At 40.5% G+C, this 144,179-nt stretch overlaps 2 protein-coding genes and 1 pseudogene across 3 annotated transcripts; 2 read left to right on the top strand and 1 right to left on the bottom strand.

The window, feature by feature from the left end:
- Positions 1-26,346: 26,346 nt before the first annotated feature.
- Positions 26,347-84,753, bottom strand: OGDH (oxoglutarate dehydrogenase). 2 transcript variants are annotated; one of them, XM_070952523.1, is made up of 24 exons: positions 84,673-84,753; positions 76,870-77,121; positions 70,290-70,478; positions 66,889-66,991; positions 62,632-62,676; positions 59,859-59,974; positions 50,273-50,427; positions 49,202-49,348; positions 48,776-48,866; positions 47,553-47,732; positions 47,224-47,352; positions 41,390-41,569; positions 39,585-39,737; positions 38,926-39,028; positions 38,412-38,540; positions 37,041-37,191; positions 35,650-35,777; positions 35,355-35,533; positions 34,525-34,596; positions 33,878-34,000; positions 31,733-31,805; positions 30,877-31,040; positions 30,047-30,201; positions 26,347-29,338 (listed from the first exon to the last, which is right to left on the bottom strand). In XM_070952523.1, the coding sequence occupies exons 2-24, from the start codon at positions 77,092-77,094 to the stop codon at positions 29,218-29,220; spliced, it is 3,111 nt and encodes a 1,036-aa protein (XP_070808624.1). In that variant the 5' UTR covers positions 77,095-77,121; positions 84,673-84,753; the 3' UTR covers positions 26,347-29,217. The 2 variants fall into 2 exon arrangements, with proteins under 2 accessions (XP_070808624.1, XP_070808623.1); XM_070952522.1 differs by lacking the exon at positions 62,632-62,676 and having other exon boundaries at positions 84,673-84,740.
- Positions 84,754-104,935: 20,182 nt separating this feature from the next.
- On the top strand, positions 104,936-125,897 carry LOC139323246 (interleukin-36 receptor antagonist protein-like). Its single transcript, XM_070952524.1, has 5 exons — positions 104,936-104,963; positions 117,375-117,540; positions 120,307-120,480; positions 122,726-122,859; positions 125,540-125,897. Exons 2-5 carry the CDS (start codon positions 117,447-117,449, stop codon positions 125,792-125,794), a joined length of 657 nt encoding a protein of 218 aa, XP_070808625.1. The 5' UTR covers positions 104,936-104,963; positions 117,375-117,446; the 3' UTR covers positions 125,795-125,897.
- Positions 125,898-127,998: 2,101 nt separating this feature from the next.
- Positions 127,999-140,470, top strand: LOC139323290 (interleukin-1 family member 10-like; annotated as a pseudogene).
- Positions 140,471-144,179: the final 3,709 nt, after the last annotated feature.

The raw sequence follows: 144,179 nt of genomic DNA, 5'->3' as shown, positions 1-144,179 counted from the left end.
TGGAGCCCAAAATTTCTGTCATTAAGTGAGACATTGGTTAAGTGAATTTTGCCCCATTTTATGACCTTTCTTGCCTCAGTTGTTAAGTGAATCACTGCAGTTGATAAATTAGTAACCTGGTGGTTAAGTGAGTCTGGCTTCCCCATTGATTTTGCTTGTCAGAAGATTGCAACTTGGGTTCAGTTCCAAGTGGGAAGAAAGACACTGATGGTTTAATGGTGAAGCAGAACCACCAAGCACGTGTGATTCTTGGTAGAAGACTACATGGAGTGGAGGGTGAGATATATTTGTACTTTCTCTTGGGCCTTGCAAGAAATGTATCCTATTGATTGTCAGACTCCCAGGGGGCTATGCGGGTGTTCAGATAATCTTGTAGGTTGTCTGTGTCCCAGGCTTGGTTGAATCTTGCTGGGTGATGATGTAATGAAGAGGGCTGTGTTCTGAAAGGGTGTTGGGCAATTCCTATTATGGCTTAATGATGTTGTCCTGGTTTGGATCTTGAGTGAGGGCTAATCCTATCACCTTGGAGTTGAAGGCCTTTGTCTTGTAGATAGGATGGCCCAGTCTTTCTGGGGCTATTAACAAAGGTGGGGGCTGCTTTCCAAGAGCATGTTTCTCCTTTTCTTATCCAGAGAGGTATAATATTCTGCCTTTTTAATATTTCCTAGAATATTTCATTCTTCTAGGAGAGGGGTGGGTGCTAACTTCCTACAATAACAAGCAGCCTTTCCTGCCCAGTAATATTCCAAATCTCTAACCCTAAATTCAACCATCTCCAATCTCATGTTACAACTTGGACAATACAAAGGAAAAATGATAGAGGTTTCTAAAATGATCCATTGTGTTAAGAAATATAGAGGAGAAACTTTTAGCAGCATCCGCAGCATGGCATAATGAAGATCAAATGATAATAGGTGCCTAATGACAACACAGAACTCTACTTGTTTTCAGACAATATGCAAATCTTGGCATTTGTGTGATTACTTGTCACCCGCATTTCTTCATTTCAGCCCCCTTGGACAGTCATGAGACAGCCACCTTGCAAAAAGCACGCCCAGCTTTATTGATTTACTTTTATCCTGCCTTTATTATTTTTATAAATAACTCAAGGCAGTAAACATACCTACTACCCCTTTCTGCTCCTATTTTCCTCTCAACAACAACCCTGCGAAGTGGGCTGGTCTGAGAGAGAGAGAGAGAGAGAGACTGACCCAAAGTCACTCAGCTGGCTTTCATGCCTAACGTGAGACTAGAACTCACAGCTCCTGGTTATTTGGCCCGAAGTCAACCAAAGTCACTTAGGCTTTTATGCCTAAGGCAAGACTAGAACTCACAAACCCCTGGCTTCTAGCCTGGTGCAGCTGAACAAATGCTACTTTATTGTAAGGTTACCTTAACAGAATGTTGCAAGTGTGAAAGTACATTTCCCTCCCATCCCCTTTATAGGCCACAAAACTAAGGGGGAGGGTCCCTTCTGAAATGTTTGCCACTGTTTGCCATGTGTGTTTTCCTGGTGTGGGCCAAACTGCCTCCTATCTGATAGTTTTCCTCTCAGAACTAAAATTTGACTCTGCAATGCATATTAAAGAGAGAGAGTGAAAAAATGTTGAATTGCATGATTGAAGCTACTGTCTTGACATTTTTTTTACCTCCTCCCTATGGACACCTTTGGATGCTGGATATGGTGCAACTTTGGCAGCTTGATGGCAGGGACTTATTCTAACAAGGTTTCTTTGGAGCAAAAGTATCTCCATACATTGCAATGTGTTGGATTTCCCTTTCTTTCCCCTAGGGCTGTACTGGGGAATTCTGTGAGTTGAAGTCCACACCTCTTAAATTTGCCAAAGTTGGGAAACACTGCCCTAAGGGAATGGGCAAAAGGTAGTCCAAAGGGATGACTCTGACTGTGATCACTTAAAGTGATTTTCCTGCCACTTTGAAGTACTGTAGTGTAGAAAGTTAGCACCCACCCTTCTCCTAGAAAAATGAAATATTCTAGGAAATATTAAAAAGGCAGAATATTATATTTTCCTGGATGAGAAATGGAGAAACATGTTTTTTTAGGCAGGAATCAGACTCACTCTTAATAGCCCCCACCCTCCTTAATAGCCCACAGCAGTTGTCAGCACTTAAGCTAATAGCTAATAGCTAGGTCTATTCATAGGCAAATGCCCTCACCCAAGATCCGACAAAGGTATGATTAGCCCTCAGCCATAACTGGAATTTCCCAAAGCCCCTTTATTACATCACCCAGCAAGATTCAACCAAGCCTGGGACTCAAGACAATCTACAAAGCAGGGGTGAGTTTTACTTATCTTTACTACCAGTTTGCAACAGGGTTGCGCGTGCGTGCTCTTCTGCACATGCGCAGAACCATTCTGATGACATTGGGATTGGTGGGCGGAGCCTCCCGTCAGTTTTACTACCGGTTCTATAGAACCGGTGTGAACTGGGGGCAATCCCGAGTCCCAGCTGATTGGGAGGAAATGCGGATTTTACAGTAACCTTCCCCTGGAGTGGTGAGGGAATGAAGATTTTACAGTATCCTTCCCCTGGAGTGGGGTGGGAATGGAAATTTTATAGTATCCTTCCCCTGCCATGCCCACCAAGCTATGCCACGCCCACCAAGCCATGCCCACAGAACCGGTAATAAAATTTTTTGAATCCCACCGATACAGTCTCTTAAAGTAAATAACCATGACTTTAAATTTTCACAACCTTCAAAAATTTGATAAAGATTAAATTTCCCCAAAAGTGGGTTTTTGAAGGCCAGCCAAGGAAGTATATGGAAACCTGCTTGTTTTCTACATGTCAGGCAGTTGTTAAGACATAAGAGCCTCTGTTACAAAGAAAAAATAAAAAAAAGTATTAGATCTAAGCAAAAACAAAACCTCTATTGCTTGTTCAGATTTGAGCCTTCTCGCTGCTTGATTTGGCATTTCTTGCTAAAATCTTACCGTATTACTTTCTGCTAACCCTTACCAGAAAGTAAAGCTAGAAGTAACTAAATTAAAATATATTCAAGTAACAATAAGTGTAAATAAAAAGAAAGTGGTATAAAGCTATGGTACATGAAAATCGTTTCAAGAAAGAAAAATGGCAAAAAATGCAATCTGCATCAGTTGCTGGGACCAGAGGTTTAGTCTTCTGAGTTTTCGGACTCGTGCTGAAGCCCATTCTCAGGGAACTTCTATCTACACATTTCAGCAGAGAGTTCCCTGAGGATGGGCACCAGCACAAGTCCAAAAGCTCAGAAGACTAAACCTCTGGTCCCAGTGACCAACCCAGATTAGATCCTGCATCATTTGTCAGGAATAAATGCCTTGCCTCTGACCCAGAGCTAGAGTCAGGGGGGCTGGGCAAGCCAACCCCCAAGGTCCACCCTAACCCAATAACCCCTCCTTACCTTAGCCACGCCCAGGGGATACTTAAGGGTCAGCCATGCGGTCCTGCTCCAGTTCCAGATCTGTACCTGTAATGATAAGATGCCTTGTTAATAAATACTACTTGATTTAATGCATACCTGCTTGTTGGTGTTATTGGGCGCGATCCTCGAACATCCTTAACAATATGGTAGCAGAGGATGGTTTAACAGCCCAATTCTAATACTCCAGAACATGCAAAGGGCGACGACAGGCAGGGTGAATACCAGGGCATTCACCAAGAAGATGGCAGAACAGCCTGCCCAACCCGAAGCCACGCAAGGAGAGGCACCTGAAATGAGCGGCCTACTCCACCATCCATGCTCCCCGACCAGATGCGAGGAGGGGTGGAAGGAACACGAGAGCCCGACAGAAGAAATGCACGACTTAAAAGGAAAACTTCTAAGGCTGATAGACTCATCACCAAACAACACTGACCTCATCGCGGAACTCCGAAGCCTGGTCAAAGGCTGCGAAGCAGCGAGTGAGGAAGATGAACACGAGTCCGACTACAGCGACAAAGACGTGGTAAGAAAGGACTGCCCCCACCAGAAACCCACCGAAAAGGCCGAAAAAGAATTTGCACCCTTTTTGCGGTGGCCATCTTGGGAGGTGACATCACCAAAGATGGCCGACCAACCACCAATAGATTCCCGAGATTTAAATCTCATGGTGGGAATCAGGGCCTACTCCAAAGTAGCCACCCAAAACTACCACAACAAACAGGAAAGCCCAAAGCCTAAACCTACGGGCCCGCCTACCGAGCCCGAGGTCAACAAAACAATCGAATTAATCACCGCGGCCCTAGGGGACAAAATGAAGTTACCGGACACACACCCCGGTGCCAGGCCAAAGCGCAAAGGGGACCCTAACGCGAGGAGGACCAGCACCGGCACCCACCCAGGGGAGCAGATCGCCACCGCGCAGACCCAGCATTATCCAGGACTCCCAGGGAGCCCACCCATAGGAATGGGGCACCGAGGGCGATGGGACCACTCACCGGACCGACGACCGGGACCAGATCCAGGACCCGCGGGACCATCGGTGGGCAGGGGACGTCCATCGGTGGGCAGGGGACTCGGCCCAACACCCGGAGGCGGCACCCACGCGAGGCTGGGCCATCTGAGACCATTCGCGGCCCCAGCGGGACTCCTGACCTTCCCCGGCGATCCTCACCGCTTCCCGAGGCTCCAGACGGCGATCCGCGACGATTTCGACCCAGCGAGGCCGACCAAGGAAGAACCGAAGGTCCATCCGGAAGATTGGGGCCTTCACCCGGGAGCTGCAGAAACGAGCTCCTCACTCCACGGCGGCTGGACAGGAATGAACTTCACACATGCGCAGTGCCTCCCTACAAGAGAAACGGAGCGAGACATAGAGCTATACTGACGCAGGCATATAGAAGCAAGTCAGTTCAGACTTGCCACAGTCATCCCTCTGCCTTATTGTGAGTATCCTTACGTGAGGAACCATGGACAGCGACACAATGTAAGTAATTTAACTTACAATTCAGGGACTTTGCCAAGTGACTTTCCCAAACTAAGACTAGATGGAGAGAATTTCCTGGACTGGAACCAGCAGCTCCAAGTCACCCTGCTGAAGGAAGACCTATTATCCCTAGTCACTGACCCCCCAGAAAAACCCTGGACTTTTGAACTAGATTGCACCCACCATAAAGCATATTATATTGTTATTGCTAGCATTACCCCCAACATTTACCCTAGTATTAGCCACCACTTGACTGCTCTAGAGGTAATACAGAGAATGCACAAACTATTTTACTGCCAAAGCGTAGCAAGCACCACTAGATTATCCAGAGAGTTCTATGCCACCAAACTCAAAGCAGGAACCCCAATGAGCGAGCATCTATTGTCCCTAAATGGCACCAGGGCCCAGCTGACCCAAATGGGGGAGGTCATAAGTGAGAGAACCATGATAAGCATTATTGTGAATTCCCTGGACCCCAGCTGGGACACCTTCATCACACAGATAGACATCCTAGGGTCAGGGAAACTCACACTGGAATTACTAACAAGCAAACTCATAGCTGAGGACAGCATCAGGAAAGACCGCTCACTAAGCCGCAGGGAGCAGAGACCCAGCAGAAGGACTGAGCCACAGGGTAGGAGCCACAGTAACACAGAGTGCTACATATGTGGGTCAAAAAACCATTACAAGAGGGACTGCCCTAGAAACACAGGGGACAGGGACAGGTCACACCGAAGGGACAGGCCAGAACAAAGGGCAAGATACAGTGACAGACGCTCGCCAGAGGATAGACACAGGCGCAGAGACTCCCCTAGCCCCAGGGACAGAAGAAATCACAGGGACAGCTCCAGGGAGAGCCAGACTGGGTCACTGTATGGGCTGGGAGACCAAGAGCAACACAAAAGTCAGGACAGGAAGGAAGGCACATGGCTACTGGACTCAGGAGCCACAAACCACACCACGTATGACCATAACTCACTAACCCCATTCACAGAAGAAAACTTTATAATAAAAGTGGCTAACCAGAACAATGTGCAAGTGACAGGTAAAGGTAACGCATACGTGCCAGGGGTAGGGATAATACAAGGGGTGCTACTAGTACCAAATATACCCTATAATATCCTTGCCACACTAAAAGTGAGCAAGGACAACAATGTCAAGGTGACATTCAAGGAAGGAAAGGCACATGTAACTAGAGGGGGCAAAAGCATAGGGAAAACAGTGATCAGTGGGGACCTGCCATTCTTCCACCCAGTCAGAGACACACAACCCAAGGTGAACAACCACCGGAAGGTAAAACCCGACAACCCAGACAACACAAGTGAGGAAGTAGAGGGGGTTAGCCACACACACACCACTAGTGATTCAAGCGAGCAGGAGGCACCCAGGAAGGAAAAGCCAGCGATAGGGAAGCTAATGCATGACAACTGTGCACACCTGCCACACAGAAGGCTAGGGCACATCAGCTTCCCTGTGGTGCAGAAAATGATGGAATGCTCTGAAGGTGTAAAAATAAAGAATTGTGAGAACTATCTCGAGTGTTCTATTTGTAAAAGCTCCAAATTAAGAACCAAACCCAGGCCCAAAAAGTCAGTACGCACAACCAATTCAATTTTCCAACTCATACATATGGACCTAGTGGGGCCATTAAGACCCTCCATCAAATACAGGAAGAGGTTCTTCCTGACCATAGTGGATGATTTCAGCCGCTATGGCTTCGTGTACACTCTAAGGCACAAAAGCGAGGTATTCCAAAAATTTAAGGAATTCTATGCAAGAGTGGAAACACAACATAACACCAGGATCAGACAAATAATGACAGACCGGGGGTCTGAATTTTTGTCGAGCGACTTCTCGCGATGGCTGAAGGCATGCGGGATAGTCCATTACACGACTTCTCCGTTCTCTGCCTTTCAAAATGGCGTCGTAGAATGAAAAAATGGAACACTGCAGACCATGATGAGGTGCGCACTAGAGGATGCCAGCTTAGGGCATTTCTGGTCAGAAGCACTCATTTATTCTAACTACACTCTAAATACACTACACTAGTGTATTCAGTACACTATGGTCCAGTGTACTGAATAAAACTCCATATGAGTTGATGTACCAAAAGAAACCACAGGTGTCACACTTACATATATTTGGGGTCACAGCAGATGTGCACATCCCCAAGCAATTAAGACACAAGGGAGACAAAGTATCCAGAAGGTTGAGGTTCATGGGGTACGAACCAGGGACGAAGGGATACAGATTCATAGACAGCAACAACAGGTTTGTGGTATCACGAACAGCTGTCTTCCACGAAAATACCAACTGGTCCAAGATACACCTCAACGAGGTGTCCCTTAGCAAGGACGGACCAGGGGATGGCCAAAGGGAGATAAGGCATAACGCAGGAAAGGACATAGAACAGGAAAAGGTCAAACCCAAGAGACAGAAAATACAAGTGAAGGGATGGAAGGAGAACCACCCATGCATCAAAGTGGACTCACTCACAGAGAAAGAAGCCAGGTATCTGCATGACACTGAGACACCTCCTATCAGGCCAGTCAGGGCAAACAGGGGCAAGGTGCCAAAAAGGTTAGGGGACTACGTGTTATCCATCCACACTAACCAATTAACTCCCAACACATATGAGGATGTACTGAAGTTACCAGAGGGGGAAAGAGCAAAATGGGAACAAGCCATGGAAAGGGAAATGAACAGCTTGAGGGAGCTAAACGTATACACCCCCTCTGAAGTCCCAGCAGACAAAATGCCCATAGGCACCAGGTGGGTCTACAAAGTTAAAACATTAGAGGGAAATAAAGTTCTCTACAAGGCTAGACTGGTGGCACAAGCGTTCACTCAAAAATACCCTGATGATTACACTGAGACATACTCCCCCACAGTCAGGGCTGAGAGGGTAAAATGTGCATTGGTAATTGCATCACTACTTGGGCTAGAAGTGTACCAATTCGATGTACAAACCGCTTACCTGCACGCTGAGCTTGATAAGGAGATATATGTGAAGGTGCCACCTAGCCAAAGCACCAGGAAGGGGGAAACCTGGGTACTGAACAGAAACTTGTATGGGCTCAAACAATCAGGGAAACGCTGGTACGAATGCCTATCCAAGACTCTGAAATCCATGGGTTTCTCAGCCACCTTGGCCAACAACTGCTTCTTCACCAAGAAGTCAGGCAACTCCCTCGAATATGTCCTGATATACGTGGACGACATACTGTACATCGGCGATCAGCCTAACAAATGCAATGACTTCGCCAGTGAGCTGGGGAAACACTTTTCACTGAAAATATTGGGTAAGGTAGATAAATACTTGGGGGTGCAAATTACAAAGACCGAAAAAGGTTTCCAACTATCACAGAAAGACAAAATCTTGGAACTGTTACATAAATGCAATATGACGAATGCCAAAGCGTGTGAAACACTAATGCAACCAGACTTCATAAAGGACATGCACAATGAGGCTGAGGCGTTTAAGGACAATACATTATACAGATCCACCATAGGCTCCCTATTGTACATTGCGAACTGGACAAGGCCCAACATCGCCCTGCCAGTTAACTTGCTATCTCGACATGTAGGTAATCCCACTGTATACCACTGGGAAGCCATCAAAAGGGTATTGAGATACCTAAAGCATAGCGCCGATGCCTGCCTATCACTAGAGCCCGAGAACACCACAAGACCCACACTCACATGCTACGCTGATGCTGACTGGGCTGGGGATGTGAAAAGCAGGAAGAGCACCTCAGGTTACATATTCTTCCTCAACAACAGCCCAGTACATTGGTACACGGGCAAACAGGACCTGGTAGCTACATCCACAACAGAGGCCGAATACATATGTTTGTCCAAAGCTGCCAACAACCTGGTCTGGTTTGATGACCTGCTCATGGACATATGGGCCGAACCCAACTATCCAATTACCGTACACGAGGACAATAAAGCCGCTGTGGAAATATCAAAGGCTGAAGCAGTTGGCCAGAGGTCAAGGCATATCGACATAAAGTATAAACACGTTAGACAGTTCGCAAGCATAGGATTCATAAGAGTCATACATTGTGACACAGAAGAACAGACAGCGGACATTCTAACAAAACCATTGCAAAACAAACAGCACACATATCTGACATCAAAATTGGGTGTCCTCTCAAAAACGACATCTCAGGTACACACCATCCAAGAACACCTCGGCCAGGCATTTAGAGGGGGTTTTGTCAGGAATAAATGTCTTGCCTCTGACCCAGAGCTAGAGTCAGAGGGGCTGGGCAAGCCAACCCCCAAGGTCCACCCTAACCCAATAACCCCTCCTTACCTTAGCCACACCCAGGGGATACTTAAGGGTCAGCCATGCGGTCCTGCTCCAGTTCCAGATCTGTACCTGTAATGATAAGATGCCTTCTTAATAAATACTATTTGATTTAATGCATACCTGCTTGTTGGAGTTATTGGGCGCGATCCTCGAACATCCTTAACATCATTATCCTGGAACATGTATATTTGCCTTCATCCCTGAAAAAGAGTAAAATTTATATTTTTGAAGAAATGCACAGATTAACTTTAGGAAATATAAAGAAGAATTTTAAAGATTAACCAATGTATTGGCATATAAATTGTTACAGATTATAGCCAACTTTGTTAATTGATAAAATACAAATCCTGAATTACATCCACAGTTAAGACAGTTAAGAGAGGTTAGGTGAGAAAAAAATGGACAGAAATGCCACAGGTGATGATAATACCCATGTTAAAATATCTTTAAGGTTTTCCTGCTGTGAAATTCACAACTGGAAATGGAATCTAAAACTCTTATACACTTATGCTTATACATTAGCTGTGCATGCTAATATATGCTTGGGACTCAGTAGGATTTAGTTCTGAGTACACCTGCATATTACTGGCTGAATGTACTTAACACAACTCCTTGTTGCTACATCCTCTCCCCTGATTCCTGGAGATTACAGGGACAAGTCTGTGCAATTTTCTTAGCAACATTTTTAGAAACGGCTTCCCATTGCCTTCTTCCTAGGAATGAGAGAGCGTAACTGGCCCAAAATCACCCAGTCAGCTTTCATGCCTAAAACAGGATTAACAATCTCCCAGTTTCTAATCCAGCATTTTATCCACCATACCAAACTGGCTCTCTTATTTAACAAAGCTAGCCAACCTCATTTTAGATTAGTATATTATGCACTCTCACGTGCAGGATGGGATTATAGTTCACTATCTTAGGTGAAACCCTGATTATTATATTAACTTAGTAAACCATAAATTAAGTTAAGCATGGGTAAGTATATTGTACAAACACAACTGCTCTTCTGAGATTTCTCTCTTTTGCGTTCCTAGAGAATTTTTTAAATGTGGTAAATAAAATAATAACCTCTATTAGAGTGTTTCAGAACTACTTGGGTAACCCACCTGCCACTATTTGAAACAGCCCAAATCTTGATGTTTATGGAGATCCTCAGTCATCCAGGTCATGGCTGTCCCAAAGGTGCTTTTTCAAGAGAAAACTGAACTTTGTTTTTCCTTGAAGATGTTTCACTTCTTCACTTCTTTCAGTTCTTCAGAAGAAGCTTCTTGGATGAAAAGCGAAACATCTTCAAGGAAAAACAAAGAAAGTCCAGTTTTGAAAAAGTACCTTTGAGCCCCTACCTGACATTCTCTGGATATTTTTCATTGGTTTGATAGGCTTATTTATTCTGTCCTCTAGGAATTCAAGGTAGTTTATCAGGCTGGAATTTCCCTTCATTTTTATTCTTTCCAGCCTAATGGAATGATAAATATAAATTATATGAAAAGGTCAGGATTCTATCTATCAGCATAATAACCCTATAAATATGAACTAAACGAGATCAATTTAAATCTTTGGAGAGGAAGAAAAAGGAAGTTAAGTTTGAAAATAGACCCGATCTGGCTGAGGGTCCCTCAGTTTACCCAATGTATTGTCCAATTAGATCCCTCCTACCCTCAGTCCCATATCCCAGGATATAGACAAACCCAGTGAGCATACATGGAGACAATATGGAAAAAAGAAAGGTGCTGCTAGTAAATGGATTGGACTGAGTCCCCAAAGCTTGCTTTGCTTTGCTCTGCTTGCTCTGCATTCTCTACTTGTTATCCCGATGTGACAATTTATGGGATAGGTTGGAATGAGAGTGCTGGCTCAAGATTGCCCCCGAGTGCCCATGGCCAAGGGTGGACTTGAATGTGGTTCTTCCTGCTCATAGGACAGTATCTCAAGTGTCCAATATTCTTTATTGGTTTGTTATTAAGTGATGCACATGGGGTCCTCAGTTTCTTTACTGTGATGATACAGTACAGGAATACTTCTTGGCTGATTTAAAATATCAATTTCCCATGCTTATTAAAGCCACCTTTTCCACAGTAGGTTGACCTGTGACCTGGACAATATGCCACTTGTGAACACAGCTGCTCTTGTGGTCGGCTCCTAGGAATTCCTTCTACAGTGAAAGCAATTCACATGCCTCGGGGAAGCAAGAGAGGCCATTAGTTACACAAGCAATGGGTCTTAATTGCCACCACTGATTCTTCTCACCTCCTACAGCTCTGCGTTAACTTGTTCCACTTGAGAAAGCAAAACATTATCTACTCCAAGGGGCTGAATCAAAGCCTAACCCACGTGTAGGCAGAGGCAAGGGCTCTTAGTCATCTTGAAGCTACCTTCTGAAGGAGCAGCCTTCCAAAGCTGCTTCCCCCGTATGCTGACAGCTGCTCTAGCTGCCCCCAGCAGTGAAAGCAGGAACTCAGCTGGGGCCATCTGGTGCCAAGTCATACTAGCTCACAAGAAATGAGAGCTACCAGCTTTGGTTTCTTTAAAGAAGGAGACAAATTTAAGGGAGGAAGAGAAGGATGAGGAATTTCTTAGTGGGTTGCAATTGTAATAGCCATGTAGGATCTCTAGGAGTTTCTAAATACCAATTTCTCTGAAATGGAAAGAAAAGCGTTAGCTTCCTGCTTTGCTTTGGAGCTTCTGATGGGTATCTGCTTGCCACCATCAGAAAGAAGATGCTGAACTCGTCCTTTTTCACAAAAACTTAAATTCCCCAGAGAACTCCATTTAATAGTGTGCAGATAATAGTGCACTTTGAACTAAGAACAGTAGCTTACTATTACTGTAGGAGGACAGTCATGTAGTCTGTGGTAAACAAAATCCAGTCTTTTCTGACTAATTTGTTTCAATAAAAAGCACAAGCTTATCCCTTGTAATAATATTTGTTAATCAAAAAAGATGCTTCCAGACTCATCCTGAATTTTAGCTGAGTATTCAAGCAGGAATGGTGAGCTTATTGCCTTCTAGAAATTGCTGGATTACAATCTGCAGTAGCCCAGCATATGGGACAAGTGATGAAAAATGCTGGGAGATGCCAGTTACAGAGATCCACAAGGTCCTTACCCTGTCCTTATTTTTTTATTCTTGGTGTACATGTGTATGCACATAAGTGCACCTGCGTGCCTACCGCCCCTGTCCCAATGTTCCCTTTATTTGTATTCATTTCACGTATTTAAATCATGTTTATACTTATATATATTATCTAATATGTGCTTGACAAAATAAAAAAATAAACATTCTCAGAGCTCTGGGGAGCTGGAGGGAAGTTTCTCTACTCAGTGTAGTTCCATAGAAGTGTAGGAAGTTAGCACCCACCCCTTTCCTGGAAGAGTGAAATATTTTAGGAAATATGAAAAAGGCAGAATATTATATTTCCCTGGATGAGAAATGGATAAGCATAATTTATCTAAAATATGGATAAGCATATTTTAAAGCAGCTCCCATCTTCCTACCCCCACCCTTTGTCAATGGGCCATTAAGGCCTGGGCCAGTCTATTCTACATAACAAAGATCTACCTCCTTCAGGCAGAGCCGTAGTAGGAATTGCCAACAAAGATAGGATTAGCTCTCTACACAATATCAGCAGAAACTCACCACATGTGACCTGGGAAGCACATGTGACCATCGGCTAGCTAAGACCCCCACTCTCTGGGAGTCTGACAACCAATCAGAGTACTCTTTCTGGGCCCCAGGAAGTTCAGAGCCAGGGAGAGCATAAAAACCCAGGGACACACTGTATCTGCCCCCCATTTCTGTTCAGGAACTCAAGCCATGTGATCCTGTCCACCATTAAACCATCTTTCCAAGCAGTCTCCATGTTTCCAGTGTCTGTTTCCCCACTTGGAGCAGAACCTAGAAGGATGTTTCTTCCAACAATTGGCGAGCCAGTGTGATTCCAAGCTAACCTAACCAATGGACCAGGCCCAGGCAAGCCTCCCTTGCTAGAAGCAGACCCATTGAGTCTGTGGGTATGTTTTCCTGGACCTTGGCCATTTGGAACTAGGTTTTAAAGGGGTTTTGAGTTTGAGCTCAAAGGCTGCTTGGAAAAAAGGTGAGTACCTCTAAATTTTAATTTTGAAGTATGGAAAAGCATGGGAAATTTGTGTATGCCTGCATGTGTGTGAGTGAAGGCCCTTCTCCCAATCACAGTTGGATCTTGCTTTCTCTGTGCATTTCCTAGCCGCAGAAAGACCAACAATCTGGAGAGCATGGGGGTTTTGCCAGAGCACAGGACCTTCTGTTAGGGAAGGAGGAAGTGTGTGTGTGGGATTCCACCTGGAAAACAGTCTGATTTCACCTCTTTTGAGTGACCTCTAGCCGCACCTCTGCCTACTGCTAACTCCACCGAGCCATGACCGGTAGGATAGAGAAAGCAAGGGGGGGTTGCCAAATGTGGAACTTTGTGTTTAAAAGGAATGGAAGCCGAGCGAAAGCCAAGCGTGTGAAGGGGGGAATAAATTGTGAAAGGGAAACCTTTGTCCAAGCCAGACACGGGGCAAGCATGTGTGTGTAAGAGGAGGTGCCAGTACCACCTGCTGGGGTCAGCAGGTCCTCCCGCATCCCCTTTTTGGATCCAAAAAACTACGGCGATTCCCTAAGAGGAAGGGGCCCATACTTCGTAAGGGAATCGAAGTCCTTCCCAGAGCTTTTTCTCTGAAAACTGACGGTGTGCCACCCGGCTAAATCGAAGTGATCCTTCTGGAGAATAGGAAAGGGTCATGGGTAGCGATAGTTCGCGGGTAGCGGGAACCCCTGTGGAAGAAGTGCTTGCGGCCTGGGACGCCAGGCGGGTGCCCATATTGAGGGGCATGGATAAAAGGAAATTAGGAAAATTGTGTCAAAAATGGGCTTTGCTAAGAGATAACACCGGGAGACAAATTTGGCTAAATAAAGGTACTTAAAAGAAAAGGGAAATATATAAATAGGAATGTTGGGTTTTGTTTGTTTGTTTGTTTTGTTTGTTTGTTTGTCTCTCTGTCTTCTATGCAACCACATGGTATGTTTCTTAAGATTTGTGCCTTCCCTAATTTAACTGAGATTTACATGGGAATGATCAGTATGTGTGAAATCTCAGAGTTCTGCTTTCTTCTCTTTGTTCTTCTTCTTTTTATGTGTGTGTGTCTAAGTCTTTGTGCACCCTCGAGGTAATTGTAACTGTAAAATGTATCTGATCTCTAGAGACAAGAATTTTAAATTGTTAGAAAAGAAAAAAAAAAGGTTGAAACAATGAAAAATGGGAGAGAGAGAAAAAAGATAGAGCCTTTGCCCTGTATTTGTCTGGCCAACAAATACAGATTAAAGAGAGCTTTTCATTTCATTTCTATTTTTTTTCTCCTTCCCTCTCTGTATCTTAAAGTAACAACTCAAGTTTATGAGGAAACGTTTTAAGTTCATTTACAAGGAAAAAATCAGTCTTGCATTTACTGTATGTGTTTAAATGGGTTTACCTGTTCATCTCTTTCCTGAGGCATGTGAATCCAGTTTTCTTATCTGTTGTGTCTCCATTTTGTTGAAACTGCATTATCTGTTTAGTAACTGCAGTATTGTTGTGTTGTTTCTTTTCAAACTCTGCCTGCAAGCTATCTACACACACACACACACACAATCTCTAATCCTGTTACAATGCCTTTCCTGGGAAGACTACCCACAAAAGAGGGGAGGTTCTCATGTTCTCCCTGTTCTCATGTCTTTCATCCCTGCACAGATGACTCTGCAACTGTGGAAGCAGAGCACATGGATCCAGATGCCGCCTCCAAAGGAGACCTTCCATCTGTTTGAACCAGGAATTGGGTTTGAATCCAGCCTCCACTGAAAGTCATCACAGCAACTAGAGTGGAGCAGACCTTTCCAAGCCTGACTGACCAGCCTTACCACCAAGCATGCCACCCAGCAGACATGAAAGAAATGACCCTGAGGTGTACAAGTAAAGACCAAAAGACTCTTTTCAATCCCCAGAAGACAACTGGAAAGACTATGGGGGGAGGGTGGAAATTCATTGTAAGGTTTTCTTTCTTGTCTCATTTTTTTTTTTAATTTGATTTATATGCCGCCCTTCTCCGGAGACTCAGGGCGGCTTACAGTGCGTTAAGCAATAGCCTTCATACTTTTGTATATTTATACAAAGTCAGCTTATTGCCCCCACAAACTGGGTCCTCATTTAACCTACCTTAGAAAGGATGGAAGGCTGAGTCAACCTTGAGCCTTGGAGAGATTCGAACCAGCAGTAAATTGCAGGCAGCTGTGTTAATAACAGGGTGCTTTAAACCACTGTAGTACCAAGGCTCTTTATATTGTAATCAGTTTATTGTAAGAATTGTATTTGGGAGTGATTGCCACAGCAAGTTATGTACACTCTAGATTTCTGTCTGGTGGGGAGGAGAAATATGTCCAAAACGTTTGTATTGTCTGTATTGTAAAAGTAGCTGCATACACATGCACACACAGAGAGACACACCATTCAGAATTAGACTGAAACTATTCCCTTCACTTACCTCCACACAAAGCTTCTCCTAGGTTGATTTTTGCTCTGTGGCACTAAAAGCCCAAGGAGTCATATCTCCCTGCTAATTCCATGGGGAGGGGGCAACTCCCCTCAGACAATTCCCTCACTTGAAGAGATAGCAGAAAAAGTGATCTCCAAAACCCAAGCCCTGACTGTGACTCACAAATGATGCTGCCCAGTTGCCCAGTAAAGGAAGATATATTGCACTGGTGGTCTCATGAGTAGAAATCCCAGGGCTCATTATGTGTAACACCAAAAAAAAGAAAAAAAAAGAATGGATATTGTACACTGGCTAACCTCAATTTGGACTCACAAATCCTGGATGTACCAAAGTAAGAGCTAGGGCAGGTTTAGTAACCAACCCATGAAATGTAACTTAAAGGAAAACCATGTAACTTAAAGGAAAACCATGGCTGTGAAAAATTTTGGGACATGTGCTTGCTTGAAACCTGACTGGAAGCTCACAGAAAGTAATATCTGAAATCTGAAATTAATTGGCATAGAATTTGAAATCTGAAATTAATTGGCATAGAAATTGGATACTGTAAAATTCTTTTCTCCTGAAAGAACTTTTCTCCTGGCTGCTAGACCTTCATGGTTGAAAGCTTTCAGGAGCCACTGAAGGAATCCTTTTCTGTTGCCTCTATCAATGCCTTCCCTTTTGCATTAGAACAATTAAAAGCACCCATCAAGCCTCCCTGATGTGATCAATTTTAATCTTTTGCCAAGAACTTGTTTCAAAACTCACATGTTTTGAAAAAAACAAAAAGTAGGGATTGTAGGAAGTTAGCACCCACCCCTTTCCTGGAAGAGTGAAATATTTTAGGAAATATGAAAAAGGCAGAATATTATATTTCCCTGGATGAGAAATGGATAAGCATAATTTATCTAAAATATGGATAAGCATATTTTAAAGCAGCTCCCATCTTCCTACCCCCACCCTTTGTCAATGGGCCATTAAGGCCTGGGCCAGTCTATTCTACATAACAAAGATCTACCTCCTTCAGGCAGAGCCATAGCAGGAATTGCCAAAGATCCAACAAAGATAGGATTAGCTCTCCACACAATATCAGCAGAAACTCACCACATGTGACCTGGGAAGCACATGTGACCATCGGCTAGCTAAGACCCCCACCCTCTGGGAGTCTGACAACCAATCAGAGTATTCTTTCTGGGCCCCAGGAAGTTCAGAGCCAGGGAGAGCATAAAAACCCAGGGACTCACTGTATCTGCCCCTCTTTTCTGTTCAGGAACTCAAGCCATGTGATCCTGTCCACCATTAAACCATCTTTCCAAGCAGTCTCCATGTTTCCAGTGTCTGTTTCCCCACTTGGAGCAGAACCTAGAAGGATGTTTCTTCCAACAGAAGCAATGTTGAGTTGGGTTTGACTGAGAGAGGCTGACTCCAGATGACCTAGCCATCTGTATGGTCTCCTAGGGACGTCACCTTGGTCTTCCAAAGTGAAGTCCAACATCTAAACCATGCTAGTTCTAAAAGCAAGTGAGGAATACCATCTGCCTGGGCTGACCAGGGTTAATGGGAGTCAAAGTCCACCATATCTAGCATGCACCAAGTCAAGAAAAGCTTTTTCCTCAAAAGGTAAGTAGGGCTTGACAATATGGTGCTGGTGGGAGATTCAACAAGTGAGGTGCTCTAAGCTAGGGTGTCCTACCTTCGCAACATTAAGACTTGTTGACATCAACTCCCAGAATTTTCCAGCTGTCCATTCTAGGAGTTGAAGTTCACAAGTCTTAAAGTTGCCAAGATTGGACACCCCCTGCTTTAAACTTAGAAGGGGATAGGAGTTGGCTTACCTTTGCTTTTTCCATAAGTGCAATGTGGATAATTTTTTTCTGAAAATTAACTTGAAAGGAAGAACCTTCTCCAACACATTGGACAAAAGGAATCACAATGAACCTGTGAGCTACCATGTGGCTATTTTACATTGCAGCCCATGCTGAACAGAAATTGCCTCTCTTTCTAAACAATTTATCCCAGCTATGTATCATATTTTTCTGAAATACTTCCCATTACATTCTCAGGGGATCAGTAAAGAAAGAAAACCCAGCTTTTGAGCAAGTACAAAAAGTAGCTTTGTCTAAGTATATCAAGTTGGTATAAAACTGCATCTAAAAAGTTGAGACAGAGATTTTCCCCACACCTACCATAGCAGATGAGCCCAACTTGGAGTACAGTTGGATTTTTAAACAACTTCCCTCTCCTCTTGAAAACACTGAAGATGATCAGTTGGCTGTGAGCCACTGTGATCCTTACTATGGAAAAATGTCAGTTGTTGCAGCACACACAATCAGACAATTCAGCAGGATTCAAAACTTCTTTATATATACAGTATAATAACACATAAGGCAAATATGCAATACCTGTGTTGGTTTTTCCAACGTGGTAGAAAGAAAAGATTGTAAGTAGGTACAAACACAGACCAAGACTTCTATATACAGAACAGTTGAGCTAAGCCACGCCCAGGCTCCTAGCTGTTTGAACGACCAAGCAGCCCCCCATTCTCTGACCTTGTTGCTATGCCTATTCCAACTCATGAACTCTTATACACTGACAAAAAAGGAACATACAGTATTTATAAACTAACATAGAAGCAGCACAGGAATATAGTGACTTCACATGTCATAGTGGGCCAGAAATGTCAACATGCATGATTTGCCAGCCTCCTTTTTTGTACTTCACAAAATGGGTGGGAGCAAAAATATACAACCTTTCCCCCCAGAAAAATGGGGTTGTTAAGTTGTGCAAGTGCTGAAGGCATCAGGGTGATCATTAAAGGTTTTTCATCCTTGCTGCCCTTCCTAATTTTTTACATTCCTGCAGAAAGCTTGGATTGGTTAATAGCAATGGCACCAGAGATGGTATTCAGTCAGTTCAGACTGGTTTGGGTGAACCTGTAGTGGAAATTTTAACTGGTTCACCGAACTGGCAAATACCACCTTTGGCTGGCCCTGACCCTCCCCATCTAGTGGGTGCTTGCCCCCGCCTGCCCCCTGCCCTATATATGTCACCTTCGCCACGTGGCCCAGCTAATTGCCTTGCCTCGCCTCCGCGCCTCACCCACTCTGCTCACCAAAGGTAAGCATGCTGCCTGCTCACCCTTAACTTCTGGTCGGGGCCCAGGGAGGTGCCATTCCTCTAGGCCCTGGTCGGAGCTTCTGTCTGCTCGCCGTTCGCCTTGGCCGGGTTGGGTAATGTGCCATTCCCCAGCTCTGGCCTTGCCCCGGAGCCTCTGGTGTTCACCTTGGCTGGCTCAGGAAATGAGCCTTTCCCTGGTTCCGGCCTTGTCCCGGAGCTCCCGCCCACTTGCCGTTTGCCTTGGCCAGGTTGGGGAACGCACCATTCCCTGGCTCTGTCCTTCCCCAGGCCTCTACCCACATGCCGCCAGCTCACCTCCTGCCTTGCTCACCTTCATCTGTGTCTTGGTGGGGGTACCCAGCAAGGCTCAGCCAGCGAGCCTCCAACCACCAGTAGTTTTTGGCTGCCTTCTGAGCAGCTCTGCTGCGACACCATCCTGCCGGCACAGCAGGCCATTCTCCTGGTTGGGTCTGGCTGTGAACGGCACCGGCAGGCAATGGGGTGTGTGTGTGCAGACAGGGCGAAGAACAGGGCGGCGATGGTAGCAATGGGATTTCTTCAGGCTTCTTTTTTGGCCTGTAGTTTTCAGTAGTTTTTGGCACAAGAAGCCTGTAGCCGCCACCTCTTTTTCAGCATGAGAAGCCTCCAGCTGCCGCTACTGACTCTGTTCCAGCTGGCAAAGAGGCTTCTTGCGCTGAAAAAGAGGTAGTGGCTGCAGGCTTCTTGTGCCGAAACTACTGAAAACTAGAGGCAGAAAAAGAGGCCTGACGTCCCGTCACTGCCATCGCCATCCTGTTCTCACCGGCCGTGCAACCCATTGCTTGCCTGTGTGTGTGTGTGGTTGCACCCCATTGCCAGATCTGGCCAGGAGAATGGCCTGCTGTGCCAGAGGGACAGCGTCGCAGTGGAGCTGCTTGGAAGGCAGCCGGACTGCAGTGTCCCTTTAAGGTACTTGGACACAGGGGGACCATAAAGGGACAGGCCACAGGAGCTGCCTTTTCTGCCGGTTCTGTGGGCGTGGCTTTGTGGGCATGGCTTTGTGGGCGTGGCTTTGTGTGTGTGAGTCATGTGACTGAGTGGGCATGGCCAATGTCACTCACAGCAAGGTGCCACCCCACCAAACCATGCCCACCAAGCCACACCCACAGAACCGGTAGTAGAAAAATTTGAATCCCACCACTGAATGGCACTTAGACTTATATACTGCTTCATAATGCTTTACAGATCTCTCTAAGTAATTTACAGAGGCAGCATATTGCCCCCAACAATCTGGGTTCTCATTTTATCCACCTTGGAAGGAGGGAAGCCTGAATCAACCTTGAGCCCCTTAGGACTGAAGTCCTGGCAATGGGAATGCAGAGTCAGCCTTCAATACTGCATTCTAACCACTGCACCACCATGGCTCCTTAGTAACCTTAAGTAGGTTAAGTTGAAGTAAATCACTCGTGACTGTTTTGCACAACCCCTTACTTCTGCCTATGGGTCAAAAACTGCAACTCTCTCATGAGCTTGAGCAGGCCTTGAGGAGGTGGATTATGGTCACTGGGGTAACTGATAGCAAACTCTGTGCCCCCAGAAACAACAGAGGAACCTGGTCTTTTTTTAGTGTTGGAGAAGAGAGGAATGCTGTCCTTGGGGCCACAAGCCTGCTGCTTCCTTTCTGGCAGGCAGACTGGAGAGCTGTTGCTGTGGCAACCACAGGGTTACTGCACCACCTTTCTTTATCCTTGGATGTGCCTGGTTCCCAAACTGATAGCTTTAAGGATGTTGAATGCCTAGCTGGTTCCACCCCCCCCCCCCCATCCAACCAATTTCTCCACCTGGTGCAGCTGGTGAAGATCCCAATGGCTGTGAAATAGTAGGGAAGGATCTTACACATTGTCCTTCTCTACCTGGGAAGTTGCCCTTTTGCACCTCAGAATCATATCCTAGTGGTTACATTGCCCACAGTGTTCACAGATGATAAACTTGAGAGGACGGTTCCAGATGGATCAGTGATAAAAGAAGAACCTGATGTGTTGTCAGAATTTAGACATGTGCTTGTGTCAGCCTTCCCAATGCCTTCAGAGGCAACTCGAAGAATCACCAGAGATCATAGCTTCTCTCAGAGGTCATCCTGGCTTTGGGATTTCTTTGGCTCTGCGACATTGTCTCTATTGTCTTTGAGTTGCTCCTTGAATTGACTCCACCTTATCAATCTGTCTCCACTTGGCTTCATTGAACTTATATTACATTATATTAATTACCATTGATTTTTGTTGGTTAACATTGGAGGAGTAATAGTACGCGAGTCACCTTCAGCTTTTGTACTGGAGAGGCTGTTACAGAGGACCAGAATAATATAATAGCAATAGCACTTATACTTACAGTACATACTATAAATCATAGTGATTTATAGCCCTCTCTAAGCAGTTTACAGAATCAGCCTATTGCCCCCAACAATCCAGGTCCTCATTTTACTAACTTCAGAAGGATGGAAAGCTAAATCAACCTTGAACTGGTGAGAATTGAACTGCTAAAATACTGGCAGTCGGCAGTCAGCACAATTAGTTTGCAATACTGCATTCTAACCACTGCGCCACCACGACTCATAAAAGGTCCTTGTTCAAATCTGGGAAAGACAAGAATCCTTGTGCCATCTTAAAACATTCCCCAGGATGTAATGAAGATGGAAAGATTCTAGGCACCAAAGTTGGCTGGAGTCTCATGGGTGCCTTTGGAAGTTTCGCCCAGATAGTCAGGAAAACTCCAGTTAAATGATCTTGAGTGCTTCTCAATCCTCAGTTGAGGAAGCAACCCATCTGACATTACAGAGAAAGAATGGATGGAGAAGTCGATGAAGTCAGCAAAATGGTGAAATTGACAGCTTTGATTGAAGACATTGACTAATTTTAATGTTGACTGTAAGCCCTTTCTGGAAGGGCTTTTTGTGTGAACAGAAAGAAGTGAAAATGGTAACATACAGATTTGATGACTAGGAAAAAATAGTAGGTAATAGGAAAAAAAATCAAAGTAATGATATAAACATAAGGTGAGAGTTTAGTACAAATACTTATATCTTATAACTAAAGTATTAGTTTTGTTTCTATTTGGATATCTAATAAAGTTATTTTAAGAGAAAAAGAGAGCGTGAGTCCATCAAGGGAAGAGCCAGGCCTTTTCTAGGACCTCTGAAAGCTTCCTGATATGCCACTAACGCTATCATCAGATGAAGGAGCAAACTCTCACAGATGTCCCTGGAAGACGGGCGTTCTATAATGCCTGTGTCAATCTCACCAGAGATTTTGGATTACTGCTGTGATCCTTTACCTACTGCCCAGAATGACTAGACTGAATTTGGTGCTCTACTGCAGCTGGAGAAGACTCCATCCACTTGATTTAGTCTACATCCTGTATTGTATAATTGCTACTTTCTGAGCATTATATGAAGACGCCGAAGCTGGTCGAACTCCAAATGGGTGTCATCCTGAAAGAACACTTTTCTTCTGGCTATATATATAAGCATCAGTTAAAATCAGATTGTCAATACACTGAGTCATTTGTGCAGATGTGCCACTGGTAAAAAAGCATCTGCAATGCTTGCTCATGTATTTAACCCCAATTCCAAATTATAAGCAGTTCCGGCCATGTGTCTTGGAAGTCCTGGGATTGTCCTTTAAAAGAGTGTAATTCTTCATACCTACTTAACTCAGCCTACTTATGTTACCTTTTAGAACAAACAGAAGAGCACAAATATTTTCAAGATTAGACTTGTTCCCTGTACTATCTTGCTGTCATTTTTAAAGTTTCTTCATCAAAAAATAATTTTTGGTTTCTTATAGGCAGTTAATAGCCAGCAGCTATGCTTTATAAAAATCCTATTATTTTCTGTAGTTGGGATTTGGTAGTTAAATTGTGCTCTTGTTCATAATAAATAGAAAAGTTATGTAATTTCTCACATAGCAAATTAGTAAGAGAAATGTCAGAGTTAGCTGCAGCTTTGTCTGTCCTAGAACATTGATTTTTTTCCATGAGAGGTAACAAGTAACACTTGCTGTGCTCTGAGTATTCGTTTTGGTTGAAGTCCCCTGTAGAACTAAAAGTATTTGCTGCAATACATTCAAAAGTAATGTTTGGTCTCATAAAATATATTGTCTTTCATTTGTGCTAAGAATCTGCTGCCATCTAGTGCATCATTAAAACTGAATACATATAATTATGTGAGGATCTGGTCTGCTTCAATAAAATACTTTAGCACTTTAAAGAGGCTTTGGGGCTAACAACTTGGCACAGAGAAAATATCTTCCAGATCTAGACAAAGTACTCTGTACTGCAGCCCAAATTAATGTATTTATTCCTGCAAGGTGGGGTCCAAACTTTCCTTAAACCAGATGCCTTCAGAACATTAGTTCCAGCTTTTAGAAAACTTGAGGATGATTGGAGGGAATATATAGCAGTGGTACCCAACCTTTCCAGCTTTGCAGACTAATGGGGGTAGGGGTGGGAAGAGGAAATGGTTCTGTGTGAGTGGCAGGTGCATGCAGTTCCATTTGTGTGAGCAGCAGAATGGAATTTTGCATACACACACAAATGCCTGCCACTCACACAGATGGAACTGCGTGCTCACCTGTCGCTTGGATGGCTTGGTTCCAAACAGGCTGCAGCCCAGTACTGGGCCATAGCCCAGGAGTTGGGAACCCCTGATACAGACCAAATCATTCAAAGGCTACCATTTTGGGAAAGGCTGGACTCATGGAAACTGTAAGATGAATGGAACATGTCCACGAGCATCTCCTTACAATACACAACTTCTCCAGAGTTAGAAGACCATTATACTGCTTTGATGCAACTGACAGATACAAAATACAAAAATGTGGGTACATTATATTACATAGTATCACTAAGTTAGTCTTCTTTAGTCTGTGAGTTCTCCAGATGTTGATCTACAAGCTTCCAGAATTCTTAATTGCTGACCATGCTGGCTGTCAATTCCTACATTCCCTTGAAGGCCACTGGTAGGGGAAAAATCAGAAATCATTTGGTAGCATCTTTCCAGAATAAAGGTATGGGTTTTCCTGAATTGTAGTTTAATTCAGCAGATACCAAACTATTTTGTTAATCTGAAAAGATGGTACCAGATTTATGATTTTTGGGTACCATAATTCTCCTTCTGCAACAAAGTTGCTCCAGATCTACATCTTCAAAACAGTTGTTCTAGACAAGGGAACACTGATAAAATCCATGGGGAACTGAATGCAGTGCTTTATTTGAAGTTACATAAGAGAACCTACTGAGATGTCATTTCAGGGTCATCACTTACAAGGTGCATATATTATTTCATGGTGTGATAACCATGGCACTTCTCTAATTCCGTTCTCATAAACTACCCTGCATGCACACATTTCAGTTTGACACTGTTGCTTTGTTCTCTGTTCTTGCTGGATTAACAAGATTTAAACATGCATTTGTAATCTTCGCAAACTCACTTGGCTGGTTGGTAGAGATGCCTTCAAATGGAGGAGGAAAAAAAAAGATGCTAAGAAAGTGACCCATATAGGAAATCCCCAAGTGCGACAAGACTTAAAAGTGCAGATTTTCCAAGCTCACACTCTCAGAGAACCCAGTAGTGCAAATGCAGCATTAAATCTGGACTGGACTTAACATGAACATATTGGAATAATTAAAGTGATCATATGAAGAAGAAAGGAAAAGTGTTCTTGGCTTCTCCTCAATCATATCAAAGAAATATAATCCAAGGACTTTCATACAAATAAAAGATCAAGAACCTTTGAAGATCAATAAACAACTAATCACTGCTCCTGCAAGGACAAACTGAACCATTCATCATTTGCAAAGGGAACACATTTTTGATTTTTTTCAATCTGCAAACCCACATATTTAGTTAAACACATTTTTGCTTTAGTTAGCACTTATGCTGTCTCCTGAGGTGTGGGGGATAAGTATCAAAGCATAGATAAAGCATGCATCTTCTTCCTATGCTGCAGTCCAAACAAAAGTAATCTTGCTAGAACTATCCAAGCCTTTTGCCTAAGCAGTTGCAGAAAACTTTTCTCCACCAATTTTCATTTTAACAGATTACAGTAGTTATGTTTTCCCGAAAGATTAAACAAGCTTCTAGTTTTCAAAAGCTGCAGATTATGATGTTTGCTGATACTTGCATATGATCATAAGAAGCACCACCTTAAATTTCCTGACATGGGAAAGGGAGAAAATGCCAATTAAATTAGATTTGTTGTCAAAACTAGCATATTTATAAGCCCTTGTTAAAATAGTTCTCAATACTGAGGACAAGTTATCAACAGTAGAATCAATTGTTGTAGTCTTAATTTGCATCAAACGGTGTCATAATGTATTAGTGCCAATTTACACAATTATAGCTGAAATGCCCATTATTAATTTTCTTTCCTAAAATAAGTAAATTTCTGTCCTTGATAGCTATAGAGCATTACAGAAAGGCAGAATATTGGATTTGCAGTTCTATGGCAGAAACCTGAAACTCATCCCATTAAAGGCTCTTACTCCATTAAGCCTTTTTTGCAATGCAAGTCTTCCATTGATGAAATAGCTGCCTGGCTACAGCTAACTACAATTCTTTTAATGACAATTTATAGGATAATTAGTTATACACTTGCTTCAATGGTGGGTTCCTTCCGGTTCTGGTAGCGGTGACGATATGACATCACTGAACTGGTTCTGCCCCCCCCCATTATTCTTACCTTTTATTTGGCCCCACCCCCAATCTATTGCTGCCTCCTGAGACCCAGCTGATCGGCTAGAGGGGAAAAAACTGTTTAAACTCTTGCCATGGGGCTTCAAAGGGCTGCCCTACAGCTGATCAGTGTTAAAAGAAAACGAATGAGTAGACCAGTGCCTGCAAAAATAAATGGGTAGACCAGTACAGCTCTGCAAGCAGTTAAAAGTCTGGTAGACCAGTACCTCTGCTAAATCCTAAAGAATTGTCACATGACCATCAAGCCGCACCCACAAAATAAGCCACACCCACAGAACCGGTAGTAAAAAAATTTAGAACCCACCCCTGATTTGCTTCTATTGCTTTGACCAGCTTTTTACAGTAGTTCTGATTGAGGATTACAGACTGTGAGTGACATTTCTGGACTTTAAAAGAAGCACACTAGCTTTAAGAGAAGTACAATTCAACATGCATACTGAATGGGCAGCAACTTTGCTTCTGTGAGCAATTAAGATACAGTCCTTATGTGCAAGGACACCTTCAGAATGCTGCAAGTGCTTTCAGTTACATTGTTTGGAGATGAGTGATTTCCAATGTAGAATCAAGAGGGGTCTCTACACATCAGCTGGGACATGTCATTAATCTACAACACTGCCTTCCCTGCTTGCAGTACTGAGTCTGCAAAGTTATGGCCTGAAGAGCCCTTACCCAAGTTCATTCTACGTGGCCAGAAAGGTAGATCAGGCTGTCCTGATCTGAATAAATCAGACAACTAAGCCAGCTGGACACACTTTAAGCCAGAAGATGAGGTTTTATTGTATAAGCCAGACACATCTCAGTTTGATTTTGTTTTAAAACCAAAATAAATAAATCAGGCTGGGAGATAACGGGGAGATCCAGAACAGAACTGGCCCAGAACAGACAAACCTCCCCACTCACCAGTCTCTTAAGTTTTGGCAAAGATTAGGCACACCAACATTTTTATTTTCTTTCTCCTTTTGCAGAGCTAAAAGAGCACACACTGCACCATTGCTTGGAGTAATCATACAACCACAGCCTTGAAAGCCTAAGTATCTCAATAATAGGAATTGCTTGGAATGTGTTGTTTGCGCTAGCAAAGCAACACAGATACATATAAAGTCTTCATTAGGTAGCTCACTCTCTCTGTGTGGCTGATAGCCCACACAAAAGGTGGCATGACAGAAGCTGCCCTTTTGGGCTATGCCCAGAATTTATCCAGATGGAACCCATGTTGGATATATGGCACTGAAAGCAGCAACCAGGAATCTCTTGTTTTTTTCTGGACTGTGCATGGCCTGAAAATGATTCAGAAGTGTTCTGGAGCTGACAAGAATACAGCTCTTCTCTGCTATTCCTTAACCTAGCCTATCTTTTTTTTCAAGGATCTATGCAAGCTGGAAAAAAGAGCACTCAACTCACTGAGGATAATCTTCCTCTTAAAGAAGTCACATCTTTGTCTCAAGCTTGTATGTGGAAGCATGAAAAAGACAGGAGGGCTTAACAAACAGCAGCAAGATACTGGGCTTGTGCGAGATCTGAAGCATTTTTTGCAAATGATTTTCAAGACATGCACAGTCTTTGTGTATGCGTGTATTGCTGGAGGTATGGAACGCTGATGTAGCAGAGGACCTCAGGAGGTCAAAGCAGAACACAGATAGAATGAAAAATTAAAACAAATGTCAAGTCCAGAGCGGGCACTACTGGATACAGGAGAACATCTTTGGCTAAGAATGTCTTCTGCTGTTGTCCTCAGCCAAAGCAGTGAGGTACATTTTATTGTAGGCCAACAACAGTTACCTAGAAGCCACCTTCAGTTCCTGAATGGGTAAAAGGTGCGCAGCAGCAGTCCCTGCCACAAAGGATATGTGTGCTTATGTTGCCCAGTGATGTTTCTTGAGCTCTGGACTTTAGGTGAATGAGAGGAAATACTAGCACAAGTAAAGACAATCTAAATGTTCCATTGTGTGCTTCAATTAAGTAGAATTTTTAGGTTTAGGTGGAATCTCTTCAATGCTCTTAGAAGGCCACTACCTTGAGAATCTTGTTTTAGATAGAAAAGTATGTGCTGAAAAGCCAAGGAAACTCAGCGCCTGAGAAACCTCCAAAAGACATAAGACAGGGATCAATCAAACTGGGGACACTCACAGAATGGATGTTGGGAACTACTTCCCAACTTCTTTAAGCTCTCAAGTGTACCTGATTTCACCCATCAGAAATGTAAGACAATATGAGTTGTTTCCCCAAGCAGAAGGGCACACTATCTAACCTCTGCTTACAGTTTATGCCCATAATACTTAAAGTACCTTAAGTATAAATATGTCAGCAAATAACGTGTGTATGTGTATTGACCCATGTATCCATATGCACAGAAAACCTTGTGCATACTAGAAACCATGGCTGAAAAATTGTGACTATATGTCAATGGCATGACACAAATTATGATCCAACTTTGTTCAAATTAAAGAATTATACAGGCCAAAAATGGATTTTCAGACTTTTAAAATTTGTCATTCCCATATACACAAGTACTTCTTAAAATATTGTTAAACCCCTAAGTAAATGCTGTGAAAGAATTATATCTTCTAAATTAAATGAGTGTAAAACAAAGGTTACACACTTTTGCCTAAAATTCAGGGGGAAATGGGTACTATGAATATTAGAGGTGGGGAAAGATTTCTGCTCAAGAGACAGAGCAGAATCTCTAATGAAGCAACTTTTACTAGTGTATAGAATGACAAAGCAAAGAGAGAGCTAAGTTTCTTAGCAGCGACATGAGAACCCGATGAATTTTCAGAATTTTTAGGTGTGTTCATTTCTAGATACAGAGTCAGAGCCAAAAGCTAGGTGAAGCTGAAGGTCCATATAGTTATGGTTATGGTGACTATGTAAAAAAAGATGTGTTAGATGCTAAGATTCAAACAGGCCTTCATCCAGTATGTAATTTGAATTAGTAAGAGTTAGTTTGATAAAACAAGCACCTGAGTCCGTGCCTTGCAGATTTATCTTGCTTCCTTCATGAAAAGAAACAAGATTTCCATAAAATATCCTCAAAGAGGTACACCTAGTGAAGACAATGCTAATTGTTAAACAACAGCAGTTAAACAGTGTGAGCCCAGGATTTTCAGTGTCAGAGATATAAGATATTGTTGAACGGTGATATTGTCACTGAATTCAAGTGCAATACCAGATCACATGCACCTTGAGTAGTGCAACGGGGGATAAAAGTAATAATTTGTCAAAAAGCAGTGCCAACTCCAGATTAATTTTGGGATTAAAGTCAAGAATCAGGCATTAACTAGAAACCATTCACTACAGAGGTTCCTTTGGAAGGCCAATATTAGTCCCTTCAAAGCTCTCATCCTGGAGCAGTGGAGCAAGGTAAGCCCCAGGGGTTTGTGCAGGAGTGAACCCACACTGCTCCAGAAGATCTGAGCTGCAGCAACCCTCAGAAACCCTAACACAAATATTCAGACAGGAATTGTTTTGATGGGGCACTTCTTTTAACAGCAGGAAGAGGTTAATAACAAGCTCCTTAAATTAGTTTACAAGGTCTATAGTTAAAGACACAGAAAGGAAATGATAGATAGAAACACCACAAACACAGGGTGTTGGGACAGAACTAAGGTCCAGATGTATCTAAGACAAGTCCTTGAAAGAGTCGAGGTTGAAGGCTGTGTCCAGCAAGCGTTGCAGTTCGGTCAAATGATTCTTTTTGTTGCCTGTTGCCGGGGCAGCAGCAGGTTCTCGCCCAGCATACCTAAAGGGAGAAAAACAGACACACAATTACTTATTTGCAATTGCTGCTCTATTTCCCCCCCCTTTCATATATGACCTATCATATAGCAATATATATTAACATTTCACCTAAATTAATAAAACATATTAAAATCTACATGTTAAAAAGATCTGGGTTCAAATACCAGTATCTAGGCCATCTAACCACTGAAGTGCAGCATCATTTATATTAAAAAAAACCGTGGACTGGTATATGCCTTCAGCTTACAGCTGGTCACAATGTGATCTACAATTTGATGTGGGACCCCACAGTCACACTGAGGGGAGGATGCTAGGCCTCATTTATACAGAGAGCAGATGCCATGTGAGATGCAAATCCTATTTAGGACTATCCACTGCTGACGTGGTAGTTCAAAACCTGGCATCTTTTTTGTGGGATCATTTGTCTTCCTATGTCTGGGTGTTCAGCGACTCATTTGGCTTTCCATTGGGAATCAATGTTAAGTCGTGCTTAAATTGTTAAATTTTACTGGCATGTACAGGATTTGAGGGATTGTTGGTGCCCAAAAATAACGGCTGTGCTACTGAGTCCTTCTGTGTCAGCATGTTGCTTCTTTTCCTCTTTTCTTAGAACAGACCACTCCTGTGCTCTCACTGGGATCGGACTGATTGCGCCAGAGGAACTATATAAACCTATCCCTCTATCAGAGTAGCCGAAGAAGCCCCTTACCACACTGGCTTTGCACGGTCAATGGTTGTGCGGAGTCTAGGCTTCACGTAATCATAATATCCTTGGTTTTTGTGCTCTTCTTGACACCAAGCTAGGTCTGCATTGGGGTATTTATGGAATTCCTTCAGCAGGAGGTCAAAAGGGAATGGTGACAGCTAGAAAGAAAAGGCCTCGTGTTTATTATGAACGATTTTCAGCCTTCTATCTTTATAAACAAATTGCAGTAGGAAAATTTAAAAAAAAGGTCAGTCTGATTCACAAGCTCCACAGGGAAATGGAAAAACAAGTATTTAATCCATAGGATACTTATAGAGTTAAAAAAGAAGAAAAAAGGGACTGAGTAATATAGCAGAAATTTAAGAAGTTGTTAAGGCCAATAAAGGACTTTCATTTAGTAATAAATTGGGCCTAATCCAAATATTCTGCAGGCAAAGTCAGATCACTCATACTTTAACCTCCCTCTAGGCTCACTTGCTAGGAGGAAGAAGAGAAAATTCATAAGGCCTGTTCAGATATTTGCTGGACAAGCCTTTTAGGATTCTTTTCAGAACCAGACGTCTGTCAGAAACCTGCAAAGTGTTGCAGAAAACCTGACTCTACTTCAGAACTGTAGTCCACCAAACAAAGCTAGAGGACTAGAACATGCTTGATAGTTAAATTTTACTTTTGCCAGTGGAAGACTTAGTCATTTGGAGTACCAGTGTGGAATTCTTTAGCTTCCTGTTTGTAAAATTCTATTGAGCTTCAAAATACTTATTGTTCAAAGCTCAAAAAGCACGCAGGAGTCTTACTTCTGTAACTCAACAATACCATTCCCACAAAAGCCCTACCTGCTCTACCCTTGTGATGGCCACATCTGCTTCCATATTCCGTGTCTTCCGTTCTCGAATAAGTTCATAATAAAGTTTACCAGTGCAGAAGAGAACTCGTTTGACTTGTTCTGGATTCTGTGCTACCAGACTAGTGTCTGGGATGACACGTTGGAAATGGGTGCCTGGAAAGCAGTGGAAGTTATTACTTTTTGTTATACATCAGTGTACATAGTAAAATCTGCTCCAAGGAGTTTATAAAATAGTTTATAAAAAAGAGGAAGGGGACAAATATGAGGAAGTTTATAAAGGGCAGAATTAATAGCAGGGTATTTTTTCCATAAAGACCTGATTTTGTTGACAGAAGCCACACATGATGCCATGCAGTTTTTTAAAATATCAAGATTAATTGTAATTGTTGGGGTACTATGGCTCCTACTTCGAAGCTTTTGTCAAGTACAAGTAGCAATGGAGCACTACTCCCTGCTCATGACTTTCTTCACAGGAAACTCCAAGTCAAAAGCAAAGTGCTGTGCTGCCCCTTGGAGGAACATCACAAAATTCATGACCTTAAACCAATATCTCAAGGCCTGAGTCAGAGACAAATGATAGCTCCAAATATTTTGTTACATATGAGCTCTTCCTCTGGGTATCATTTAGCGATGGTGATTATTTTTCCTAGCAGAGAAGACCCAGACATCCAAAACAGACTCTGCTCCTATGAAGGGTAACAGAACTTTAGGAAGGCTGGCAGGCAGAGTTGTCTTTGTGGCCTTGTGTTGAACTTCAAGAATTTCCTTGCCTAATTGTTCAGTCACATCTTCCCTTCTACCAAAGAAGACATTCCTCCCTAGCCCTGATCCCAAGTCTACTGTACCTGCCAGCATTTCATCAAAACTGGACCGAGCTTCAGGGTGACGCAACAAGGACTTTGGAGTGAAGACTATCAACTAAAGGAAGAGAGTGGAAGGGAGGGGGAGAGGGGGCCAGGGGAACATAACCCAAATTAATATTGAGGTGTAAGAACGGAACTGTTCAGAATTTAATGAAAGAACAATAATCCAAAGTTAATTATTCAAAGGTTCTGTTTTTGAACATCAACAGAACTGCACTCAGTGTTTCTAGGAGAATATTGACCAAAAAGAAGTGCCAGGCACACAACCAGATGATGTTATATACCAGGATAAAGTAATTTTTCATACTCATCAGTAAGATATTTAGCAGGAATGCAAAACAATAAAAGTGTTCTCTTTGGTAACAATATATTTACTCTGAAATGTTTGATTTCAATCATTTCTTGAATATGACTGAAATGGTGGTAAGAGTGAAATCCAAAATGTGCACTTGTTGGGATGCTATAGAGATCCTAAAATATTTGGATCTGTGGTTTAGTTTTTGGAATAGTAATATATTTGGATTAGCAAAGTAAAGAAATGCTCTGAAGTAAGAAAGCCTCAAGGAGGTAAGAGTGGAAAGTATGCCAGCAGATTTCATGGATTCAGTGAGTAAAGGAATCAGGCTGAGATGGCTTTAAAATGCAGTCATGGAGGATTAATCTAGCAGCAGCTCTGGGGGCTCTGCAGGCTTCCCATCTTCAGAAGCTGTAAACCTGGATGCCAGGAAGGGGGTTGCTATGAGGGAGGGCCATAGTCTGAACTCTGGGTTTCTTGGCTTTCCAAAAGCACTGGGTTAAAGGCTACTGGAATCAGGATGCTGGACTGGATCCATTCTGCTAACACTGTATAGACAATCCTTGTTTAATGACTATTCATTCAGTGACTTTTCAAAGTTATGACAGTTCTCACCATTATGACTGTTGCAGTGCCCTGCAGTCATGGGATCAAAATTTGGCCCCTTGGCAGTCTGTCCACATTTACAATTACAAGGTGCACTTCAGCTCCACCCACTTGCTTACCCCTCCTCCAGCTCTGGCCTTTTGACTGCCTGCACTTTGCTACCCTTGCTGCCCTGCACCCGCATGGCCTTGCACTCCACTGCCCTTGTTGTGCCCTCCACAGCTGGTTTTGCATCTTCTTCCTTAATGAGATGCACCCAGTTTGGCCCTTCAAGAAGCAGCTGTAGGCAGCTGCTGGCACACCTCATCAGCAGCAAGTAGAAAATAATGGTGAAAATCAGCTGTGGCAAGGGAAATGCAAGTCAGTCTGGCAGAAGCAGCAGAGGGAACAGGAACAGCAGGGGCAGTGGAGTGCAGGGAGGAAGGACAGCAGGAGTGGTAGATGCAGGGTGGCAGAGGTGACAAGGTGGCAGGAATGGGGGTAGATAGGTGAATGGGGAGAGTTCAAGTGAAGGTGAGAACAGCAGGACAGGAGAAGTATGAGGTCTTGGCCTAACAAGTGCAACTGGAACTATTAAAATTGCCACCTCTAAGCAGGGAAGCCTTGATGTTTCACCTAAGGACTGCATCTCTTAACAACAGAAATTCTGATCCCAATTAGGGTTGTTAAGCAAGGACTACCTGTATCTGATACTTCCTTCATTATCTGCCACTCAGTTCAACTGCTCTGAAAAAACGTTCTTTTCATCAGCCAGAAAAGCAAGAGCATCAGAATCATTGGATTATAATATTTTATAAGAAACAATTTAAAATAATTTGCCTAAAAACTAAGATATTAATATTCAGTAGAATGTATCACCTATGACTAGCTAATCAACCTTTTCTAAGCAAAAATATGTATGTGGCATAAAGTTCAATGAGGCTTTTACTGGAAAGAGAACTCCTGGGTGGTGAACAGGGTGCTATAAAAATGCCATGGAACAGAACCAGCAGGATAGTCAGAATCTACCAAGCAAAACAGGCTCTTTGCAAATTAATCTTAGTTTATAGTTCCCCCATCCACCGGAGTGCTTTTTTTTGACTAGTGATAAGTTCAGAATTGTTTCACAATTTATCATGTGCCACTTTCTACTTTACTTCAGAGTCTAATGAAAGCTAAAAAGGCTAATATGGGAAGGAAGAATCCATGTTCCTCTTTGTACTAAGAAAGTCATTTTTCATACTGACTGGTTTCCGGAAGGGGAGAAGTATCTGCCTCCGCATAACGTGGAAAAAGTTTGCTGGAGTGGAGCAGTTTACGACAATCCAATTGCAGTCGTACAGTTGGCGCACATCAAAGTCGTCTAGTTTCTGTAGGAAAACAATGACGGAATTCAGAAAGATAGAAGAATGGCATGCATTGCCAAAGTGGTCAAAGAACCTGAAAATCAACTGTGAAATATATCTCTGGACTAGGGAAGGGGATTCCCCTTAAAAGATGAGAGGAAGCAAGACAGCTGAAACAGGGTGATGTGAAAGCCAATTATGGTAGGCCAGATATTTTGAGGAGGATTTTTTTCTTTGTAAGCATTATGTTTTATAATTCTTGCATTACCCATCTCAAACTGCTAGTAATCTTTTTAAAAAGATTGGATGTTGGATTGGAGGCTCTAATTTGCATCCTTGCTATCTCAGGTTGCCTACCCTGAAGTACAGCATTGAGGTGATTACAGAGTGTTCAGGCACTCATGGAGGAGCCATTCAGTTTACAACAGGCTGATACTGGTCTTATCCCCCCCCCGCCCCCAAATTATTCTCAGCATTCTTAGAAATGTGGCTAAGGGACATGTGGACAGAAGAAAGATGTGGCCAACATGCACTCACAGCCAACTCACCGGGAAGACATCTGGATCATCATTGCACATTTGTAAGAATCGTTCTGGTCGAGCAGAAGAATGCTCAGGGCCCTGCAAACAGATACGGGACTTTCTTGAGTAATGGCTTTTCCTTGACTAAAGAGGGCATTGAGGCAAAACTGAGCATTTCTTCTAGAAAGAGGATTGCTATAGAGCAATGGTTAAAGTAACTGGATATGAAGCAGGGAGAACCATGTTCAAGTCCTCTCTTGATAGAATAGAATAGAATAACAGAATTGGAAGGGACCTTGGAGATCTTCTAGTCCAACCCCCTGTCCAGGCAGGAAACCCTACACCACTTCAGACAAATGGTTATCCAACATCTTCTTAAAAATTTCCAGTGTTGGCGATAGTAGAATTAGCTGGAGGACTTTGGGCCAGTTATTTTTTCCCTTAACTTGCTCTATCTCGCTAGAGGTAAATGAAGAATAAGCCAATGTATGATGACTCTGAAACGCTGAACAGGTAGATATAAAAAACAATAAACAAAGCAATAAAGAAATAAATCTAAATTCCAACCCCCAAATTCTAATATCCACTATTAGGCACTTTTCCAATGTGGTATTAGAACATGTTCTAATATAGGAACAAAAGTTAATATTATTTCTCATTTTCAATTTTGTTATGCTGACCCAGGCTTTAATGCTTTTAATTATCTCAACATATGCAAGAATTTTCAATGCAGGGCAAATCTATATGTAGGATCTACCGGTAATTTAACACCGCTTAAACATAGATATTAAGTCTAAATCCATCTATCAGGCAGGTAAAAGGAGACTTATTAGAAAACAACACAAATGTTTCCTTACCATGCCCTCCATGCCATGGGGAAGAAGAAGTACAATGCCATTCTGCCTCACCCATTTGGCCTGCCCAGAGCAGATGAACTGGTCGATGATACACTGAGCTGTATTGTGGAAGTCGCCAAACTGAGCTTCCCAAACCACCAAAGCATTGGGACTGGCCATAGCAAAGCCCAGCTCAAATCCTGCATTGATAGAAAAGGAAAGCTTTTTTGGGGGGAGGAAGGTTATCAGGGAGAGATAGACTTAAAAATCAACAGTTTACATAACTCCTTTAAGATTTAGTAGAGAAAAGACATACCTAAGACTCCATATTCTGAGAGAGAACTATTGCAGACAGTGTAAGGAGCTTGATTTGGCCATAGATGATTCATGGGAATACAGGTTCTCTTGTCAACATTCTGATCATGCAAGACATGATGCCGATGGCTGGAGAAGAATACAAGTGAACATTTTATTTAAATCTCTGGCAGAAAAGTACTCCTCCAAATCACGGGCCTCATGCTATACAGCTTTCATAGACTTCAAAGCAGCTTTGAATCTGATTTCTAGGCCAAACTTGTAGTGCAAATTGCAAAACTCTTCTGTAGACAGAAGTCTGCGCCTACTAATCTATACTGCAATCTCTATAATAAAAGTCCCATAAAAGTTAAATAAAGCTCCAAAGTGAGTCAGAGGACATACCCCATTGTTATTTAATTATTATATTAATGCACTAGTTGCCATGATCAATTACTTCTCTCATCATTCACCAAAACTAGCCAAGAAACATATTTCAATTCCATTATATGCAGATAATGTCGCATTAATTTCCCTGACAGGCCTATGATGGGTTTGGGCCAATTATTTCCAGTTTTGGCTCTGGAAATGAACTACAAAAAGACCAAAGTGGAGGTCTTTGCAAAATGCCATCATATTTGGATTCTAAGTAATCATTCTATTGAGCGGACTAAATTGTTAAAATATATAGGCATAGTTTTCCATGCCACAATCTCAAGCACAAAGCACAGAGAATATGTACTACAAAATGCTCAGTCAGCCACAGCCACTTTGCAATCATTTTCTATACTAAAGGGGCCTGATTCATGCCACCTGCATGCCAAGTGTACTCAGTTAAATATGAAACGCCGTTGATCCTCTAAAAAGAGTTATACTCCAATTTCTTAGGAACATATTTCAAGTTCACTGCTGGGTCTCAAACACGTCTGCAATGAGGATTGAGATTACTACTTGGTTACACCTTCATGTATTGGATCAAAGTATACTTTGCCCTTGTAGGTCTGATATCTTGGATTCTTATTGGCAACCTTTTGTCATTCCTAAAGCAATAGGAAAAAAATGGTGCTTCTGGATTTTTATTAACCCAACTTTGTACATTTGGATACTGATATCCACTTAGACCCATCATGTTTCTTCAAATATACTATATTCCTGACCAATTTGTCACTCTCCTTAGATCAACTAGATACCTAAATCAAATTTCATTTCCTAAATGTAGGATAACATTTACATTGACTTGATTTGATGTGCCACTAAAATACAAAGATACATCTCTGGCTGCTCACTATTATGGCCTAAGCTGAAGATAATGCTATCTTGACATTTTGCATTTGCCCCCAAATGTTATGGATTTTCACTAAAGTCCTGTATTGGTTAAAGAAAGACTGCCCATGTAAAAGCAACACACTTTACCTGAATGTTCCTCTTTCAACATCTTGTCCACTCAGCCGAATATGGATTCCTTCTTTAAGAAGAGAGCCAAATGCCATATACTCTGCTAAGGCCCAGTCTACAGTCCTATTGGCAACCATCTCTCCTCGTGTTTTTAGAATCCTGCTTAAACCTTTAGAGAAAAATAATAATCAATCTGTTTGAAAACTTTATGATAGCATTTTCCAAAATGTATAGATGCCTTTACAGATGCTTTGAAAGTCTGTTGCTTTGGGTAGCAAACAGTGAAGAATATTGTGTCATAGATCACTTCCATAACCTGAGTACCCTTCAGATGTACTGTACTTTTCGGAGTATAAGACGCACTTCCGCCCTCTAAAAGTGGGTGAAAATTGTGGTGCGTCTTATACACTGAATGTTGCCAAAGCCCCGCCCACCCCCACCCTTTGGCTGTTTTCGGCGCGTTGCATTTTCAGCCTCTGCACACCCTGTTTTTGGCCTCTATGCATCGCATTTTTGGCTGGTTCCAGGAGGCGGGGATCAGCGGTGGTGAATGGGTTGTGCTGAATTGGCGGCGGCAGTGGTGAATGGGTGCCGGCAAACAGGCGCCGGCGAACGGGCTGGTGATGAATAGGCTGCGGCAATTGGGCCACGGTGGTGCCAAACAGGCCGCAGCGAATGGGCCGCGCCGAAGGCAAACAGGCCGCGGCAAACCTGTGGCAGCATATGGGCTGCACCAAACGGGCCATGGCGACGGCAAATGGGTGGCAGCAAACAGGCCATAGTGGCGAATGGGCCATAGCTAATAGGCCGCGGTGAACGGGCCAAATGAATACTGGATGGAAGCTGGGAGGCAAAGGCAGAATTTTTTTTTCTTGTTTTCCTCCCCCAAAAAGGTACTGTAGGTGCGTCTTATAGTCCAGAGCATCTTATAGTCCGAAAAATACGGTATGTACTACAATTCCAGAATCCTCAACAGTAACCATGCTGGTTGTGGAATTTTAGGAGCTGAAATTCACATGCCTGGAGGGTGCTCAGGTAAGGCTGTTATAAATCAAAAGCATAAGCATAAAATGTAGAAAAAGAGCAAAGACTAAATCTGAAAGATTAAGCTCTGAAGCAGAGTCTATTTTCATCTTAATTTTCTGACAGCTTGGATTGGCTATGAAGTAGGCCCAAATGTACTACGATATATAATACATGGAATCTTGTTAACTATCATTAAAACATCCAAAACAGAAGCAAAGTACTGATTGGTCCCTCAATTCTGAACATATATCTAAGAGACGCTTCAAGGAAACTTTGCAAAAGACTCCTCCGTGCAAGTAAGACATTGCATTTTCTAATAAAATCATTAAAAAGTAAAGGGGGGAAAAATATAGAAAACCATACCCCCATGAATGGTAAAATTTTCAACAGGAACTGAGCTGGCCACCTTTCCAATATGGACCAAATCTTCTTCAGTCAAGCCGGTAGAAGGACAAGTCATGCTCCGAGGTTGGCCATCCAGAGTGAAGAAACCTGGACATTTAAAGAGGCAAGGAAGACATTCACAGGAGGAACAAGCTCTAGCTAGAACAATTTCTTTAAAAAGATGCTCCTCACTGCCAAATTTCTTTTGAGAAGGTATTTGGCAAATAAACTCTGTCCAATTAAACTACTGGATCATCCTGTCAGAGCATCTGGGAGAAGAACAAAAATTCTTCATCAAGTGCCTCTTAGTTTAATGCAAGCATAGTCTGTTTATTAATAATGCTGACTACCTCTTATGATCTTTGTACGGAATTTTCAGAACTTGGAGTTCTAGGCAAGGACAACTCATGTTTGTGCCAGAAACTGCAAGTGCAAACTATTGGCCAAGTACTATTTTTTCTCCATGGCCATTAGCAAGTAGACAGTAACTTACCAGGCCATGGAGAGTCTAACCAATGCTTGATGTGAAGGATTTTTTCATCCTTGGATCTGGCATGAGCCTCTTCACAGATTTTGTCATACTTGGAAATTTCCTCCTGGAATACAAAAGGAGCATAATGTAGAGGTGACTCCAAGGACAAATATTATCAACACTTTACTCTAAACAAATGCCTTCTCAACCAAAACTGGTAGTAGCAATCACTGTAATTTATCTACCGGGCTGGGAATATCAATTTCTGCTTTGTCTATAATAAAGTCAGAGCTTCTGCTGGGGCAAATATGTCCCTATTTATGAAAAGTTGTTTCCAAAGCCAGCAGAGTTGGCTTTCTGAAAGGAAGATATACACATATAAATATAATCATATAACAAGCCAGTTAATATACACAATGGCACATATCAAGTTAAACATGTTTCAATAAACTACACAATATCAGAGAAATGTTATCAGTTGCCATATAAACATAAGAGATTATTTTACTAATCCTGGCTGTGCACAATGTTCCTGTATGGTGTCATGTATAACATCATTTATAAAATGCCAAAAGTCTCTGAAATTATGAAATGCTTGGTACCACAATGGGATGAGGAATATTAAGATATCTAAGCATGGCTGGGCTACAGAATGATTGTTAAGCCATAAATGAAAGTACCTCATATTCTGGTTGATTTACTACTCCTTGTGAAATCAGTGTCTCAGCATACTTCTGTAGCACAGCTTTCTGTTTTCGGATCTGCTTGTACATCAATGGCTGAGTGAACATTGGCTCGTCCATTTCATTATGCCCATTTCGTCTGTAGCACACCTAGCATATTTGAAAGGAAGAAAAATCCTACATATTTATTTTTGACCTAAACAATTCATCTTTCCAAATTAAAAAGAAAGTTTTCAAACTCAGTAATTAGAGGGTAATGCTTGATTGAGAACAAGCATGGGTGTTAAGCGATGGCAAATGAACAGAAACAAGATTCCCTGGAATGTTATCAGAAAAGAAAAAATGTTCCAGCTTTGGAAATTTTTACATTCAACTTAAACTTCTCTTTCCACCATTCCACTAAACGCTTTGAAAATGATCCTCAAAGGAGAAGTGGATATGGCAAGCTATTATTTATTTACTAATATAAATACCATTGACTTATACAAACTTCCAGCTCTAAACTATCCTTGTTTTCAACATGTCTATATACCATTTCAGATTCAGATTTTTGCTTTTTAAACTTAACCTCTTCCTCTTGAGCAGTGGTTCTCAACCTTCCTAAGGCCGCGACCCTTTAATACAGTTCCTCATGGTGTGGTGACCCCCAACCATAAAATTGTTCCTAAGACCATTGAAAATATGTATTTTCCGATGGTCTTAGGCGACCCCTGTGAAAGGGTCGTTCGACCCCCAAAGGGGTCCCGACCCACAGGTTGAGAACCACTGCTCTTGAGGATCTAATGAACTGCATCCAGTCACAATTTTTTTTTTAATATATAATTTTTATTAATATATTCTATACACTAATACACAAATAAAATATACAATCCTGCCACCATGGTATAATATGATTACATTGTCCATAAGTATAAAATCATTCCTTTATACATACATACATACATACATACATACATACATACATACATACAGTCACAATTTTCTTAATGTTCCTCTCAAACCATTAATTTTTCCACTGTATATTTGTTCTTCAATTCAACCCTCATGAATTTTCTCTATGTGACCAACCTGGTTTAGCATATTTCTTTTTAACTGATCTGTCACTTAGCATTCATTTAGAGGTAATTTATTCTAGAGTCCCTCTTGTCTGGTTTTGCCACAGACATTTCTCAGGTCCTACATTTCCACTCTTCTCAACTCACTTTCAATTTTCTCTTGACATGCCTCTTGACATCCCCCATTTCTAAATAATAAAGCCCATCAAAGCCCACACAGTTACAAGTAGTCCTCGACTTATGACCATAATTGAGCCCAAAAGTTCTGTTGGTAACTGAAACATTTGTTAAATGAGTTTTGCCCCATTTTACAACTTTTCTTGCCACAGTTGTTAAGTGAATAACTGCATATATTAAGTTAGTAATACGGCTTCCCCATTGATTTTGCTTGTCAGAAAGTCTCAAAAGGAATCACATGACCCAGGGACATTGCAACCATCATAAATATGAGTCAGTTGCCAATCCTCTGAATTTTGATCATGACCATGGGAATGATGCAATGGTTGTAAGTATGAAAAACGGTCACATGTCACTTTTTTCAGTGCTGTTGTAACTTTGAATGGTAACTAAATGAATTGTTGTAAATTGAGGAGTACCTGTATTTTTTTCTGCTTTTAGGAAAATAATACCCACCATCTTTCTGCTATCATTCAACATCTAAATCATTTTTAAAAATATTTCTTAAATAACCTATTATATAGCCTCAACTAAATGTATCAGTACGTCAGAAGAACCAGTACTACCTACCAGATCCACAACTACATCTTTGTGGAAAGTACTTCTCCATTCAGCTGCCACATTGCACACATATACCACAGCCTCTGGATCATCAGCATTGACATGGAAAATGGGTGCATTAACCACACGAGCCACATCTGTTGGGTATGGGGAAGAACGAGCCATACGAGGATCGGTAGTGAATCCAATCTGAGATGACAACAAAAGCCATTTAAAAAAAATAACTATAACAGTAATACAGACTGTATGAGGACTTAATACATCATCACTAACTCTCAAGTTTTTAGGTGATAAATGGAAAAGTTAGTTAAATATTGAAGGAACGTCTTTTGAGGAATATTCCTTCCTGAGAATGATGTGTATATACAGTATACAAATACAGAGACTTTAACATGAGGCATGGATTTTAAAAGGTAATGTCTCCAATCCTGGTTCTGCCAAGAATAGTCAAAAGATGAAAACAACACTCAGGGTGAGTCAGAGGAGTTAAGAGATGTATACTGTGAAAAGTAATTTTGCTGACAATTCTAAAAACCATTCTTTCTGGAAAAGGAAAAAAATTAAACTAGCCTTAATTACATAATTAACATTAATAATTTTTTTCCTCACGATATCCAGGATCCTTTTCTGTTTGGTGAGTCAAAGCTAATCCAGCAATGTTCTATCTTTTGTTTCATTTGTTGCTAGTTTTATACTTGTAGTCTCCTAAGACTTGCAATTTGGCATTTGCACTTCCGTTTGGACAACTTCTTTCTGATTCAAATAGTAGTGAATGTCCTAGAACCCTAAAGCTGTTCTTTCCTATAATCTTCCCAGAAGGCAATAAGTTAAAAGAGAGAAGCCCAAGGCCACTGCTTTCCTGTTCCAAAAGGCTTTTCACCTAGAGCAGTGATGGCGAACCTTTTGCGCATTGTGTGTTAAAAGTCTGCATGCGCGAGCATTGTCGCGCTCCCGCGTGCCGGCACTCATAATGCAATGCACACCCCCATTTACGCATGCACGCATGCCCTCCATGCTCCTCCTGAGCATGTGTCCCGCACTGTGCACGCATGTCCCCGAACGTGCCCCCCCCACTTTTCCCAAGAGGGCTGGTGTTCCTCTTACCAGAGGACAGCTAGGTACTAGCCCGTTCCCTGGCGAGACAGCCGTTCCCCAGCCAGAGCATGGTGCTGCCAAGATGGCAGGGCCAAGAGTGCTGCCGGGGAAGCTCTGAATGTGTGGTTTGCTTGGGCTCCTTCCCGCTGGGAGCCGTCATTCCCTGGCTGATGACTGCTCTCTCGGCCCCGCTGGGGAAGCTCAGAATGCGCGGCTTGCCTAGGTTCTTCCCTGCTGGGAGCCGCAGGCTGAGCAGGTGCAGCTGGCGGGGCTTTGATGGACCAGTAGCCGGTGAGCTCCAAACACACAGCTTGCCTGGGCTCCTTCCCCCTGGGAGCCGCCGTTCCCTGGCTCAGCGCGGCACCCCCACCCGACCCCCATCACTGCGCTGCCTGCGGTTGGGCCCATCACCCGACCCCGTCACACGTGTGGTTGCGCCGCCAGCTGAGCCAATGCTGGGGAAGGAGCAGCAGGTGGGGCAGCCAGCTGCCCAGCCAGCAAATGCTGCCCCAGGCACCTGAGCCGACTGGTCGCTCTTGCCCTTCCCCCTGCAGCCTCCGGCTCCCAGCAGGGAGGAGCCCTAGCAAGCCACGTGTTTAGAGCTTCCCTGTTGGGGCCGAGAGCACTTCTGCAGAGGGCGCCTGCTTCCAAGGGAACGGCTTGGCTACTTCGAAGCGAGCGGCCAGGAAGCTTCCTCGCCGAGAGACAGGCAAACAGATGCTGCTCTTGTAGTGGGGAGTGGCACCAGACATCTCCCTTTCCCCCTGGCTGATTCCGATCCCGGCTCTGCCACTCCTCAGCCTCTTTCAGAGAGTTTGCTGCTCTCTGCAGCTCAGCACTGTTTTCAATCGGTGACTGAGGCAAGAGTGCGCGCAGCATCCATCTGCCTGTCTCTCAGCAAGGAAGCTTCCCGGCCGCTCGCTTCAAAGTAGCCGAGCTGTTCCCTTGGAAGCAGGTGCACCCGGGGCTCATGATTAGTGGCCTCCACATGGTGCTTTCGGCCACCTCTCCCCGGAGCCCCGAGGCATAGCAGGTGCCTGCTCCTCCCTCTCTGTCTCCCGCCTGCCCTCAGCCCTGCACTGAAGTTTGAGAAGCATCGGAGAAAGTTTGTGTGAGGCGCTCAGGGCAGGAAAGCAAGTCACCGCTGTCGCTAGCATCATGGTGAGCAGGCCGGCCGGGTTGGAGGATGCCGCCCAACCAGCTCCCTGCTCCTTCAACAGCTCACTTCTTCCCTGGAGAAGGGATGGCAGCATACAGTGGAAGTGCTCTCAGCCCCAACAGAAAAGCTCTGAACGTGCGTCTTGCTTGGGCTCCTCCCTGCTGGGAGCCCCAGGCTGCAGGAGGAAGGACAAGAGCGACCGGACAGCTCAGGTGCCCGAGGTGTCCGGTTTGGCGTGGCGACGAGACAGTCGGGGAAATAGCGGGCTCTGATGAGCCCCACGAAAACCCCGGCTGCCAAACCGCTGCTGATGGGTCTTCGGACCGGAACCATCCTGCAGGGACAGGGAAGAAAGAGGGGCGCCTCGGACGACTGAGAGGAATAGGCAAGTTCCTCAGAGGGAACCCTCTGTGAGTTGGCGGCGGGGGGCGGCAGCCATGGCGGCTGCCACAAAGCTGGGACAACCGGGCTAAGAAAAGTGCTGGAGGAAAGCTGAGTAAAATGGAGCTCTTTGAAGCCAGGTGAGTGACAATAACCCAGGCTTGCAACAACATTTGGAGCAATATTAATATTTAGAAGATCCCTAGCCTAAAACAGTGGCTATGCAGCCAAGGGGTTTGGAAAATTTTTTAAACTGCAACCTTAAAGAGACAAAGACCCGAGAAACAACTAATTTTGGAGCAGAACTAAGGGAATTAATTATGGAGATATGGTAAAAAGATTAAACATTTAAAACTTGAATCAGATTTAAAAAAAGAAAAGAAAAAAAGGTTTGTTACTTTTTAAATTAAAAGAAGAAGAAATAAATTGGATAGTTATATAATAGCAAAATGGAGTCTTGCATGACTAATGGAAAATGTGGATTATAAAGAGACACTATCTGGCCTAAAGAGGAACTTTGTAATTTAGCTTTGTTATGGGAAACTTTGACCTTTACAGATAAAAGTTACTGGATTTTGTGGAGGAGGATTTTTTCTCTGTCTGCAGGCAGCTTTTGGTGAAAAGAAAAAGAAAAGGAATCTACAACGGAACTGCTACAGTTGAAATAATAATGATTCAAATACTGGTGCAGGAACAGAAGGAGGATTAAGCCCAGGCTCAAAAGAGATTTGATACATTATATCCGGAATAAAAATAAGAAAGAGAATTAACCTGATTTATGGAGAACAAAATTAAAAACTTGGAAAATGGAAGGAAATATACATTTGCAGGCGAGGAAATGAAGATAATGTGATCAAAAATAAAATAAAGTAAAAGTGGATTGTAATAATAAAAGGGAGGTTTTTATAGAAATTAAGAATGTTAAAAGGAATTAATAAATATATGTAAAGGTATGTTTGAAGCAAGAATTATGTTTTAATGTTAAAATGTAAGAAAAAGAATAAGGATAAATATGATTAAATGAAAATGTTAAAAGGAATTCATAAATACATCTAAAGATATGTTTTGAGTAAGAACCATGTCTCAATGTTAAAATGTGATGAAATGTTATGAAAAAGGATAAAGATAAATATGATTAAGTGAAAATAAACAATGCATAGATGGATGGAAACAACAAAGAAAGGTTAAGTAGGGATCAATAGTTAAACCAACTATGAATATGCTGTGTTTAACAGTCAAAAAGTAAAAATAGATATGCTGTGTAACAGCCAGAAAACAAAAATGAATATGCTGTCTTGAACAGTCAAACAAAATGGATATGCTGTGTAATAGCCAAAACAAAACTGAATATGCCGGGTAACGGCCAAAAAATAAAATGAATATGCCAAAATTAAAATGGTTACGCTGCGTTTAACAGCCAAGAAATAAAAATGATTGATTTAACAACAAAAGTAAAGATAAAAATGCTGGTTTTTCTTAGTAAAATATAAAATGAGGTGGGATAATTAAAGTGAGGTGTATGTTAAGAGTGATAGTTAAAATAAAATGAATTAAGTTAGGTTTAATAATAGTAATAAAGAGTATACATTTTGAGTTTAATAGTAAAAATAAAATGAGGATGTTGAAATTAAATACTTTAAGAATGTTTATCATAATTGTATGACTTATATTGTTAAAATACATCCATCTAAGCAAATGAAAGAAAAAAAATGGAATTATAATTGGTTAGGAGTTAAGATTTAAGTAACGGGTTTTGGGGGATAATGGGATAATAGTTAAATAGACAGATCTGAGGGAAATATTTGTGTAAAATATTAAGTTGTGTTAATTGAAAATTAAGATTTGGTAGTGATTGGTATTAATTTGTGACCAGATTGCTAGCTGGGCGGCTGGCTGCCCCGCCCGCTGCTCCTTCCCTGGCGTTGGCTCGACCAGCGGCGCAGCAGCAGGCGTGATGGGGGTTGGGTGATGGGCCCAACCGCAGGCAACACAGTGGTGGGGGTCGGGTGGGGGTGCTGCGCCGAGCCAGGGAACGGCGGCTCCCAGGGGGAAGGAGCCCAGGCAAGCCACGCGTTCAGAGCTTCCCCAGTGGGGCTGAGAGAGCGGCCATCAGCCAGGGAATGGCGGCTCCCAGTGGGGAGACCAGGCCACAGGGTCATCTGCGCAGGCAGCCCACCACCATCACCCCTCCTTCACCGGCTGCTGGTCCAGACTGCCTGAGGCCGCGCGAGAAGCCCGCACGGGCAGGGAGGGAGGGAAGCCCTGGCTTACCTTGCTCTGCTCCCTTTGGAGCAACCACCAGGATCCCCTCTCTGCATCTTTTGGTACGTGTGCCTGTTGGTGTTTGTGCATGCATTCGCGCCAGAAACCAGACCAGCTGACTGGTGAGCATGCGCACTCTGGAAACAGGAAGATCATCTTCCTGGAGCGCACATGCACAATGGGCAGCTGCTCTTCCGGTTTCCGGCCTGCCGGTGTGCATGAAACCCAGCTGGCTGGCACACCGGAACCCGGAGGGGCAATGGGAGATGGCTCCGTGTGCTCAGAGAAATGGCTCTGTGTGCCACTTCCGGCACACATGCCATAGGTTCGCCAACACGGACCTAGAGGAATAAACAGAGCTATCAAGATAGAACTGAAGGAAAATTTCTCAAGGACTACTATGCAAAGGCACATTATAACAATGAGGGTCTCACCAAGGAAAGATAAAAAAGGAATAATAATTGCAGTACAAGATGTAAGACCTTTATTTTATACCTAAGTTTCAGATGGGGTGGTTGTTAATTGGTACAAACAGCAGTATTATCTCTATTACATAAGTTCCATCCCCTCAAATTGCTCTGACAACAAACTAAATTGTCCCTTTCAAGAGGTTTTATCACCCATTAATATCATCATATTAATATCATCATGAATGTAGCATAACGTAGAAATTGATCCCTCAGTTTCATAATCACTGGTATTAAGTTTCCCTAACCATCAGGAAATCAGTTTTCATCTGACAAGTTTAACACTGAGTTGAATTTGCTTCAGTTTTTATTCTCGATCAACTCGTCGATCCCTTCAAAGTAAATAAACTTAACCAAAACTCTACCTTTAAAGTTCAACTAAGAATACAAACAATAACACAGTTCCTAACCTGTTGCTTGTTCTTGGTAAAATTTAAGTTAGAGAATCTAATATGGTAACAAAAGAACACGTATTTTACCTGATTGTTCACCACCACATGAACTGTCCCATATGTTGTATAGGAAGGCAGGTCACTCAAATGGAAAGTCTCGTAAACAATCCCTTGACCAGCAAAAGCAGCATCTCCATGCAGAAGGATTGACATCACCTTTTCAGATCAGAACATATTAAAGACGTGTTAAATACGGTAACTTTGGAGAATTAGGTGTCAAAGTGGCTGAAAAACGAAGCACCCACAACAGTGTCACTATAAAAAAAGGAAAAAGAATGTCTTCCCTTGGACACCTGCATGTACAAAACAGCAAAGAAAAGCACAAAGGAGAAGCTATCTCATATATGCCAACTTACTTTCTTTCCTTCAGTGTCCCCACAGTAAAATTGTTCTGCCTTTGTTTTGCCTTGAACAACAGGATCAGCAGCCTCCAAATGAGAAGGATTTGCAACCAGTGAAAGAGTGATGGTCCTGTCAGTGACACGGTTAATCCTTCGGTGATACATTCCCAAATGGTACTTTACATCCCCTGAGCCCTGAGAAAAGAGAGTATTATTAGGCAGATATATTTTTTTTCTGTGAATTTTTAGAGCTTCAAAATGGCTACTTTGCAATTTAGAAGAAAAAGAACACGTATCCAAAATACGTTCACAATGGAGCAGAGGCAGATTCTAAATCCTATTGCTACCAGTTCGCTCATGCGCACGTGCTTGTGTGGCACTTCTGTGCATGTGCAGATGCATCCAGGCAGGTGTGTGGAGCCTCCCGCCACTGCTACCATTTTGCCCAATCTGGTGCGAACCGGTAGCAACCCACCACTGCAATGGAGTCTGAAATTCAAATCGGAATTAAGACAGCAGTGGGGTTCCTATTTGAATTCCTGATACTGGTGTTCACTATTGATAGGATTTATCAGACTAAATCTAACTGGATTAAAATGCAGTATAGAAGAACTGTTACTCAAACTATGAATGGCACAGTATTTATTGCCAGGAATCACATATTTTCATTATTTTTGCACCCAGTTGTTTCTTTAAGTCATCTGATATGGTTTTAGGATTCACCCCTTAAGCTCAAGCTGACATGAAAGCACTTTAATGCCATGGGAACCTCATTCCTGACATTCAAGAGCAATCTTGAAAACAATTGGAAAACTGAAGAACTGGAAAAATGTTAGGGCATATTGTTGAGGTCACACTCGACTTTTTTCAGTGGCGGATACAGAAGTTGTCACTGTGTTCAAAACTAAATACAGTGGTCCCTTGGTACTCAACTGCTTTGAAACTCATTGAATTTGGTACTCAATGCATTTTGATGTGAAAACTTTGTCCCAGTACTCATTGTTTGCTTGGTACTCAATGTACAAGCTAGAATTTGTCGGTGTCAGCTGCCTTGTGACTCACTATATTATTTCTTATGGGAAAAATCTGTTTGGTACTCATCATTTTTGATACTCATTGCACTACCTGGAACCAATTAATGATGAGTACTGAGGTACCAGTGTACAGTTGTTATTAACTAATATGAAGAAAGTTCCTGTCCCAATAAAATATATAACCCTAGTAAAAGTTGAACTCACTTCATCTGCAGCTTCTAGCTTAGAATCAAACTGGCAGAAAATTTGTTCCAACTCCTTTCTGATAACATTGGCAAGAACATTCAGACGCCCTCTAAAAAACCAAAACCATATTTAGTCAGATACTACATGGAATAAATTGTCTACTGTAGGAGAAATAATTTTTTTGATTAATAAATTAAATCAAATTTCACTTAAACAAGGTTTCAATTACTACTTTGTATACCTCTTTATGGCAACCCTATGTCCTATCAATATTTGAAAAAAAATGGGCCTTTGGGACTAAAAAAAAAAGAGCAAAATCATAAAAACAAATGGCAGGAAGAATACAGCTCAGAATATTTTGACTGAAGGGCAGGTTAAAGTTCAGCATACTCTCTCTTGACAGCTTCACTCTCTTCAACCAGTTTCCTCCAAGGACAACTTTACCTGTGAGGCATTCCCATGATAACATAATCCACTCCTTTCTCACTTGACTTGTCAATTATTGTCTTTAAAGCAGGAATCAGAACCTCACAGCCTTCCAAGCCAAACCGTTTCTCAGAAGACCACTTTCTGTGCAGGAACTCCTCAAACCTGGAAGACATAGATGCTGTTTAAAGATACCTGTCACATAATCTGTATGAGTGTCTGGGCTCTTCTGCAAAGTCATGCTAATGTGCATCCCTCCTGTCCTTGTGAGAAGAGTATGTGGATGTAAATCATACTGCTCTTATCTTACTGCATCTCAGGAGTGAGGCTGGGAAGTGTTGCTGCCCTTACAGAATGAAATGTAGAGTAACTTGGAGACACTGATTAGTGGATTCTCTGCTTTCCTTCCTCCTGCCCCCGCCCCAAATGTCACCTATCAGGAGAAAAATTAATTACCATTTGCTCTCCTGAATGCATGTTGGTCTGGGTGACTACTTCAACAAATCCTGTTACTGTCAGGTGCAGATAACCATAGTCTCTCATGAATAGCCAAAGTTAGTAACTTTATTGTTTGCCACACATTACAAGAATTTTACCAGACCGCTTTCCTTACTCTGGAATGACCAGATAGGCTTCATGGATCTTGGAAGAGGTCAAGATTATGGTACTTGCGGCTGTACAATGACTCCAAGCTAGGCTCTCGCTTGACCCCTCCTTCCAGCCTAGATGGCAGTTTCCCAATAGTTACCCATCTTTGCTCGTTATGTAAGAGAAGTTCTATATTGCCAATTGAAAGATTAGCCACTGTTTCAAGAGTGATCAAGAGTGATGGAAACTGCAGTCTAAACATATATGGAGAATATTTTCCATGAGATACAAGTTTTCACAAATGTCATTACTGACACTTTGTGGGGTTATAAATATGGCTAGGGTGGAATGTTTACATCTCAATTTACTGAAGGTGTTATGTCCTTGTGTCTATGAAATATGAACAAGGAAACCTTAAAACTGAACCTACCATAATCTTCTACTACTGGTACCTGTAATTTCAACCAATGACAGTTATGCAAATTAATGAAAAAGAAATACCTGGTTGAACGCACTAGTCTGGCCAGCAGGGTGCGCTTCTCCTCATTGGAGAATTGCATGATACCAGGTGTTTCAAATTTCTGCCTTATCCACTGACATTGTTCAAGATCATTAATAAACATGAATTCTACTCCAATGTGCTGACAGTAAGCCATCTGTTAAAGAAAGGAAATATGCAAGTTGGAGCAGAAGATTCAACCATTTCCAAGCACAAATTAAAAGCTTACTTTATGTGAGCTATGTCTTAATCTTATTCATAAGTTTTTCTCTTTCTGAAAACCAAGTTAATACAGCGATGATTAAGTCAATACGGAAAGTCTAAGCCAGTTAATGGAGTTTCAGATAAAGCAGGATTTCAGTCCAAGTGCTGACAAATCAAATCCAACAAATTACGCACTAGTTAGACATTGTATTATTCTTGAAAAATGTAAATAATCAAGATTTGGCCACCGAAGACTGTTTGCGCAATTCTATTCAATTATAAAACAGAAAGTTACATTTAGTTATAAAATGAAAAGTTAGTTATTTCCAAGTTCTTCAATTAACAGTGGACAACAGGAGATCATTAAGTGGAAAGATCAGATGTAACAGTCAATTTTTCCTAGGAAAATATTGTTAGCTTTGGATTTACGTAAGCAACATGCTGCAGCATCAAACATTGATATGCTTTGGAAGAGGTCTGGTTTACATGAGACACTGGGAAAAAGAGATGGTTTGAAATGTGTGGGAACATAGCTGTGGCATTTCTTTAAAAAGAGCCATGTGTTTCTCTTTCTTTAGTACTCTAGCTAAAAATTACCTGAAAAGAACTTGGCTGCTTTAAGGGGCTGACTTATTAAAGAAGCTGTACTTTAATGAGAATGGCCTGCTCTGTTTTCAAGCTTATGAGGAATCTGGAAAAAAGTTGTAGTTGCTTTAAAAAGGCATATTTCCATATTTTCCAAAGCACCTCTTTTTAATCATTTTCAAAGCAAGCACAGTTCTGCTGTCCAGTGCACTCTATAATCTGAATACTTGCTAAAATCAAAAAAAGATAAACCTAGGTGAAAAATGTTTCTTGAAGTCAGGAATTTGAAAACAACCGAATTTATACTCCAGGTAATGGAAAATACTGTGCCAGGGAGGGGTAGAGACAGAGAAGTAGAGAATGTTTGGCAAGAAATGGCATTTAAATAACCTTGCTGGAAATTATTTTTAGCCAGGGTTGTGACGCCGAGAACATGAGCAGGGCACAGAGAATTATTCCCTTCATCAGAAAGTACTGCTACTTAATAAAAGACAGAAATTAGAAACTGGCTTATTGGGAAGGAGAGAACAACTCCAAAACCCAGAATAAATGGGAAGCAGGGCCAGGGAAAAAGCACTGCTAATGAGGTAGCTGAAGTTTTGTTTCTACAGAAGGCAAATACAGCAGAGTCCTTAAAGGAGTTAAAATGACTTTGAGATACTGTATTTTTTTTCTTTCCAATTCCATTTCCTTCTTCTTTTAGTTTTTTTAGTCAGCAACAGCTTTTTTTTGTTTTTTTGTTTATCAGAGTCACCCATTATTGTCAAAGGAAATTATGTGACTGCCAAGAAACAAAGGAAGAAAAGTGCTTCCTTTGGAAATGACCATTTTAAACTTTCATGTGAGCATTTTTCCACAATGCATCCTTTTTTAGAATAGAGAACTCACTAGAACAGCTTTGCTCTTTCCTGATTGTTTTTGAGGATATGGGGAAACCACGTTACAGTTTTTATTTTACAGATTTCTAAAATAGTGACTGGGCTTGCACAACATGAAAGCTAAAATGGGTCTTGGGCAGGGGTGAAATCCTACCGGTTCGGACGGGTTCAGGCGAACTGGTAGGGATGATTGGCATCGGTTTGCCGAACCGGTAGCAATCATCCCCACTGGCCACATCCACGCCCACCCGGTTGCCTCTTTGCTTGCTGCTCCTGGCCGCTCGGCGTTTCCAGCTGCTCGGCCCATCTACCCACTCCCGCCCTATATAAGTTCCCTTTACCATACGGCCCAGCTACTTGCCTCGCCTGCTCAGCTCACCAAAGGTAAGCAATGCATGCCTCCTGCTCACCCTTTGCCTTGGGTTGGGGCCCAGGATCCAGGGACATGTGATTCCCTGAGGCCCCGGAACTGCCGCCTGCTTGCTGCCCGCCTCGACCTGGTCAGGGAAAATACCATTCCCTGGCTCCGGCGCTACCCTAGAGCCACCACCCACCTTGACCAGGTCAGGGAATGCATCATTCCTTGGCTCTGGCCTTGCCCTGGAGCTGCTGCCCGCTCACTGCCTGCTCTCCCTTTGCCATGTGACGCATCCTTACCTTGCTCCCATGGCTGGCTGCCAGGAAAGGCAAGCCAGGGCTGAGCTGTCGCCGCTGTGAGATGCCTGCAACCGTAGGCTCTTTTTTTTGTGTGTGCCTGGAGGCGCTTCTTGTGCCGAAAGATACAGCGGCTGCAGGCTTCTTGTAGCAAAAGTTACCTGAGCCGCTCCCCTTCTTAAACACGCTGCCACCATCGCTGCCCTGTTCCATGTGCTGGCTACGCATGCACACACCATTTATTTATTTGTCATTCATCAGTGGCAGCATGCAACGGTGTCCGCATGCGTGGCTGGTGCATGGAACAGGGCGATGATGGCAGCAGCGTGTTTAAGAAGGGGAGTGGCTCTGGTAACTTTTGCTAACAAGAAGCCTGCAGCCGCTGCATCTTTTGGCACAAGAAGCGCTTCCAGGCGCACCGAAAAAAAGAGGCTGTAGCTGCAGGCATCTTGGGGCAGATGAAAATAAGTAGAATAGAAGTTAAAAAATCTTTCCTACCAGGTTCTGTGGGCGTGGCTTAGGGGGTGTCATATGATTGAATGGGTGTGGCTGTGAGTGACATCGAGTTGACCATGCCCACTCAGTCACAGGAAACCCCCCCCCCCCCAAGCCATGCCCACAGAACCAGTAGGGAAAATTTTTAGATTTCACCATTGGTCTTGGCTATTTGTGTTTCAGAGTAGTAGTTAGTTAGTAGCCAGTTAGTTCAGCCCATTTATAGTTCAGTGTTTAGGAATTCAGGCAATTGGGATCATTTGGTAAACCATGGTTAATTATGCAGCAGAATGTTGTACAAATATGGCTACCTAATTTGATAATGGGTATCAAGTTGCCTCACAATTTATTTCCCTAAAATAGATTCTTAAGTTTAAGATTATACATGATATGATTATACATGTTTCCATAAGCTAAAATATTCTTTTGTTCATATCAAAGCTTGCAGGTCTTCTCTATGGTAGTCTGATGAGGTCCACCCTACAGAACAATCTTCCTCCTATATTATGTAAAAGGGGCATTGGTCCTACCTGAGACACACCTTCTCGTTGGGTGGAGACAGCAGCCAGGATGGGTGTGCTCGTCTGCTAAGCTGATAGACTGAGCCTGTCAAAGTTGCTAAGTCCCGCCCTTGTTACTGGGCAGACCCAGCTTTTGGCGAAGACGAGAAGACAGGCTCGGCGTGTGGGACACCAGATCAGGAGAGAGAAAGTATACAGGAGACAGAGACCAGACTGGGCAAGGGAGGGTCTGGCTGCTGTCTCCACCCAATGAAAAGGTGCGTCTCAGGTAGGACCAACGCCCCTTCTCCATTGTGGGTGGAGACAGCAGCCAGGATGGGACATACCAAAGATTCACGTCCCTACTATTGGGCGGGACCAGGCTGGTCCGAAATACCCTCCCCTGACACAACCCGCTGTAGCACCCTACGACCAAAAGCGGCATCTGCCGACGCAAACTTGTCCAGTTTATAGTGCAGGATGAACGGAGAGGGCGAAGTCCACGTAGCTGCCCTGCAGATTTCAAGTAATGAGGCCTGAGTGGCCCAGGCCGCCGAAGTCGCTGCGCTGCGGGTAGAATGCGCCGTCAGTCGAGAAGGTCTCGGAAGGGAGCGTAGTTCGTAGGCCTTGGCGATCGTCTGGCGGATCCAACGTCCGATGGTCATCGACGATACCTTACTGCCCAAGGAAACCGGCAAGAAGGAAACAAAGAGCGATTCTGTCCGGCGGAAGACTGCCGTTCGTTTAATGTAGATTTGCAGTGCCCGTCGGACATCAAGAGAGTGCCACCGCCGCTCGAGCCTATGGGTTGGGCGAGGGCAGAAGTTGGGCAGGACAAGCTCCTGCATACGGTGAAAGGTGGTATTAACCTTCGGCAGAAAGGTTGGGTTCAGACGGAGAACAACACAGAGGTCCTCCCGGATGGAGAGGGCCACCATCTCCGAGATGCGGTGAGCCGAAGTAATTGCAACCAAAAAGGCAACTTTGCACGTTAAAAGCCGAAGACTGGTTGACTGCAAAGGCTCGTATGGAGCAGTCGTGAGCGAGTTAAGAACAATGGATAGATCCCAAGTTGGGTATCTATGTCGAACAGGAGGGCGGAGATTCGTGGCACCTCGCAGGAAACGGTGAATCAAAGGATGCTGGGCCAGAGAGGATAGTGATCCAAAGGAAAGAATTGACGAGATTGCCACTACCTGTCGTCGCAATGTGTTGGGAGAAAGCCCTTTGGCAAGGCCCTCCTGTAAGAAAACTAGGATATTGACGATCGAGGCTCGAAGGGGTGGAACCCCGTTCTGTTGACACCATGCACAAAAGGCCCGCCAGGTGGCCGAGTAAATTCGGTCCATAGACAGCCATCTAGAGGACTGAATAGTATGGATCCCATCTGCAGGAATGTTGACCTTCCCTAGGACACACCGCTCAACCGCCAAGCGGTCAGACGTAGCCACTGCAAGTCCGGATGTTTCACGGCCCCCTGAGTCAGTGTGTCCTCCGGTTGAGGAAGCTGCCAAGATGGGGCTATTGATAGAGACACTAGGTCCGCAAACCAGGGTCTGCGTGGCCAATGTGGGGCCACAAGTATGATTTCCGCTCATTCCAGCAACAATTTGCGGATCACTCGGGGAATCAGAGAGACCGGAGGAAAGGCATATAGGAGCCCCGGGGGCCACGGGGAACGGAGGGCGTCGATGGCCTCTGCATGAGGCAACGGGTACCGCGAGATGAAACGCGGCAGTTGAGCATTGTCCGATGTGGCAAAAAGGTCAACCACCGGAGTTCCGAAGCGTGTCGTGATTTGACGAAAAATGAGCGGGTGGAGACGCCATTCCGCATGGTCCAGTCGCTGACGACTTAGCCAGTCCGCTTGAAGATTGGTGATGCCGGCAATGTGTTCCGCACGCAATGAGGCGAGGTGAAGCTCTGACCAGAGACCCAACCGCAACGCCTCCGACATCAGGGAGAGAGACCATGTACCCCCCTGACAATTCACATGGGCCTTTGCTGTGACATTGTCCGTCAGGACCAAGACATGGGAACTGGCTACGAGATGATGGAAGGCTCGAAGTGCCAGGTAGATCGCCCGCAGTTCCAGCCAGTTGATGGGACGATGGGATTCGGTGCTGGTCCAGGTGCCCTGAGCAACTTGGCCCAGACAATGAGCCCCCCATCCCTGAAGGCTGGCGTCCATCGTCACCACTATTCTCTGTGGGTCGAAAAAGAGACAACCTCGAGAAAGAGCCTGAGAGCGCCACCACCTCAACGACCTGATCACCTTTCTGGTGACGGGAACGGTCACGCGAGAAGTGCCCCTGCCCGCCTTCTGTAAGGGCAAAAGGAACCACTGAAGCTCCCTTGAATGCAGCTGGGCCCAGGGAACAATGGAGATGGCGGATATCATTTTTCCCAGGAGCTGGGACAGGACAAGGGGAGATACAGACCTAGACTGTTCAACTATAGAAACCAGGGATCTCAAACTATCCTGTCACTCACTCGATAGGTAGACCCGTCCCGCCACCGAATCTATCAGAGCCCCCAGATGGACCAAAGAAGGGACTAAATGGCTCTTCTCCAAATTAATGGAGAAGCCATGAGCAGCCAGAGTCTGGAGTGTAAGTTGCAGGTCTGAAGAGGCATGCTGATGGGTGGAAGACAAAATTAAAATATCGTCTAAATAGCATAGTAGACGAACAGATTTAGTTCTAAGGGAAGCTGCCAAGGCAGCCAGTACCTTGGTAAAGGTACGAGGGGCCGGCGAAAGGCCAAAAGGTAAAGCCCGATACTGATAATGGCACCCCCCCGTAGCAGAACCTAAGGAACCTCCTGTGGGAGGGGAGGATGGGGATATGTAGATAGGCCTCGGTGAGGTCTATAGAGGAGAGGAGATTGCCCCTCCGAACACCGTCAAGGATGGATTTTAACGACTGCATCTTAAACTTACGGTACGCGACATACCGGTTGAGACGTTTAAGGTCCAGAATAGGTCTCCACCCCCCCCCGAAGACTTTGGAACAAGAAAGACACGGGAATAAAAGCCCGGATAGAAAGGAGATGCTGAACCGCCGAGTCCATAAGGGACAGTTTCTGGATGTCATTGGAGAGCGGACAGCGCACAAAGAACCTCGGAGGGGGGGGAGAGAAATTCAATGGCCAAACCAGATCGAAAGGTGGCCAGAACCCATTTATCTGAAGTGGTACCTTCCCAAACAGGGGCGAAAAGGGCCAATCTGCCCCCAATGGGAGGACCCAGGATGCAGTTAGCGACAGCATCTGGAGAAACGACCTCCTTCCCCTCGAAAGGGCCGTTTGGAAACAAATGTCCTACCTCTGGGCGCCCTGTCTTGAATGCCCCGCTGCCTAGGCTGAAAACCCCCGTGCGACCTAGCAGAAGGAACAGAAAAAGAGGACCCTCGTAGGGACGAGCCTGTGGACGGTACGAGTAAGGATGGAACCTTGCATCACCCCTACGGAAGACCGCCTGAAGGACTTTCTTTTTGTCCTTGGTCTCCGTGAGGAAGGCGTCGAGAGGGTCCCTGAAGAGCTTGGAACCAGAAAAGGGGACTGATGCCAGACGCCATTTATGCCTGGCATCAGCTTGCCAGTAGTGAAGCCAGACTAGACGCCGGGCGGTAACAGAAGAGGCGAGGGACTTGGCCGCAAAGCGGGCGGCATTAAGGGAGGCGTCCGCTGAGAACTGTGTGGCAGTGATGATCTTATTCAGTTCCTGTCGGACACGAACATCCTCAGTGGCCAAAGTGTTTTGCAAATGACGAAGCCAAAGAAGTGTCGTCCGGTTGAAGAACGATGCAGTAGATGCTGCACGGATGGCCCAGGCGGCCCCTTGATGTGCTCGTTGCAAAACCTGCTCTGCCTGACGCTCTTCAGGACGGAGGCCTTCATCTGAAGTTCCAGGAACCGGGGCGTGCGGCAAGAGGGCGGCCACTGGAGCATCAACGGATGGAACCTGGAGAAGGTCCGCCAGATCCGGAGCCACGCAGTAGTTCCGTCGGTCCGTAGAGGTGGGACCGATGCAGGAGAGGACCATTGCTTCCGGATGACCTCAAGAAACAAAGGGGGGGGGGTAGGGATTATGTCCACAGGCCTGGATGGTTCGGCAAAGAGTGAATTCAGAGCCCCTTGAGAGGTCGTAGGGACAGGCTGTGCCGAGGCCGGGGATCCCAGTTGAGCCGTGAGGACAGCCTTGTGCAGTAAAGATTTGAATAAAGCTTGGGGAAAAAGGCCCGTAAAGGCAGGCTGGTCTGGAGGAAGGCCCTCATCCTCTGACAGATCCAATTCATGAGAAACTTCCTTGGCCAGTGATGAAGCATGACTCGAAACAGACGCAACGGGAGAATCCAGGGCATCTATGGAAAGAACGTCGTCTTGTAAGACATCCACCCGAGAGGTAGAGAGGCCGGAGTGGATAGATGCAGCTCTGCTGACGGGCCCAACTTGGGATGCCAAGGACTGTTGCACCGCTGTGGCAATCCATCGATGAATTTGTTCTGGTGAGATGAAATCATGCTGTTGTGCCGCACCAGAGTCGGATACGGTTGGGGGAGGAGCTGAAACTGACCTAGATGAAACGGGCAATGTGGGAGTAGGCATGCCAGAAGACGTTGCCGGAACAGGGTCCGAAACAGCGGCGGCGCCCCACAGAGCGTCGGGTTGAATCACTGCAGGGCAGTCCTGGAGGGAAAGTTGATCCATTTGAATCCCAGGGCAGCTGTTGATGTAGCCTGTGGAGAGACCGTAGTCATCTCCTTGAGTGATTGCTGATGCCCGCTGGCCTTGGCACATAGTTTTTGTAGTACTTTATCCCGGCAAACCTCTGCACAAGAAGAGCGAGTGTGAGAGGAGGATTTGTGATGGGGCCTAGCAAGGGAACCAGAAGACACCCCCTTATTGGCAGAAGAGGCCCCTAAATGCGGTGGATCCTCCGGGCGCCCTGCTTTGTGGCAATGCTTCGATTTATGCGAAGCCTTGGGCATGGTTGTGGACAGAGAGCAGAAAGTTATTAATCAGCCCAGAAGGCACAGGGTAACCTGGAGGCCTCAAACAATAATACCCTGGCAAAGGCGAGAAGGTTTAGGTGCTGGAAACAAGCCAAATCTGCCCAAAAACGGGAGCGCAGACAACTCCACTTGAAATAAGCAGGCACAGGGCTGTAGCAATCCAAATTCGCCTTTTGACAGCAGCGGGCGTGAAGTGCAATTAAAAGTGGGGGGGCGCAAAACTCCACCAACGCGAACCACCGAAATGGAAGAAACGGCTGTGCTGACAAGACAAGGGGGCGTTTAAAACCCCTCCAAGCCGTATATAATGCTGCTGATTGGATTCAAGGCTACAAAAATGGGGCGCTGCAGCACGCTGACAGGAATTTCAAATGGCAGCCGACAAGCGGCTAAGCAGTTTTCGCGCCCTTTTCGGGCGACGCAGCAGCCAAGAGGAACGGCTAGACAGATTTTAACACAAAGCTGTCGTTTCCGAAGGGCAGCTGGAAGGCACTCTTCACAAACAATAGTTGGGGGCACGAGGCTCCACTAGACGGCTCCGAAAGGCAAGAAAAGGCGAGAAAAAAGAAGCCGAAAATCAAGCCGATTAAAACGGGCTGCAAATGGCCGCCGGGCGATAGTGAGGGGAGCGCGAAAACTCCGCAATTGCCAATCCGCCCCAAAAACTTGGGAAAAAACGGGAGCGTGAAACTCCACCAGCCCCTCAAAGAAACTTGGTCAAAAAAAGAGAAAGGGGGTCCCAGGAAAAGGCAACAGCCCCCCCAGATAACCAGCAAGCTAGTTACAGGGGGAAGACTTACTGTAAGCTGAGAGTCACGGAAATCCAGTAACAATCCAGAGTCAAGCCAATAAAATCCACAATAGAGTAAGATGAAATCTAAGTCCAAAGAAGTCCAGTAACAATCCAAGTCAAAACCAACAAAGCCAACCATAAAATGCGATCAGAAAGGATAGAAATAGCAAGAGAAACAGTCCCACACGCCTGTCTAGGCTGACAGACTGAGCCAAAAGCTAGGACTGCCCAGTAACAAGGGCGGGACTTAGCAACTTTGACAGGCTCAGTCTATCGGCTTAGCAGACGAGCACACCCATCCTGGCTGCAGTCTCCACCCACAATGGAGAATTGCAGTGCTGGCATATTCTTTGATTTTCTAGTTACTATAAAATTATTTCTTATTATTATTCCCTGATTCCTGATTATTTTACTGGATTGTTTACATCCACGTGATCCCAAAAATACTTAGCTGGCTTTCTTACCTCCAAACGGCGGATTATTTCCCGAAGTGGAAGAGCGGACTCATTTCCTCCAATGAAAGTTGTAGTTGGCAAGTGAAAGACTTTGTCGAGGTCCGATTCATCTAGGCCATAAAACCCTGCAGGATTTTGCATAGGTAGCAGAAGGCAAAGGAGGATTGGAGAAGGTGTTCAGTTCAAGACAGTCGTTACACAGGAACCAGGTTTTTGGTAGAGACGGGGAGGGACAAGAAAAGCAGCAAAAAGTAAGCATGAAGGAGGTTTGTATGAACAAAATACAAGCGGGAATTAAAATATTGGACAGGTAAAGTGAGAACAAAAGAAGTGTAAAAGTGCTTATGAACATAAGCAATATACTTGCCACAAAAAATTGGTAATTAAACCCAGGGAAGTGATTAACATGGAATTTAGACCTCCACACATACATTTGTAGAACATAAGGAGTACAAGTACAGCAAACACATATTCCCACCACATTCCACCACATATTCAAAATTAAAAAAAACTGAAGCAAGAAATGAAGAATTAAAGGACCAATTTCCCAGAACCAAAAGTATGAAAAGCCGCAGGATGATACAAGGTTCTGCAGAGGACTCTCCAGAATAGCTCACTACAAGGAACAAGGATTTTATATTGAAATGGTCTCTATGTAGACAAAACTCTTTCTACAAGCCTCACCAATACTTTGACTTCTGGAAATCTTGAAAGTATTGAAGACCTATTACCAAACATTCCTTTCCACACTGGCTACATATATTATGTAGTTAGACTATAACAGGACTAACATTAATATATTTTTGCATCTGATGCTGGAATAAAAGAGTCTTGGTGGTGCAGCGGACTAAGTGCTGTTATGTAGCACTTAGCTGCCTGCAATTAGTGCGAGTTCAAATCTCACCAGACTCAAGGTTGACTCAGCCTTCCATCCTTCCGAGGTAGGTAAATTGAGGACCCAGACTGTTGGGGGCAATAAGCTGACTTTGTAGAAACACCGCTTATGGGGGGCAAAAGCCCTAATAAGCAGGTATATACAAAAGAATGAAGGCTATTGCTATAGTGCATTGTAAGCTGCCCTGAGTCTTCGGAAAAGGGCGGCATATAAATTGAAATAATAAATAAATAAAATACTTAAAAATTGTCTGCAGTTGATGATCAGATAGCTTTCAAAGCTGGAAAGATGACAAAAATGGAAACTTTCAGAAGTGCCAATTCTGTACTGCAGCCTAATGAGAACAGGCAACTACTATAGAGAAGTTTTGAAATTATCCCTCACCTTCCCTTCAACTAAATGCTAAACCCAAAACTACGAAGGATAAATCGAACAGAGTAACTAAATTATCACAAAATACAAAAGAAACTAGAAAAAAGATCCTCAGTTATATAAAAGGCCAAAATCATTTAAAGGCCAAATTCCTGATGGAGGAAAATAACAACCAGAAGATGGCTGGTAAAGCTACTGGATTGCTAGAAGTGATATAGGACTCCTGGATAGCAAATTCCATAACTTGATTGTTATATCAAGAAAACTTTACCCCCTCGATTTCTACCAACCATGCATCAGATGCAGCAGGACACCATGGACCTCAATGCCTGATGAAATATTGTGTAGGAGGCAATTCCATTCTTCTCATTTTAACAAGATTACAAACTTTTGAAACAGATCAAGGAAAAAGAAATTTATATAATATAGGGCTATCACAAAGAAAAGACACTCTATTCTTGTTTTAATATTGTTTGGCACACATGTTTATTCAGTTATACAAATCTGCGGCCATCAATGATGCAGAATGATGGCAAAGAAAATAGGAGACCAATGTAATAGGTATACTGTAGAAAAGCAATGCTTGGCTGATTAATTCAGTACCTTAAGTAGAGAATGGCTTGTTTTTAAAGTAGACATTTTGGGTCCAAATCTATATTCAGCTACTTAGGACTCATGAATAAAAGATGAGATAGACATCTACTGTAATAATTGTATTGTAGATAATTGGCCTGAAAAAGCCAAAAGTCATTCTTATTCTCAGGCTAAAATACAATTATATTGTGAAATGCGATTGGAAGAGTTGTTTATTATAGGCATCAAATCTGTACAAATGATAGAGAATTTTCTCAGGGTTATAGCCATTGCAATCAGACACTCAGATAAACTGCTGAATTGCGTTTACATTATAAATCATTGTTCCTTTCAATCATTAGATTAAAAAGTACACATTTTCAGTTAGACGTTTATAATTAAAGTGCTCAGCTATTCTGCAAAAAACCAGAACAAGCTTATGAAAAGATGGCACTTCATTTTTCTTTTAGCAATGCAGATGCAGTTGTGAACAACTCACATCCTAAATTTCACTATCCACAAAGGACTTTCTGCACAAAAGAACACAAAACTCAGCTAATATACCTCAACCAATTTGATATGTGTTCTGATGAACATCCAGTTAACAATTACATTTCAACAGAGACCAATGTGTTAAAGCACAACAAAGCTTTCTGAACTATTCCAAATAAGTAAACAGAAAGCAAATAAAGAGAAAATAGCTACCACATTGAACACAATGAAAAAGAACATAATTGAGGTGTGTGACTGATGAAGCACTTTGATCACACACATTTCTCTGACTGTTAACACTGAAAGCGATTCTGACGGGAAAACAAAAGACCAAAAACACTGCTGTAAAACAGAGCAAGTTGTAACTTTTACCTACACTGTACATGCCCAGAGTCAACTATTCAGAGAGTCCTAAACTCCAGAAGGGTTAAACGCTCATTATTTGCATACCTCCTACTGTTAGCACTCTCAGCCGCTCCTTGAATACAGCAAGATCTGGGGAGGGAGGGAAAGGTCAGGTGCAGAAAGGAGAAGACAGAGAAACTGAGTCAAAGTTAGTTTCTTTTTAAATTCCGAAGAACTGAGAAAGTAGTTGCAAAAAGAGAAAGTAAGCTTTTAAAAACAACATCCGCACATACACAATAAAAAAAAATCACCAAAGAAAAGGGGGTTAAATGACTGTATGCCAGGAGAAAATCTGAAGAATCTTTCAGAACCAGCTATATTGACTGCAAAGAGAATAAAATAAGCACAGCAATTACACCTGAGAGATAATGGCAGTTAAGTTACATGTTTCGGACTTCATTGCTTATGCAAATAGAACAAAAATCCTAAACATTGAAGTTGTTAAATATCCTTAAGACAGGTTTCTGGTCAAAAATCACAAGTGAACAAGTATGACAGAATCGTGTACCCCTTCTACATGAGACTGTTGTGATTTAAGATTTTGTAGAACACTGCACTGGCAAGGAATAAGATAGCATAGGATTCATACACTTTATGCTAACATATCCTGTGCTATAGAATTGAACTGAAAAGTAACAAAGATTAGGAAAAGTTACAGTCTTGTTTATGTACCTGAACCTTAAGTTAACAATCTATGCAAGGACAATTTTAGTTTTCCTATTCTTATCTATAATTTGTTTATATGAGAATCACCGTTCAACTGAAAACAAGTTTATATCTTTGACTCTATAAATACATAGAATTATTACTCTTCTAGATGGTCTCTGCACAAGAGAGAATTCAATTCTCAGACAAGATCTTCAACAATAATTTTATTGCATGTAGCCTGCAAATATAATACATTACTTTAGCTTGGATTTCTTCATAATAATATAGTAGAATCCCCACCCCCCAATGTTTTGTATTCTGCAAATCTACATTTAAAAAGTACTGGACAAATGAATAGATGAAAAGATTCAACAGCTACTAGGGTTGTAACAGTGGTGGGTTGTTACCCTGGTAGCAGCCTGGTAGTGGCGGTGGGAGGCTCCACCCACCTGCCCGGACGTCTTTGAGCATGCGCAGAAGCTTCTGCGCATGTGCAGAAGTGTTGCGCACGCACACGTGCCTATGAGCAAACCAGTAGCAATGGGATTTGAAACACACTACTGGGTTGTAACCTTTAATACCAGTATCAGATATAGTGTATATAAGTTATTAGGAAGAGGTTTTATTTTGCTCTTGGTGTCTAACTGGTCTTGAGATTAGGGCAAAAATCCTATTACATTTTTTAGAAAAGGATATGGTGTTGCATAGAACTTGCTTTTTGTCCAATGCATATCTCATCCTGCCTTTTCACTGCCTTTTCACAACTATGCTGGAGACATGCCATTTCAGTTCCAAATGATTCAGCTAATTATGTGGTTTTTTAAATAAGTGTATATAGAATCCTAGAAGTTCTGGATGACTTGCAATATTATGTGTTTGCATTGTCTAACAGAACAAGCAAAAAGGTTGAAGTCCTCAAACCCCTTTTAAATTAATATTATTGAGATTTTAAAAGATTGGGCAATTAGGAGTTTCCTAAGAATAACTCTCCCAAAGCATGTGTCATGGGAATAGAATAATGTTTATAAAATGGTGAAAGGAATTTAAATTATGATTCATCAAAAGGGTTATATGTCACATTTAGAATCTTAGTTTTTGTGGTATGGTCCCAAAATTTTAAATCCCACATTTAGAAGCAGAGAACTTCAGAGGCCTCTGGGTTTTTCTGCTTACTTGGCTATGAGATGTCTTCCTCACATTCTCCCAAGTATCACTTCAACTCTCAATCCATTACATATGGTAAGAGCAGGGGCAATTACATTAACCTTGTTTTAAGAGGTTCTGATTTGTTCTGAAGTTACAGACTACTTTATCCTCAGTTTGGCATTCTTCATATATGTTGGAATTTGATTCCTAGAATCCCGCACAATAACTGCGCTGCCTAGAGAATTATAGGAGTGGAAATCCATATATCTGGAGGGTGTTTTGGCTAGACAATGCTCTTTCAGATTAAAATGAAAATAAAGTGTGGAAAAGGGTCAAAGTGAATATGATTTTGTCTATTGTTTTTAGATAATAGAAACTTAGCTTCATTCTAAAACTGTTGACCAGGATATTAGTTCCAAAGACGTTGCACATCTCTTCAATAAACAATATCAGCCGTTTGAAAGTTACAGAGACAAGAGCAACCCTTATTTGAATCTTCCTGAACTAAAGTATATATCTATCAGCTACCTAGCTACCAATTATGAATGGCATCCACCATTCATGCAGTTTTCTTGTTCTGAATGTGTGCATATGGTTTCAAGCAAAGAATTTGCCTTAATTCATAAATATGTGGCAGTGGAATGTTGTAAAGAACAGAAAGAATGGCCTTGAAGACAGGATGAAGAATTGCTTTCAAGGCAACAATGATGTAAAAGGGGCCTGAGCCTGGTCAAGAAAGTAACTTGAGAAAATGACTAAGAGAAGCCCTTCCTTAGTTCACATGGGGATAAAGAGAGGGAGAGGGAACTATATTCAGGTCTGCAAGATTCTGTTATTATAGCTGTTATAACAAAAGCAGTACTGATCAACATGGTGTTACTTTCTTTGTTTGGTCTGCCTTGTAGGGATGACAATAACTACTATGCATGGAGCCCATGCTACTTATTTATATTTTATACAATGTATTTATATAATACACTGGTAAAATAAATAAAATACAATCCTCACATTTTTTAAATCATCTTCTATATTGTTCAATTTTTATTCAGAAAAAAATCATAATTTCTACATTCTAATAAAACATTCATGTAACAATTTCAACCATTCAGTAGATTTGACAGAAGACAAAGGTAATGCACAGATGAAACCACTTGAAGTATCCATTACACACACATGCACACACACACACAATTCAGAAGCCATCATCATTCCAGTGCACTCAAAATAGTTATGCCTGTCTAAGGTGAATCTTCAATCTTTGTGAAATGTGGAAGGAATTCCACAGTATATCTCTTCCCCACAATATTGAGGTTTTGTTAAGGCCTGGTACAGCCTTCTGAGTTTTGGAGTTCTGTTTAATATGGAGATTTAGTAAAGCAAACTGCACTCAATGTGTTCTTAGATATTCACCAAAGTTATATTGCTGTTTTATTTAATTATATTCATTTAAAATATTTATATAGTACCTCATCTTTCAACCAACTCTGGTTTTCTCAGATACTTTCCATTTCACCGATATACACATACACCATCTAGTTGGTACACACTGTCAATTCTGAATGGGTCACATCATTTATTTTACATGCACAAATACTCTAATCAAAATTTAATCTCGAAAGGGGTTAGTTGTCATTATTGTTATTCTATTCTAAGTTAGAAGCATGCTACTTAGAAGCATTTGCAGAGCCAGATTGATTAACCTGTGGAAAGCACCAGCGATCAGTAATGCTCAGCCACCACATCTTGCCCTATACTGAAGGAAAAAATAGTGGCCAAAATTAACAAACACAGTGAGCTCTACCGGAAAACCAAATTCCAAGTATTGCTCAGCAAGTGCACCCTCATCTGAAAACCACACATGCACCTCTCCAGCTGTTTCATTTCAGTATTTTGATTAGATGTGGGAACGCATTCTAAAGCTTCCTTATCATGATCACTGATGGAGTCATTAGTCAAAGTTGAAATTGTGTCTATGTGTTTTCTTAGCTGTGCAGCTTGCCCTAAATCATGCATTGACCTGAAGTGAATGAGGAAGATATCAGAGAAACTTGTCTATTTCCCCACTACTTCCTATAATAGCCCTCAGTACCGAGCTCCAAGAAATCACCAGAGCTCTAAACAAGAGCTCTGTTGACCTTTAGAATACTTTCAGTTTAAGGGATGCTTATATGTCCGTCACTCTAATACACTCATTTTCTTGGAGTGACAGAGTATTCACAGTTGCTAGTCACACTTTCTTATAGCTGGACTCCAAATCACAAGGACTATAAGGAGGAGATTGCAAGCTGTCTCGAACCGGGGATGCGATTATTTGAGGCTACAGTGGTAAGTGACTAGGCCTAGGGACAGATCAACGCTGCCACCATTCCTTTTTTTTTTTTAAGTGATCATTAGAAAGGAAACTTAAGACCTTTCCCTTCAAATTTAGTGAAGCAATCTATCTAGAAGCTGTGAAAGTGAGAGAGGAGCCCAAGCAATGCGGCACTAGCTGCTTTTTGGAGCCCTCACCCAGTTTGTCTGCAGAACTGATAATATCAGCTGGAACGGAAGAGTCCAGATCAGCATCCAAGATGCCCAATGGATCGAGCTGGGCTACATGATGCCCTCGAATCTATGAAATGGGCCAGAAATGAAAAAGATAGTGGAAACCAAAAGAGGGAAATGGGGGGGAAAGAGAGATGGAAAGGAAAGGGGTATAAAAGTTAAACGTTGTATTCAACTTGCAGAATAATTCTCACCAATGTTTGGCGAATCAGTTACTGTCGAATCATCAAAATTTACACAACTAATGCCGAGAGGATCAAGCTTGGCAATGTGGTGACCCCTGACCTAGAAACAACAACAAAATTAGTCACGAAATTAGGTAACAATCATCCTTCCCATTGCAGGAGTATTGAATTTATCCAAATCCACGCTATTGTATTTCAATGGAGTTATGAATTTATGAAAAACTAGCTTACATTTATATACAGAAGTATTTTTTTTCTTGAAGTAAGAAAGTTTGATGTATTTAGTAAAAATCTTGTGACTCAGTACTTTAAAATTTCCCTTCATTTAATTAAACTGGAAAAAAAAGATAAGAAAAAACAAAAATAACATAAAAGGATATATACATGTACACATACATATACAATTTTACACAAAAGTTTCATGAAATAACTATATTTCATTAGAATAATTGACATAGTTTATTGCTACAAGTAACACATTTTAAAGTTGCAAATAGCCATAAATGTATCTTTCCAGTGTTGAAGCCCAATTCTCTTAGTAATAGGAAGGACTTGGAAAATCAATTTCCTTTGTCCAGTGGCTAATTTCTATATATAGATACATAGCCCAAACGGATGTGGACATCTGAATACAGATATACACACACAAAGAGAAAGAGAGATAGACTTCTTCACAGAGTATAACTATTTTAAGAAACACAAGGGAAAATGTGTTTGAGGGAAACATTCTCATTGCATCATCAACAATACAATAATTTCCATTTTAATACAAATGCAATTAAGTCCAATAAATCCAAATATTATTCTTTATTGAATAAGCCTTAGTCTAAGATCTGTTGAAATAAGATGTTAAGACAGTATTGCAAAATGGAGATCTTTGCTCCTTATTTCATTCAATCTACTATTTGAGTATCACATAATTTGTCCGCAACAAGTATTTAAATGTTAATGATAGGGTTTTTCACTATCATATTTGGTGAAATGATGCCAATCCCAATCAATATACCATTTGATGTTATGAATATTGTTATTAAGCAACAAAATATTTATTTTTTTTTAACATAGGAAATAGACTAATAAAAGTTCACCACAATAATTTACTTTTATGGCTCATTATAACAATGCTTATTTGGAAAACACAATTTCTGTAGTCAATGTTTACAAGTTTATTCTGAGAAAGTCGTACAGCAAATGCAATTTACATTAGTCCAATTTAATTCTAATTCTCCTGTTTACGGAGTTGTATTGATTCTAATGCTGGAAAACAACAGAGATGAAGCCACAAGTGACTGGATTTTTAACACTATCTACATATCTGATGGAAATTTGAAGAATGAGAATAGATAAAATCTTTGGTGATGTATTGTAATTTCTTCATTTGTGTACATACCTCTCAGTCTAGCAAGGGTAGAATATATTTTATTAAGTCATAATGATTTCTCTGAAACTGATCCTGTTAAGGTATCTTTTTCCTATTTCCCTATATTTATGTACAATATTTTAACTAGAAATCTTTTGTATAGGCTAAACTTCAAGAAAATCCTGTCCCCTCTTTCTTTGTAATAACAAAAGGTCTCATGTAACTGTTCTCATAAAAACAATTTGGGCTATGCAATTTGAGTGGTAAGACCAGGATGCAGATTCGAAAATCAATGTTATGTCTAGAAATAGGACTAAGTATGGTAGCTAGCTTATCCGATCTACAATGAACAATTTAACCACAGCAAAATTATTATCTTTCTTCTAGTTTTATAAATAAGAATGATGTTCTTATTATTCATACATTTTTTATAGAATTTTATTGAAAGTATTCCTTTTAAACTGTGCTACCTCAAAGCAAAACTTAATTTTGTTAAGGAAAAATTGTGTCTAAAAGATGCTTATGGAACAGGGATCCATATACCTGATTCTTGACAGCAATAGAATGTCCTATCTGGGATTAAGAGACTATACCAGGTGGTCTCAAGGGCAGAACACTTGCCCAGTCAGATTATCAGTACTCTATTAAATTCCATTTTTTTGCTCCTGCCTATCGTAACAAGTCAATTAGGTTAATTACATAGATTAAATGCTGTATAAAGGTACTGCATAAAACTGCATATTGAAAAAGCTCTTTCATCTGACTTCTCTGAAGCACTGTAAGTGATAAGTCTCAAAAGTTCAGGTCCATTCTTCTACTCAATGAATCTTTTTATGAATAATATTACTATATAAAATAAAACACATGTGTGAAGAAAGCAATTTACCACAGCAGCTATTTGATATTAAAATGTGAACAATATAACAATAGAAATCAAATTCTTAAGCAGGCAATTTTCTGAAATATGAAGCTGTTAAACATTTTCAATTAATGTTTTATGATCCATCTTAAGAAGAACATAGAGTAGGAAAAATGAAGTAACAAAAACCAGTTTAATCAAGGGAGGAAAAAAGGCTTTGAAAAGGCTTTAAATACAATGATATACAATTAAATAAGTTTTCAAATCTTGGAATCCTGTTTAATTTTAAAAAAAATATTGTAGGAATCTCCTAAGATTTTAGCAATTTTATTTGCACAACTATACTAAAAAATACCTGAAATGAAGTAAGAAATGTCAATAAGACCAAGAATTAGTCCAATGATCATATTTGACTGAGCCTTCTATCCTTCTGAGGTCAGTAAAATGAGGACCCAGATTGTTGCAATATGCTGACTCTGTAAACCGCTTAGAGAGAGCTGTAAAAGCACTGTGAAGTGATATATAAGTCTAAGTGCTATTGCTATTTTTTAAAAAGCCACTGGAGTATGAACTAAGACTAGATTCTGCTATACTACCTTTCTATAAGGATGAAAAAGCCCTCCTTATTATTCTCTATTTTACAGAACAATCTGAAACAATTCAGATTATTCTATGTACAGATGCTATTATCAGGTCAGTGTGATTCAGTTTCTATGAGTGTACAAATTTTACTCTACTGTTTATAATACAAGACATACAACCAAGCATCAATTATCTTGCTCATATTTTGGTTTGTTTCATTTGTTATTCTTCTGGTTCAGTGACTGGAATAAAAAGGAAAGCAAGTTGACCAAAAACACTCCATTCTATTTAAGCACCAAGTTTAAATCTTATGTTTGAAACAATAGTTACCACATACAAATTAAAAAAATAAACCATTAATAAAACCCCACACCCTTACCTGATATGCCCTGATAAGTGATTGGACTGCAAGATGATCTTCCACCAGCTTATCTACATTTGGCTGTGCTTGAACCAGAGACTGTGCATGTGCCAGAGTTGATAGGCTGGTATTTAACGGAGGGGGGCTTTGGTAAGCAGTACCTGGAGCAGCTCCAGCATTCGCATTGCGAAAGAATATGTCCCATGACTAAAGCAAATAAAAATAAAAGTCCATTTTATAGGGAATTACTTCTCCAAACAACTTAAATCTATTTTAATAAAGTCAAATTTCTGTAACTTCTATAGTAGTACATACATTACTAGACACATTATTAGAAATATCCAAAATGTAGTTGGGAGACTGACTCTTACTGTCTCCTCTTAATTAATTTCATATGATAAGATTTGTAGAACATATCAATGATAGTCCTTGACTTACAACTATTCCTTTAGTGACTGACTGACATTACAACGGTATTGAAAAAAGTGACTTATAACTGGTCCTCCCACTCATTACTACTGCAGCATCCCCACAGTAATGTGAGCAAAATTTGGCCCATGGCAATTGGCATGTACAGTATTTTTGATGGATGTAGTGTCCTGCTGTCATATAATTGCCATTTGTGGCCATCCCAGCCAGATTCCAACGAGCAAAATCAATGGGGGAAGCCAGATTCACTTAACTACTGCAGTTATTTCATTAACAACCATGAAAAAAGGTCATAAAATCAGATCTGAGTTACTTAACAACCGCCTTGCAACATAAATTCTGGTCCCAATAGTGGTTGGGACAATACAGGTTGTCCAGGACAACCTGTAGAAGAAGAAAAAAGATATCTATCTGGAAAATAAAAATAAACAGATTGAAACAGACAAAGATCAAAATCAGAAGTGTTACATCTCTTTCTCTGTTTAGTCCAATTTGAAGGGCAGGTGTTTACAATACACCAAAACAATTAAACACATCTTGTTTATATATATATATATATAAACAAAAGTTAAATGAAAAAGCAATGCTTAGGACCAGCATTATGCTTTTGGAAATCAACAAATAACCAAACACAAAGCAGTTACCAAATGTTGCTAATTATGTACATATAAGAAATACATTTTCCATTCTATGATATATGACTTTGCCTTGGTTAATGATGGTTAGGAAACAATAGTAACAATTTATCTACAGATTATTTTAATAATCTCACTTCTTTACACTAAGAGACATAGTTTATTCATATTCTCTCCCATTAAAAAAGATTACATTCTCAAATGAAATTTAGGTAATCAAAAAGTTATTTTGCTTCTCAAATTTAAATATTGCCAAGTTCTGTTGAACTTTTTACCTTTGGCTGTTATACAATGACATATCCATATAAAATGGGCAAGAAATAAATACAGGAATCTGATAATCATATGCACTATTTTCCCAGCTCAGAGCTGAAGAAGCTTCTTGGATGAGAAGCGAAACATCTTCAAAGAAAAACCAGAAAGTCCAGTTGCTTCTTGAAAAAAGGACCTTTGGAATAACCATGACCTGGATGACTGAGAATCTCCATAAATATATACACTATTGTTAAAAAAGGTTCTTTGGATGTCAAAAGAGAAAAAGATATCTCATGAATTCCTGCTAATTTCATACTGCAGTGGTATCAGTCCCCATTGTTTCCTACTGATACTATTTTCAGCTTTATTTTTTTTATGTAAACTGTGTATCACCCAACTACTGTATACAAGACAAAATCAGGCCATACCAACATGGATCTTGAAAAACAAAAACAGACTCTGGCTATGATTGTGCAGTGCTTCAGATTTGATACACAAACAATACAAAGGTGGCAGCAATCTGCAATTTTTTAAAAGAATGCTTCCTGAACTTTTCCTTCATTACCAAAAACATTTTCAGGATTCAGCAAACAGTTTCATTTTATGGCCTTTATGAAGACAAGAGTGGAAAGCTCTATTTCATGCATGTAGGTGCTTGAAAATGGCAATAATTGCATCAGGGTCTCCTCAGCTACCACACCACAGGATATAAATGATGAACTGTTAATCAGAACAACTCTGAATAGTCCTTTTTTTCAAATAACATTTTGTGCTGACAATTTAACCTAAGTTTGGATCATCTATTCTGCTAAACCATTAATGGGTTTGTCTGTTTTTACCTAAAAGAAAATCACCTCTATCCAATTTTGTGTAATTTAGCTGGGTTTGGGAAGCATTGGTTTAAAGCAAGTACACCTTTTCTTGGGATCAAATTTCTCTTCCAAATGATTCCCAAAGGGCTGCATAGCTTAGGACCCAGTTGATGCATTTCTTGACTATTAGTTTGGTATAGTGGTTAAGGTTCCAGGCTAGAAACCAGGAGACTGTGGGTTTGTCCTGCCTTAGGCAAGAAAGCTGGTAGGTGATTTTGGACCAGTCAAGCTCTCAGCCCAGTTCACCTCCCAGCATTATTGTTGTAAAGAAAATAGGAGGAAGGAGTAGTATTAGGTATGTTTGCCAATTTTATTAAAATTATAAAGCGGGATTAAAAATAACTAATAAATAATTCGTCTATGCTTTGTCATGACATAAAAGAATTCTCTTTTCAAAATCCCAGACAAAACAGCTCTCAGTACTGCTTCTTTTGATAAGGTTGTATCTTATTGCTTTGCCAGATTCAAAGCAGTCAAGGATCAAATGAACTCACAATTCCTGATATAAAACTTTGACCCCTATTGCAATAAATTACTCAACTGACCATCATAAAATGTGACAACATATGATAAGAAACATTGGTTAGGACAAAGAATACTATTTCTTCATAGCCTCTCCACTATGGTCTCTATTTTATCAATACTTCATTAATAATTTAATTTAAAAGAAAAGCTTTAGGAAACAGATAAAATGCAGCAATATGAAAGCTTATAATTATTTTTACAGTACTAAGACTAGTGGCTATAAACAGGGCAAAAGAGAAAAGCGCACAAAATGCTTAATTATATTATTTTTAATTAATATTCAGCTACTATAAACCATGTTTACATTGCAAACATGTAAGTGCTTCAACTGTTGGTACCTAAATGGTGCAAGATATGGCATGATGAAATCCATAATGTTCAGCATCACAAAATAAAGAAAACCAAAATATTTTTTGAGTCTTGAATACCTGATGCTGCTATTAGATATTCAAAATATGAGGGAAAATTAACTTATGAAACACTTAAAGAGAAAAAAATGTCTAAGCTGCAAGCACAGGTATAGTTTTTTTCTATAAAGGAACATACTAAATTCTTTATTTCTCTTCAATAGCTCAAGCAGTTCTAAATTGTTAAATGAGGTGATTGTAAGAATACTGTTGATTCTAAATGCTACACTTGTGCATATTAATATTGTGCATATTAATAGAGCAGAGGAAATGAAAGCAACACAAAACCTACATATAATCCATAGTTCAGAGAATTTATTACATGATCACTATTCTAAAGTACATCTCAAGCCATTAAAAAACTATACTAGATTTTACTGTTAATCTTGTGACTACCTTAGTCCAAGAGAAAAAAAAATATTTTGCATTTGTTCAACAGCACCATCCCACTTTCCTCCATTCTCATTCTGTGGAATGAGCATAGTACAGCTATGAATAGAACCTGAACAGAGAATAATAAACTGCTTCTACAGACATTTCCTGGCTGGCTGAAACAAATTAAACCTACAAAAAAACCCACAAGTGCAGCTGAATTATAAAACTCTTTAGGACTACTAAGTCATTTCCCTGGTCAGGCTAGTTTTTGTACTCTATAATATTCAGTGATGATAAACTCTAGCCATCTGTGGAACACCAATTATAAAGCAATTTCAGGAATTAGCATTGGATCACATTTTACTGTTGACAGGCTTAGCAAAGGAGTGATTAGTTAAACAAGTAGTCAAGTTATATGATTCCTCCCCATGTAGATGTTACATTGTTCTTTTATTTTAGGTAAGAGTGCAATTACATAGTTCAATTCAAAGATCAAGAGGACTGTAGGGAAGTTCCCTTTCAATGATAAACTAGATCTTATTTCTTCAACCACCATCTTCCCCTTGATCTCTGCAAACAACTGTTCTGAGATTAGAATACCTGGCCTCTATCTCAAAATAGACATCTGGTGGGCTAGGGCAAGGCTAAAAAACTGTTAAGTGGATCCTCAGCAAATCTTTTGCTAAAACCCAAATATTCACATGTAAACAACCAGAGCAACTCTTTCTCCTTCTGCCCCAAATAGCCTCCTTCTGCCCCAAAGGGAAAAAAACCCAGTACTAGTAAACCTGCTCTTTCGTAGCAAATAGTACTCTTAAGATTTGTTGAATTGCATGCTCACATTTTCGGTGCTTGGGCGAACGGGTTGTTAAATTTATATGTCGCCCACCTCTGTATAAAAGGGATACTATACTAAACAAAATGATTATCAAGTGTAATATTGAACAAGGAATATATTATATATAGCATAGAAAGAAAGTAGACAGATATGTTTTCAAAAGAGTAACAGGAGGATGGGAAGGGGTAAAATATAAAAAATCTTTTATTGCAAAAATTGGAATTATTGGAAAGAGTCAAAGGAAATTACAGAGTAAATTGAGTTTAATTACTGGAAAAAAGTGAGAGGGAGAATTTAGAATGGAGTTACAGAATATGTTTTTTTTTTTAAAGTACCCCAACATTCCTCACTATTGGTCATGCTGCTTGAGGCATACTGAGTCAATCATATTCAGTAATGTCTTATGGCAATAGGTTTCCCAATTCTGATTTAAAGCATTCAAATATGTAGGGTGGGGAGAGAGAGTTGATCTGCTCTTTGATGAGAACCCTAGTTAGTTGAGTGGATAGCATTGCATAGTGGCTCTTTATCCTGGTTTGTTTTATGATTTTAAGTAATCTAGAAACTATAATTTAGTTGGCATAGGAATGTGTATATCAGATTTTATTTGCAAACCATTCCATTTTTAAAGAATTTCTCATTATACAGAAAATAAGAGTCCAAGAGAATATTTGGACCTGCACTTTTATATTTAAATATGAAACTCCAAAAAATAGAGGGAAAAACCAAGTTGTACTTTTAGAATATTTCCCTACTGAATAGAGACACCTTAATTTTTATGGCACTTTATGGGCTTTTATAAGTGGTGTATATTCTGAAAAAAAGCAATACAAATTATGATGCCCAGTAAGTAGCAGTATTGCTTTATGATGCTTCATTTTCAGTGACGGTGAAGTATGGAATTAGTGAAAAAATACCGATACATTTCAATAGGCCAATACCAGTCAATATAATCAGCCAACTAAGTTTGTGTTGTTCTGCATTTCTCCTAAATTGTCCATAGTTTTTAAGTGCTTCAGACCAAAAGTTATTGTAATGCTTATCCATGAAATACCTCTAACATGAATTCTATCTCTATCTCTATTTCCCTTTTGCCCTGTCATTACCTTAGAAATTACATGTTGAATTAGCCAGTTTTACAATAGGTCAGCAGACCTGATTACCATGCCTTAAATCTCTGACCTTCAAACAAGCCACCAGGTTTTTATTCAGTCTTATCTCAGGAGGCAGGGACTACTTTCTCTTAAGAAAATTTTAGAGAATCTATTGGTGTTGCAACTACCTTGAGCTGTGAACAGAAACTCGTAATGATCACCAATTAAATCCAATTGAGAATTATGGACTTCATATCCTATTCTAGCCCAATTCTTTCTCATGGCCACAGTTAGTTGTCCAATTTAAAGGATTTAACCAGTACTAATGAGTCCTCTATTATATAGTTTTCAAACAGAGCAATAGAAAAATAGGACCAGCTATGCATCTCATAATGTAGTTTTATCCTCTGGTATGTTGTAACATATAGAAATAATGTTAGCACCAGCTACACAGTGGTGGGTTGCTCCTGGTTCTGTCTGGTTCTATAGAACCGGTAGTATAAATGGCGGGAGGCTCTGCCCACCCAGCACGACATCATCATTGGTGAACTGTGCATGCACAGAGGCTTCTGCGCAAGCACAGAAGTGTGTGCATGCGCACAAAGCGATCACGTGTGTGCAACCCTGCTGCAAACCGGTAGTAAAGGTAAGCGGAACCCACCCCTGGAGCCCTTGCAAACTGTACCTTGCACTAGTTCTTGAATTTGGTTTCAAATAATAAAACAGTATTAACGGTATAAAGAGTCATTATACAACAGTACAAACAGTTTAGAATATAAACATATAAACAATACAAATGCTTTTCTCCAATCCATAATCCATCTCTATTACTTCAGAAGCAAAGATCCAGAGATGTTTTCTGATTTCTCAGATAATAATGAAGGAAAATTGCTTTTTTTTGGTATCCTTGACAAAATTAGGAGAATAATTCTTCAGAGGAAGATGATCACAAACTTCACAAATTTGTTCCAATGTTGCCTTTCCCATCAGTTCTGTGCTGGGTTGCCCATGTTTCTGTAGAACTGGAATGAATTGAAAGGTTCCAGCATCATCTTCAAGGTGGAGCTTCTGCTATGACCAACTATACTTACCTGAAAACGTTTAGCCTTAAACCATGAGTACCAAAGTGCAGAAGAAAAAGCTTTATTCTAGGGAGGCTACTCCTTACCTTATGTACACTTTTTGGATTTTCCAACCAAGCAAAGTACATTTCCTCCACATAATTTGAACTAGTCCCACTCAAAAATGGCTCAGCAGCAACAGGTGCACTGTAGCACCTGATCTGTTGAAACGTCCTTGGTGCTGCTGCTGGTTTGTTTAGAGAAACTGTCTTAATAGTCTGTGAGGCAGTCAATGGCCTTAGTTTACTAGCACAAGTCCTTAAGTGAAACATTTTTGTCCTGCAGCAACAGGCAAGTTCCTGTTGAGAGAAAAATAAAAACAGAGTCAGTGATTAAACAAAAGTACATAGACTATTAAATTAATCAAGTGGTCAACACAGACTATGCCGATTTATATTTAGAGTCTTTCACTATTCACATGGAGAATATAAGAGTTATGGTGGATCTGATTAAGAATCTCTCTAGTTCATGCCGTTTCTCTTACAGATTTAGAAACCAAAGAACTAAAAAATATGAGGCAGTGAATTATATAACTTGTAATGTCTACTCTTAATGCACAACTACTTTCCATCTATCCTATAATTTAGCTGATGATGCAACTCTTATCCCAAAAGCAGAACATGAACAATATTTTCCAGACAGTATTCTCTATCTACCATCTATTCACACTTGTCCAGGTTTTCCCCATGAACTTTCAATGAATCCATTCACTATTTCAATGCTGCCATATGCTAAATAAATAATAACAACTGTTTCTAACTTTCCCTTCATACATAGTTTTGCACATCAACAAAGTCATGATAATGTGACAATTTGAACACCTGAATTTTCTCTAATACAATACTCTAAAAAGCAGTTGCTTATAATTAGGTTTAAAATGATTTTCCTTAAGAATTCTTGAATACTAAGAGATGGCTGTCACTCAATACAAGGCAGCTTGAAAAATTCCAACATGAAATAATGTCCAAAAGAGTAGTAGTGTTGTCAGTTCTTCATCAAAAACAGTAACAATCTTAGGACTCCTTAAAGCAGTGGTTCTCAACCTTTGTAATGCCGTGACCCTTTAATACAGTTCCTTATGTTGTGGTGACCCCCAACCATAAAATTATTCCTAAAACCATCAAAAATATGTGTTTTCCGATGGTCTTAGGCCAGGGGTCCCCAACCTTTTGGACCTCAGGGACCACCAAGTTCATAATTTATATTTTGCGGATCACTAATACGAATGCAGCGCGCTGCTTGCTGAAGCACCTGGACTCCCAGTGACAGGATGGGGTTCTTCAGGCACTCTCCCTCCTCTCTCTCTCTCTCCCCCACTCTTTCTCTCTCATTCTCTCTTTCTCTCTCTCTCTCTCCCTCCCTCTCTCCCCCACTCTTCCCTCTCTTTCTCTCTTTCTCTCCTTCTCTCTCTCCCCTCTCTTTCTCTCTCTCCCACTCTTTCTCTCTCCCACTTTTTCTCATTCTCTTTCCCCCCACTCTCTCACTCTCATTCTTCTCTCTCCCCCTTTCTCATTCTTTCTCTCCCCCTTCTCTCCCCCACTCTCTCATTCCTTCTCTCTCCCCCTTTTCTCCCCCACTCTCTCATTCTTTCTCTCTCTCCTTCTTTCTCATTCTCTTTGTCTCTCTCCCATTTTCTTCCTTTCTCTCTCCCTCTCTCATTCTTTCTCTCTCCCCCTTTCTCTCCCCCACTCTCTCTCCCCACTCTTTCTCACTCTTTCTCTCCCCCTCTTTCTCTCTCTCTCCCCCACTCTCTCTCATTCTGATTCTCTCTCTGATTCTTTCATTTTGTCTCTCTCATTCTGATTCTGATTCTTTTTCATTCTCTCTCTCTCTCTCTCTCATTCTGTCTTTCTCTTTCATTCTTTGTCTCTTTCTCTTTCTCTGTCTCATTCTGATTCTCTTTCTCTCTCTCTCTCATTCTCTCTCTCTCTCATCTCATGGGCCAGCCAGTGTCTTGGGGCTGAGAGGAAGTCAAGCATTTCCCTGAGAGACCGAGGTGCACAGAGCACCAACAAGGGCTAGAAGAAGTGTGGGAGTGAAGCACTACTTGAACTTGCATGAGCATTCACGTATATTTGTGCCGGCCGGTGGCCAAGTCAGCCCTCATCTCCTGCTGCTTGGGACTCGGAGCGGTAAATGGTGACTGGTCCAGGGAGCAGCCAGATTTTGCTGTCCATTGCGGATGCCAGATCGGCCCCCTGCAAGCTCTTGTCTCTCAAGGAGTGCTCCCTGAAGCGGCACTGGAAACTTTGGTCTGATTCTTTGAGAGACGAGAGCTTGCAGGGGGCCGATCTGGTGTCTGCAATGGAGAGCAAAATCCAGCTTCTTCTCTCTGCTGTAAGTGTGGCATCAGGATTCCGGCTTGGTATATTTGTGGCACAAGGCAGCCCTCATTTCCTGCTGCTTGGGACTCGGAGTGGTAAAGAGCATCTGGTTCAGGGAGCAGCCGGATTTTGCTTTCCGTTGTGGATGCCAGATCGGTCCCCTATAAGCTCTCGTCTCTCGAGGAGCCCGACCAAAGGTTTCCAGCACCGCTTCAGGGAGCACTCCTCAAGAGACGAGAGCTTGCAGGGGCCGATCTGGCGTCCGCAATGGAGAGCAAAATCAGGCTGCTCCCCAGACCAGACGTCATTTACCGCTCTGAGTCCCAAGCGGCAGGAGAGGAGGGCTGCCTTGCGCCACTGGCTGGCGCAACTATACCGAGGCGGAATGCTGTTGCCGTGCAAATGAAAGTAGTGCTTTGCTCCCGCAGCTTCCAGCCATTGCAAACGCCACTTCTTCCCGCTTGTGCCGCCCCCTCCCCCCGCCACAACAGCACCATTCATTCCGGACGGTGAGGGTTGCACTCCTTTCCCGTATTGCACCACCTGCAAAAATACAAAAATTTCTCCGCAGACCACCAGTTGGTGACCACTGTCTTAGGGGACCCCTGTGAAAGGGTTGTTCGACCCCCAAAAGGGTCGCCACCCACAGGTTGAGAATCACTGCCTTAAAGGATAACTCAGTTTATTATTGTCTATATTTTAATGGCTCACAGTCCATTTCATCAGAGGAAGTATCAGTTATTATATATTATATTATTCACTCACCCTTGTACTGATTATGCTAGGAGGGAAGGTCAGTAATCATAACATCCTGATTTCAGTAATGTGGATTCAATTAAAAAATGATGCTTCAGCGCATCTGGGACTATGAATATAGTACCTGTTAAAAAAATATTTAAAACACCTGAATAGTTTTGAAGTTTGTACACTATGCTGGGAAAAGTTGCAACTATTTAAAAGAGGTATTATGTTTGTGCTCCTTCATTCTCCAAAGAACACATTTTGAAAATGAATTCAAAACTCCAGTCACCACTAATAAACATACTGTGCAACTACCAAAAATTACTTGTTTCTAGTTACTATACAGTATTTATTAGACTTAAAAAAATTCATAGTTTATGATAGATTTTAACTTGACTTTTAATATTTTGATTCTTTGAAACTTGTTGCTTTAGCTAAATCAGTTATTTTAAAATCTATTCATTTCTCAATCAACTACTTAAGTGTCTCATGAATATTAAACTAATCAAGGCTATTTAAATTATTAAACTATAGAATAATGCAATGCTTTAGTTTCCCTTGATAATGGTTTTATGTTTGATAAGTACAGATATACAGTATCCAAACAATACAAGTTGCTTTCCAATCGTTATCTTACTTCTTAGTAGGTAAGCTACTGTTCCAGGCTCATTATTATCATGTTTTAAATTTAGATCCTGTGCCTATTTCCAATAATCATATAGAAGCCTAGTTATTGGTTACTAGTTTTGCAACCAAAAGCAAGTATGATTATTCTGGAAATTAGAAAATGGAAGCCTTTATTTAAAGCAGTATTTGAAAAAGAAAAAGGAGGGGTTTTGTGCAAATTAAATTGTCAAATTAATTTACTCTGCCATCACCCATTAATGAGAGGCAGTTTATTGATTAATTTATCTGGATACAACTAATACAAAACACTACTGCTATATTTGCATCTGCTCTATCCTGATACCACTATTTTGCTCTATAATTTGCCTAAAGAAGATGAATCTTTCTAACTTCATGGAGGAAATGCAAACACAGTATAGGTAGATGAGACCAATTGGGATAGAGGTCTTTAATAATAATAACAAATAATAATAATAAATAAAAACAATAATTACTCTTGAACATCTTGATGTTACTCTTACACATGTGACAGAAAGCTGAGTGCAGGGAACCAACTCTCATTCACTAACTCAGCTGAACCCTTTTCAAGATCCCTTTACAAAGAAAAGGTGTCAGATCTGGAACCCATCTTTCTACCTTTGTGCCTTCAGGCTTCAGGCCTGCCACAAATTCTACTGTGGGAAATTGGGAGGGGGGATTGTATAGAGTGAAGAAGATATGTAGTCAAAATAAAATTCTTTATAGAAAGTCAAGGCCATTGTGCCCTGCAGCTGTGTTGAGAAGAATGAGGAGGTATCTTCTGTTCCGGAGGGTACCTGATTGGACATGTGATGGACATGTTGGTGAGGGGCAAGGTCTTGAACTTTCTTTTGGGTGTGGAAAACCCAGAAGTTCTCAGATTCAGGTTTTCCCAGCTGTGCCAATATGACATCTCTAATAAAAGTTAGCTTTGAGGAACTTCAAGCCTTGGAGTTTGATTTCATTGGGGTTGTTACTTGGAATCCTGACAAAAGGAAAATTCTGCTGACTTCCATCCCATTCAGAATTTTTGTGGCTGAGTGGGAATCACAGTCCTTTCTGTTGCATATTATATACTACGGAGAATCCTAAGATACTTTTAAGACAATTTATACAGTAGTATGACATTTTAGTATTAAAATGTATGTGTGGAAGACACAAACAATACTTAAGCCTCGTTTCAAAGAGATCTACTTAGTTATAATACACAAACACCAATATTCATTTTGCCCTGGTTTAAATGTTATGAACAGAGTTAAAGAGAGAGCATACTGCCCCTAAATGACATTCAATATCTCGCTATATTCAACTGATAAAGTGAATAGGATACATCCCTGAATAATCTGAATTATTTTACTAATAAAATCATCTGGCTCAATGGCAGATTATTATGTATTTACACAAAAGGAAAAATGATGAGACTTGGAAAAACTACCTCAGCACAAAGCGTACTGTACAATTTACATAAGTCTATTTGTTTGAAAACTACACAAGAAATCTGAAGCTCAGTCATATGGTTTGGTGATTCCAGAACCAAGTTCTCATAAAAGGGCACTGCAAGCTTCCCTTACCATTATTGTAAAGAGATCACCGAACAACACAAGTACAAGAGAAGCAGTAACATTTTAAAGTAGCTCTGAATATAAAGCAAGAAATACAATTGACAAGACTTCATCCAGCCTGATAAGAATCTATGCAGGTTTAATAACTAGGACCTTATACCCGGAACAGACACAGAGACCTACATTTTAAGTGAGAGAAAATCTCATTAGTTGATATTTCCTTCCTTATAACTACACAAGGAAGGGCATCTCAACTGAACACAGTCACCTTGGAGAAGAACACTGTATATGGAGGTAGCTTTGTTTTTCCATGAGGTATAGTAACCACAGTGGCTATTTCTGTCCTTCTTGTAACTGAACCAAATGGTTACCCCTTTATCTTCCTCCTGCAACATGTACCAAATAGTAAGTGCCTAAGATATACTAACATTAATAGTATGTCTGCTATTGGCTCAGCAAGCACATTAATACTTTTGTTTTTAACTCATTTCTTATGTTCTAGGGCCCCTTATAACACTTTGACTGAGTTCATGAAACACTATAAAACTACCTTTATGAAACACAATTGCTATCTTCATATAACATATAATATCACAAGCCATATTATAGTTTTAATGTGATGGCCTGATTCACACAACAGGTAAAGACAATGGATAAATTCCCACAGGAGGCTGAAGTACAGATTCTGTGAACTTAATTTTAGTTGAGCACAATGTGTTATGCACAAAATGATAAATACTATATGGTACAGTGCCGTGGTGGGTTACTCCCGGTTCGGTCCAGTTCTATAGAACTGGTAGTAAAACCGGTGGGAGGCTCCACCCACTGACCACGTCAACATGAGTGATCTGCGCATGTGCAGAAACGTGCACACGTGCTCCTGTTGCAAACCGGTAGTAAAGGTAAGTAGAACCACCTGGTATAGTGGTTAAGTTCTAAAACGAATGGAGGAGACTCAATTTACAGTCATGTTGTGGAGTGCCTTTAAGTAAGTGTTGACACCTGGTGACTGCCTGCTGTTTTCTTGGCAAGGATTTTCAGAAGAGGTTTACTATTGCCTTCTTCCTAGCGCTGAAAGGAAGTGGCTGGCCCAAAGTCATCCACAATTTCCCGTTCTGGTGCCTTTACCATTACACCAAAGTGGTTCTCTTATATCCATCATCAGCAGTAATATTTGGCTAGGCTCTAAAGAATTTATTTTGTTTAAAGAATTCACTGATTCTTGCTAACCTGGTCAACATGCTGCTCTTCATGTTTAAAAGTTTGAGACCCAAACATGTATGGAGATATATCCTGTTGCTATTCATTATAGAATATTCTTCATAAGAAGTTATATGTAGTGCCAATTTTACTGGGTTTTGGGTGCCAACCAAAACTTTTAAAACAACTATTTATATTATTTCATTGTTACTGTCCCCCAAACTGTTTTCATTTTATATGCTTCAATCTCTTACTTGAATTTTTCTCCCTCAACTTGTCTGGCAAATATGTAGATTAAAAATGAGGAGGAAGGGGGAAGAGCCAGGTATCCAGTGTCTTTATGAGAAGGCCAAATATTTTATGTATTTTACAATATTTCAGACCTATCCCAAACCGTTAGGCTTTGATGTGAGGGTTTGATTTACATTTTGATTCACCTAGCCACAATTTATTGAGTAAATCACAACTTGCTGGATCCCCACATCCTAAACCAAAGACCAGGACTGACAATCCATAACAGTTCATATCAAGGACTAGACTAACCACAAACATGGATGGCTCCTATGGTTTGTGTTTAAATGTGCATAGGAGTACCTAGATTTACACTACATATATTCGGATCTCTACAAGGCAGCAAAGTGTTAAACAAGTCTTTCCTGTAGGTCAGCACTTCTCAAAGCTGCCAATTTTAAGAAGTGTGGCTTCCAACTTCCAGCTGGAGAATTCTGGGAGTTGAAGTCTACCCCTCTTTAAAAATTGACAAGTTTGAGAAACACCGCTGAAGATCTTTGCTACACATTTTGCAGCCCACACAGGAATAACTAAGTGTGTATAGTAAAGCTTTTCTTTCTATCAAAAATCACTGTCAGATTGTTGTTTGATCAAAGTGGGACTTCAAAGAGGTCTAATTACTGGCTTGGCCGCTTCTTTCCCTCACCGTGACTGTCATTCATGAAAGGAAAAGGACAAGGGGGGGGGGGTGTAACCGAGTCCTCCGCCCAAAAACTGGCCCACCTGAGAGGCCCCAGGGAAAGGAGTTCGGCCCGGTTCTGGCAAAGGCGGAAGAAGCCGGCTCAGCCAGCCAGCGAACCAGCCGGCATTACTCCCCAGTAGGAAGCGGTGGGTGCGGGGGGGGGAAGCGGCGCATGCGCAAGAAAGTCGAGAAGGCGCGCGGGGTCTGACTGATTGCCCGCTCGCCCACCCATCCACCGTTCCATCCCGAGCGACGTCGCCTCAAGGACACGCCGGCCTGTAGGACCGCCCCGGCCTCCAGGAAGGGCGGCGTTAGCCGTCGCCGCCCCGATAGTTCCTCTGCGCCAGTGGCTTTCGGGGGGCCCGCTTAGCGCCTCAGCCCTCCCCCCACCTCACGGCCCGTTACCTGCCAGCGCCTCTTCGGTGTTCTCCGCCGCCCCCCGCGCGCTCGGCTTGACAGCGCCAACAGCCGGCCCCGCCTCTGCCGCTCAGTACGTCATCACGCACGCAGGCCAGCCCTAGAGTTAGAAAAGGAGGGAGAGACCTCCTGGCCTCTCTTGCAAGGGTGGGTGTGGGGGAGTTTAGGAAGGGAGACAACCTGGAGATCTTTGTGTGGGAGGCTCGCCCAAAAAGTCAGAAGAAACCTTTCCGGCGGCTGCGCTGTGGCTGAGAGAGCTTAAGAGGCGTCTCCATGAAGTCACCTGGAGCTGAACTCAAGTGGAAGATTTTCACAAAGGCAAGTCAGAACCGTTGGACGCTAAATGGGACACCAACACGAAACCCCGAAAAGTGATGGTCAAATTTAATGGGTTATATCGGCTTTTGTGAGCTGTAGCTCACTTTTGTGCATCAGGTAAAGTCAACTATTGCTCATGAAAACATACTTTTTAATAAAATTGGTGAGTTGGGAAAGGTGCTGCCCAGACTCCTGACTTTTTTCCCTCAGAGATGTAAGCTATTCAGTGCTCTCCCACAGTATATGGATGAGAAATCTTATGAGAACCTGCATTGTCATCTTGGAAGGAAAACTCCAGGTCCAGTTCTAAGCTGTAAGAAAAGTGCTGGAAATAAAATGGAGGCGGGAGACTGATTGGAAAGAGGGTCAGTTTATTGATGAAGCAGAACCACCAACCACATGTGATTCTGGGACAGCTGACAAAATGGAGTTGAGAGTGGGTGGATTTTTATACCTTCTGGATTCCTATGGGGCCACGTAGGGGTCATGGCTGGCTATATAGGCAAAAGAGAAATGCAAATCCTAGGTCCGTGATGGCGAACCTATGATATGCATGTCAGAGGTGGCACGCAGAGCCCTCTCTGTGGGCACGTGTGACATCGCCCCAGCTCAGCCAGCTGTTAGTTGGGTTTCTGAAGCACACACGCGTGTCAGCCACCTGGTTATTGGGTTTCTAGTGCTCTGGTGCACACAGGCACATGCGCCTTCCGGTTTGGGCACTCTGGTTTCTCTTCAGATCGTATAAATCTTTCACCTTTTTTTCCGGTTTCCGCTCTGTGCCTAAAAGGTTTGCCATCACTATACTAGGTGTTTGTCTGAGCTAATTTTGTCAACCTTTTGTTTGTTGCTTGTCTGAGTTTCTGTCTTGACCCAGTCTTTCTGAATGGATTACCAAATCTGCATTTCTAAAAGCTGACTCCTCAATTTCTGCTTGGGGCAGAGCTGGTTTTTGCCTCCCTTAAGATTTTTCTCATTTTGGGGAAATATTCTATCCTGCCTTCCGAAAATATTTCATTTGGGGGGGGGGGTCCCCACAGAATTATATTCCATAATGTAAGTATTAAACATTACGTCTATAAATCAATTTCTCCCTCCTCCCCATTCTCTCACGGGGGAAAAATACATGTTCTTGCAGTTTTCAGTTTTGCTAAATTCAACAGCTGTAGAGGCAGAGGCAGTTTGAAAGAACAAATCTTTTCTCCAATTTACAGAGGAAAACCATGTATACTTATGTTGACTTATCCAGGGAATCCCGCTATGCATCAGTGAGCTAGCTCCTCTGGAAATATATTCCTGCCAGGTTTTACTCCGCTTTTGTGTGCAACTCAAGGAACATTTTATGACCTCCTTCTGCCGCCGATAGCCTCCCACCGACCAGTACGCTCCCACAGAGAGGGACTCCTCAGGGTGCCCTCAGCCAGGCAATGTCGGCTGGCGACCCCCAGGGGGAGGGCCTTCTCTGTTACAGCACCTGCCCTCTGGAACGATTTGCCCCCGGAGATACGAAGGATACCAGATCTCCGGGCCTTTCGCCGTGCCCTAAAAACTTTTCTTTTCCATCAAGCAGGGCTGGCGTGAAAACCCCCCCCCCCTTTTTAGTTCTTTTTAGTTTTTTAGCTTTTTAAGTATAAATTGGGTTTTAATTGGATTGTTTTAAATTGTGGGCCAAAGCTGTATAATTCTTTTAATTGATTTTAAATTTTGTATTGGTATGTTTTTTATCCTTGGCTGTGCACTGCCCTGAGTCCAATAGGAGAAGGGCAGTATATAAATTGAATTAATAATAATAATAATAATAATAATAATAATAATAATAATAATAATAATAATAATTAGTAATAATCCCAACAATGTCCCTTCGAAGTTGGACAGATGAAACACTAGCAACCAGAAGACTCCTTAGTAAAATATTGCCATGAAAAATGGAGAGATATTTGCATATCTCTCCAATAGAACAGAATAGATTTTTTTTTAATTGAAAGAGTTTTACAAATACAAATTTTCCCATTCCACCCCCCTTTCCCTCCCTAACCCTCCCCTCCTCCCCTGACTTCCCCAAGGTGAAATCCAAATCCAAATCATATTATATCATAGTTTACCGCCCTTCTATTCCCCCCCCCTTGTGTACTATACATTTCTACATGACATTGAACTATTCTACCCCCTATATACTATACATTTCTACACAACATTCAACTAAAAGCTATCTGGTACTTCCTAGTTTGGTATTTATTCTGCACATAATCTATCCATTTCTTCCACTCCCATACATAAGTCTCTTGAGTCCGGTCTTTTAAATATGCTGATATCTTCGCCATTTCTGCAAAACTGGCCACCTTCAAAATCCATTCTTCAATAGTAGGCAAAACATCCTTTTTCCAATATTGACCAATCAGTAACCTAGCTTCTGTCACCATATACAATATCAATTTTGTTTCACCCATTGAAAAACCCTTAACTATGCCCAATAAAAACAATTAAGGAGAAAATTGGAGTTTTTTCTTCAGAACATTTTGCATAACCCACCAAATTTTTATCCAAAAAGCCTTCACTTTCTTGCAAGTCCACCATATATGATAATATGTAGCATCCAAACAATCACATCTCCAACATTTTGGTTGAACATTAGGATACATGCATGACAATTTCTTAGGATCTAAATGCTACCTATAAAACATTTTATAAAAATTTTCCCTCAAATTCTGTGACTGCGTAAATTTAACATTCTGAACCCATATTTTTTCCCACATGACTGGTTCTGCAAAATTTCCATCATGACTGGTTCTGCAAAATTTTGTGCCCATTTTATCATACAATCTTTAACCAATTCGTTTTCTGAGTCTCTTTCTAACAAAACATTGTAAACCCTCTTGATATGCATTGGGCCTCTCTCTTTTATCTGTCTAACCAATTCTTCTTCATGCGACATTAAACCAGTTTTTTGATCTTCTCTCCATCTCAGTTGAAGTTGATTATACTGTAACCAAGTTAAATTAATCCCTTCTTCCAACAGTGTGTTTAATGTCTTTAATTGCCATCTGCCCCATCATTAAAAAGTGCTTCTTTGTATAAAACCCCCCCAAGTGACTTTATATTTATATTCCGTATGATATGACCAAGATCCAACCACAACGGTATTTTATAATCCCATTTGAACCGGTGCTTCTTCCATACTCTCATCAAGGAGTTTCTAAGCATATGGCTGTTGAATACTTTATCCACTTTATTTTCATAGAATAAATATGCATGCCAACCAAATTCAAGATCATAACTCTCTATATTCAATATTCCAGTCTTTGTCCTTCCAAACCAATCACTTGCTTGTGTCAACGCTGCTGCTTCATAGTACAATCGTAGGTTTGGAAGTTTAAGACCACCCCTTTCACGAACATCTTGCATAATTTTCAATTTAACTCTTGGCTTTTTCTCATTCCAAACAAACTTATTCACTCCTTTTTGCCATTCCATCAGCTGTTTATCACTTTTAAGCACCGGAATCATTTGAAACAAAAATAAAAATCTAGGTAGAACATTTATTTTAACTGCTGCTATTCTTCCAAGTAGAGACAGCTGCAGTTTTTTCCAGGTTTCCATATCCTTTTGTACCTTTCGCCACAACACTTCATAATTGTTTTGGAACAGTTTTATATTTAAATCTGCAACTTGAACTCCTAGATATCTCACCTTTGATACTATTTCAAAGCCTGCCTTCCTTTCAAGTTCCTTCTTTTGATCAACTGTCATATTTTTAACTATTATCTTGGTTTTTTTATGATTCAGTCTAAATCCTGATACCATACCATATTCTTCTATAATGTCTTTCATCTGAATTATTGATTCCATCGGCCGTGTTAGGGTAACAACCAGATCATCTGCAAATGCCCTTGTTCTGTAATCCTCTTGCCTTATAACTATTCCATTCAAAGTGCTCGAGTCCCGTATTGTATTCAACAAGACTTCTAGAGTTAAAATAAACAACAACGGGGATAACGGACAACCTTGTCTTGTGCCTTTTTCTATACTGAAATTTGTAGTTAAACTTCCATTAATGATAATTTGTGCTGTTTGCTCTTGATAAATTGCTGAAACCGCCTGCACGAACTGATCCCCAAAGTCCATCTTTCTTAAAGTCTTTAATAGAAAGTTCCAGTTCACTCGATCAAAGGCCTTCTCCGCATCCAAAAACACCAGCACTGCAGAGATCTGTTTATTCTTCTCAAGATATTCCAATAAATCTATAATTTGCCTCACATTATCCTTCATGTATCTGCCTTCTATAAATCCTGCTTGATCATGATGAATCACCTCTTGAATAACTGGCATTAGTCTGTTGGCTAATACTTTTGCAAAAATTTTATAATCCGTATTCAGGAGAGATACTGGTCTAAAATTTTCCGGTTTTGTAGAACCTGCTTCCTCTTTCAGTATCAAAGAAACAAAAGCTGCTTTCCATGAATGGGGTATTTTACCCCCTTGTTGTATGCTACAAAATAAGTCTTTAAGATGTTCAATCATTTCTGCTTGTAAAGTTTTATAATACACCACAGTTAAACCATCCGTTCCTGGAGCTTTAGCTGTTTTCAGTTGTTTAATAGCAACAATAATCTCCTCAGCTGTTATTGGTAAACTCGTTCTTTCCTTTTGATCCCTAGAGATTTTCATAACTCTCCTTTCTTCTAGGTATTTATTTATAAGTTCATTCTGTATATCATCTTTGGCATATAATTTGGTATAATAATCTAAGAAGACTTCTTTAATTAGTCTTTAATTAGTCTTGAAAAACTTCCTTCCCTCCATACTCAATACTGCCAATAGTCCGAGTACTCTGTTGTTTCCTCAGTATGTAAGCTAACCACCTGCCCGGCTTATTAGCGTTGCAAAATGTATTATGTTTCGTAAATTGTAAATTAGTTGCTGCTTGTTCCGCTGTAAGCATTTGAAATTGGTCTTTCAAAAGTTTTATAATTCCTTGTAGTTTTTCATCTGTTGGGTTTTTTATGAGCAACTGTTCTTTTTTCTTTATCTCTCCTTCCAATTCTAATCTTTTTCTTTGTCGATTTGATTTATGTTTAGAATTCATATGGATCAGTACCCCCCGCATATACGCCTTACTCGCATCCCAAACAATTTCAATAGGGGTATCCTTATTCAAATTCATTTCAAAAAATTCCTTCATTTGTTTTTTAAGTTCATTTGCATTCTTTTCATATCTAAACAAATTTTCATTTACTCTCCACGATCTCCTCTCATTCTTTCCCATTTCTATTTCTATCCATACCGGGCTATGGTCAGTTAAAGTCCTCGTAAATATCTTTGTTTTCTTTGTTTTTAAAAGTAAGTCAGCCGTGAGTAGAATAAAATCAATCCTAGAGAAGGATCTATGTCTGTCTGAAAAAAAAGTAAAGTCCAGTTCTTTTGGGTTATGCACTCTCCATATATCTTTCAATTCCAAATCTTCTTTCATATCAAAAAAGATCTGTGGTAATTTAACACATGACTTTGCCAACTCTTTTTGCCTTTTTTGGGATCTATTACTCCATTCCAATCTCCCATAAGTAAAATAGATCTGTAGTCCCATTGTAATATTTTAGAATACAATATTTTATAAAAATTTTCTTGTTGCTGATTAGGAGCATAAATTCCAATCACCAAAATTGGACCATTATCTGTAGAAAGTTCAATTACTATATATCTTCCACAGTCAACTGCTTCTAAAATTTTTGCTGGCAATCTTTTATTTATATAAATCATTACACCATTCTTTTTCTCCAAATTTGAGGCTATAAACTGTGCTCCTAATCAGGGATTTATCAAATATTTTTGATCTTGTATTCTAATATGAGTTTCTTGTAGGCAAATAACATCATTATTAAGTTGTCTCAGATAATGAAATATCTTCCTTCTTTTCTGTGGTGAATTCAATCCATTCACATTCCAAGATAAAAACTTAATTGTCATTTGTAGTCTCCTGAAGCGTTAAGAGCATTTGCTGAAGTTTCTGTTCCAGACTGGTAGTCTTCGGCTTAGCTCCTCCCATAGCTTCGGATTTTTGTGCTTTACCATTGACTCCCTTCTTATCTTGCGATAGCTTAGATCTCTGCTGTTGTTGTTTCTCTAGAATTTGTTTATAAGCTGCACGAGTTATACACTGGTCTTTAGCTTTATACGACATCAACTCGAGATCCACTGCCATTTCTCTTGTATTTTTGGGTGGTCCACCTAAAGCCTCTAAAGGAAGATCCAGCAAAAGTTCATCCAAAAAACCCCCTGTTGCTCCTTGAGTTTCCATTGCCTCCACCTCCATCTGTTTCTACTGCTCTTCAAGCTCTTGTTCAAAATTGCTTCTCTTTCTCACCCTCCTCTATACCTAACACTAAGGATGTACGTGGAGATGCTGCGCCAGTTTTAAAAACATTGAAGTAAAAATCTTCCGCTTTTTCAACAGTATTTAATCGATATCTCTCTCCTTGATACCTCAATATTATGCCAACTGGAGCATCCCATCTGAATGGAATTTGTTATTTCTTTAATTCAGTCACCAAAAATCCAAAGTCCTTTCTATCTCATAGCATCTTAGGCGGCAACTCTTTGTAAATCCCAATCTCCCTTCCATCCACTTGAATAGTAGAAACAAAAGATTTTTGCAAGATATCATTTCTTATTCTTCTATCTGTAAAGTAGATCACCACATCTCTAGGCAATTGCCTTTCCCTTGCCACCCAAGAATTCACTCTATAGATCTTGTCCATCTTGCACAAAATTTCCTCAGGGCTAATCTTTAGCATCACAGCCAGGGCATCAGCACAAACCTTTCTCAAATCTTCTCTGTTATTTTCTTTTATTCCTCTCAGTCTTACAGCAAACTCCATGAATCTAAATTGCATCATTGTCACTTCATTTTCAATCCTTTGCGTTTTATTGTCAACATTAGAAATTTTATAATCAGCTTCCTTCATTTTAGATTCTACTTCTGAACTAAGTTCTTCCACTTTTTTAATCAATCTGGACAACTACTTCTGACAAGCCAGTTACAACTGTCAGTATGTCACGCTTCATCTTGTCATACTTTTCTTGAACCACCTCCTTAATTTCCTGTTGAGATTTTTCAAATTTCTGGTCCAAAACTTCATTTTGATTCATCAGAGCCGCAGCAATAAATTCCTTCAAATCTTTAAAACCAGTCTCCTGCGCTTGGCTCTGAATCTGCAAACTTAATAGCTGCTCTTGTGACTTGTGGGTGGGGGAACCCCCCCTGCAGCTTTAGTGGCTGGCTTTGTCTGCTTTGAAGCCATTCTGCCACGCAGTCTGATTCTTTCTAGGAAGGAAGTCCTCCCTCCCTTTTCACCACAAAATCCTTTCAAAAATTTCCCCAGCTTTAATCAAATCTCTAAGGGAGAAGGAACAGATCAGAATCACTTTTTTCCCTTTTCTTCTAGCCAGCACTGTTGCTTTGGATACTTTGTAACGTATTAAAACACTCAGGCAAATCCACTTTCGCTTTCAGCTTTCTTCCTACCGCTGAAGCCGGATGCCATTTTAGCAGACTTTCACTTTTTCTCCGTTCTTAAGTTCAATCACAGGGCTAATACAAATACTTGCAGTTTTTTAAGTTTCAGGTCCAGATTCCACCCTGTTTATTCTTGATAATTCTCTTGGATTTCACTGGTTATGTTGGTCGCGTCTTCTGGCTCTGCTGAATGCAGAGTTGTCCCTGGAGTCTGGAGCCTTGGCGAGCTGGATAGGGAGCCTCACCCTGCTTCCTCCCCAGAAGCAAAAAAGACAATCTGGGGACTTCGCAGGGGGCTCTACCTGGTCTCGCCGGCTCTCCTCCCGATTCTTCAAGAACTTGGAGTTTTTCAAGCCTCTACAGCTGAGAGGCGGCTCTTTACGGGCGGCAGGGCTGGCAGTCTTAAAGAGACCGTCTAACGACGGCAGCGCCAACTGGAATAGAATTTTTTATTGGCAAAGTGTGATTGGACACACAAGGAATTTGTCTTGGTGCATATGCTCTCATATTGTGCGTCTCTTAATTTTTCTTGCAGGGGCAAATGATGGCTGGGGTTTAAACCAGAGGTAGAATATGGATCTCCCTAAAGTGGGGACATTTGATAGCGGAACTGGGTACTTTCATGAATCCAGGTTTTATAGTGGATGATGGAGTCCCAAATCCGGATGAGCTGGACTTCCAACTATCACAATCCCCAGTCTATGAATGGGAATTCTGGAATCTGATTGGGAAAGGCTGGAATACGGGATACACTGTACATTACAACAGAGCGCACATGATTACAGTACGATGTAACAGAGGTGCATCTACTTAACCTGGTATCTGAATTAACCCGAGTTCACACAATACCTTTAATTAGGTCATTTAGAAACCTAGTGCCTGCGCGTACCCATTACAGAGCTTCGGTAATTCTAATTTTGATTATTTTGGGGTGGTGGTGGTTTGATGTAGAATAAGGGGGGGAACTCATGCCCACTAGGGTTAAAACAATATGGCTTATTATTTCGTGCAAATGCAAAACACTATGAAATTCAACCTTTAGATTCAGCCCAATGCAGCCATCTCAGTTTACTCTGCACACTGAATCATAAACCAACCGGGCTGACTCCGCAGTTTGCAGGGCAGGCAATGCCTCAGAAGTCACACACCAACCAGGCTCAGCCAAACTAACTTCTACAGACTTCAGAGAAGAAGGCTGGAGCGCCGGCGCTCCTTCCAGCCAGTTCATGGGGCTTGGCATTTTCTAGCTTGCCTTGCCTTGGGCAACGGCAATTGCAACTTTGGGAAGTCTTTGCCCAGAGGGGTTGTCCAGTTTTGGAGTAGGAAATGCCAGTCCGACCCCTTGGCAAGCCTAGCCCGGTCTTGTTTGCTCCAAGGCCGTGTGCCAGGTTAGGCTGGCCCGGTTCCACATCGCACAGCGAGCCGCTTTTCTGTCTTCAGCTGTGCTAGAGATAGTGCATCTCTGATAGCCGAACTTTGCTCAGTGTTGGGCGTGGATTTATTTGACTTGATTTCCAAGAAACGGAAAGGACTCATAAAAATTTAATGGCTCTTGTGTATGGATATTCTTAGAGATATCAGTTATATAAATATATGTATGACATATATTTGCAGTTAACGTATTAAGCTTTAAATCGCTACTCTTACCAGAAAGAAAAGGATTAAACATATTCCGTGCAGTCAAAATATCTAAATGCAGAGTTGTCCCTGGAGTCCGGAGCCTCGGCGACCTCCTGTTAGTTCTGCTGGTAATAATAGGTGTGTTCCAATATAGAAAGAGGAAATTCTTTAGGCCTTTTTAGACAGTTGAAGGATAACAGATGCTATACAGTGCATCTGATGAAGTTACCTACCTGAAATGTTGCAAGAAAACAACCTGGCATCAGAGAACACCAAGGACCCTACAGTCTTCTTCCTCCTCCTCCTCCTTGCAAACCCCACTCCCTTCTAGCACCAATGGTAGTTGGGTTAATGAAATGTCTGCAAGAAAAGAACCTAGCTCAGAGAGCACCAAGGACCCCACACCACAGTTCAGCTCTGAACTACAAATATTTTCTTGCATTTTTTTTACCCTTGTTTGTGGCTAGCATATTGACAGGACAAAGCCAATAGGCTTATTCAAAGGAACCATGATTTTTAAAAAACCATAGTTTATGTAGGGCCAGCAGACCTGGGCTTAAAAATCTGGGTGACCTGTTCATGGCATCAGAAGGTTTTTTTTATCTCTCTTCACTGCCACATTTGCAAACCTGAGTTTTGCAACCCACATCTGATAGTCTTATGTATTTGCTACAATCTCTTGAAAAGAGTGAATCAAAAGTGAAAATAAAAGCAATCTCTTGTAAAGAGATTGCTTTTATTTTCACTTTGATTCATGAGGGGGAGCCAGAGGACAATCTGTTCATAAATCACAATGACTCAACTCCCTCCCCCATCCAAATAGTTCTAAGACAACTATTTCTTCATAATATGAAAACCAAGAGAGGTTTTACTTGGCACCAGACTTTGTGGGTTTATTTTAAAATGATTCCTGGCTTACCCCCAAGTCTGCCTGGGTCAGGAATGAGAAGATGGCTCATCTGCTTGGTTCTGTGACCTTAACATGTTTTCTTTCCATAAATGCCCAGTGTATAGGGGGAAGGCAAGATTCTTTGAAGCCTATTTTTTAGAATGTCCTAAGATAGCTTTTCCGAAACCAATATTGTCTGGATGTCTGTCAGACAAATTGTTTGGAAACCAAGATTCAAGCCATCTTGATAGGTTGGGAAAGGTTCAGGTTGTGACTATAAATGATGCCTGCTCATCACAGGTGTAACTTGTGACAGTCATAAATTGGGTCCCCCACATGACCAACCTGATTTTATAACCTTTTTTTGCGGCAATTGTTATGTGATTATTAGTGAACCAACAGCTCGCTATGGTTCAGTTTTGTCAAAAAACTGAGAGGAAATGTCGATTTTCAGGAAAACAATTATAAAACATGTGACCAAAGGATGTTACATGGATTTAATTTTGGATTTACAAAAGGTTTCTAAAGCCTTGAAGAAATATTTGAGAAGTAAGAAAAAAAATTTGCATGGAAATCCAAACCTTAAACAGCAAGCTGATGAAAAGATCAAGATTGTCAAAACCAAAAGAAAGGAATATATTGACATGTTCGACCAATGTTAAAATAAATATGTCTATAAAATTCTGAAAACCCTTAATGAACTTTCTGCCAGTACTTGGACAAAAATGGATGATTGTTGGATTTGTGAATGGATAAGGGTGGGATATTATGGGAACAGTGAAATGTGTATATAATCTTATGGGTACGGGGCAATATTATATTTGCCTGAACTTGTTGCAGGGAATATTGGGAATCTGGTCTTGAATATTCCTTTTTCTAAATATTTTTTCTTTCCTTTCTTTTGCTTTTTTCTTTCTGTTTTTGCACTTTGCATTTGTTTTCTATTTTTTTTCTCTTTAGTTTTAGTGTCAACTCTTGAAACGACTCTAGCTGAAGCCATAATTTTCTTGCTTCATTTCTTAGTTGCCCCCTTCTTTTGGGGAAGGTGCACCTGGTTCCAGAATAGCTTCTTAAAACCGGTAGTTGATTCTGAACTGAGACCGATAGCTTCAGTGGCACGAAAGCTCATAGTGGTGGAAGGAGAGACCCATTATGAAGTAAAGCGGATTTTAGACTCGGCTTCACAAGGGGAAGTTGGAATATTTAGTGCAATGGAAAGGGTATGCTTTATCAGAGGCCACCTGGGTTAAGGGCACTGATGTGAGAAGAGACCGGCTAGTGAAGAAATTCCATGATAAAAACCCTCAAAAACCCAAAATGTCAACAGATATGGGGGGGAGGGCAGAGGGATAACTGAAAGGAGTTTTATTTCTGTTTGTGATTCATATTCTACAGATGCTCTTTTCCATGTAAGGGGAGCCGACTGTCAACTCTCAAAATGACTCTAGCTGAAGCCATAATTTTCTTGCTCCATTTCTTAGTTGCCGGGGTGGGGGGGGGTGGGGAAGGGACGACTTATGGAATGTAGAATGTTTTCCTCCAATGTTCCGGACATAACAATAATAAGGCTCCTGAGAACCAAGGCCAGATCAACGTGCCTTAGCAACAGCAGGAAGGAGAGCTGAGAAGTCCATCACCTGCTTGGTTGGCTAAAATGACCTGTGATACAAGGGGGGTGGCCAGTATCTATTCTTTAATTATACCAAAAACATGGGACTTATTCAGTGTTGGTTTCACCTCTGACCTGTCAATATGATGAACCCAATAAACAGGATTTTTGAGGAAGCCAAGGCCTAAGAATTGAATTGGTTGGGAGTATTTCTCAGAACCATGACATTTAGTTTATATTATTTTAGTATTGTTAAACTTTTCAATAAAAAGTATTTTTTTAAAAAAAAATATTCTGAAGAAGTATCTGGTGTTCTGTCCTTATCAAGTAGACCTCTGACTGAAAAAGAAAACAGTGAAGGTCATTATTAAGATGAACTTGTTGACATGGGAAATCAGGAGTCCAGGCATTTCAAACAAATATGGGTTTACAGGTAATCCTTAAATTACAAAGTAATGGAGCCTGCTCATTCCATTAGTACCTTGAGGATTCGTAGGAATGAATCTCATAGCTTGTATGAAATCACTCCCTGCTTTCCGCCCATGCATTCACTAATCACATGCACAGTTCGTTAAGTGCACATGAGGTATCTCAGGGTGGGGAAGGCCATGGGGGGGCGGGGGCTAGTGATGGAACAGGCCCCCAAGGACTCCCCAACCCACTAAGGTACCTCATGCTTCCCCTTCCCTTCTTGCACGCTGGACTCACAAGATCTGTCTCCTCTGTGCCGTGGTTTCTGTGCTTTTGAGGTGGAGGAGAGTCGATGGAAGCTCCTGGGTGCTGCAATATCGCATGAGTTCAGGCACCTATCCTCTTTTGCAGAGACTGAGTGCTGAACTCTCATGAGATCAGTGACCCCAGAAACTTTTATTCTGGGCAGGAAAAGTGTTAGCAGTGTCTTTCTCCTGCTCCTCCCCCCCAACTCCTTTCTGCCACCACCAGAACACTTTGGCTGGAAAAGTGAAAAGCCATCCGCTCCGTTTTTAAGCACCCCTTTTGCTAGGAAATGAAGCTTCCAGCCCGCATCAGTTCTCCACCTGGCAAAAAGTGTTTGGGCACCTATGGGATTCTTGGAAATGGAGCAGATGGATCAATTTCTAAGCATCCCATAGGCACCCAAACACTTTTCACCCAAACAGAGAACTGATGTGGGCTGGAAGCTTTGTTTCCTTGCAAAACGGTCACTTAAAAATGGAGAGGATGGCTTTTCACTGGCTTCCAGGTGAACTGGTAGTGGTAGAAAGGGTGGGGGAGCAGGATAAAGGCACTGCAAATACAGGATGGGAGGGGGAGAGAATTGTGGGGAGCGGGGAAGGGAAATTGGGTGAATTTTGCAGACCTCTGCAGTTGTTTGTAAGGGCAATAACACATTTGACCCCCTCCCTCGGGTTCCGGCCTGGTCATTTCCTACATCATTTTATTTATTTCATACCAGTGGAACCTGAAAGGGGTTGGTGAGGAGAGTTCATTGGAATCACAGCCTACTATAGATCCAACAAAGAAGAGGGCATCAACCAGTTGCCAAAGCACCTGAACTCAGGACAAGAAGCAATCAACAGAAACTAATCAAGGAGAGAAGTAACTTAGAATTAAGGAGAAATTTCCTGACAGAACAATTAATCAGTGGAAAAACATGTCTGGAAGTTGTGAATGCTCCAACACTGGCAGCTTTTAAGAAGAGATTGGACAGCCATTTATCTGAAATGCTATAGAGTTTCCTCCCTGAGCTGGGGGTTGTACTAGAAGACCTCCAAGGTCCCTTTCAACTCTGTTATTCTGTTATACTCTTGATGTCCCTATCACCTACTACTACTAGCCTACTCTACTGATGAGTTCGTTTGAAGCTAACTCCAAATGATGTTGGATGATCAATCAATCAATCAATCAATGTGTAATTGTCCAGGAGTTTCATAGCATTGCTTTTATGTTTTTTGTAATGGTATATGAAAAATAAACAAGTTTAATTTATAAACAAGTTTAATTTACTTGGTTTATCGTAGCCATTTTACAAGAATGTAGTCATTGTGTGAAGTCTCATGTTCTACACATCATAACTTGAGGCATATCCATTGAGGAATCTCAGGGAAGCAGTCAAGGCTTACAAGCACACCATGACAAATTGCCCTATCTTTATATACATTTGTTTATATAAAGCCCTGGTAAGTTAAATAGTAAAAGTTGGCACAAAGTACATTGAACTTCTTATTTTATAGGAAGGAAACTTCCTGCTAAGTTTGCCTAAACTGTGCCTAACCCTGAAACTGCAACTTATTAATGAACTTTAACTACTGGAAAGCTGTTAAAACCTTATGCAAAACCATGGCAAAACCCAAAGTGAAAGAAAGCATAGAGTGGAACAGGACCCATTTGATCAGCTCAGGTACTATTTTCTTTAGTTCCTATTATCTTTCTTTTTTCTTTTTTTAAATGTTCAGATCTCTCTCTTCAGGTATTGTTATTATTTAGTTCCCATTATCTTTCCTATTACCTTTTTCTTTTTTAATGTTCAGATTACTCTCTTCCATTTATGCAATCATTTTGATTGTGAGACGGAAAATCAAAGAGTCCTCTAATTTTTCCCAGTCTAAATCTTTAATAGGAAATGCAGAGGGTTTAATTTAGATGGAAGGTGTTAGAGAGGATTCACCACCCTGTCTTATGGAGCAAATATCTCAAGCAAGATTAAAGGATGCTGTGAGTGTGCTTTTGAATTGGTTTTGATTCCTGGCAACTCTTGGACAAGCCCTGGTAACTCTTGGCAAGATTTCAGAAGTGGTTTGCCACTGCCTTCTTCCTAAGACTGAGAGAGAGGGACTGGTCATCCAACTTAACTTCTGTGCCTAGAGCAGGAATTGAACTCACAGTCTCCTGGTTTCTAATCCAATCCCTTGATCCCTGGCTCTCTTTTAAAAGGATGCCATAGAACTGGGGGGGAAATAGAACCAGAAGAACTTTCTAAGTCTCCCTCCCTGACAGGCACCACTTTTCAATCAATCTCTCTCCAACCCACCTTGATGCTCCTAAGCATCTCATGTGGGACAGCCAAATTGGGTGAACTATATTTTGTAAAGTTTGGGAAACATTTGAAAGGCAAAATGGAAACTTGACTATCTATGCAGTTCCTTATTTAAAGATGTCCTTGGATTTTTATTTTGGAACCAATAAGGTTGTGGGAATGGATTTCTTAATAAAGGATGGTTTCCCATTACAACATCTTCTTAGCTTCATAGCATCACTCTGCTATCATTGAAGATACAGTGATCTCATTTTTTTTTATATTATATATCTCATATTTTGGCACTATGATTCTTAGATATTAATGCTATAGTATCAGCTATTAGGAAATGATTAAAGTGCATAGCCCCCTCCATTTCATCCTCTTAACTATATTTGAAGAAATGAGATGAGATGAAAGATAATAACCCTTCATTTTATTCACCCACTAAACTTGCTGGGTTTGCTTCAGCCCTTGTAATCTTAATAATATAATATAATACCAATAAAATACATATAATATAATATAATATAATATAATATAATATAATATAATATAATATAATATAATATATAATAATTACTAGACTACAAATATCCTATTTGAATGCATAAGCAAGGCTGTCACCTATGCAAGTGTCTGAAAAGAAAACTCATTCTATTCTCCAGTGATGACGGTTAGGGTTTTTTTGTAGCAGATTGGCATACCTCCTACCAATTTAGCTGTCTTTGAAAATAGTGCTTTGAAAACAATTGCCAAATGCCTCACCCAATAAATTTCTCTCTGTATGTCTAAAAATCACACAAGAAGAAAGAGAACTGCTTTGTCCCAGAAATACTATGAATGACAGCTTTTTCCGCAGGTGAGCCTTGCAAAAGATTATGAAATTGCTAACCCACTCTCCTATGACTTTAAAGCAGGAGAATTCACCTGAGAGTGTAAGGTTTTAGGAAATTTTGTTAAGAGTTTCAGAACTCTACTAAAAAAAATGCTACCAAAGAGTGACTTTTTCTGGGGTCCCACGCAAAACTGTGCATAAGCATTAGGCCACCAAATGTGCCTTTCTTTTAAAAGATGCACCTGAAGGAAAATTTCAAGGGGAGATACTGGAAAAGTTAATTTCTTGATTCTGACTTTACAAGAAATTCAGTTGTAAACCAGGCAAATGTTCCCCACAGCTTCTAACCCCCTCAGGAAAAATAGCAGTTTTGTTTGACCTCTTAGTTTGAGAATGTTTAAATGGATTTTTTAAAAACAAAACAATCAAGGACATTAAGATTGGGTTTACCCGTTTTGTTTCTTATTTCAATAACAAATAAAAAAAGCCTCAATGCCTATCAAATTTTGATGTTTGCTGTTCAGTTTCAGGGTGCACAGTTCTAATTTCCCACTCTTGCTACAGACAATGTTGGGTTAGAGATAATAGTAGGCAGTTTGTTTGGAGAGAAATTCCAGAATAGGACCATTACTTGCCTACAATAACCAAGAAGAAAAATCTACTCATGTCATGCAAAAGGGGAACTTGAGTTAGCAGAACCGTTTTCAATCCTTCTCTTGGAAATATGAAGGTCAAAAGTTATTTAGATAGGCCAGAAGTTTTCTAGTTTTATGGAAGACGAGACTATTTCAGTTGACTGTGGGCATGTCCACAAATCTAGATACTAAGCTGATTTTTTGTCCTGTAGCTTTTTAATTCAGGCTCTTTTCTCTTTTGCCTCTTTTTTCCTCCCCCCACTTTTTCCTCTTTTCCCCCCTCCCCTTCCCCTTCCCCTTCCCCCTTTCCCCTTTCCCCTTTCATTCTTTATCTAAAGCATTTTATTTCCCTACTCCCCCTTCTGCAAAGCCATAGTAAGAAATACAAATCCAAACAATCCTAGGACAACAATAAAGTAGTATATTGCCTTCATTCTCTTCTTCCTGGCTCTGGTTTCTATCCATAAGCAGCAAAGCACTTGATCTCTTGTCATTTTTTGCTTAAAATGATTGTGGACTCTAATTCTCTTCTTATCATGAATGTAATGCTAATCTTTTCCAGTTGCTTCTTCTAGGATTGTAACTATAACTGCAAAAGAGACATCTAATCGCCTGAAAGGTGATCACAGAGACAGACAGCAGTAATTGCTTGAGTAAGTTACTCAGTAACTATTGAGATGGAACTGAATCGTGGATGAGGAATTGGAAGATTTATTCCGTGAATTTAAAGGTAAATAGCAACTTTAGGATTGCAATTAGGATTGCAATCTAAAACCTTCTTTGGCTGTGCATGCCCACAGTTTCATTTCATTGCAAGATGAACATATTAGAACTGGGAATTTAATAAATTGCTACATTGCAGTTTCTTAACAATTGAAAGATTTAGACTAAATGGGTTAAGGGAAATAGCAATATGCATATTTGTAATTATATTCAGTGTCTTTGCAATTTGCTTTGAGCCATGAATGTGAAAAATATTTGCAAGATGGTGCATAATAAAAGCCATCGGGATTGACAAAATCACTACCAGTCAATTACAAAAGGCAGCTTTCCTTAGAACAGGTTATATCCTGCAACAATATCTTTAACACCATCAGACAATAACATCTGCTTCTCCCAGCTCCTTGGGAGGGACTTGACAGGTAGATAAAAATGCCAAACCCAGTCTAAATGTCTGGCTGACTAAGCGAGTAACCATAATAATAATAATAATAATAATAATAATAATAATAATAATAATAATAATAATAATAATAATGGACCTTGGAAAGAACTTGACAGGTAAACAACAGTGCCAAATCCAGCCTAAACATCTGGTTGACTGTGTGACCAACCATAATTTATTAAACTTGCTGCTGAATCCCAATGACTGGGTGGCTCAAAACAATCCAATCAATTACTGTACGTTCAATTCAATAAAACATAAACAATAAAGATAAAGGATGCCAAGTATGATGACATGTGGGGTCTCTCTCTTCTCATCAAAGGCCTGGATGAAGAGCAGGTTTTCCTGGCTCCTTTATACAACAGCAGAGTGGTGAACATGCAGAAGCAGGAAGGGGAAAATCCATTAAATTATATACAGGTAGACCTTGATTTACAACAATTAAGCCCAAAATTTATGTTGTTAAGAGAGACAGTTTTAAAGTGAGTTTTGTCCCATTTTAGGACTTTTCTTGCCGTAGTTAGGGGAATCACTGAAGTTGCTAAGTTAGTAACATGGTTGTTAAGTGAATCTGGCTTCCCCATTGACTTTGCTTGTCAGAAGGTCACAAAAGTGATCACATGACCCCAGGACACTGCAACTGTCATAAATATGAGCCAGTTGCCAAGTGTCTGATATTTTGATCAAATGAGTGTGGGGATACTGCACTGAATTATGGGAAAAGCAGTCATAAGCCACTTTTTTCTGTGCTGTTGTAAGTTTAAACAATCACCAAATGAACTGTTGTATGTCAAGGACTACCTGCATTTTCTTCTACTGACACCTTCTTTCTATGCTAATATCTTATGTATTTTCATCATTTTAAATATCTCTATTCACTCATAGCCGTGTCTTCCAGATAAAGAAGCTGTGAAAGACCCATGGAACTTTAGAATGTGGGATATCGAACAGAAATATTTCGTCTTTGAGAACAATGACCTGATAGCAACCCCACTGGATTCTAGGACACCAGGTATTAAAAAGCAACATTAGTACTTTAGTAATCCTCAAACTTTTCTTTATGCTGTTTGCAAGAAGATAATGGGCCAACTCTGATCACAATAATAAATTCTGGATGTTCCAAAGGTGCCTTTTTTCAACTGGATTTCCTTAGTTTTTTTTCTTTGAAAAACATTTTTGCTTACCCAGTTCAATTTCAAAAAAACCAAAACAAAACCAAGAAGGTCCAAATTCCAAGTCAACTTGAAATTTTGATAAGGCTCGAGAAGAGCCCTAGTGGTGCAGTGGTTAAAGTGTAGTATTGCAGGCAAACTGCCCACAGCCTGGAGTTTGATCCTGATGGGGCTGAAGGCTGACTCAGTCTTCCATTCTTTCAAGGTTGGTAAAATGAGGACTCAGAGCATTGGGAGCAATATGCAGATAATGCTTCTACCTTGTAAACCACTCAGAGAATGCTGTAAAGCACTGTGGGCAGGTATATAAGCCTAAATGCTATTGTTTGTCAAGTGCCAGGGAAATCAGGAGATTCGGGCAGTTCAAATGAGTATAAAGATTTATTGCAACCTTAAGCTCTCTATAAGAATCTGATCTACTAATGGTCAATGGAAATAAGTGAGAATAAGAAAGCATTAAAGGTGGGCTGGACTTAGATCTCTTTTGGGTGTACAGGGACTCAAGACTTATAATACATTTGACCCCTCCTTCGGGCTCATCCTGGTCATCAGGAGATCACTATTGGTAAAGACTAAAGGCTAAAGTTTAATACAACAGTGGACAAGAAGGGTGATATTTCAAATTATTTTTAGTGACTTTTTCCAATCCTAGGGGATAATATAAAGAACTTAATATTTATCTCCCTGGTTTTATTGAAGACTTATTATGGAAACAGTCAACTAACTAACCAAAGTCCAAAATAATATTTCTGGTATATATTGCAAGAAATTCTGAGTCCAGAACTATAGGGAGCAATCTCGCAATTAAAATACAGACAAGTATTCCAACATTGGAGACTAGATGATATTTTAAAATCTAATCCAAATAGTCTTGCTGGAAATCTCACTGTGCAAAAAAGAAGAAGAAGAAGAAAGAAACAACAACAAAACTCACAGAACCTCTTGATTGATTGTTTAGGGAAATAGCAATTACATCAAATGACTGGTGGGTTGAAACATGTCACTATAATCTGAGACCCACATCTCTTGTGGGAAAGGAATTATATAGTCCAGATGGATGATCCAAAGAGAAAGATCCCCAGTGCCGAAGGATCAATGCTTCTTATGATCAATAAAGGTCTTGTTACAGTATTTACATGTTATTAGTATTGTAGATGTAGTAATGGGTGCAAGCTGCAAGCTACCATATGATCTGAAAATTTATCAGGGTGGGCATAGAATAACTCAGGACCTAATGAACACCTTAAAACTAATATTTGCTTTATGGTTTATTTGATAGCTTATAAAAGTTTTATTGACATTTTTCCTCCAACAGCTTCTCATTCAAAACTCCACTTCCAAATAAAGATGCTTTTCTCTATTTTTGTTGACTCATCTATATTGTTATTGTTCTGCAGAGCAGTTGATGGCTGTGGTCCCCAATGACAACTTAGATTTTAAAAACCGACCCATCTTTATGGGACTCACTGGTAAAACCAAGGCCTTGAGCTGTCTGAAGTCAACTACTGGTGAGCCTCAGCTAGTGATATTGGTGAGTTTCATATTTTAATTCCTGAAGAATTGCATACTTATTCTCTCCTATTATAATTAACATTAACTATATATTGCATTAAAAATTACCGCAGTAGGGATACTGCCAAAGCATATATTAGGGGATTAACTATATACAAAGGTGGTATTTAGCCGGTTCGCACCGGTTCGGGAGAACTGTTAGTGGAAATTTGGTGTGGTTTGCTGGTCGCCGGTCCCTGCTTGCTGACCCTGCCCACCCAATGCTTGACCGCCCTGCCCAGCCACTACTTGCAGAATCTAGCCACATACTTCTGCTAACTGCTGCTGGCAAAGGTAAGGCCGAAGGGCATGGACTGGTGGGTGGGTGGGGGAGGGAGAGCTGGTGGAGGGGCGATACCAGCAGTGGGTGGACCAATGCATGCAGGGAGGGAGGGGAACGCGCGGGAGATTGAAGCACCAGAGCTCTTCCCGTGTGTTTCCCCGAGCCGGCCTCGCCTGCGAGGGAAGCACATGGGAGATCCTAGCTGCACTTTGGGCAGGAGAGGCAGGGAGAAAGGCCAATAGTGCTCACTAATAAACTGAGGCTCCTAAGCGGGGCTGAGCCTCTCCACTCACAACATCTTCACCTGAGGGCATTGCTGGGAGCCGTTTCCTGTGTCAGGAGGTCTGTGCTCTTCTAGCAGCGCTCAGCCTCCTCGATGCACGGAGGCAGGAGGCAGCAATTTCTTTTGCTGCCTGCGAGGTGCACCATGCTCATGAGTAAACGTGCTCACGAATAAACTTCAGATTAGAGGCAGCCAGCAGAAGGGGCGACAGAGGTGTGTTTGTGTCCCTCCGCAAGGACTTGGAGGCAGAACCACGACTCTGAGGAAAAGAGGAGGCGAAGCCCTGCTGTCATCCGGGAGGGGACCGTGGTGGGACATGTCACATGCTCCTGTCGCCCTCGCCACCACTACTTTTGCTCTTGGCTTCTCTGCACTCTTAAAGTCGATCTTGAAGACCTGGAAGTTGTTTCCTTAGATTGCCGCCAAACTCATCTTTGAGAGAGGTAGGCTAGCCCCTGAATACATGAGAAGTCTTGGGCAAAGCTCTTCCAAAGTTAGGCCAAGTCTTCTCCTTCTTGGCCTTGTGCGTGTGTGAGCAAACACGCACACCATGAGGTATGTGCACCGTGAGTGTGTGCGACTGTGCGTCTTTGCTTGTGATATGAGAAAGAGAGAGAAAAGAGAGGGGAGAAGAGAAAGAGAGACAAGAGACACACAGAGAGGGGGGATGGAAAGAGAGAGAGAGAGAGAGACAAGAGACAGAGAGAGGGGGGAAGAGAAAGACAAGACAGACAGACACACACACACACACAGAAAAAGATGAGGAGAGAGAGAGAGATGAGAAACAGAGAGGGAGAAAGAAAGAGAAAGATGAGAGAAAGGAGAGAAAAAGAGAAAGGAGATGACAGAGAGAGAGGGAGAAAGAGATGAGAGAGAGGGGGAGAGAGGGAGAAAAGAGAGACAGAGAGAGATACCTGTTTAAAAGAAAATTTAAAAATGGCTCTTTGAGTGTTTAAGGTTGCAGACTCCTGAGTTAGGCAAACACCATGGCTGTTAAGTGAACCTTGTGGTCTTAAGCAAACACTGTGGTTGTTAAACAAGTCAATTTTCCCAATGGGCATTTTTAAACGGAAACCAGAAGGAATTATTGGAAACTGGCAAAAACATAGAAAACCTCAGTCACGTGACTGTGTGGGATGTTGTAACTGGTCATAAATGTGTTTGTGTGTGTGCATGGCTGTCAAAACTCCAAAAACAAGTCAAGTAGTTCGGGGGAGGTCAGTCGTAAATTTGAACACTTGCTAAGCAACTGGTCATTAAGGAGGACCACCTGTATTTGGTTTGCCTTAAGGGTTCAGAGCTGTATGGAATCTGGTTTTCTATGATCCTTTGGGGGATTACAAAAGGTCTGGATGCAGGAATCCTCGTAGAGGGAACTAGGATCGTGACCACCTAGCCATGCCCACCCAGTCACATGGCCACTTAGCCACACCACCCACTCACATGACCACCAAGCCACACCACTGAGTCACATGACCAAGTCATGCCCATACAGTCACATGACCACCAAGCCATGTGCACCCAGTCACATGACCACCAAGCCACACCCCACCAAATAAAATATGAAAGCAATGTTAAATGAAAGAATAATAATGATAGAATTAACAGAGGCGATAAATAGATAACAGAACAATAAAGCACCAGGACCAGATGGATTACCTGCAGAAGTTTATAAATATTTACAGGATTCATTAAATTTGTCGATGTTAGAGATTTACAATGAAGTTCTGTTAGAAGCTAAGATACCAAATTTGTGTATAGAAGCAAATATAACATTAATTCTGAAAGATTCAGACTTAACACAGATAAAGAATTATAGGCCTATATCAGTACTAAATGCAGACTAAAAACTATTTGCATCAATAATAGTAGAAAGATTAAAAATATTCTTGAATGAATTTATTCACTCAGATCAAAATGGATTCCTACCCAAAAGACAAATTAAGAATAATGTAAGGTTTATTTTAGATACGCTGGAATATTATGAAGTACACTTTGAAAAACAAATGGCATTGATTTTCTTAGATGCACAGAAAACATTTGATAACGTAAATTGGCAATTTATGTTCCAACAATTAGAGTGTATGGACTGTGGCAAGAAGTTTGTAAACATGATTAAGACAATATACTCCATACAAATGGCAAAAGTGATAGTGTATGGGACTCGATGGCAAATTTTAATATATAAAAAAAGGCACAAAGCAAGGATGTCCGCTGTCCCAATTACTATTCATATTAACACTGGAAGTGTTAAATAGAGGCATTAGACAAGATCCAGAAATAAGAAGTCTGGAAATAAAAAGAGAAAAATACAAACTACAAGCATTGTAGTTGGTATTTGTACTAGAAGAACCATTGGAAATTGGCCCTAAGATAATGGGAAAAATAGAGGAATATGGAGAAGTGGCAGGATTGAGAATAAATAAAGACAAAACATAAATACTAGTTAAAAATCTTACAGATAAACAGAAAAATGACAAAGAAAACAGACCTTCAGGTAGTCAAGACAGTAAAATACTTGGGAATCTACTTAACAGCTAGATGTGCAACAATTAAAGAAGATAATTATACAAATTAATACAACAAATAAAAGTGAACTTGGAGAACTGGAAAAATCTGCAGTTGTCAATGGTAGGAAGAATAGCAACCATAAAAATGAATGTACTGCCAAAGCTATTGTTCTTGTTTCAAACAATTCCTGTAAAGGTAGAGAAAAGATATTTTGATGAACTAAACGCAATAATCTTGAAATAGTGAGAAAAAGACTGAAAATGTTGCAAGAATCAAAAAACAACAGGGGCTTTGGTCTGCCGGATTGGGAGCTCTACTATCAGGCCTTGGCACTAACTTGGGTGAAGGAATGGATAAATCTTAGAAATAGAAGATTGTTATTGCTGGAGGGACATGATTTCCAGCTGGGATGACATGCCTTTCTGTGATATGACAAAAATAAAATACATAGATACTTTCAAAGACATTATGTAAGGAACACTCTACATCTAGTATGGGAAAAAGTTAAAGCAAAAAATTATATGAAAATACCAGTCTGGAATTCAACAATGGAAGTACTGAAACGTCCAAATGTGGTAAACTTGGGAAAATGTATAACATATAAAGATATTTTAAATGAGAAAGGGAAACTTAAAAGTAAATAGGAATTGCAAAATCAAGGGGTGGTCCTCGCATCGTGGCCACACTTGCAAATACAATCCAGATATGAAAAAGATGTAAAGATAGATGGTTTCTATAAAGAGCCAACAATACTTGATCAATATTATTAGGTGTGGATGAAAAGTTAATAAAGAAAATGTATAGCTATTTATTAAGCCTTAAAATGGAACATGAACAAGTGAAAGAAACAATGATAACATGGGCAAATTTTTTTGGGGTATACTAGAGAATTAGATAAAAGGCAATACTTTGGGATAGAAACTATAAATTCACAATGGCAACTAAATACAAGAAAAACCTGTATAATATGTTCTACAGGTGGCACTTGCCAGTGGCAAGGCTAGCAAAGATTTTTAAAAACATATCCGCCAAATGTTGGAAATGCAACCAGATGCCAGGCTTGTACTACCATACTGTAGTGGACCTGCTCAAAGGCAAAAAATTTTTGGGATGAAAATACATACATGGCTAGAAAAAACATAGAGGCAACATATAGATTTAAAGCCAGAAATATTCTTGTTAGGTATTTTGTCAGAAAAATATAATAAAGGGAATGTATATTTAATATTGCATGTTTTGACGGCTGCGAGACATTTACACAACATTGGAAAAATGAGGAAATATAATTAAAAAAAAATATTAGATTGTGTGGAAATGAATAGGTTAACATTAAAGATAAAGGGTGATGTGGGTGCTTCATCACTGGAGGTTTTAAAAAAGAGCCTGGACAGCCACTTGTCTCAAATTGTATAGGGTCTCCTGCTTGAGCAGAGGGTTGGACTAGAAGACTTCCAGGTCCCTTCCAGCTCTATTCTATTCTGATTGATTTTCCAGAGAAAGCATAGATACTGTCATTGTCAAATCAATGCTCCCCACCCTTGTTTATGGTGATATACTTATCACAATAAAATGAAATTGTAGCTTTAGATGTCTTATGAAAAAATGGTTTGTGGTGAAGATATTTTTTTAATGAAGTGTTTCTGATTTGTTCAGTTTCTGTTATTGCTAGTTTACCTTGGCAAGATGATTAGCAATAAATTTCTTCTTAATATGGGAAAGAAATAATGTAGAAATAAATACAGTATAGCTTGTAAACCATGTAAACAGTAATGGCTAATCCTACTTGGGAGACTACATTTGGAAAATAAGCTACAATGGGAAATTTCCAGAATAGAATTTTAACTTGAACTTAAATTGAAGTAAGAATGACTCCCTTAAATATACTATATCACACAGCAAGGCAGAATTAAATATCTGGAATTAGGACTCAAATAGAAACTAACAACAATTACTAAAGCTTGATACCAAGTTCAAATATGTAAACTGTGCCCAGCAGTTGTAATACAAATGGAATTGTATTCATTGCTTTATCGATGAGCTGGGTGGCATATAAATTAAACAAACAAATAAGCAAAGACCTGCAAATAGAAGTAGACTGATTGTGGAAAAATAAAGCAAAGGCAGTACCAATAGTAATAGGTGCCTTGGGTGCAATCCCAAAACAACTAGTCTGAACACCATCGGAATTGACAAAATCACCATCAGTCAATTGCAAAAAGCAGTTCATCTTGGAACAATTTACATCCTGCGATGATACCTTTGACACCAATAAAGAACAACATCTGCCTATCCCATGTCCTTAGGAAAGACTCAGTAGGTGGACAAAAATGATAAATTCTCTTTCTTGAACAAACATGGATCAGCTATACTAGCTACAAAATCCATAGCAACTATCTCATTAACAATACATTTATTCCACTTGTAACCTGACTGCTTTAAGCCATAAAGACTTTTCTTCAGTCTCCAGCAATCAGTCTTCCCATCAGTATTCAAATCTAGTGGCTTCTTCATATAGATTGTATGTTATAATGGCGCATGCAGATATGCAGTTTCAACATCTATATGATTTATCCTGTATCTGTTCTTAACTGTCCACACTAATGCTGCTCGCAAAGTAGTCGCCCTCAGACTAGGTGCAAACACTTCAAAATAGTCCTTATCTGACTGAGCAAATCCTTGAGCAACTAATCTTGCCTTATGGGTAACAGTCCCATCTACACCAGTTTTTAGTTTATAAACCCACTTGCAATCAATTGCATGCTCACCTGGTGGTAGCCTAACGTTCTCATAAACATCTAATTCCTTCAATGATGTCAGCTCTTTGTCCATCGCTTTCTTCCAAGCTACCTGATCCTTTTCAGGATACAGTTTAATTTAATTAAAGTTGGAAGGCTCTATGTTCACCTGACATACCACACTTGCTTGATACCTATCAGGTGGACGTTTCTCTCTAGTTGAATGTCTAGGCAGCTCAGGACTTGCTATAGGTATTTCCTCTTCTACCTCCCCTATAACCTCTTCCTCCTTTACAGTAACAGGTTCTTCCTCAACTATTTCATTATCAGGGATATCAGCAAACACTTGAGTATCCACAACAACGCTATCATTTACCTTGTCAGATTCCTGCTCAAGCTTACTCCAACCAACATGCTCCAGGAACTTGGCACTAGCACTGCAGTACATACTAGTGGTACCTGGCGCCCAAAATCTATATGACCTGTGGTTGGAGTCATAACTAACAAAAAACAGCTTCTTTGCTCTATGTTGCCTCTTTCGCCTCAATTGCGAAGGAATATGAACCCATGATGGGGCTTCAAATGTGTGCAAATAACTTAATTCTGGTCTTCTACCATGCCAAAGTGTGAATGGTAATTCACCAGTTGTTGAAGTTATTCAACATATGGTTATGTAACCAAGATATGGTTAGCACACATTATTGCCTCACCCCAAAGTGTTTCAGGCAAACCAAAATCAGATAACATGATTCAAGCCATAGCCTACAACGTTTGACCTCTGCGTTCAATATATGCATTCTGTTGCGGTCTATAAGGGGCAGAAAGCTTGTGTTCAATGCCAGCTTTCTGTAACATAGTTACAAACCTATTATTGGTAAACTCAGTACCATTGTCAGTTACCAGGCAAAGAACCTTGCGTTTCTTTTTCCTCTCAGCAAACCTCAGCCAGTTTGAAAAATGCTGGAATGTTTCTGCTTTGGTTTTCATAAGGTAACAGAAACCATAACGAGAAAAATGGTCTATTATACTCACTATATAACAGGCTCCTCCTAAACTAGGTTTTTTAGGATCAATGATATCTGCAAACACTACCTCTAAAGGTTCATTGGTTGTAAACCCATTAACTCTGTTTGCAGGAGTTACCTTATTCTTTTCTTGGTTACAAGCATTGCAGTTTAAATATTTTTTACAAGGTTTTAATTTTATCCCGTCAGATAATTCCACAGTTTTCTTTAACATCTTAAAGTTTACATGTCCCAAACGCCTATGAAGCAAGTGAATGCATTCATCATGTGGCTTCGTGTTATCGTAAACTGAGTTAGCATTAGCCATGATTAATGGATCATCATTCAGAACAAACAAATCATTCTCTAACTTTGCAGTAACACTTGTACCATCTTTTTCAATCAGACATTTATCTCCCCTAAATGTTACTACAAACCCAGCTTTTAACACTGCTTTCACAGATAGCAGGTTAAATTGTAGTTTAGGTGCATACAACATAGGTAAATGCTCATTTATACATGAACAATATGCAGTACCTTCTCCAGATACTTTCATTTTCCATCTATTTGCTAATGATACATGTTGTTTACTCTTAGTCATTTTAACAAACCTCTCTTTACTATTAGTTATTGATTGTGATGCTCCACTGTCAACTACCCACAAATCATAGTTTACAGTTGTAGTTGAGCGGGATATAGCTAAACTAACATCCTTTTTAGCTCTCTGTTGACTACCAGTATTCAGTTTCTTGCCCTTTTTACAGAATCTTGCTATAGCCCCACAACAAAAATATTTTCTAACAATATAGGCAGCTGAAGACAGGTTTTCTTCCTGTGGTTGTCTCTTTCTCAGTTGGTCTTTATCTTGCCTTCTTCTGGACTCTTCTAACAATCTTCCAGTTATGCCAGTCAATGTCAGTTCATCTCTGGCCAGGACTTCCAGTGAAGACACATAATCATCATAACTTTCATCCAAAGAGGAAAGAATGATATAAACCTGATGAAGCTCTGAGAAAATCAGCTCCTTTTCATGTAGCTCTTGTAAAGTTCCTTTCATAAACTCCAAATGAGCTAATATATCTCTACCTTTCAGAAGACAAGCTCTAAATAGTTTACGTGTAAGGTGTATGTATGCACCCACACTATCACGAACATAAATCCTCTTCAAAGTGTCCCAACACTTGGCAGCAGACTCCTCACCACGAATATGGACTAGCTGCTGGTCACTTAGTGTCAGTCCGATTATACAAAGAGCCCTTTCATTATCCCAGTTAAATTTGGCTATTTTCTTTGCATCTTCATCGTCTGCTGAATTCCAAGAAGTTATATCTGGTGGATCATGAACTACAGCCCATAGTCCTTCCTTACTCAGAAGTTCATAGGCTGCACTTCATAGACCAGGAAAAGTAGTTTGTTCCATCCAACCGAGTTATCAGAGATATGCTGGTTGACTGTTCTTGTGCCATCTTCATTTGGACAATAAACCACAAAAACAGCTGTCTGAATATGGTACTGTGTATTCACACTAACTCTCAGTATCCTGGGCCCATAACCAATGTTAAGGAATTCGCAGAGCAACCCTTGAGTAGCAAGGGTGTGCACATGAAAAGTGGTTGAGAGTAGGTACGATAAACACAGCCAACACACAGATACACTGAGTTGTGTTTACTTTCAGGAAATAGTAAGACACAGTCCAATAAACAGTCCAGGTCATACACGCATAAAGCAGTAGATAGTAAAACAATAGTCCAGGGATAAGCCAATAACAAGGTCTTCTTACCAGTTGTTGTAGTCATACACAATAAACAGTTGCAAACAGTAGCAAACACAGCAAAGAGCAGTAAAGAGCAATAAAGATCAGCAAAGAGAAACAAAGAGAAACAAATGATGTTTCAAGCTCCCTCTTAAGGACATTGGCTACAGAGCTAACCAATCAGGACACAGTATGATGCAATACAGCAATACAGCAGTCTTAAAGCTATATTGAGGTTTATATATTGCCAACCCAACAAGTTAGGTAATATCATTTCCTAACAAATATTTTTAACAATTAATGTATGGATTAAAACAGAAGTAGCTAATCCTGCAGCTCTCCTAACCAAGCCTTGTATTTGTTTCAGGAAAACAACATCATGGATTTTTACAGCGACACTAAGGAATTCAAGAATTTTTCTTTCTATGTTTTCACTAGAGGCAGTAAATCAACTTGCTGCTTTGAATCTGCAGCATTCCCTGGTTGGTTCTTAAGTACCTCAATTCACCCAAACATGCCGGTTGGTCTTTGTAAGCTAGGAGGTCCTGAGATCATTTTATTTCATTTTGAAAAAGTTGCTTCCACTCCAAAGTAAAATTTTGAAGCAAAACGAATAAAGAGGAAGGCAGTAGTGCAGGCCTAGGTTGCCAGTGTATTTTGTATGTAGTAGAATGAAGCTTTAGTCATGATAAAATAAGCAATAGTAATGATTTGATTAAAAATGAAATATCTAGTTGTGAGTAAAGTCAGAATTGCCCTCTTAGTGTTGTTTTATTTCTGGCGTGGAAGGAGCATGGAAGACGTAACCTGGCAGTGCTGATGGAAGAGGTGAAGCTAAAGTTGATTTCTTGTCTGTAACGCAACCTGGATGTGTTTAGTTTTGATTCAATAAGAACAGAAACAAAAATAAAAACTGAAATAAAAACCAGCATTTTGTTGCCATTTCAGCATTTTGTTGCCAAGTTTCAATAATGTCACTTGAAGGAAACTTCAAGATCTATCCTTAGATCTTCTTTTAGATTCAGGTAGGTGTAAGAAGCAGAAGGCTGCATGGAGGCTGTTCTTCTCACAGTTTAATTGGCACCTGGTAGGAAAAATATTTTGAGCAAGACAATAAGATATATTATACCCTTGAATACCTTTGTCACGATAAAGGGCCTGACTGATATTTTTCTATCTTGGAGAACAAGAAAATGGAGAAATCCTTCAATTTTATAATTTGTCTCTCCCAAATGAGCTAATTCTTTTCATACAATAATCTTAAAGCAAACTTGCTACCAGCCAAGTGAGATTACGAGCAGAGATGGTCTCCAAGAAAGGTGGCTGACCCGTTTTCTCTCTCAAAACACTTTTGTCATGCACAGAGAGATATAAAATAGACTTAGCTGTCTATGTCAGAAAGCACACAATTTGTGAAATCTGACCATTGTAAAACCTGTTTCTCCACAATTAGGAATCCACATAGTTTAAACGCATACACACACACACAAACACTTGAAATGCTTCTAATGAGAATTCATCTCCAAAACGATAAGGGGGAAATACAACTAAGCATTCTTTAATGCTTTCAGATGAGGAAATTCTTGCAAAACAAACTTTTTGCATTGTCTAAATCATTCCTTAAAGAAGAAAAAGCTTAACACCAAACCGTTTATGGAACCATTTCCCATTCACTTAGAAGACACACCCACCAGTGTCATTGAGTGGCTATAAATGGTGTAAAATCTCAGAGGTGGACACAGAGAAGGATTCTTCAGCCAAAGAAAAATTGTTAGACCAGGACAGGTACAATCTTCTTAATTATATTTTTGGACATTCTTTCCATGTCTGTTTCCAGGGCTAAGAAATTCCATAGTGCTAAATTCTTTCTTGGTCAATTTTGCCATCTATTATTGTGGTCATCTGAGGACCGGATTAGAATATGAATTAATTTTCTGGAGTTTTTAATAACTTGGTTCCTATGACTTTTGCGAGTTGCTATTCTCTTTTTTAAAAATCATCACTCTGCTGCTTGATTTTAATCAGTTTGGTCTTGAGGTGCTATTGCTGAATTTGCTATTAAACCTTTTCTGTGTGTAGGTTTCTCTGTCTCTCTGTGTCCTTTGCAGAGAAAACTAATCAATTTATTAAGCAGATTTGATAAAACCTGTTGCCATGATATGCTACAGGACTATTTGTTATTTCATTCTGTAAATAAATTTCACTTTTCCAACTTTTCATTAGAAAATAGAATCTTGAATGGGTGATGGCAAGATTTGGAGGAAATGGACTAAACCCTTTTTGCAATATAAATTCTTACACTCTCCCAAATAATAATAAATTTGTACACTCTCCCAAAGTCACCAGCCTAAGGTAGGACTTGAACTCACAGTCTCACAGTTTCTAGCCTGGTACCTTCAGCACCAGACCAAACTGGCTTTGGAAATGATATGGAAATTTTTATACAGCTCCCAAATGGTAGAAGAAGGAGAAGGAGGAGGAAGGAGAAGGGAAAGGAGAAAGAAGGAAGAAGGAGGAGGAGGAAGAGGAGGAGGAGGAGGAGAAGACCTTGATTGCATCTAGACTTGAAAGAGTTAAATATTTTCTCTCCCTCTGAACAAAATAAGAATGCAATCTCAGATGTTTTATCTTTTCAAGAATTGAGTAATGCATCTTTGCTCTACTTTTTACCATTTGCTTTCTTAGCTAGTTTCTGGTCTTCAATTCCTTTTTAGAACAAGCCTATCTTGATATAGGGTGTTCTGATTTTTGTTCAAATTATAAAAACTGCGCATCTCTCTATGTTGCTGAACTTTATCTTACTTTGAAGCAGGAAAAATCCAGAAGCAACATTAAAAGCTGTGGAAGAGATTTATCATGTTTAAATAACTAAATTCCAAAATGTCTTCCTGCCCCCCCTGCCTTTGGTTGGTGATTCCACCCCACCAACCCATGATACTGACTCAATCATTCTGCATTGTTGCTTCACCTAACAGTGGCTCTTGAATCCACCTTCAAAGTCTTCCCTATTGAAGAACATAAGAGAGATACTGCTATAGGTAATTTCAGTGTGTGAGAAGTAGGGAATAGAGCATCCAAATTCTTCCCAACAAACCTCCCTAACAAATGAATCAAATAGAATAATCAAACCAAATAAGATTCTTTGAGAGAAATACATTTGTTAAACAATACGTTTGTTTTGGAAAGGAGCTGCATTAGGAAGAAACATGAGATGAGATGGGGATGAATCTGTGGAGATTATAGAGTAATCTACAATAAACTAGATAATAGAAGATTTAGAAGTACTATAATATGAACGATAAGGATAGAAAAAAATATGAGTTTAAGAGATTCAGGAAGAGTAAAGTTGATGTGAAAGAAGCCAAGGATTTTCATGACACTGAGCAGCAGAGATTATATGGGAAGTGGGAAAAAATTCATGATACACAAGTGTAAAAAAAAAAAAAATTAGTGTCCGGAAACACCAACAGATCTCTTTCCAGCAGAAGAAATATTTCCATTTTATGTCCTAAAGGTGCTTTTTTGAAGAGACAACTGGACTTGAGAGTCCAGAGTTTTTCCTTGAAGATGTTTCCCTTCTCATCCAAGAAGCTCCAGAACAGAAGCTTCTTGGATGAGAAGCGATATGTCTTCAAAGAAAAACGAAGAAAATCCAGTTGCCTTTTGAAAAAACCTTTGGGATAACCATGTCCCGGATGATTGAAAATCCCCATAGACATTTCCATTTGGTGAGTATTCAGAATGTGCTGAGTGGTATCTCTATTCTCTGTCTCTCTGGAATCACACTTTATGATGCCAACTCCCTTTAACACATTCTCTTAGGACAGGAATATCAAGGGTGGAAAAATTCTCCAAGAACCCAAAGCAACAACCAACCTGGAGTAACTGGAACAAATGGTAGAAATGGAGATCCAGAAGAATAAATGCCATAAGAAGAGCTGGGATGAGGAAATGAAGGAATTATTCCAACAGTTGAGACAACAGCAGGGTAAAAATTACTTAATATTTTTCTGTTTGTTTTTTTTCGAAAGATATTCCCAATTTAATAATGTAAAATATATTTATCATAAAATACATATGGAATTATGATCCATAAACTAAAAACTAAAAGAGAATGAATTTATGAATCTAAAATCTATATGTCACCATAGGATTAAGAGAGTTGATGTACTGATGTTGAGCTTTAACAAATTAGAATGATCATACAATGTTTTTCCCTGATAGTCTCAGAATTGAATATATCAGATGTAATAATAGGAAAGATGGAACAGACATTTTTTTCTTCTGATCAATCATGTCTCATTCTCAGAGACTGACTGGACAAGTCTCTGAAGTTTTATAGGCAAGGTTTTTCAGAAATGGTTTACCATTGCCTTCTTCTTAGAGCTGAGAGAGTGTGGTTGCCTCAAGATCACCCAGCTGGCTTTGTGCCTAAGGCAAGGACTAGAATTTACAGTTTCCCAGTTTCCAGACTGATGTTTTAGTTGATAGCACAAACTTTAAAAAATCCCCAGTAAATCAGTGGTAAATATGCACCTAGCTGAACTTGGCTGATCTGGAAATACTAAGTAGGATTAGACCCAATTAGTATTTGGATGGTGTTAAGGATATTCTCTGCTCTGCCCATAACATCGGGAACCACCAGGAAACAGTAGTGCTGTTAGCTAGACTGGTAAATCCAAAGCCAGCTTGGTCTAGTGCTGAAGGCACTAGGCTAGAAACTATGAGACTGTATGTTCTAGTCCCACCTTAGGCTGGTGACTTTGGACCAGTCACACTCTCAGCCCACCTCACCTCACAGGGTTGTTATTGTTGAAATAGAAAGAAAAAAAAAGAATTAGGAATGTCTATTTGTGTATGTGTGTGTGTGTGTGTGTGTCTATAAAAAGATGAGATCAATCAATCAATTGAAATTTCAGCAGTTGCAGATTTTGAGAAATATTAAAAAGGCAGAATTAAATATTTTCCCTGGAAAAGAAATAAAAGTCCTAAGGGCAACAGAAACTCAGAGCTCCAGCTCCCTGTCCCCAGCAGATATTTGGTGCCCATTAAGAAAGACTGGTCCAGCCTATCTACAAGACAAAAGACCTCTAGCTCCAGGGTGATGGGGTTAAGACATGACCCTCCAGGACATAATAGGATTAACCCATCTAGCAGCAAAGCTCACCACATGGCACAATCTCCTAAACACATTGCATCAGCCAAGCAACCAAACCTGGGAACTCTGTGTAGCCCCATGGGAGTCTGACAGCAGCCAATAGAATACATGTTCTTGCACAGGAACAAGAAGCTCAAGTTCAAAGCCCAAGGAAATATATACACTCCCCACTCAACTCCATGTGGTCAGCTACCCAGGACCATCAATGTGGTTCTGCTTCATCATTAAACCATCTTTCCAATCAGCCTTCATGTTTCCAGTGTCTTCCTCCCGGCTTGGAACTGAACCAGATGGATATGTCTTCCAACAATTCCATACCGTTGCTAAGAAAACTACAAGAATATGCCCTTAAATCACCAGGAATCAAGCTTGACTCACCAAGGTTTTATTTGTATGCATTTTATTAAGTAAAACAGTTGCTTTTACCCTATAGGACAGGCAATGAGAGAAGTGACCTCCTACTGTGGCTGCTAGAAAAACCAGTTTTGCAAGCTGGGTCAATTTAATTGAAACAAAACAAATTCAATAGCAGTAGAGCTCAGGAACAGTTTGGCCTTGCCAAGTTCCCTACCAAGGGCAGGCCAGGAAATTGTGGGAAGCAAGAAGCAGAAGAAAGAAGCAGAAGAAGAGGATGAAAGTGTGTGTGTAAGAGAGAGAGAGGGAGGGAGGGAGGGAGGGAGGGGAGAGAGAGAGAGAGAGAGAGAGAGAGAGAGAGAGGGAGAGAGGGAGAGAGAGAGAGAGATCCAAAGCAAATGGACCCCAAATAAGAGTCAACTTTAACAGCAAAGTTGGGGACAGTTTCAACTTTCAGGATCAGATTTAGAATTAGAAATCTTTCAGGTGCCACATCGATACCAATGGTAGACATAGCTCTTCCATTCCCATTTTTCATCTAAACTATACAATCTATACTATACTTTTTATTTATTTGCATCCCACTTTATTATTTTTACAAATAACTCAAAGTGGCAAACATATTCAACATATTTTCCTCCTCCTATTATCTGCATAACAACATCACTGTAAGAGGAGATGAGTTTTGGGTTGGCCCAAAATCACCCAGCCAACTTTCATGCCTAAGGCAGGACTAGAACTCATGGTCTCTAGTTTCTAGGCTGGTGCCTTAACCACTATCCAAGTGTTAGCAAGAAGTAAAAATAAATATTGCAATATCACTACCCGATTAAGTTATGTCATATACACATGAGTTCTATATTATATGGTGTGGAATCCAGTATTCCTTTGGCTCTTGATCTTCTCTTGAAAGGAAGGTGGGTTTTTTTGTCCCGAAATAAGAAGAAATCTTACGTAGAATTTCTGGAGGAGGTTTGAATGAACAAAATAAATTCATACATAATGCACACATAAATATGATAAACAGATTATTCATCATGTCAAACAGTGATGTCCAGGACCTATTGACCTTTTCCTTGCATCATTGAGCTGCATCCTCCAAATTAAATGGGGCAGTTGAGAAATGATACATCTGCTGAACAGAATGCTGAACCAAACTATGGTAACTGACCCTACTTTTCCTTTGCTTGCACGGTTTAAGCAGAATGAATCTGTGTAAACTTATGTGTATCTTTTCCACAGCATATTCTCCAGATCTGAAAATGTCACATCTGAAACCCTCTAAACCATCTTATGTGCTTGAGCCTCAAAGATTAAGGGAACCCCGCTTGTTCCGAATTTGGGATATTAGCCAGAAATTCCTCTTTATGGTTAACAGCATGCTGATAGCAAACCCCCTGGATTTCAATTCACCAGGTACAAAACCTTGATAGATAGATTTATATTATCTTCTCCCAGTATGATTGATGGAATATTTATGGGCTTTTTGTTAGTTCTCAAGATTTGCTGGGAGACAGCGCAAAACAACTATTGTGAGGAGGAGGAGGAGGAAGAGGAGGAGGATTTATTTTGATCCCTTAGCAAGAGGGATCAACTCTGACAGTGAGAACAATCAACCAATGGAACAGTTTGCCTTCAGAAGTTATGGGAGCTTCATCATTGGAGGCTTTCAAGAAGAGACTGGACTGCCATTTGTCAGAAATTGTGTATGGTCTCCTGCTTGGGCAGTGGGTTGGACTAGATGACCTACAAACTCCCTTCCAATTCTGTTAATCTAATCTAAGAGCTAGCAAGTTGTTTACAGTTAGATAAGCCAAGTCTGGATTCTCCTGCCCTCTGTTGCTTCTTTTTGCTGATAATCAGAAGGGAAGGAATAAAGCCATGGCTTTAAAATTAAATTGTAGAAAGAATTATACCGAACATTATGCATCTTAAATGTTCTCTAATTGCTCATTTATGAACTCTTTACTATTAATTTAACATGCATGTACACTGGTCTATTTCAACAGACCCTACCTACCCTTATTTGTAATTAAGATAAGGTCTAAAACATTCTCTTTCTCTTTCTTTCCCTCTCCCTCTCATTGGAAAATATAATTTTCATCTCTCCCACCAGCACTCATCTCCTTATCATGTCTTCTCTGCTTCTGAGAGTTTTGTCCCATTCTCCTCTCAATAGCGTATCACTACTCAGTCCAATTCAGAACCTTCAGCCAACATTTCCTCCTTCCTAAAAATCTTCTAATGCTGTCATAGCTTTGGTTGCCAGCCATTACACCTCCAATAAAGGAAAATATTTGTAACTCAGGGTTGAATTGTGGGGTCCCTGGTGCTCTCTGAGCTTGGCTATTCTCCTGCAGATGTTTCATTACCCAAACTAGGTAGTGTTATCAGTGCTCACTACACCTCCACCTTGCCTTCTAAAAGCCTCACCTTCTTTCCATGAGTCCCTTTTTAAAGACTGTACCTGTGCCAGCTCAGCAGCATTCTTGTCCTTCTCCTATGAGGAAATCTTCCAGTGGAAATGAATATTGCTCCTGGTTTCAGTTTCTGCTTCTCATTTAATGTCTGTTTGGGTTTCTGGGAAGCTGCATGATGGGATAGTAACAAGCATGGCAAGGCATCATTGATCAGAGGACACATTTTAAAATTGTGGATAATGGAAGTGTCAAGGGTTAGGATCTTTTGTGTAGGTACTGCTGTACCATCTTATTACAGGTTGTCCTTAACTTATGACCGCAATGGAGCAAAAAAATTCTGTTGCTAAGTGAGACATATGTCAAGTGAATTTTGCCCCTTTTTATGATCTTTCTTACCACAGTTTTTAATTGAACCACTTATTCAGTCAGTAACCCAGTTCTTAAGTGAATCTTGCTACCCCATTGACTTTGCTTGTTGGGTCACAAAAGGTGATCACATGACCCTGGAACACTGCAACCATCATAAATATGAGTCAGTTACCAAGGCTCTGAATTTTCATCATGTGACCAGAGGATGCTGCAATGGTCATGTGAAAACAGAAATCACTTTTTTCAGTGCCATTGTAACTTTGAACTGTCACTAAATTAATTGTTGTAAGTCAAGGACTACCCATACTGAGAATGAAACTAGCTATATGCTCAATTCATCTACCACCTGCAATTCTAAAGAGGTCTCAGATATGTTCCTATTGGATGCTAAAGAGTTTACAGGTAGTCCTTGATTTACAACAGTCTATTTAGTGACCAAAGTTATATTGACACTGAAAAAAGAGATTTATGATGTTTTTCACACTTCCCCATGGCCATATGATCATAATTCAGATACTTGGCAACTGGCTCATATTTATGACAGTTTTAGTGTCCTGGGGCCTTTTGCAACTTTCTGACAAGCAAAGTCAATGGGGCATACAGATTCACCTAACAACTGTGTTACTAATTTAATAACAGCAATGATTCACTTAACAACTGTGGCACAGAGGGGTCGTAAAATGGGGGAAAACTCACTTAACAAATATATCACTTAGCCACAGAAATTTTGGGGTCAATTATGGTTGTAAGCTGAGTACTATATTATTGTTCTATAATTAGCTATACGTCAGTGGATTTTTCATCCAATTTTCTGAACCAGCAGAAGAAGTATGTGACTTTAATCTTGGCTTTTGTCTACCATTCTTTACCAGAAGTGTGGATGGCTGTGCTCCCCAATAATGCCTTAGATCCAAGAAAGCAACCCATCTTTATGGGCCTCAACGATGGATTGCATACTCTGTCTTGCACATTGTCTAGCGAGGGTCAACCTCAAATACACTTAGTGGTGAGTTGTAATCCTAACTTGGCATTTTCTCTTCTGTACAATGGCAGCATTTATGCAACACACACAACTTGCATATTATATTAACTTGTTTTTAAGGTTTTCCAAATATAATGAGCCATGCACCTAGCAATAGCACTTAGACTTATATACCGTTTCATAGAGCTTTACAGCCCTCTTTAAGCAGTGTACAAAGTCAGCATATTGCCTCCAACAATCTAGGTCCTCATTTTACTGACCTTGGAAGGATAGAAGGCTGAGTCAACCTTGGGTCAATCAGAATTGAACTGCTGGCAGTTGACAGAATTAGTCTGAAATATTGCATTCTACTCACTGAGCCACCACAGCTCTTATCAATTGTGCTGCGCTCACTTGGCATATTAAGTCCTCCCCCTCCCAAACACAATAACAAAATCTAACCTTAAACCAACAAAATCTAATTTCCTCTAAAACTTGCATAAAAACAACCGCTAGAGTCTTCACCTAAATGAAGTTGCTAAGTGGAAATGCTGAATTCCAAGACATGGAGAAGATTGCAACCCTGAGAGATTCTTAGGAACATTTTTCTCCCCTTTCATAACATTGATTGCTACATTTTGAAATTGGATAAACTTTTGCTCTTCTAAAGCTTGCCAGGTGGGGAGAAAGCTTTTCTTTGTTTTTAATTTTTGAAAAAATATGCTTATAGAATGGTTCATTGAGGTTTGAGGGCTACTGTGAAGTCTTAAATGTGGATTTGGCTTTCTTTAAATTAAAAAGACCCAGAAGAAGCAGAGAGCATAAACTCTTGTGATGCATTATGGCTGGTCTCCTAAGCAAAGTGGAAGATATCTGATTACATGGTAACCACATTATGTTCTTTATATTGTCCTTCCATGCTTTCAATTTGTTTTGTTTTTAACAGAATCCACTTACAGCATTAAGCTGTCCAACATTGAAACACAAAACCTGGTTTAAGGGCTACTAGGTCGCTAATTACACGTTCCTTATGTTTGAAAGTGAAATTTCAATTACTACTGTAGCGATATTTGTTATGAACAGTTCCTGAATCCATCTGCTTCTCATTTTTTTTTTTAATTTGATTTATATGCCGCCCTTCTCCGAAGACTCAGCAATGTGCTCAGCAATTTTGAGAGATTACAGTTGTTAGTTCTCCCAAAGGTGCTGTTTTTCAAAATGCAACTAGTCTATTTTTCTTTGGAGATGTTTCCCTTCTCATTTAATCTCCATTGGTGAAGAACTGGTTTCTGAAAGGCCATTCACCAGCTAACTTATTTTGTTCTCGAGGTCAAAAATCTGTGATAATCTTGGGTAGTTGCTGTCTAGTAGTATTTTCAGATGATGCTTGCTCTGGTTCTTTATTTTAGTTCCTTCCTCTTTGCCTGATTCTTTGTGACACATGGTTCCCCCTTGCTGTGAGGCTGGATCTAGCCACCCTTCTAATCATTCATAAGCTTTAGTTTAGCTTCTCACTAGAACATCATGAGAAAGGCGGGGCTAGATGAATCAAAAGTTGGAGTTAAGATTGTCGGGAGAAATATCAACAACCTCAGATATGCAGATGATACCACTCTAATGGCAGAAAGTGAAGAGGAACTAAAGAGCCTCTTGATGCGGGTGAAGAAGGAGAGTGCAAAAGGTGGCTTGAAACTTCGCATTAAGAAAACTAAGATCATGGCATCTGTCCCTCTCAATTCCTGACAAATAGATGGGGAAGAAATGGAGGTAGTGACAGATTTTATTTTCCTGGGCTCCAAGATCACTGCAGATGGGGACTGCAGCCAAGAAATTAAAAGACGCTTACTCCTGGGGAGGAAAGCTATGGGAAATCTAGATAGCTTACTAAAAAGCAGAGACATCACCCTGTCAACAAAAGTCAAGGTTATGGTTTTCCCAGTTGCAATGTATGGCTGTGAAAGCTGGACCATAAGAAAGATTGAGCACCAAAGAATTGAGGCCTTTGAACTATGGTGCTGGAGAAGACTCCTGCGAGTCCCTTGGACTGCAAGGTGATCCAACTGGTCAGTCCTAGAGGAGATCAACCCTGACTGCTCTTTAGAGGGCCAGATCCTGAAGATGAAACTCAAATACTTTGGCCACCTAATGAGAAGGAAGGACTCACTGGAGAAGAGCCTAATGCTGGGAAAGATTGAGGGCAAAAGAAGAACGGGACAACAGAGAATTAGGTGGCTGGATGGAGTCACTGAAGCAGTAGGCGTGAGCTTAAATGGACTCCAGAGGATAGTAGAGGACAGGAAGGCCTGGAGGAATGTTGTCCATGGGGTCGCGATGGGTCGCACACGACTTTGCAACTAACAACAACAACAAAAGAACATGGTAGGAAATGAGAAAGAAAACACTATGCTGAATCCGCCAGCTTTGCTTGGACTTTTATCATCCCAAGAGGAACGAGGAGGAAGTTGGACACATTGAGAGGCAAAGGATTGCTTTCAGGCTTTTGTCCCCAGGACCTCAAACCCTGTAGTCAATTGCAGCCAATCTATTGTTGCAATATTACTTCTGAGGGATCTTGCACTGATGATGTTAGCTAGTTTGAGCCATGAAACATCTGCAAGAAAACAATCCAGCTCAGAGAGCAGCGAGAACCCTTAATTTCAACCCTGAGCTACAAATATTCTCCTTTATAAATATTGTTTTTAACACTTTTTTCATGTTTTCTTAGGAGAGAAACCTTATGGAGCTATACAATCAAAACCAGAAGTTTTTGGATTTCAGTTTTTACAGCAAGATGGATGGCAGCTCAGAAACCTGCTCTTTCGAATCTGCCCAGTTCCCTGGTTGGTTCATAAGTACTTCTTCTGAACCCAATAAACCTATCAATCTCGGTCAAAAAGGAGGAACAGACATTACCCTTTTTTATTTTGAAACAAGTGAGAGGAAGGAAAAAGCGGAACTTGTCATCACTAGAATTATTTAAGGGGAATGCCTATTTCAGGTTTTATGGGAAATGTAAGTTTGTTAGTAAGTAAAAGTTTCAGTTTTATACAGTTGAGGCTGTTTTTAGCAGATTGAGCAATTTTTTTTGGAATTTCTCAGGTCATAAGACACTTAAGCAATGCCCGCTTTTTCATTTATCATCATTATTCTTTGCTAAACAATAAAAATAGAATAATATCCTATGGTTATGTTTATTATTTGTTAAGAAACCCCCTTGGACCCCAACAATAGACCTTTTTGTATGTGTATGCGTGTGTGTGTATGAAAGTAAGAACGAATGGAAGAAGAAAGGAAAGAGGAAGTTGCAATAATGGCATATACAGGTAGTCCTCAACTTACAACCACAATTGAATCCAACATTTCTGTTGTTAAGGAAACCTTTGTTAAGTGAATTTTCCCCAATTTTATGATCTTTCTTGCCAAACTTGTTAAGTGAATCACTGCAGTTGTTAAATTAGTGTCACAGTTATTAAGTGAATCTGGCTTCCTTGTCGACTTTCCTTGTTAGAAGGTTGCAAAAGGTGATCACATGACCCCCATTGCAACCATCAGAAATATGAACAAACTGTCAAGTATTCAAATTTTGATCACATGACCACGGGGATGCCACAATGGTTGTAAGTGTGAAAAATTGTCACTTTTTTCAGTGCCATTGTAACTTTCAATGGTCACTTAATGAACTGCTGTAAATTGACGACTATCTTTATACATTTTCTCCCTATTTTTCCACTTTGTATTTTCTCAAACATTTAAAGTTTCAGTCCTCAAAAAAATAAATCCAAGGTGAATCGCTCCAAATCCATTCTGTCTACCTTTCCTTCTTTGCTCCTTAGTAGACATTCTGGATTTTGAAGTCCTGAGCTAAAAGGAATTCCTCTAGAGAAAAAGAACACCTCCAGTGTCTTATGTTCAGAAGGAAAAAAACCCCTGTGATTGTATTTTGCCTCAACCAAGAGGTGAATAGTTGAGTGTGTTTTTGCATTTAAATGAATGCTGAGTTTTGGAAAAACAGCTTTGGCAGAGTCAGCAGTTATTTCCCCCCTAAATTTTGGCCACATAATAGGTTGGGCAATATCTCCAGCAGCTTTTTGGTCATATTGAAAGCATTGGTGGGCAGGATAGGAGAAGAAAAAAAGCAGTTGATTTTTCATTGAACCAACCAATGATATATTTGCTTGAAAACATGAGGCCCAATCAATTCTAATCAAAACACAAGTATTAGTCATATTATATTTGGGCATGTAAATCACATCCACTGGTTATAAAATGTAACACCAGGCCCAGAGGACATCACAGAAAAAGAGGTATCCATCAAGGCTCACAAAGTGTCCACATTTGCACAGGTATTCATTTCTCATTTCTCTGCTTGGAACTTTGGGTGCTGTATCCTCTGCTTCATGGGCTAAAGAAGATGTAAGGGAGGAGATTTGGGATTTGGCCATTTCCCCAGATCTCTTCCTAGTCAGTTAGGGAAAATGCTTGAGCTATTTCCTTCTAGTTTCTTTTAGGAACATCAAAGCATTACTGTGACAATATATCAGTAATGAGGAAATACCTTTTGCCATCTGAATGGCTTGGTAATGAGAGAAGATGCTAAATGTCACTAGTGAAGGTACAGTCTTCTACAGGTATGTTTACCTGAGATTTCTGTTGGCAACATTGATTCAGGCATCTTGTTTCACGAACTTTTTAAAAAGCCAACTCAAAAAATCCAGTATTTAGTCTGGTTCTATTCTGGTTAGTTTGAAGAGTTTGATTGCAAGCTCGCTCTCATTCTCTCTCCCTCCCTCCTTAATTCTGCAATTTCATTATCCTATGTATTAAAAATAATTTAAAAAAACAAACAAGCTAAGGGACATTTTTTGGAGAAGGCAGTAAAATTCCATTACTGTTTTATTTATTATAGTTCTAGTTCTGATTGGTTTAATGAATTTATTGCAAATCATCTCTCTTTCACTACCTATCTATATCTGTCTATCTATCTATCTATCTATCTATCTATCTATCTATCTATCTATCTAACTATCATCTATCATCTATCTATCTATCTACTCTCTCTCTCTCAGATGCTATGCATTAAAAATAATTAACAACAATTTAAAGCTTTACAGCCTTTGCAAAACACTCAACTAACTCTTGCTGAGGATTCTAGAAAAATCTGAAAATTTGGGAAAAGTCATAGAAATGGCAGGAAAAGCTGAAAAGAAGATATGGGATAAAGAAACAAGAGATTTATTCAAAACATTTAAGCCAAAACCAGGTAAAAAAGCACTTCTTTTTTGTCCTTCAATGCTCTGGAGATGTTTCCAAAGCATGCCTATATTCCAAATAACTTAGACAATGTAGAAATAAAATTTGTTTTTCCTATTCTTTACAAATGAAAAATATGCATGCAATCATATTTGATATATGATTGCATATCATATCAATCAGTATTCTACTAGTTAACTAGTTACTGGTTAAGTATACCAACTAATGTTTAATTTTGGATCAGATTTTAAACAACTGCCTGCTTATATATTATTACAAGTTTCTGCTTTCTCATCTAATTTTTGCAAAAAAGTAGTTTGAGACAGTACATTTCCTTAGGAAAGTGGGTACAAACTCAGTTCTGGATAATGTAAATGAAGCGGGCTCTGATAGATGACCACTGGATAACTTTCTATTCACTCTATTCTAAAAAGCAATGCATCCGGTTGGAAAAAGTACAAACTCAGCCAAAATCCTTTTGGTACCTCTAGGAGGCCTCTAAGTTGTCAGAAGAAAGGAACATTCTAATGACATACAGCTTAAAGGTTGGTTAGGTCAAGGGAATCCATATGAGTTAAAAGTTGTCTATCATCAGAAGATAATTTGAATCTATGCTCCAGTAATTTACAGAAGAATTATGATTGTTTGGCAAGAATAATATGAAACTTTAGTAATTAGGAAATGTCAATTAAATATAACAAATGTATATGACCATATAAACTGCTGAGTTAACAGAATCCTTTGTTTGAAAATGTATAAAACTGGGGTCTCAGGATCATAAAGTTGTTCAGATTTTTTGGTACGCATACCTCTCTGAACCTATTGCGCAATAAACTGGCTCTGGCTGACCTAGGAATGTTATTTGGTCTCACCATTCCACAACATTTATGGCACCCCAGATGGGACTAAGGAACAAAGAAATTTTGTTCTGCCAGACAGCCTGCCCCAGCGGGAACCGACGCCTCCCCAAGGAAAATCCACTGGCCGGCCATTAGGACTCCTTTGAAGTCCACGGAATCTTTCGGTGAGAAGCTGCCGTAAACCCGCTGGCGAAACAGGCTAGTCAAGAATCCTTAAAGGTTAGCCAGACACAGAGACTCAACATAAATTAAAAAAAAAAAAGAAAGAAAGAAAAAAAGAAAGAAAGAAAGAAAGAAAGAAAGAAAGAAAGAGAAAGAGAAATAGGAGGAAAACAGGTAAGTATAAGTCAGGGAGTTCAAGTCTCTCTGTTCAGAAGTACCCACCAATTTAGTGGTGGAAGAGGGGGCCTGATCACCCCCATAGGAGACAAGGCGTCGTCCTAAAGTCTCTGGAATTAAGTATTTAAGTATTGGAATTAAGGAACTAAGTATTGTGTGTGATCTTATGTGTGGTAAGAGAAAAGAACTAATTGCAGTGTTATAAATTGACATTCTTAAAAAGCCAGAGAACTCTGAAAGAACTAAGAATAAAGAAGACATTGTTTACTGTTCTTCCCACCCGGGGTTTAGCAGGCAGTAAAAAGGTAAAGCCTGTCTAAATGGGAAGACTCAGATAATTTGACTTGATCAATTTGGTGTGATTTCTGTTAAAAAAATTCCTGGATGTGCATCTATAATGATAGTGTGTAAAATTGAATGGGATTGAATTGATTGTGATATGTTTGGCTGGCCAGCAAAGTAAGTAAACTTGTGCTTGAAGCTGTGGGAAATGTTTGATGATATGTGTGCATGTGTATGTATATAATCATTCCAAAACTGCAGGGAAGATGAAATCCTCTAATAATAGTGGCTTGTGAAAAAGCTCACTGAAATAATTGTAATGACTGGTTTGCATGAAGTGGGATTTTTGTATGTGAAATTGGTTTATACAAGAAGTCTGATTGCAGTACAAATGTGAATGTGTGTGTGTGAGGTGTCCTGAAGCTCATAAGGAATGATAAAGTGAAGTGATCTTGAGCCCTGTGAATGCCTGTGTGTTGATAATGTGGGAAATTAGAGAGAAATGCAGAGAGTTGTGTTGTTGAAAGGATGCTGAGAGGCGAAAGGAGATGAGAATTCTATGTAGTTTTAACATTTTTTCCCTCTCCCCCCCCCTTCCTTTGGAGGAGAGAAGCAGGAAAAGGGTGGGTTGCTGGGCTTTTCAGCATCTCCCTCTCTGCTGAATGAGCATGAGAAAAGAGGGGGAAGTGGGTGATCGCCTTATTTTCGGTCTCTTTAATTTGCATATGAAAGCTTTTTCTGCTCTGAATACAATTTTGATTTTATTTTTTCTGGAAATTTTTGAGGTTTAAAACGCTTAATTAAATCTATATAAAAGAAATGATTTTGAAAGACTTTTTTGAATCTGACTTGCATTTTACTAAAGGCAGAGAATTGAAGCTAAAGTTTGATCCAAATATATTTCAGATTTGTTTGCTTGTTTGTTTGTTTGTTAGCAGCATAAGTTCTTGTTCCTTTCGAAGAAGGAGCTAATTTGTTTATAGAGGGATATACAATAGTAGAAGGGAGAGAGGAAGGTTTATTGGGAGCCAGAAAGTTGCCTTTAAGTTGGTCTACACAGACTTGTGCTGACAGCGGTAGGAGAATTGAATGTTTTATAAGAAGAAGGAGTTAGAGAAAGTAGAATTGATGGAAGGGAGAAGGTATGTGATTTGTTTTTGGAAGGTTATGGATGTTGTATAAGAGGAAGTGGTGTTTTTAGTTGACAGAGATCAGATTAAGTGAACAAAGCATTTGAATACAATTAATTAGTGAAGGGAGTGTTGGAAGATATGAGAAGCTCAATATTAAAAGAGCAGGGAAATTCCCCTAAAGAAAATAAGCAGAAACTCAGGCAGAGTTTCAGCCCCCACCTTTACCAATGGGCCATTAAGAAGCTGAGACGGCCACCTTATTTTCCACAACAAAGGAAGAAAGAATAAGTAATCTCCCAGCCGGGAGTTTTGAATTCAGGAAGGGAAAGCTCTGCCTTTCAACAATCCTTAAAGGAAAAGGCTTCTTTTTTCCTTCCAACAGGAGTAGAAAAAAATCACTCCTGATAGAATAGAAGGAGTGGCATCTCAGCCTCTATCTATAAACAAGCAAGAATTAAGATAATTCTATGCAAAATTAATTGAATCTGGACCCTGGAGTTTGAAATGGGAGGGACATGAAAGAGGAAGCCTTGAAAATTTGAAACAAGCTTTAACCAAGGCTCCTGTATTAAGTTTACCAAATTTGGAAAAGCCATTCAATCTCTTTGTAAACACAGAAAATTGAATTGCACAAGGGGTGTTGGCTCAGAAAGTAGGAAATTGACCTTTGGGGGAGCCCTTATTGTAAGCACCCCGCATCAAGTCAGAACCATCCTTCAGCAAAAAAGCAGGGCGGTGGTTAACTGATTCCAGAATTCTAAACATAAATGAAACAATTTTAATGCAGCAGACAGACTTGATTTTAACTACAGATCACAATTTGAATCAAGCACAGTTCTTAGCCAACACCAGATCAATGGATCAGTTTGGATTAGAACATTATGGTGCTGAAGTAATTGATTTACATACAAAAATAAGACCTGATTTGGAGGAACACCCCCTGGAGACAGAAGAAGCAATTTGTGACACACTAAAGAGATCCTGGAAACAAGGGGTTTGCCTCGAAATTGGTCTGCTTAAACCTTTGAATTGTATTCATTAAATTAAGCTCTATGAATAGGGAGCCTGGATAGCTCAGTAGACAAATGCATTGTAATTTAACTCCAGCTGTCTGTAATTAGTAAATTCGAATCTCACCAGGCTCAAGGTTTGTTAAGGTTATTGTTGTTGTGTTACCAACCAGCAGAGTAGATTGCACAGAGAAACGTTGCTGAGAGCAATGAATAAGAGATAAGCAAACTGGTTTATCAAAAGCTTACTTTATAGTAGAAAAACAGTCTCATAGTCTTTAAACAAATTCCAAGTCTTTGCCAGTAAATCAGTCCAGTAGTTACAGAATCTTCTTACTCAACAAACAGTAGTTGGTTAGAATAACAAACTCACTCTGGTTCACGATGTTGCAGATCCATCAAACAATGATTACAGATAACAACTCCTCTCAATGGTAGCTTATCATCACAGCTTCATCATCTCATTATCTTCATACACAACGGCAGCATAACATAGCAGCTTCCTCATCAACAGCAGATCATAGCAGCAACTGAACACGTTACAGAAGCTTTGCTTAAATATTCTCACAACCAGTAATTATGTGATTACAGCATGACTCAGCATTAAAGCCACATAATACAGTTACAGATTAAAGTTACAGTACACTTATATTGCCTGGACAACATAGTTAGGCTCAAACCATATCCTAACAAGGTTGACTCAGCCTTCCATCCTTTCTAAGGTAGGTAAATTGAGGACCCAGTTTGTGGGGACAATAAGCTGACTTTGTAAAATATACAACAGTATGAAGGCTATTGCTTAACGCATTGTAACCCTGAGTCTCCGGAGATCATTTGGCAAAATATGGGTGGAGTTATTGGGGAATTCAAGCTATTGTAGATGAACTTTTAAAAAGCTATGGTTGTATTGGGATATATCCTTTAGTAACATCAATTATAAACAAATGTTTGATTTGTAAAAAGGTGAATGAACAAGCTGTCAGGAAACAACAGATGGGTGGGATACCACCAGCTTTAAGACCATTTCAATGTATTCATGTGGATTTTACAGAATTACCAAAAGTGGGGAGAGTAAAATATTTATTGGTCATAGTGGACCACCTCACAGGGTGGGTTGAAGCTTTTCTCTGCAGTAATGATACAGCAACAGTGGTGTCAAGAGTTTTACCCAACCTAGAAAGATTATCCTCATATGAACTGTTGTTTGGAGTAGTTTTCACTACAGGAAGCATATGCATTGATTCCCTGGAAACCAGAGACTAGGTATTGAAACAATATGTGTATAAACTGTCCAGATATTTTAAAGTTTTTAGGAAACAAGGACTATTAGCCCAAACACCACCTTTGAAGTTTCCAGACCATAAATTCCACCACAATGATTGGATGTTGATCTGGAGCTGGAAGGAAGTTAAACCCCAAGTGAAAGGGCCTGTGCCAGCCCCAAAGGAGTGGAAGGTGGAATCTCACCAAGGAGATCCATTGAAGTTGACGATCCAAAGAACCCAAGGAACTGGTGGGCAGCAACCAGTGGGAATAGCGTTCTTCATCATCTGGACTATTTTTGTATTTTTTTCTTTCTTAGGATTGAGTGGTTGCCTATGCTGTTTCCCAACTGAAGAGGACTACAACTGATCAGATTCCTTTGCGCACTCTCCCAGATGTATTGGTTTTGTAATTGTGCTTTTAAGACCTTAGAAGGAAGATCCTGGATCCACTGGATGAGACTGAAACCTGCAGACCAGAGTGATCCAGTCACATACCAGGTAACAAAACCTGACAGGCCATTGGTGCGGAAGTTCAAGAAGAATACACCCTGCTGAATCCTACCGGCAACGGACTCTCAACACACGTTGGTGATCGTCAGCCTTGCTGAACCACCCCGGAAGCTGGGTCCCAGCGCACGGTCGAAGCTTGGAACGGAGGAAGACAACATTCCATGACTGTAGTTTGTAATGTAAAATCCATTAACTGTAATAGAATCCAGTGTGCACTACTTAAAGACACTCATGCTAGAGGAAGATTGGGTGTGGGGACTCTGGGCAACAGCTACTTTAGCCCTTCTGTTGGTATTGTTTTAATATGATTGATATTGCCCTACCCCAAGTTACGCATATCCCTAACCCTCTTCTTGACATGGTGAATTTGTAAACTATGGGTCTTGCGCTCTTAAGGCCTTGTGGGTGTTCAAGAAATTCCCCTTGTCCCTGTAGAAGGAATTAAAGATGTCAAGAATCCCAGGGGAACTAACAGCATCAGGACACTGAATGGGGACACTTTGGGTCAAGTCCACTCCCGCCAACAACGTGGTATCAGAAGGTGGAGGGAAGCCTTAGACCTAAATCAACTCCTAGACCTGGGATCAAGAATTTAACAATCCCGGTAGAGGGGGGAATAGAAAAGGAGAACGGACCCCTACAACAATTGAAAAGAGGAGATTGCATATCAGGGATACTGGAATTGGATCGAAACCTTGTTAAATCATAGGGTCACCTTCCCTGTGTGTAAAGAGACATCAGAAACCTGGTAGGCCTATAGGATCCCTGACAAAAGAACAATGTCCATCAGAAGTGTACCTTGGTCCTAGAATGAACCTTAGGGATGTAAAACTAACCAAAGATCTTTTTCCTTCTGCACACCACTCACTTTCTCCTCACCACCAACTGCCATCATCACAAGATGGGGAGGGTGGAAGAGGTCCTGGAAGGTATCCAAGGAAAGGTGCACTAGTCTGTTCTAGCCCCCTCGCTTCACTATCTGGCTCTCCATTAGGTCCAACGCAGGTTTATGTGTCTTCTTTCCCCCTGGAATACTACCTCCTGGTATCTTTTTGAATGACCAATCCTCAGAGATAAACAAAAGGACTCTTCACTAGAAGTCCCATTGCAACCACTGGCAGGAATGTTTGTGGCAGGGACTTTGGGGGTCTGGACTAATGAAAACTACCGTAGGATCCATGCTTTCTCCATGAACATAGGAGGTATGTGTGTATTTCTGGGAGAAGACTGTTGTTTCTATATGAATAAATCATGGATGGTCAGAGAAATTGCCAAGGAATTGCAGGATAGGGCATCCAAGATAAGTCAGAGGTTATAAACAACTGACATGTGGTTTTCTTGGTTGCCTGGATCCGGGTGGATTAATATGGCTGTGGCAGGCCTAGCTTTTATTCCTTGTGCAATCCCTATGCTGAAACAGCTATCAATAAGAGCAGTAAAGGAGATACAAATTGAAAAGGAACTAGCTTTGGCAGAACATTTTCTTAATCAACTTGGTCCCTATCCTGTGGAAGAACACAAAGATTCTGAGGCAGACCCATATGAGGAAACGGAACCTGTAGAAAGATGGAGAGAATCTCCCCAAGAATCAAGAGAGTAAAAACAATCAAGAACTACCTATCCTTTACTTTTATTAATTATATTTTGTTAGACCCTATATATGGTAGATTTGTTTATTGGAACCTTGTATACTCAGAAGTTAAACTTATATGAGAATAGTGAAAGTTTCTGCCTTGAAAAACTTTCAGAGGGGGGAATAATGTAAATGAAGCGGGCTCTGATAGATGACCACTGGATAACTTTCTATTCACTCTATTCTAAAAAGCAATGCATCCGGTTGGAAAAAGTACAAATTTAGCCAAAATCCTTTTGGTACCTCTAGGAGGCCTCTAAGTTGTCAGAAGAAAGGAACATTCTAATGACATACAGCTTAAAGGTTGGTTAGGTCAAGGGGATCCACATGAGTTAAAAGTTGTCTATCATCAGAAGATAATTTGAATCTATGCTCCAGTAATTTACAGAAGAATTATGATTGTTTGGCAAGAATAATATGAAACTTTATTAATTATGAAATGTCAATTAAATATAACAAATGTATATGACCATATAAACTGCCTAGTTAACAGAATCCTTTGTTTGAAAATGTATAAAACTGGGGTCTCAGGATCATAAAGTTGTTCAGATTTTTTGGTACGCATACCTCTCTGAACCTATTGCGCAATAAACTGGCTCTAGCTAACCTAGGAATGTTATTTGGTCTCACCATTCCACAACATGGACACAGTCTAGCTAAGACTGCCTTCTTGTACACATTAAACTATATCTCCTGTTGCTTTCAGGCAGAGGAGTATTAAAGGTATAAATGCCCAGGTAGTAGGTGATGGATCTCTGGCATTCTGATTGTAAAATGATGGTTGGCATCTTTCTTGATGTTTACTTATTTTCTTTTTAATGATCTTTTTATTGTTGTGTTATTGTATCAGCTGCCAAAAGTTGTAACAGATTGGAACGGCCTAAATCAACTAACTAACTAACTAACTAACTAACTAACTAACTAAGTAACTAGCTAACTAACTAACTTGTTGGGAAGGGAGGGTCGAGCAAAGAGAAGGAAGGAATGGCAAAGACAGAATTAATTTAAACATGACTAAAGTTTATCTTTGTCCAGTCAACCACGCTTGGTTAAAATGAAGTTAAGTTTCTTTTGCAGTAAAGCAAATTGCAGTAAAATTGCTTTACTTTTGCAGTAAAGCAAATTGTGGATTTTTACCATAAAATAGTATTTAGCTGTGACTAGTACATTCTTGTTCTGAATATTTATTTGTTATTCAAATGGCATCCCATCTTTCAGTCCATCGGAATGAAAAATAGAAATAATAAAACATTGAAAACTTCCAATACGGGCAGTCCTTGACTTACAACAGATTGTTTAGTGACCATTGAAAATTACAACTGCACTGAAAAAAGTAATTTATGATAAATTTTCAGAGTTAGGACTTTTGTAGCATCCCCACGATCATATGATCAAAATTCAGATGATTGGCAATTGACTCATGTTTATGATGGTTGCAATGTCCTGGGGCCACGTAATCCTCTTTTGCCATCTTCTGCTGAGCAAACTCAATGGGAAAGCCAGATTTCACTTAACAACAGTTTGACTAATTTAACAATTACAGTGATTCACTTAACAACTGTAGCAAGAAAGGTCATAAAATGGGCCAAACTCATTTAACATTTTACTTAGCAACAGAAATTTTGGGCTCAATTGTGGTCGTAAGTCAAGGACTACCTGTACAAGTAAGATCAGAGTTATTGTTGTGGAATAATTAGACCAACACAACTTTTCTAGGTTAGTCAGAGACAGTGTATTGCGCAATAGGTTCAAAGTTTGTACATGAAACTTTGAACAAAGACAGAACTTAGTTACAATGGTTTTATACCCTTCTAAGACAAAGGATTCTGTTAACTCAGCAGTTTTATCATTGCAGACATTCGTTACATCAATTGACATTTTTCTAATTATATTATCTTTGCCAAACAGTCATTATTCTTCTGGTAAATCACTGAAGCATAGATTCAAATTATCTCTTGTTGATATTTCATGTGGTCATTCTTGGTCTCTTTAACCTTCAAACTGTATATCACCAAATGTCTCTATCTCTGACAACTGAGGGGCCCCTCTTGTAGAATGTTTCTACTTCAAAGGAATTTCTCATTATCTTTGTACTGTTTCAACTGGATATAATTGCTTCTCTCAAACAAGCACATTTTCTTTCTTACAATACTATGAATAAAGAGGGCCCTTCAGTGATCATCCAGCTAGATCTGCATTACCTACATTATTATAATCAGTATAAAAATCAGTCCTAAGAACAATTAAAAGTGCAGTGGAAGAGATAAAATTTAGCCACATGGAAAAAGTTTCTTCACCAAGAAACCTCTCTTCCACATGTTGTATCAGATATCCTTCTGCGGTAGTTACACCTTTTAAGCTTACCGGAACACTGTAGCTTTAATCATTTATTTGCCCAAATATGGGGTTTTTTGCTTACATTATATGAATGCAGAATTTTTTTCCTCAGAACCTAAACCCGGTGAATTTTATTCTGTTGGCGAATCAAGTCCACGTTTGTTCAGATTTTGGGATATCAGCCAGAAGATTTTCAGCCTGATGGGTGACAATAAGTTAGTAGCAAGTCCAAATGATTCAAATTCAAAAGGTAAAAAAAAGAGCCCTTTTAAAAACAAAAACAAAACTGAAACAGTTCTATCCTTCTTTGGCCAAAATGATTAATGAAACATCTCTGATGTCCAGAATTGACAATGGAGATGTCAGAAATAACTGCCTACTGGTAACCAGTTTGGTAAAGCTGCCCTGAATTCTCGGTTCAAAGATTTACTGTGGAACGTTTCATACTCTAAATCTGGGTCCCCAGCATTCTACATGTGTTCCTCTGTGTGCCTTTAGATACTTAGATTCTTTAGATGTTTGAATTCAGAAAATTAAATAACTAGATAAATCCACAGGGGATAGATTGGTAATGGAAAGTAATCTTTCCATTCTGTGTTCTAATTGTTAGAAGTAGAAATATACACTACATTAAATTTTTGGCATTGAAATGCTGCCATGGAAAGAACCATAGTATTTCTCCCAGTTCCAAATTTCTCTCAGATTCAGATGTTCCTACAAGAAATCAGAAGGAGTCTGGTGGCACCTTTTCCAATTAATACATCTTATAAAAGAGCATAAGCTTTCAAGAACTTTAGCTGCATAAAGCAGCTAAACTGATGTACCTCTGTTCATTTCTGCATCTATAAAGTGAACCGTTGACTTCTAAAACTGCTATGCCTTTTAGTAAAATTGTTCGTTAGGAAGGTTCAAGTAAACCGATTCTTTGTTACCACTGATTAATACAGATCTCTCACAATATCTAGAGTGAGAGATGTGCCTATAAAGGCCTTATCTCAAGTTGAGGACTTGTAGTTCTTCTATTTTTTCTTGTTTTGGTATTCTTATTCTTAACCTGGCTTCTCATCCAAAACATCCCAACTAATAGAAAAAAAAACCCATGCCATTTTCTCTTGTCCTCTTATTCTGTTTCTTCCCGTGATCCTTTTCCAGAGCAGTTGATTGCTGTGCTTCCTAATAATGCTCTAGATGTAAGAAAGCAAGCCGTCTTTATGGGTATCCAACCAAATACTTAATAAATTGTGTGCAGTCTGAGGAGGGCCAAGTCCAGCTCCAGTTAATGGTGAGTTATACATATTATATTACACTTATACCTCAATTGGGGAGGACAATTTTTTTGGAAAATTATCCTTGTTAGACAATCTGTTTATGTATAGCACCATAGAGTAAACAAAGGGTACAGCAGTCACCATATGCTCTGTAGTTGCCTAGAAACACATTCCAACAATGAATTCCAATACTTGTTTGTCCTTTTATGATGTATGATTTGTACTATTTCTATTCTGTACTAGTATTAAAAAGTCTGAAATACTTTTCACCAATGGAAATCTAGAGATGGTTAAATGGGAATTATCTTCCTGTGTCCGATTACTTTTTTTTACAAATGCAAGTGATATGGTGGTAAAGAGAGAGAGACAGAGAGAGAGAAAAAAAAAGGAAGGAAGGAAGGAAAGAAAGAGAAAGAGAGAAGTTTCTGTAATCATTATTTTTTACAAAAGTGCCAAATATAGTAGCTTCAACAATATGTTGACTTACTATATGTACATACAATTTATACATAAACAATTCTATAAACTATTTACTCCCATGATCTGTTTACATTTGGCATAATTGCTTTATCGATTTATCAGCTAAATAATTGTGGTTTTTTAAAAACCACTTTTAATAATAAGACAGTCAGAAAGGAAACTTTGCTTAAAGAGGACACATGGATATGGACAATGTGCCTTGTAAGGAGCTACAAATTATTTAAGAAGAGTTTTGCAGCTGTTGGAAGAAAAATCCATTTGGTTCAGTTCCAAACTGGAAGAAAGACACTGGAAACATGGAGGCTGATTGGAAAGATGGTTTATTGATGAAGCAGAACCACATATGTTTCTGGGCAGCTAACAAAATGGAGTTGAGAATGGGTTTTATACCTTCTTTGGGCTTTGTATTTGAGCTTTGTATTTGAGCTTCCTGTTCCTGTGCAAGAACATGTCCTTTAATATTCTATTGGCTGTTGTCAGATTCCTATATCATGTAGGGCAGTGGTGGGTTTCAACTGGTGTTACCACTGGTTCGCTTTGTGCACACGATTTGCACACAATTTGCACACAATTTGCCAGCTTTGAAGTTTGGACTGCTCTGGGATGGTGCAATGAAGAGGCTTGTGTTCTGAAAGGGTGCTGGGCAATTCCTATTGTGGCTTAATGGCTTTCATCCTGCATTGGATCTTGGGTGAGGGGCTGCTCCTAAGCCTACCATTCTGCCTTTGTTCTGACTTTGCTGCAGGGAGTTTCAAAATATCCTGTCTTGAATGGATTTCTGCCTGCAGTATTTGCTTTGCTTATGGATAGAGCTATCTATATACTTGTCTTCCTCTTTCAATAAGCTCTTTATCTCTTAAGTGCTGGCATCTGCTGTGGACTATGAAAAAAAACCTTGAGGGCTGCTTCCTGCTTCTAAAAACATGTTTCTCCATTTTTCCTTTAGGGAAATATAATATTTTACCTTTTTTAATATTTCTCAAAATATTTCATTTTTTTGGGGGGGGGGCGCTTCCCACACAGCCATGACTTCTTTCTAATGACGCTGTCTATTAAAGCCTTCCTGTTTTTAGAGTGGAGACATTATGTATCTATACAAGCAAAATGAGAAGTTTTTGAACTTCAGTTTTTGCAGCAAGACTGATGGCAGCCGAGATACTTGCTCTTTTGAATCTGCACAGTTCCCTGGATGGTTCCTAAGTACTTCTTCTGAAGCACATCAACCTATTGGTTTGAGTCAAAAAGGAGGTCCTGAAAACATCCTGTTTCATTTTCAAAGAATATACTGAGTGCAGAAGTTTTATTTTCAAAGAGAGATAGAGAAGTTTGTTTTGCTCTATTTTATATGTGATAGAAAATTTTTTTGGCTTTTGGGTTTTTTTTAAAAAATAGATTGTGGTTGTGTTAAAGAAGCAGAAGGTGGGATCAGAAGTAGAGATAGATAACAATTTTCCTGATCCAAAAAATCTGTTGTACTTGGTGATCTTTTGAAGAAAATACCATAAGGATTGAACCAAAAATCCTCAGGCCAGCCATGACACTTGTTATATAAACATGGTAGAGATATCTTTACCTCACAAGACTTAGAAAAGGATGGCTAAAATATTATTGACTTGAAAACATGAGGGAACAGACATAGAGTTTAAAGCTTGGGGTCAACATTTTTATAGGAGTTGATCTAATGTCTGTAAAGGAATCCTTCTTGAGGCTGTGGCTAAGGGAGAACAAAGATTTGAAACTTGATACTCAATGCTTTGTACAGCTCTGCACTATATAGACCTGCAAAAATGGGTTTCTTGATGGGGGTGGAAAAACACCCATCAAGAGAGAAAGTAATAATGAACTAATAAAACCACTATAAAAACAAAAATGTTGGAAGTCAATGTCTGGTTTTCTGTGAATTTTATTTAGATTTTTTTAAAAAAAGGGAATGCACACTCACCTAATCCTATCTCTTGGAGGCAGATAAAAGTGAAAGGACTTGCTTTCTTCCAAAAACTTTTCCTTCTTTATTAAACAAATTTATCTAGTTGCCCAACTCACACAGAGACTCTGGGCAGCTTACAAAATTTAAAAACCCACCATTATAATAAAACCCCATAACCCCCAACCACCATGGCACAATCAAATCAGCCACTTGATCTATTCCATCTCCAGCGTTCCCTCCATTTTCTGGTAGATTCACTATAAAATCCATAGCGATTTCCTCCAAAGGTTTGGTTGGGTCAGCCACCTTCTGCAATAGTCTGGGGGTCTTTCCTGGCTGTTGTTTTACAGTCTTCAGATATGCCAGGTTTTTGTGATCTATCCACACTTCAAAAGGGACCTTGCTGTCTTCTAGGAACATGTTAGCAGGGCCCAATGAACTACGAAAGTATCTTTCTCCCACACTTCCCAGCGTCTTTCAGTTTCCTTTAATTTGCAGGACGTATAGGCACAGGGTTGCAACTTTCCCCCTATGTTCTTGTGGACCAGGACTGCCACCACTGCCATATCGCTAGTGTCCACCTGTATTATGAATGGTTCATCTGGGTTTGGGTGTTTGAGCACCAGCTCGGCTGCAAAAGGCTGTTTGAGTTTCTTGAATGCCATCTGGCATTCCATAGTCCAGTTTAGTGGCTATCTGGGCTTAGGCTTCACTCTGCCTCCCCCTGTCTTGAGCAACTCTGTGATTGGCAAGGTGATCTGAGCAAATGAGGGAATAAACTGCCTGTAAAAGCTCCTGCAGAAGAGGTGACACATGTGCAAGTCTAGGCTTCTGCCACTGGATTCAGAACTAACTGAAGCTTTTGAATGCTCTTCAGGGGTGTCCCCAAGAACCTATTACAATAGTCTAGATGGGATGTGACTAAGGTGCCTGAGAGAAGGACACATGGCCTAAAAATGGGCATACCTAACACACAACAAAAAGTTGTGCAAGGCCCTCCTGGAGATGACTGCCATTTATTCCTCAAGTAAGAACCTCAAATCCAGGAGAACCCTGGATTATACACTAGGTCAGCCTGGGTACAACCCATCCATGACCAAATACACCAGATATACCTGGTGGGACCCAGAAGAAGGGCCTTCTCTGTGGTGGCTCTCTCTCTCTCTGGAACATCATTCTAATCTCCCAGAGATTAGAACAGCTGCCACTCTAACACTGATCTGGAAGATGTTGAAGACCTGGTTCTGCCAATGGGCCTGGGGAACAGGATGAAGCCTATTAAATGGCTCGTGTGATCTGCTGTTGCTGAAGTGGGGGTGGTGATTCTATTCTATTCTATTCTATTCTATTCTATTCTATTCTATTCTGTTCTGTTCTGTTCTGTTCTGTTCTGTTCTGTTCTGTTCTGTTCTGCTCTGCTCTGCTCTGCTCTGCTCTACTCTACTCTACTCTACTCTACTCTACTCTACTCTACTCTACTCTACTCTACTCTACTCCACTCCACTCCACTCCACTCCACTCCACTCCACTCTACACTACACTACACTACACTACACTACACTTTTTAAGCAAGTAAAAATGCTTTAAGAAAGTAAAAAAAGGCTCTGACAATCACAGCTCTGCCGCATGATCATCAGAGCCTTTTTTTAACTTTTAAAAATAGGTCGTTAAAAATGCTTTTAAAAGTAAAAAAAAAGGCTCTGAAGATCACACGCCACAGCTGATCACCCCCCGTGCGCATTGTTCTACTTACCCCATGACTCCTTTTGGTGTGCATTTGGTGCATAGTGCGCACTGTGCATGCATCTGGGCTGTGCACACATTTGGCACATAGCACTCAGCACTCATGCACAGCCAGTGAACCAGTAGTAAACCGGTTCAGATTTCACCACTTTACTATACTATTCTATGCTATGCTATGCTATGCTATACATTATTAATTTATTTGATTCTTTTTATTAGTTTTATTGTTTTAAATGAGGTTTTATATTCTGTAAGCCACCTTGAGTTGCTATGGACGAATAGGTGGCAATATAAATCCAGCCATGAATGGTGTGCATGGGCTTTTAATGTTTTTAAAATGTTTTTATAATGTTTTAAAATAATTTTTCTATGTTCATTGTTTGCATTATTTTTGCTGTAAGCCGCCCAGAGTCCCTTGGGAGTTGGGTGGCATAGAAATGCTATAAATTAAATTAAATTAAACAAACAAACAAACAAATATGAAAATTCTCCAAGAGCCAAAGAGCCCCTAACTCAGAGCCGCTCCATATTGCTAGGGTTCAGTTTTAGACGATTGTTCCCCCTCTAGACCTCAACAACCTCCAGGTACAGAGAAAAGGCAAAACAAAGCATTGCTTAACTCATGATGGGCAGAGATGTACAACTGAGTATCATCAACATACTGATGATATCTGATGCCATGGTGACGGATGACCTCCCACAACAGTTTCATGTAGGTGTTAAACAGCAGCAGAGAAAGAAGCAAAGGCCAGGGAACTGACCTCTCTCCTCTGATCAATGCTGACTGAGATTGAACCCAGAGGAAGAAATGAACTAGGACAACACAGTGACCTCCACCTACAATCCCTGCAGCCATTCCAAAGGATGTAATAATCAATAGTATCAAAAGTCACTGAGAAATCAAGTAGAGTGAGAATGGATGCACTACCTTCCCATCTCATTTCCATTGTGTTACTGTCATTAAGATTTCCCCCCCTTTCATCATCTTCTGGTCCAATTCCCAAGTGGCATCAATAGATCCCTGTAATCTCCCACTACTGGAGATGCATTTGTGTGAAAGAAGGAGGAAACAAACCAGCCTTTGGGGAAAAGAAAGGTGCGGTTTGTCTATCCGGTTAGGTTGCATTCCACCCACTTTCTCTTCTCCAAAGTGAGAAGCAGGATCTGGGGAGGAGAAGGAAGAGAATACGGTTGACTAACACTCTGAAAGACACATGCTGTAGATGGGTGCAGTGCCGGGAAAAAATGGATGTCTCCAACTGTGACCTCGATTTGCATGTCTTGGCTGCTTTCAACATCTAATTGCTAGATTGTCAGTGGAAGCATGA

The sequence above is a fragment of the Pituophis catenifer genome, unplaced genomic scaffold (genome assembly GCF_029215685.1).
Source record: "Pituophis catenifer annectens isolate HBS135680 unplaced genomic scaffold, rPitCat1.0.hap2 SCAF_12, whole genome shotgun sequence".
In the NCBI taxonomy this organism is placed as follows: Eukaryota; Metazoa; Chordata; class Lepidosauria; order Squamata; family Colubridae; genus Pituophis; species Pituophis catenifer.
Note: the sequence above shows the minus strand (reverse complement) of the source record. Positions and strands in the feature narration are given on the sequence as shown.

Excerpts from the sequence above, each read along its gene's own strand:
- OGDH (XM_070952523.1), bottom strand. The coding sequence starts at position 77,094 with ATGTTTCACTTAAGGACTTGTGCTAGTAAACTAAGGCCATTGACTGCC. Across the intron at positions 59,975-62,631 it reads GAGAGTGCTAACAGTAGGAG|GGTTTTATGGCCTAGATGAA; the intron begins GTATGCAAATAA and ends AAAATCCTGCAG. Across the intron at positions 37,192-38,411 it reads AAATTTTACCATTCATGGGG|GTTTAAGCAGGATTCTAAAA; the intron begins GTATGGTTTTCT and ends TTTTCTCTAAAG.
- LOC139323246 (XM_070952524.1), top strand. The coding sequence starts at position 117,447 with ATGGTAGAAATGGAGATCCAGAAGAATAAATGCCATAAGAAGAGCTGG. Across the intron at positions 117,541-120,306 it reads ACAGTTGAGACAACAGCAGG|CATATTCTCCAGATCTGAAA; the intron begins GTAAAAATTACT and ends TCTTTTCCACAG. Across the intron at positions 122,860-125,539 it reads AACCTCAAATACACTTAGTG|GAGAGAAACCTTATGGAGCT; the intron begins GTGAGTTGTAAT and ends ATGTTTTCTTAG.